At 41.5% G+C, this 144,179-nt stretch overlaps 2 protein-coding genes across 3 annotated transcripts; one reads left to right on the plus strand and one right to left on the minus strand.

Annotated features, from left to right (window-relative positions):
* Positions 1-1,384: 1,384 nt before the first annotated feature.
* pold2 (polymerase (DNA directed), delta 2, regulatory subunit) lies at positions 1,385-26,769 on the plus strand. 2 transcript variants are annotated; one of them, XM_087984471.1, is made up of 11 exons: positions 1,385-2,290; positions 2,555-2,676; positions 13,915-14,038; positions 15,728-15,842; positions 16,306-16,504; positions 19,659-19,739; positions 19,911-20,068; positions 20,368-20,495; positions 20,802-20,903; positions 22,083-22,160; positions 22,980-26,769. In XM_087984471.1, exons 1-11 carry the CDS (start codon positions 2,065-2,067, stop codon positions 23,135-23,137), a joined length of 1,491 nt encoding a protein of 496 aa, XP_087840597.1. In that variant the 5' UTR covers positions 1,385-2,064; the 3' UTR covers positions 23,138-26,769. The 2 variants fall into 2 exon arrangements, with proteins under 2 accessions (XP_087840597.1, XP_043537291.2); XM_043681356.2 differs by lacking the exon at positions 22,083-22,160 and having other exon boundaries at positions 1,389-2,290.
* On the minus strand, positions 26,756-107,987 carry LOC122543101 (inactive carboxypeptidase-like protein X2). The gene is made up of 20 exons (XM_043681354.2): positions 107,208-107,987; positions 101,539-101,970; positions 90,493-90,552; positions 88,850-88,957; positions 88,225-88,308; positions 79,717-79,821; positions 78,176-78,256; positions 71,697-71,771; positions 63,736-63,845; positions 55,705-55,853; positions 52,608-52,692; positions 46,938-47,082; positions 40,703-40,785; positions 39,050-39,173; positions 37,503-37,699; positions 36,881-37,060; positions 34,677-35,046; positions 31,515-31,654; positions 30,823-30,922; positions 26,756-28,866 (listed from the first exon to the last, which is right to left on the minus strand). Exons 1-20 carry the CDS (start codon positions 107,458-107,460, stop codon positions 28,565-28,567), a joined length of 3,183 nt encoding a protein of 1,060 aa, XP_043537289.2. The 5' UTR covers positions 107,461-107,987; the 3' UTR covers positions 26,756-28,564.
* Between the last annotated feature and the right edge of the window lie 36,192 nt (positions 107,988-144,179).

Consider the following 144,179-nt stretch of genomic DNA (forward strand, 5'->3'; position numbering starts at 1 on the left):
TACTGTCGAAGTCCGCTGCATGAAGAGACTAGAAGATCGTTTGAGAAAAATAAACTTGGGTCATAGTAAACTAGGGTGTGTTGAATCTCACTTCAAAAAAAATATTTTGCCTAAAAATGGGAATTTCAGCTGAACATCCCTCCCCATTCAGTCTTGGTAAAGGCTAGCAAGTAGATTGGAAAGGTATTCAAGCTTTTCTAATGGCTGTAAAGGCTGCAATTTGAAGTGGCTGGGGCTTTACTTTCCTGGAGCATCAAACGCTGAGGGGTGACCTCATCGAGGTTGATGAAATCATGAGGGGCATAGATATGGTGAATAGCCAAAGTCTTTTTCCCAGGGTCAGGGAGTCCAAAACTAGAGGGCATAGGTGACAGAGTAAAGATTTAAAAAAGGTCCTGAGGGGTAACGTTTTCTCCTAGAGATTGGTGCACATCTGGAATGAGCTGCCAGAGGAAGTGGTGGAGGCTGGTACAATTACAGCATTTAAAAGGCATCTGGATGGGTATGTGAATAGGTTTGATTTGGAGGGATATGGTCCAAGTGCTGGCAAATGGGTCTAGATGAGGTTGGGATATTTGGTCAAAATGGACAAGTTGGACCAAAGGGTCTGTTTCTTTGCTTTCTGACTCTATAACTCTGTAAGTTGGATCAAAGAGTTGGTTTGTTTGAATTGAATTGAATTTATTGTCACATGTACTCAGGCACAGTGAAAAGCAATACAAACAGTTGTGTCGACAGTGAATAATAGGGAAACAGCGGCAAAAACAAAAACACAGGTACAGGTGAATGTTGAGTTTTGAGCACATTCAGTATTCTGATTACAGTAGCGTATGTTAGAAATGGGGTAAAGTATTGTTTTTGCAGATATAGAAAAAACATACATAAAAGGGGTACAGCAAGAGAACTATTAACCTTGCAGGTATTTAGGGAAGAGTATCTCTACTTTTCAGTGTATAATTATGGTTAATTTAATACTAACTTTGGTGTGTAATTATTATAACAAATAAGTTATTTTTAAAAATTATGTTTTCAGCAAAAAGCTGAGATAACCGAAATGCTTGAGCGATACAAAATGATACAAGTTAATGAAATTCCGAGGATGGAATTGATACTAAATGTTAAACCTGATCTTGACAAAAATAATGTGCGTCAGCACTTAGAGAGAGGAAGGTTGCCAAATTGGGGAAGGGGGAAGTAATAAGGGTGGAACGCAGCTGGGCATTGGTATGGCATAGTAAGAGAGATTGGGTAATTAGGAGTCTGGAGAGATGACCTCACTCAGCTCAAAGGGTATAACTGTATACAAACCTGAGTTCTGATTTGCTCATTTGCTTATGCAATTGAAGCCCTTACTTGCAAGTTCGTAATAAATTGTCTTGTTTCCAGATTTGTTGGGTCTCGTCTAAATTTTATTAAGTTTGTTTCTTACAGGTAGAAACTGTTATGAAACCAGCTGGTGCGTGTGTGTTCAGGCTTCTGATGCCAGTCAAAAAAGAGAATTCCTGGGAAAGATTTGGGTGGGGAATAACAAAATGAAGCAGCTGGAGAACGGACCACACACACCTGGATCTGGAGGCGCCCGAGGAAAAGGTCTAAATGTCTCAGATGACGCAGATCGGGGGAAAAAACGCCCGAAAACACGGGCGTAAAATTTTTAAACTCCGTCAAATAGCGGGTGACGGAATCGGTCGCAAACAGCACATGGAGGGAGATCCTCAGGGCTGGGGAGAAAAACGAAGATGGAATCCATGAAATCGCCCCTCAACAAAATGGCGGCCTTGAAAAATTCGTCGTTACCCCGCAACAAGATGGCGTCCGCGCCCTTGTTGTTGTGGTCGCCGCGCGCGAGGCGTGACGGTTCGTCACGTGCCAGCGAGCCCGCCGCTTGGCGGGAACCTCCCAACGGAAATCCATCCCGAGCGCGAGCCGGGAAAAGCAAAGCTGCAGCAAGGAGAAGACGAGCAACCCGATAAAATTAACCGTGCCAGGCGGTGTCTGAGAGCTGAGAAAGGGGAGAGGGGTGGGGTGTTTATCCTTCCATCGCAGCCGTTCATCCACGTTGTTATGTTTTCCGAGCGGGCGGCGCAGCAGGAGCCGACTCTGCTGTCGGCCCCGCTCCCGGCCCAGCCGGGCCCGACTTTCCCCCGGGTCACCGCCGGCTCCTACAACAACCGCTCCGGCTGCTTCAGGCTGGGCGAGCGCTCCTTCCAGCGGCAGTACGCGCACATCTACGCCGCCCGGTTGATGCAGATGCGCCCGTTGGTGGAGGAGAGCGCCAGAAAGAAGTGGGGTGAGTATTTCCCCCAGCTCCACACACAGCCGCCAGAGATGGGGGGGGGGGGTGACGGGTCAGGCGCCAACCGGCGGTGGGTGGATGGATGTTGGTTGAGCGAGGAATGGAATGGCATTGTCCTGAACCGCGGTGAAACACTCGGTCTGTGCGGTGCGTTGATTTTATTTCAGGATTGAATCCGCTGCTCTCCCCAGCGGCTCCATCAGGCTGAGTGTTGCTGTTCACTCGGGCGCCGCATGATTCTCCTGTTGTGTTCTGCAGGGGCCGATGTGCCGGTCAAGAAGCTGTGTGAGCTGCAGGTCGGCCAGAAATGTTGTGTGGTTGGCACCCTCTTCAAGCACATGGAGTTGAAACCATCCATCCTGCGGGAAATCAGTGAGGAGGTAGGAGTCCTGCTCTGGGACCCGTCTCAGTATGAGCCTCTTGAGGACGTATCCTTCACCGTCACCCTTGTATTTGGCCGTCGCTCTCAGCCCAGCGAAAGGTCTAGTACTTTTAATCAGCATGTCCCGATTCCTTTGCGCGGTGAAGCATCCACCATTAGAACATAACGAATGAGAATTCGTGCACCGTTACTCCAACTGGGGTGATGCTCAAAGGTATGGACTCGTGCAAACCATTGCCCTGTTCATATTTGCAGAGTATACAGGAGTCTTATGTGTTACTACATTAGATTGGTTTGCAGTGCACTGCCATTCATTTAGATTGCTGATAATGGTTGTGGTCTTGTCTGTGCTTTCTGGTCTGCACAACTTTACTCGAAAGTTGAACAATAAAACACTGACCTGTAAGAAATAAGAATATGACTCAAGTTGTGACTAACATTTACTCAACACCTTGAGCCTGTCTGCCACTGAATGGGACCATGGCAGATCTGACTTGGCTCACGTCTACCTCTCTGCCCTTCCTCCATCTCTTGATTTCCCCACATTGTGAAGAGTCTTACCGATCTAAGCATTAAATAGTGTTAAGGACTCTCCCCCACATCTCTCTGTGGCAAGGAGTTCCAAAGTCACTGAATACTTTGAAAGAAGAAATACTTCTTCACTTCAAACTTAAACCCCTCTGTTTCTCGCCCTTAGCCTGAGAGTCTGCCTTCTGGTCTGAAACTCCCTTCTGAGGAGAAGCATTCTCTCAGAATTCAGAATGTCAAGCTCCTTCAGAATCCTGTATGTTTCAGTGAGATCACATCATTCTTCTCAACTCCAGTAGGCAGAGCTTTTGCTCATAAGATTCTTTCTTCCTTGTTTCTCTTTTCCTTGCCACACGACTTGCGTTCCCACCCCTCTACTGTTCTAGTTTAAATCTTCCCCAACCACAGGAATAAATATTGCCCTTGGACGTCAGTCTTGGTCTGCTCAACTGTAACCTGTCCAGTTTGTACTGGTCCCACCTCTCCCAGAACCAGCCCCAATATTCCAGACATCTGAGACCCCCCTCCCCCGCCAAGTTTTCTGGCCATGTATTCAACTGTTATATCTTTGTTTATACTTTGACTGGCATGTGGGTAACTCCCTTTGAGTTGGAGCCATAGAAATGCATGTCTGTTTCCTTTCCTGTTGATCTATAACAATTGCATTCACACTCTTTTTATATTCCTCCCCTGTGCAGCCACGTCGACTGTGGTGCAATGAATTTACTGGTTTCCCCTGAGAGGCCGTTCTCTCCAAAAGCATCCAAAGCACTATATATGCCAGACGACTGCGACCACTAGGACTTATAACAGCACACAAACCAACAGCCACTCTCATACAACAACTCACCAGAAAGAAGGACCCGATACCCAGCATGAGCAAAACTAATGTAGTGTACAAAATCCCATGCACGGACTGCACAAAACACTATATAGGACAAACAGGAAGACAGCTAACGATCCGCATCCACGAACATCAACTAGCCACGAAACGACACGACCAGCTATCCCTAGTAGCCACACACGCAGACGACAAGCAACATGAATTTGACTGGGACAACACTACCATTATAGGGCAAGCCAAACAAAGAACAGCCAGGGAATTCCTAGAAGCATGGCACTCATCCACAAACTCCATCAACAAACACATCGACCTGGACCGAATATACCGGCCACTATAGCGGACAGCTGAAACTGACAACCAGAAGCGGCAGGGACAGGCCACTATAAATGCCGGAGGAAACACCACAGAAGTGCTTCACAGGAGGCTCCCAAGCACTGAGGATGTCACCTAGACAGGGGACGAAACGTTTGCAACAAAAACTTCCAGCTCGGCGAACAGAACCACAGCAACGAGCACCCGAACTACAAATCTTCTCACAAACTTTGAGTACTATATATGTTTTGCACAGTAAGAGCCACGGGGGTTTCCTGCACTCCCAGCTTTGACAAAGGGTCAGTTAGACTCGAAACATCAGCTCTTTTCTCTCCTTACAGATGCTGCCAGACCTTGTCCTTTTATTTGTCCTGGTAGTCACTCATTCCATTTCTGCCGATGGAGTCTCAGCCTGTGATGTGCCAACTTATATGTACTGCTGTCCATGGGACTCGCAGCTTCATGGCTGCTCCAATGTCCCCAGCTCCCAAATGGTTTACTTCATATTCTTAGATGGTGATTCCTGGTTCTGGACTCCTCCATCAATGGGAACTTCCTGACAGTGTAATAAAGGGGAGTACAAATAAGGTACACCCTCTTCTCTCGATTGGGAAAATTACCTTAAAGAATGGACACCTGATGTGGTGGGAAGGTCTCTACTTGGCAAGTTGGACTGACACAAATATTACAGGAATTGATATTACAGGAACATGCCCATGGCTGGTTTTGAAATTGTAATTGAGAAACATGACACTGTTTGTGCACTTTCCCAGCCTGAGCACCACCTTCTGTCGCTTCCCAATTCTTCAACATGACCTGTCCCTCCATCTTTCTTTGTGTCACCTGCAAACTTAGCAGCCGTGCCCTCAGTTACTTTGTGCTGATTGTAGTCCCAGCACAGATCCCTGCGATACTCCGCTAGTAACTGGCTGCCATCCTGAAAAGATCCCTTTATCCCCACTTTCTGCCTTCTGCCAGTTAACCAAAAGTCTTTGCATGCCAGTACGTTGCCTGTAATATCTGAGCAATTTCTCATGTTGTTCGATAGATGCCAGTGCTGTAACTGTACTGGAACAACTTGGTGAGAGGAACGGTAAGTTCTGGAGCACAAGTCTTCCATTCTGTTGCTGGAATGTTGTCGGGGCCCACAGCCTATCAGGATCCAGCGTCTCCAATTGTTTCTTGATATACTGTGGAGTGTATCGAAAAGGCTGAAGACTGATATCTAAATGCTGGGAACTACTAGAGGAGGCCAAGATGGATCATCCACACAAGGCATTTCTGGCTGAATGTTGCTGTGAAAGCTTCAGTCCTAACTTTTACCTGATGTGCTGGGCTCTTCCATCGTTGAGGATGGGGATATTTGTGGAGCTGTCTCCTCCAGCGAGTTCTTCAATCATCCACCATCTTTCTTGTCTGGATGTGGCAGGACTGCACAGCTGAGATCTGATCTGTTGGTTGTGAGATGCTTAGTTCTGTCTATTACTTGCTGCCTATTCTGTTTGGCATGCAAGTAGTCCTGCACTGTTGCTTTAAGTTGACAAGTCATCTTCAGTAAAACTTGGTGCTGCTTCTGGCATGCCCTCTGCACTCTCCATGGAAACAAAGTTGATCCCCTGAATTGATGGTAATGGTTGAGTGGGGAATATGCTGTGCCATAAACTTACAGGCTGTTTTGGGGTACAATTCTGCTGCTGTTGATGGCCCTCAGCATCTCAAGGATGCCCAGTCTTGAATTGCTAGATTTGTTCTCAGTCTTTCCCATTTGGCACAGTGTGCCAAACAACATGGCGGTTAATCTCAGTGTACAAGCAGAACAAAAACAAAAGACCCTATTCCCATCATATGTAAGACTAACATAGTTTACAAGATTCCATGCAAAGACTGCACTCAGCACGATAGGGGACAGGCAAACAACTTCATCCATGAACACCCAGCTAGCGTCTAAATGCCACGACCAGCTGTCTCTAGTAGCCATACTCAAAGATGACAAGGACCACAAATTCAACTGGGACAATGCAATGATCACAGGGCAAGTTAAACAAAGATCTAAAGCATGGATTCCATCAAGAAACACACAGACTTAGTCCCAGTATACCGGCCACAACCACGAACAGCAGGAACAGAAACAAATAAATTCCAGAAGATATTGGACAGCAGCGCTTCACTGCAAGCTCCAAAGCACTGAAGATGTCACCAAGACAGGGGATGAAATGTCTGCAAGTCATACCCACAACTATAATGTCCAGAGTCCATCTCTTGCTGGTGGTATACGACACATTCAGGGAAGGTGATGGTCATAGCTGGGGCATTATCTGTAAAGTATAATTCTTTGAATGTGACTGTCTCAGCATGATGCTTGACTTGTCTGTGAGACAGCTCCCAATTATGGCAAGAGCCCTCAGATGTTAGTAAGGAGGACTTTGCAGGCTTGACAGGGCTGTTTTGTGCCATTGTCTTTTCTGGTGCTAGGTCAATGCCAAGTAATTTTGTCTAGTTTCATTTCTTTGTGACTTTGGTACAACTGAATGGCTTGCAAGACCATTTCAAAGGGCTGTTGAGAGTCAACTACACCATTGTGGGTCTGGAGTGACATCTCGGCCGGACCAGGTGGTAATGGCAGATTTCCTTTCCTGAAGGACATCCGTGAATCAGATGGGCTTTTATGACACTTGACCGTGGTCATCGACAAGAAACTCAACTGGACTCACTACATAAACACTGGCTACGAGAACAGGTCAGAAGTTATGAATACTGTGATGAGAAACTGAACTCCTAAAAGCCTGTCTGCCAACTCCAAGGCACAGGTCAGAAATATGATGGAATACTTCCCATTCTCCTGGATGAGTGCAGCTCCAACAGTATTTGAGAAGCTTGACACCATTAAGAACAAAGCAGCCTGCTTCGTTGGCATTATATCCACAAGCAATCACTCCTTCCACCACCGATGTTCAGTATTAACAGTCTGTACGATCTACAAGCTGCACATGAGAAATTCGCTCAAGATCCTCACACACCTTCCAAGCCCATGACCACTTTCATCTAGAAGGCCAAGGGCAGCAAATACCTGAGAATGCCACAATCAATAAGTTCCCTTTCGAACCTCTCCCCATTCTAATTGCAAGTATATTGCTGTTCCTTCATTGTTGCTGGGTCAAAATCTTGGAATTCCTACCTTAATGGCATTTCGGGTCAATCTGAAGCAGGCAGTCTGCAGCGCTTCAAGAAGGCGGCACATCATCACCGTCTCAAGGGTAGCTAGGGATAGGCAATGAAGGCCGGCCAGCCAGCAATGCGGCCTTCTCACAAATGAATAAATCTTTTTTTTTAAAAAAGGCACCATGGGCTCTTAGCTTATTTAGCAGTTTCATGTGCATCACCTCCAAGGCCTTCTGGAAATCCAAATAAATGACAGCCACTGGCTCTCCTTTATCTAACTTGCTTGGTGCCTCATAGAATTCCAACAGATGATTACGCTTGACTGTTCTTGACACAGATGTGCTGATAGCCTTATTTTCCAATGCACTTTCAGGTGCTCCTAAATCTCATACTTCAAGGCCTCCAAAATGTTAACGTCGACTGAGGTCAGGCCAACTGACCAATAATTTTGTCTTTTGCATCCCTCCCTTTAAACAAGAGTGTTACATTGGCCATTTTCCAGTCATCTGGGACCCTTCCTGACACCAGTGATCCCTGAAAGATCACCAATAGTGTCTCTACAATCTCCTTCACTCTTTCCTTAAGAACTCTGGAATGTTGGTTGTCTGGTCCAGGTAGTTAATCCACATTTAGATCTTTCAGCTTACCCACTTGCTCTCTCCCATACGCTTCAAATTCCCTGAAACCTGACATGGATATTCAAGAGAAGAACTACTTAGCAATGAGAGAAAAGGAGGGACAGATCACCAGCTCTGTGTTTTGTGTTATGGACCACACCAAAACCCTTTGATATGTATCAAGGAGATAACCTAGGCTCTAACTTGTTCTTATTTAAAGGCAAATGAAATGTTCTATGTTGCAGTAGTAATTCAATAGCCACCTGTGTGGAATCGCAGGAGATGGGTAAGATAGTAAATGATTATTTTGTGTCAGTATTGACTCTGGAGAACACTATGGAAACTACAGGACTTGGAAAAATAGATATGATATTTTGAAAAGTGTCCGTATTCCCGAAGAGGAGGTGCTGGACATGTTAAAATGCAGAAAGGTGGATAAATCCCAGAGGTCTCATGAGGTGTATCCCAAAATGAAGTGGCATGTTAAGGAAGGGATTTCTCGTTAGATCATGTGGAGTCTAGGGGGAAGATAGTCAATTGGAAATGAAACTGGCTGAAAGATGGGAGACATGATGGTGGAGGGGTTTGTTTCGAACTGGAGATCTGTGACCAGCAATATGCCATAAGGATCAGTGCTGGATCCACTTCTTTTTGATATTTATGTTAATGATTTGGACATGAATTTAGGAGGAATCATAGATGTGCAGCATGGAAACAGACCCTTTGGCACAACTCATCCATGCCAACCAGATAGCCGAAATTAATCTAGTCCCATTTGCCAGCACTTGGCCCATGTCCCTGGAAACCCTTCCTATTTATATACCCATCCAGATGCCTTTTAAATGTTGTAATTGTACCAGCCTCCATCACTTCCTCTGGAAGCTCATTCCATGCACGTACCACCCTCTACGTGAAAAAGCTGCCCCTTGGATTCCTTTTAAATCTTTTCTCCCTTGTCCTGCTTCCATCCTCAGTCAAAGCAAAGCACTCAGAGACATGGTATAGTTTGATCTCTTTCATCTTTATTCCGGGCCCTGAGTGTGAGAGAATAATTAATAAAGAGTAAACCATCTGCTGTTACACAGTGATTAACTGACTTGAAATAATGAATGTTTTTCCACCTTGTTAACCCATTACACTTACCTCCAGCACCCCATTGTTACCGAAGTTCTTAGCAGATCTGAATCATGCTCAGCTGAACCTCTTGTTTCACAAAACTCAACTTTTTCCCTGCCTGCTTGTACCCTACACATATTCTCATCCCCTCCTTTTATCATTTCATGATAACCAATGGCCTTACCAGCTTTCATAAGACGCTGACAGCCAATACTTAAGCAAGTTACTGACACACTGCATATAGTGATTGTAACAACAAAAATTACTAGTCCGTTTCAGTAAATAGAATTTTAAGAATCCTCCCATGTGGAAGAATAATTCACCAGTAAAGTTGTTAAATCTACACTCCTTAGTGACCACTCCATCCCCTCCAACTCGAGTGGAAACAAGTCAGTTCTCCCAAATTTCCTTCAGTAAAGTTCAACCTGAAAACAAAATTCAGTCTGTCCTTGTGCATCACTCCACAGAGAAATCCGAATTCTTGAATAATGGTAGTTAAATACTTAACAAAACTGAAGAGACTTTCATCCTTCTGGAGATATTTCAGATGGAGGATATCAGCACATTTGAGTGTGCAGTGCAGCAGCTGCAAACTGCAGGCTAGGTGAATGCAGCATTCTTTGCTACATCTGCTCCAGCTCTGGTGTTGAAATGTAACAAAGCCAACTGGCTGTTGTCATGTTAGTTTGATTAGTGAACCTTCATATCCCTTAAATGATTGAAAGACAAGGTAAAACCCGCATGGTTTAATATCCATAGGAAGGCCACTGACAAAAATTGTACAGACCTCCTCTTCACTGTTGTTAGCTTTTTTTCATGGTCATGACTGGGGAGCTGACTGAATCCGTTGGATCAGGTTGCGGAGGGGTAGACGGTGCTCTGAAGGTGTGCTTTACCTGCAAATGGGGAAATTCTACAGAAGTATCTTTGCACTTCCTCTCTCATTCCCTCCTTATCAAGGTGGTTAACAGTATAAAGACAGTCGCACATTTAACTACACTAAATTGTGTCTGCCTGTTTTAACATTCTTTGAATTCTTGAAGTCTGTTACTCTGTTCACTATTTATAGCATCTATTTTTGTACAATCAATAAACTTCTAAATTCTACTGCCAAAACAATTCAGTCAATTGTAAACAACAATCAGTGCTCCTAAAATCAAACCCTCGGGTGCCTCCATTTAGATTACTCAAAAGTTATTTTCTTTTAACAAATTGATACTTGGCTAATGTGAACGCTGTCAGCATAAGTATTTCAGAAGTCTGGAACAGAAAGAAAACATGAAAACATTTAGCAATTAAAGAGGTGGTTTCAGTTAAGCTTTAAATCTTAAACACTTGTGGGAAACAAATGCTGAATATTTTAAAGTATGTTTTCCAAATGAAATTTCCCAAGTATGAATAGTCGAACTTCCAGTGACAACTTCAGTAGAGATCAGCATCTTTGAATTTGCAATATGAAGGGGGCCAATGAAGTCTTAACAATAATGAACAGAACTGAACCAATTCAGCCTCCAGTTCTGATATTCTCTCAAATCTTAAAACATAAAATTGAAAATGCACTGTTCTTTTTGTGAACACTCTGCATTAAAAACATAGCAGCAAAGATTATAATACAATACTCTCATCTGGTGAAAGCAGGACCACTGACCCAACCGTTCGTTTTTAAACAGGCATTGTAGAATTGCTAACACATCAGGAGCTCAAGGCACTTAATCAGTTTGTTTTAAGGATACAAGTTTGATAGTTTTAAAAAGGACATAATATTGTACACTTAGAATGTAAAAACAAAATCTTCCCCATTACAAAGCCTGTAAAACACATTGAATTAAGATCCAGTATTTTCTGAACCAGTATTTTAACAAACCAAAATATTTAAATATCACATACTCTCAGCATGGCACAATTTGTGCTGAAACTTTCCTTTTTCAGTGCAAGTATTAGTACAACCTTAATTTCAGCATTTTCTTGTTTTATTTTCCTTCTTCTCACTGAAATTATACTGACAAAAAAAAGAGAAGGCCCTCTCAGCAGACCACATGGTAGCACAATCCAAGACAACACCCCCCACCCCACCCCCGCCAGAACAAAGATTCGCAGAGAATCTCAAATTTCACTCCTCGGAGGACTTAAACCTCAAATCAACCCACCCAGTAGATTTGAACCCCAGTACTGCGCAGAGGATTCTAACCTCAACCGAACCCACCCAGGGGACTCAAACCCCAGTATCACTTCGAGGACTTGAACCTCAATCACCACCCCCTCCCCGTGCATCGCAGAGGACACAAACCTCTGCTAGCTAACACACTTGTGAAACTATGTCTCTCAGCTGAACTAATTACCTTTCGAAGATTCTGTCGAATAGAGAGCTATCGAGCGAGGGGGCTGTCTCTCGCACACAAGAATATCGAGAGGGGCCAAGTTTTAAAATCTTACCTTGAAGGCCCATCAGTCTCACGGCACCGATGTTCAAGGTGGTCACTTGTGCTGTCAGTCTGGATCCTGCCAACTACACCAATATTTAGTCACCCCATTGCCCCCCCCCAAAAGTTTGACAACAGTTGTTTTACATCCTTCATTATTTCGAGCCCTGCGGGAAGAGAGAATGATTGCCCAGTTCTCTGGAACAGCACTTTCTAAATAAAGTATATAGTCATTTTACAGGGAGAAGCATCCAGATAAGGCAACATACATATTAATTAGGTGACTATTACAATAAGCGAGTATCAGTCAGAAAAAAATTAGCCATCTGCTGTTTCACAATGAATTGACTTCACATAAATGAATACTTTTCACCTTGTTAAACTAACCTCACATATGGAATGCTACCTCATCTTGTTAAATGGCTGTACATAATGAATGCTTTTTCATTTGTTAACCCATTACCCTTGCCTCCAGCACCCCCATTGTTAACTGCAAGTTCTTATCTGATCTGAGTCATGCTCAGCTGAATCTCTTCTTTCACAAAACTCAGAACTTAACTCTTTCCCTGCCTGCTTGTATCCTATACGCATTCTGACAGGGATATGTCAAGTAAATCTTTTCTAAACAGCTTCCAATGCTGTTCTGTTTACCAAATGAGACCAAAGCGATACATTCTTCATATGTGATCTCATGTTGACATCTGCTGTAAAAATTTGCAACGTACAGTTTACTTCTAGTTGTCTTCCTGATTACTTGCTTTATCTGCTTACCAACGTTTTGCGATTCATGTACCGGGTCACCCACATCTTTGCGTAATACGAAGTTCTGCACGTGCTCGCCATTGAATTTATATATAGCTTTTCTTGTTTGCTTGCTTCACATATCTATATCCTTCTAGTGCTTTCCATCTTAGCTTAACCAGTGTTCTCATAGCTACCTTGGCATTATTGGCAAATCTAATACCATGTATTTAGTCCCTGTTGCCAAGTTATTTATGCACATTGCAAACTGAAATTTGTGGTGTTCTTGTCTGTGACAAGCCATTAGTTAAAGCCTACCAACAGAGAAAGACCATCCGATTTCTGTTTGCCTTGATAAAGGACTGATTTGTTCAAATGTTCAACATCTCTGTTCTTAGCTTGTGTAACTTTGACTTGGTACCTTTCCAAATTGTTTTGAGAAATCCAAGTAAGTTGTGGCTGCAGGTTCCCCTTGAACAACTTTGCTTACTTTCTCAGAGAACTCTTAACAGGTTAGTTGAACAAATTGAACAATCCCATGGTCATGCTACTGATAACATTGTGATGTCATCATGTTTTAACTAAATAAAGAATCTTATGTATGCTGCATGTTTCACTAACTAGCCTATAGCTTCCTGTTTTCTGTCTTTGTCTTTTATTGAACAAAGGTGTTGCATTAGCTATTTTCCAGTTCACTTGGACCTTTCCAAAATCTGTGGAATTGTTGGAAAATTATTAGCCCTGCATTAGCCACTTGTTGAAAAAATGTATGGTATAGGTAATCTGGTCCTGAGGACTTGTCAAATTAGGTCTCATTGTTCTTGTACTTTTTCTCTAGTGACTCATTGTTTTAGGTAGCTCAGTGCCTGTTAATTTTCAAGGATCTGCTGGAACTTTCCTGAAGACACACAAAAGATGCATGTTCATCCCCTCTGCCTTTTCCTTGTTATCTGTTTAGTTCTCCAGACTCTCTCTCTCGAGATGAAACAGTTTTTCACCTTTGTACTTGGAGAAACTTGATCTGTTTTTAATATTACCATATAGTTTTCTCTTATTATCTAAATTGTCCCAATTTATTAGCTACTCTTTGCTGTTTGCTAAAATATGATCTCCTGAGCTACCTTTTTGCAGTTATGTTTGGGCTAACACTTTTCCTATTCATACTTTGCTTTTGTCTCACCATTTAGATTTGACTTCATCAGTTAATCAGGTTTTTCTTTGTTTCTTATTCAAGTTGGACTTTTAAAATGTGATGAGACTCAAATTCTAGTCCGAGGTGCATTGGAGCAAGTGACTTGGCTCACCTGTACTCCATTCTGTGAAGAAAAAATCTTTTTTGATACTGGGAATTGCTTTTAATTGTTTCATGTGTTTTTGAATTTAAACTGATTCAAGCTGAGTTGAATGACTGCACCCCTTTGTCACTTCTGACTTGAATACTCTGTGTACTGAGGGTGATTAATTGTTGTTCCTAATGTCATAAATCTTGTTGCTTTTAGCACAACCTGTTGCCTCAACCAGCACGTACAAAATACACAGATCAATCCGACGAGCTTATTCTAGAAGATGAGCTGCAACGAATCAAATTGGAGGGAAAGATTGATGTTCAGAAATTAGTGACAGGTATGGCTGGAAGCATTGTTGAAACAATTTTGGTCAATTCCCCGAAAGGCCTAGCATTTTAGAGGTGCCAGGATATGTTCTGGACAGGTATTCTGATGTGTACCTTTGGATCAAGAGATTTCTTCTGGCTGCTTTGCTTGTTTGTGCTCAACTGGATTTGATGACAAAACTACTATGTAATTATCTGTGACAGTTGTCCAGTAGCTTTCCAGTGACACATGCAGGTTGTGTTGGTAACTGTATAAATGGAGTTACAAAATTGTAGAAGACAGCTGACCTTGAAACATTATCAGTTGCATTTACCAAGGCAGGGTTAAATGTTTTTAAGTACGTTCCCGTCAAGTGGACCTTGATGCCTGATTCGTGAGGGGAAGAAGACGTATGGGTGATTTGTCTTTGATGAAGTGCAGCGCCTCAAATATGCATCTTTTCGTTGGAAAGGTTCCCCGCATGCTTGTAGTAGAATATCTAGACTAGGTAGTCAATATTGATTTAAAACAACAGTCCTGGTAGATGTGAGGAGGCGTGTGAAGCCATAGCACATAAAGTGGGGATACCTTTTAAATTGAGCTGCTTTCTTTGTTGATTTTGTGGTCTTTTTTTTTCGAAAACCCCTAAATTCTGCCAGTCTAAGGAAGTTGTGTAAAAATGATAAGAATAAAAGAGTCATTATTGGAAATAGTGTCCGAAAGTTCTCTAGAATTTGCAAGATTGAAAAAAGTGTCCATGCATGTTTTTGTTGTACTGAAGTGCTTCCTTGATTTTGGTGTTCGGCATGCTCTCATAAAATTGGTTTTTCTTCAGATACTATTGTTAAACCTCGTATAACAAATTGTTGATTTGAACATTACCTGTTTGTTGCTTCATGTCAAGTATTTCCAGTATTTTCTTGTTGGTTAACACTGTTTTGACCTTGTATTTTTAAGTCTGACATCCATTGTTGTCGGTCTTATTGTCAGCTCAAGGATTGGTTCGTTTGAGTATTTCTTGAGGTGTGACTCATTGAAATTAGCCTTAATGGTTTCTCTAAGAGCTGATACTTGAATCCAACATGTGATAATATGTCCCTTTAAAAGAGAGTTGTAATAACCTGTTTGTCTTGAAGATGGGTGTTTGTCAACCTGGTGCCTTCTCCATGGAAAGAGAGTGAAGAGCTTTGATTTGTTAAAATTAGGCAAAAGAAGTGTCAGTGGTGGAGTCAGGCTCACAAACCTAGGGTTTTAGTTCTGCTTTCAGTTGTTGAAGTTGGGGTTTTGGGACTGTAGCGGCAAGATACAGCTGTTTATCTGCTGCCACAAACAGCTTGAATTCTGTCCTTGCTGGATTCATTCTGCCTGTGTTCCTTCTGGAATGGAGGGAGATAGTAAGTAAGGGTAATTTGATTTGCTGAATTTGCCTTTACCAAGGGTGTGTCTATGGGATGCCGCTCTATTGGAACACTTGAGTAGCAGTTAAATAATACATAATTTTGTTAGGTATTTAGATCCAGTTAAAGTTGTGCCACATTTTTTTAAATATTTGAACTGTGGTTTCAGACTGAAGTGTGTTTTGTTTAAAGCTGCATAGTTTGATCTATCGAATCACATTTGTAACACAGCGCCTTGCACTTGGCTGTAAATAGTCTTTGATATTTTTTGAGAGGGTTTGATCTGGTACATAACAACCTTGTCCTTGTGGTTTGTTTATCAGGTGCAGTTATTGCATTACTTGGTGCTGAACAGGGTGATGGAAAATTTTTGGTAGAAGATATTTGTACCACTGACATTCCACCACAGCGGCAAATGGCAGGTCCAAACACTGATAGGTGAGCAAAACACTTGTACATCATGGATTTTTGAGACATGAATTAATTAGTTTGTAATATTAAGTGAAAGTGAGGACTGCAGATGCTGGAGAGTCAGAGTTGACAACTGTGACCCTGGAAAAGCACAGCTGGTCAGGCAGCATCGAGGAGTGGGAGATTCGACGATTCGGGCATAAGCCCTTCATCAGGAATTGTACATTTCTGCCTGACCTGCGCTCTTTCAGTGCCACATATTTTGACTCATTGGCCACATTAAATGCTGCTTTCGGTATTCTTCCTTCTCACATGACTTCGAGCTTAAAGGTTTTGTTTGACTGACCTTGATAGCTTATCTTCCACTTGGAACATTTCATGGTGAGCAAATTGCATGATGAATTTTATTTGCCATTCTTAGCAACCTTTAAATTATATACAGAATTTAAGCAGTATGAGAATTAATTGTGTGCTATTTTGCTGTTTAAAGGTATGTAATATTAGCCTCTGGTCTTGGCCTGGGTGGAAAGAATGCAGAAAGTCTTCTTGGCATGCAGCTTCTCATTGACATGGTAACAGGTCAGTTGGGAGATGAGGGTGAACAGAGCAGTGCTGCAAAAATCTCTCGTGTGATTTTAGCAGGAAATCTTCTCAGTCGGAACACACAGGATAAAGACTCCTTCATCAAGGTGAGCAGCTGGTGTTTCACCATGTTATTGTGTTCTCCTGTTACTTGTAACAAATGAACGCAAAGCTTTGTTAATCATTTTTCTGAACATGGAAATTTGTACATTAATGCAAAAGTGGCAACTGAAACAGGCAGATGTTACACAAATCTTCTAAAAAGCCAAGTATTAATCTGCTCCTCCCTTGGCAGTTGTCAGTGTGATCTGTTGAGGTCTTGTGCTGCATAAAAGACTCTCTGGCCATAGGAATACCTGTGCCATTATATTCTCAGAATGCTCATCAAAGTGGAGGCTGGAGAACTCTGGAAAATAAATGTTGAAGAGGAAGTTCTGGAGGTATTAGGGAATATAAAGGTGGCTAAATGTACAGGACCTGACCAAATGTATTCCAGAATGCTGTGGGAACTAAGGGAGGAAATTGTGGGGCCCATTGTAGAAGTGAGTGCATCCTGTTTAATTACGGGTGAGATGCTGAATGACTGGAGGGAGGCTAATATTGTGCCCTTGTTTAAGAAGGATTGTAAGGAGAAACCAGGGAACTATTGACCTGTCAATCTGACATTGGCTGTTGCTAAGTTGTTGGAGGTCATTCTAAAACATAGGATTTATAAGCATTTAAAGAGGCAAAAATTGATGAGGGACAGTCAGCATGGTTTTATGCAAGGAAAATCATGTCTCTCAAAATTGATTGAGGCCTTTTGATGATGTCTCCAAGGAGCTTGACAAGGGCAGACAGTAGACATTGTTTACTCGGACTTCAGTAAAGCCTTTGGCAAGGTTCTATGTGGTTGACTATTAGTCAAGTTAGTTTGCGTGCAATTCAGGGTGAGCTTTCCGATTCGATACATGGGTGGCTTAATGGCAGGAAGTGGTGGTTGAAGGCTGCTTCTTGGACTGTAGTCCTGTCACCACCCTGTTGCACAGGAATTGGTTCTGGGTCCACTTGTGTTTGGCATATACATGAATGATTTGGATGAGAATTCAGAAAGCATGGTTACAATGTTTGCAGATGACACCAAGATTAGTGGTACAATGGCCAGTGAAGAAGATTTTGTAAAATTACAAAAGGGTCTTTGGTCAGTGGACTGAAAAATGGCACACAGAGTTCAATTTGGACAAAGGCAAGGTATGGCATTTTGGCACAGACCTGCAAAGGACCTCTGCTATTCTTCACCTGTGAAGGATCCACACAGTCAAAAAACAGTTATCCTCTAGCTTATCAGACAAAAAGGAACGTGAGAGCACCAAATTCTCAAGTACTTACCTCCAAACTCGGGATTCCTCCACCACTCCAGATCTTTCCCCCAGCCTCTGGAACCAGTTGGACACCGTTATCCATGCGGCTACTACATCCACCTTTGCTAATGATGACTTCACTTTCACACCTGCCGCTCGACTGACTGCGGCCACTGCTGACCATACTGCCTCCACAAATGCTACCAGAACCTCTGCGAAAGCTGCCCTCAATGTCACTTCAGTCCCTGTGGTTGCCACAGCTGTTGGCACTTCTCTCCCTCCCCCCCCCCCCCCCCTCCCCCCCACTGATGTCACTCACCAGAGACAATTATGCTGTCCCTGCACACTTTGCCAAAAGCACTGCTTCCGCTTACACTGCCGTAGACGCAACTTCTGAAGCCAGGTGCCAACTCATAGACACCTCCTATCTCCCCTTTAACCACGACCCCACTTGCTATTACCAAACCATAATAAACTCCCCACCTCCATTCAGGATACCACCCATGCCTTCCACCTCCTCCATGAGTTTCGTTTCCCTGGCACCCAACGTCTCATCTTCACTACAGACATCCAGTCCCTCTATGTGACCATCCGGCATGGCAAAGACCTCCAAGCCTTCGGTTTCTTTCTCTGCTGCCGACCCAACAACCAGTACACTTCCACCGACCCACTCATTCAAATGGTCGAACTGGTCCTTACCCTCAACTTCTCCTTCAAATCCTTCCACTTCCTTCAGAATAAAGGGGTCGGCTTCGGCATCTACAAGGGCCCCCGCTATGCCTGCCTGTTCGTAGGACATGTAGAACAGTCCATCTTCCACAGCTAGACACGCACCAACCCTGCCTTTTTCTCCAACGGATCATTTCACATGCGGCAAAGATGTTCCTGCACATCCACCAACATCATCTACTGTGTCCATTGCTCTCAATGTGGTCTCCTTGACATCAGGGAGACAGGACGCTAACTCAGTGTTTCACGGAAAGCCTCTGGGATACGTGCACCAAACAGCCCCACTGCCATATTGCCAGCCTCTTCAACTCCTGCTCCTGCTCCACCAAGAACATGCAAGTCCTGGGACGCCTCCACTGTCAACTTCAAGTTACCTGACAACTGGAGGGCGGACATCTCATTTTTCTCCTTGGGACCCTTTAATCACACAGCATCAACATCGATTTCACTCGTTTCCAAATCTGCCCCGGCAATCCCACATCAAACCCTCCAACTTGGCAATGCCCTCTTGCCCTGTACTACCTGTCTATTTTCCTTCCACTGAACCGCTCCACCCTCCCCACCAACCTATCACTATTATCCCATACCTGCATCTACCTATTGCTTTCTCGGCTACCTTCCCCCTAGCATATGCAGTTCTCATTGCAACTGAAGAGGTTGAGAGGTGAGCTTGGAGAAGTTTATAAAATCAGGATAGCTAGAGGGAGAGTTAATGGTAGGTGTCTTTTCCCTCGGCTTGTGGATTTCAAGACTAGGCAGACTTTTAAGGTGAGAGGACAGAGATTTTAAAAAGATACAAGGGCAAGTTTTCTCGGTTGCTTTTGGTGTGGAATGTACCTCATGAAGCAGTGGTGGATGTGGGCGTAGTTAGAACATTTGAAAGACCCTCAGATAAAGGCTTGAATAGCAAAGGTTTGGAGGGTTTTGAACCAGGAACAGGCACGTGGCACGAGATTAGCTTGGGATTACGTTCTGCATGGACTGGTTGGACCAAAGGGTCTGTTTCTGAGTTATCTGACTCCACAGAGGGGAAAAAAAAAGTCTTTGTTTGCCTCAAATGGTCTGATTCTTCCAATTATTGTTGGGGGCAGTAATCTTTGGCGATCTAGCTTCTGAGACATAATGCAGTTTTGGTTGATATCAGATAGTGGTTGTGTGTCATTATAACTTTGTCATCGAATATGTGTTCCAGGCCAAGTATCTAACAAAGAAGACTCAGGCAGCCAGCGTGGAAGCCATTAAAATGCTCGATGAGATCCTGGTGCAGCTAAGTGTGCGTATTTAATTCTGTTCATAGCTTTCTGCTGCTGGTACTGTGTGCGCTGAACATATCTGTTGGGAAATAGTTGGTTTAAACTGCATGTTTAGCTGAATAAATTGTTGTTGCCCAGCTGTGTGCACGTTCATTCAAGTATGCACTATCTTTTTTCTTTGTTTACTGCAGGCCTCGGTTCCTGTAGATTGTATGCCTGGGGAATTTGATCCAACAAATTACACCTTGCCACAGCAGCCACTCCACCACTGTATGTTTCCGCAGGCTATGACTTATCCCACAATGCAGCTTGTCACCAACCCTTATCAAGCAGACATTGATGGAGTAAGGTACGAATGCAGGAAGATTCGAAGTGCAACAATAGAGATGGCTGAAATTGAAATTATTCTGATAAACATGGCTGTAACTGTTCCCTTCATGTGAAGCATGAAGTTGCAGTTCGCGATCACCTTCTGAAGGACACCTTCAGATGGCACTAACTGCTGTCTCAGCCACTGATGCCCATTTCCCATGAATGAATATTTGAAGTAACTCAAAATTGAATTCAAGAAGCAACAAAAAAAACATGTCTGTTGATGTTTTTATAAATCCAAAAGTGAAAGGCTATGCTTCATGTCCTTCTGCTCAGGTTCCTGGGAACATCTGGACAGAATGTGAAGGACATTTTCTGCTACAGTTCGATGGAGGATCATCTTGAGATCTTGGAGTGGACTTTACGGATTGGCCACATGAGTCCCACTTCGCCGGACACCCTTGGTAAGTACTTCAAGAACAAAGTTCATTTTGGAAAACTGTACTTGTCAGGAGTGTCTGTCATCTTTTAAGTAATATATGTTAATTTTTTTGTTTTGTGAAGAATATTCCTTGCTTAGAGCTATGTTCAAATGCAGTTTTTAAAATGAGACAGTATTTATGATTTACTTGGGACTATGGTTGATCAGATCCGCACTTGTCCGGAATATAATTTTCTAAATGTGTATTTAAATTATTTGTCATTTAGTATTCTGTTGAAGTGGTAGTTTTGGAGTAATTAACATGTTTATCTTTTTTTTAATCTCTTAGGATGTTACCCATTCTACATGAATGATCCATTCATTTTTGAGGAGTGTCCACATGTTTACTTCTGTGGCAATGCTCCATCATTCCAATCAAAAATTCTAAAAGGTGAGGACCGAATTTGTTGGAAGGCATATGTCGAGAGAAAACTTTGTGCATGATTTCTGTTTGGGCAGGATGATTAAAGAGTGTTGCAGTTAAAAATCAGTATGGGAGATTGGGAGGATTGTTGAAATTCCAATGGTTTTAAACAGTTGGAACTTTGTGTTCATACTCGAATGCTGGAGGAGATAAATACTGTGGAGATTTTTCAGGGCACAATATTTGGACTCCCGAGATGCTTTAAAATAAATTCACATGTACAGGATATGCTATCTTTAACAACTTTCAATGAATTTTGATTCAGGAGATATGATTCTGGAAGTCAAATTTTTGACCTTTCAATATTTTCACTCTGAGAATTTGTCTTGTGATGAGCAATAATTGTATCTAACCAGATCATTTAAGTTGTTAGACACTTCAGGGGGCTGCCACAAATGGATCTCTCAAATTTCGTTTTGTATTTGCCACAGTTTCAAAGCTAACAGCAATATATTTAGGACATACTTGATTGTAAAGTGAACCATTTCGGCCTACAATTCATGAGGCAATGATTTGTGGCTTCACCAAAGTAGAATGCACATACTCTAATGGATGCAATGTGTTGGGTTTTCAAAAAAATAAGTATTTTCTGTTTGCATGTTGCTCACTTGTTAGCATAGGTGTTGAAATGGACGACCTCCAGTTTTGAGATAGTTTCTGGCATAAGTGTACATGTAAGAGGGATAAACAGGTTAATACTAAGGGAATTCCACTTCTGAAACATGAGTGAAGGAAGGTTGATTCTGCAATTTTGAGCATTTATTTTTTATAAGTGATCCGATCACTGGAGCCTGTGTTATGTTGCCAGTTTTCCAAGTAGCCCTTTGTTTTCCCATGAACTATTTTCTTCTGTATGGCTTTCACATTTCTGATTTTATTTATTCTTTAATATCCTATTGCTTTCACTTCGACCACGTTATTATTCTCTCTCAAAGACTTGGCAGCTATTAGATATACTCTTGTATGTAATTATTTTGATCAGATTGCTTACAGTGTGGAAACAGGCCCTTTGGCCCAACAAGTCCACACCGACCCTCCGAAGAGCAACCCACTCAGACCCATTCCCCTACATTTACCCCTTCACCTAACACTACGGGTAATTTAGCATGGCCAGTTCACCTAACCTGCACATCTTTGTGACTGTAGGACGAAACCGGAACACCTGGAGGAAACCTACACAGACACGGGGAGAATGTGCAAACTCCACACAGACAGTTGCCCAAGGTGGGAATTGAACCCGGGTCTCTGGCGCTGTGAGGCTAACCACTGTGCTGCTGCTTTTGTGTTGCTTTTCATATTTTTGATTTTTTTTTCTCACATCTACAGTATTGTGCTGTAGATGAATACATTGTGGTTTCTTTCAAACAGCAGTTACACAGTGTATGAATGAAATAATTCAGTAGCCAGCGCTACACAAGTTCTTGAGATTTTTACATGGAAAATGTTCACTCTTCAAGAAAACTTGTGGAATGATCTGCAGAAGCCTCTTGGCAAAGCGGTAGTAGTGTCATCGTTACTTCATGAGACAAGTGAACTAGAACCCCATTCTAATGTGCTGGGGACATGGGTTTGATTCACCCCGTGATCAGTGGTGAAATTTGAAGTCTGGAATGAAAAGTTTGTTTGTTTATGTCCTTTAGCTGGTATGTCGTACATGTCATTGTGTGCACAGCAACGTGGTTGCCTCTTCATTAGGATATGATTTTGAGTGTTTGCTCAGACGAGCAAGTGATTCCTGCATTTCAAACAAGAATTTTAAGAGGGGGTTTATGTGAACAATGTATACCCAGTTTGATGCTTCAAAATCACCATTCTTCTTGAGCTGTTATAGGAAGAGCATCTCATTTTTCATAACTGGAAAAGGCATCAATTGTTTGAATGCAGCCCTTGTTCCTCTAACTTGGACCTGTTTGGTGTGGGTAGAGGAAACATTAAGAAATAGCAAAAAGAAGCAGCTGGCCCTTTTCCCGCTTTGTTTAGTTTTTGCATAGTTTATTTTGTCAGAATTGTGGAGTAATTAAGGAAAATACTCTCTGTTCCCAGGTGTAGAAGGACAACGGGTACTCTTGGTTGCTGTCCCAGAATTTTCTACAACACAAAAAGCTTGTCTGGTGAACCTACGGACTCTTGAGTGTCAACCAATCAGCTTCTCTGCTTTCAGTGCTGGGGATGATGATGTCGAGATGGATGTCAGTCACTGAGCGTGAAGACATGTTTGTTTAAAAAAGGTTTCATGTGACTTTTCATCCTCTGACACTAGCAAGCAAGATGCAGATTGCCCACTCTGCACAGGAGGGGAAGTCAATTGTGGAAGTCAGTTGCACCTCCTTTGTAACACTCCTGTCGTTGGTGTTCAGAGGGACTAATGTTGAAGAACCATGCTGCGTGGTAACTTGTTTCTACATCTTTTCATTCTGCAAAGGCAACACTGAAAGATTTTAAATCATCATGTTTTCAGCTTTAGTTTTGAAAGTGAACTCAGTCCCTTAACCTTGCCTCAATTGCATGTTTTTCAAATCAAAACAGTATCATGTTAATCATGAGTGAGACACTTTACAGCATGTCTAATTAGTGACAACATGCTGAAATTCTTAGACTTAAACCTCTGGGGATATAATGCATGAGGCATTTTTAAGTTGGTAACTTGCACTTGGTGCTTTGTTTTTAATTGGTCCCTGGGGTTTCTGAGTCTTGACATATTCAATTGTTTTGATGGAACTGATTGGACCTAACCCCTTTGCTCGCTCGTACCACCGAAAGTTAAAATGCTCCTGACAGGATAAACTTGAATAAGAGACAATGTCTTTTAGTTGTGTGCTGTGTTGGGTATTTCTTAAAACAGTTTATGCCATAAAAAATGTTGGAATCCTATAAGTTGATCCATTATATGTTTAACTGGATGTACAAAATAAAAGGCACTTCCATAGCGCCTAATATCTTCTTGGGGAAATTCAAATTACTTTTCTGTCATCCTGTACAGTGTACTATTTCAAGAACTCAACTTCTCTGATTTTCGTAGGGCAGTTTTAATCTGTCACTGTGTCTGGTGTAGCTGCTATCACACAGCAAGTATGATATCTTGTTTGTATTTTATTCTAGATTATGATTTGGCTTTGTAAACAAACCTGTGTGTTGACTTTCCAAAAATTAAATGAACAATAGTGTGACACACTTGGGCAGGAATAATAGAAGTATTACCTGAAGAGCAAACATCTGCAGAATTCCAAGGCTGCCAATAGATGGTAATATTAATTGCTTGCTACATGTATTTATGGAAATACAGTAAAATGTGTATGTTGATGCTGTTTTAAGCCAGTGCTGTTTTAGTTTCATAAATTATGAAAAATAAATCAGATATTCTTCGGACAAATTTCATTTTCTGTTCCATACAGAGCTTCTTGATTTGCTAAATAACGTGCTGCCACACCAGTCCCTTCCGCTGCAAATGCAAGGATGAAAAGAGCTGAAGCAGCCCCTGTCACCACTAACTAGACCCAGAAGGTCACATCTGTCAAAAGCTGGCAGAGGCCACTACACTGAAGAAGCAGCATGCTGAGGCACCCCCGCTGCTGACTGGCCCCAAAACATTATCTCTGTCAAAGCCAAATTGTTGCTGCTGATAGTCCTATTGCCACCATAGCTAACCCAACTCGAAGGCTGGTGCCCATCTCAACTTCCAAGAACTGATTGACTGTTCAAACTAACTCCTGAGGACTGAGAGGTCATTTCCTCTTTTGCCATTGCAGACACTGTTAAAACATCAGAAGAATAGAATGGAACCCAGTTCATCGCTGTAACAGTTGTTCAAGCCGCAATTGCCATGGCTGTGGAAATGGACTGGATCTGCCACTGAACAACTCCCCACAATTTCATTCCTCCATCGCAGCCACAGAAAAGAAGAGTTTGATTCCCAAGTTAAATCAAGAAAAATAAAATATAAAGAAGGAAGGATGCATTCGATCACGTGAGGAGCAGATAGGTGACTCAGTGAACATCGCCTACCGAGCCACCTCCACCATCTCAGTGCTCTGGAGCCTGAATCTCTCAAGTTTGTAAAGCAGATAGAACAGGTTATCGAAAAGATTTAAAGTCACGCCAGGCTTTGTTACAAGCAGAATTGAACGTTCACGTACGAATGTTATCTTACGTTTATACAGGAAGTTTGTGAGACCACATCTTGAATGCCGTGTGCAGTTTGGTCTCCTTATTTCGGTAAAAATATAAATGCATTCGAGGTGGTCCATTGGAGGTTTATGTAAAAGGTAAATTAAGTGAATGAATTGTCTTCAAAGAACGAATTGCACACACTGAGCTTGTTTCCACTGGAATTTAGAAGAGGCCAGGGTGCCTTGATTGAAGTGTATAAGACCCTGAATATGTTCAAGTGGAAAGGAGAAAGGACCAAGTGGGTATTTAAGAATTAGGGGTTGCCATTTGCAGACATGGAGAAATCCTTTTTGAGGAGAACGGGTAAACTTTGGAACACTGTCCGAAAAGGTGCTGGAGACACTGCCATTCAATATCCATTCGACATTATTTCACACACAATTTGGTAGATTCTTGTTCGCAAGGCAGTCAAAGATCGTGGTGTGTTTGGGAATATGAAATTAAAAATACTGGGATCAGTCATCTTATTGAATCACGAAGCTGATTCAGGGTTGAATAGTCCCTCGTCCAAATGGAGATGCAAGATTCTGATCTTTGAACAGAAATGGAACTCTTGTACATTTTGGAACTTGAAGTGATTAGAGATGACCTTGCTGCTGGAAGTTGGTTAATTAATACTCAAGTCGACTGTGTGAATTGATTTCCAATACACGGCAAGGCTTGCCCTGATTGAACATGATAAAAATGGCTGCAGAAGTTTTAAGGATTCTGAGGAGAGGAGAAGGTAAACACATTTGCAACTTGACGGTATCAAGCTTCCAGATTGTTAAGAATTTGAACCTTTTCGGAAAAGTTCTTTGCTAAACACTTGGAGTTTGAATACGTATTGTTGTCCAACCTTAGGCAATCGCAGAGACAAGGAACTTCTCGACTGTCTCCAGGTTTTGCAATTTAAATAAAGGAAAGCTGACAAGGCCAATTATCCATAAGCTAATTGTGAAAGGCCATCATCCTCTTTAAGTTGCCATCAATATGAAATAATAACCATCTCATTACACCTGGTTTTCTGACACTGATCCTATTTTATTCTATGAGGAAACCTAGTGTAATTTGCAGAAAACACTGATGAGACTTAAGTAACAACTGATTTAATGATTTGTGAAAGAAACACTCTGAGACTGACTCTGAAAGCTCCAGGTTCAGCTGCAAAGAAATTGGTTTCCGAATAGAGCAGCCAGAAGTATATATTAAATGGTGTGCTGAATGGTCTTGAAATTAATCCTGCAGTCTGCGATCTGGATCTGACCCCATCAATCTGAAGTTAATTGAGCTGTAGTTTGAGTGGGAACAAGTTTCTCCTTCACTGGATTGTCAAAGACAAGTAAATAAGAACTGTTCCTTTGGTTTTACTAGTTTGAGAAGTCCATTATTTTACTTGGCTTTAGTGTGATTTGTGACACAACGTGAGATCTATTGGGTGTCTGTATGATTCAGTAATGCTTTCTGTTTAAATCCAAGACAATCTGCAGATGGTGAAATTTTAGATTTATTTTCTAATCAACGTAGTCATTTTTGGCTATTGTGCTGATGGCCAGTGTATCTTGGATGAAAAGTGGTAAGGTTGTGCCTAACACTGTTCTGCTCTTTGTTTGAACACTTCTGTTTGAGAAATGTTTGAGGAGGACAGTCATCACCGTTCAACTACAATTAAAATGAGTTAATTGTTTGCTGTTGTTTATTCTGCAAAAATAGGTTGAGAAACTTTAAGACATAAAGGAACTCTTCATTGAAAGGGCAGAACAATCCTTTAGAATATTGCTTTTCCAATATTTTTAAAATAAATGTTCTCTATAACATTAGCACAACAAAACAAATCTAATTGCAATATTAAATAGAGCTGTCTCAAACAAAATCTTTCCACCAAAAATCCCAAAGTGAAGTTGAACACCACTCTTAAACTTTCATGTTGACTGGTTCAGCGTCAAATCAATCAACACAACTCTAAACATTTGCTTTTTAAAAACCAGGAGTAAAAGTTTGTTGTTGAAGATGCATTGTTGAAATTTGCAAGTCACTGAACAGGCCAGATTGCAAGTAGTGTACATTTAGATGAAAACTTACATGCATTTTTTTTAATCAAATGTAGAACTTGATTCTGGAGTTTTCTGTGTTTCACCTTAGTACAGTCACAGCTGCTGTGATATCCTGAAGATAATTTCTGCATTTGTCATAGTAGTAGAATCTAAAATTTTATTAAATAGATTGTTCTGTTTATTGAAACAACGATTGATCACGTTTCTTTGCAAAGATCATGAATGATTTGGTGATGTAGAGTTTCATATCAGAGGGATGATAATGCGTGGTTAGAATAAGCACCTTGGAAGCTGTTTACCAGAGAAGACTGAAATGTCTACACGTGTGTTTGCTGCTGTGGGAGTGCCAGTTCTATTTTGTTCATCTGCTCAATGTTTTAGAAGCAAGTGTGTTATGATTCAATATCCACATAACAAGCATTTTGTTAACGATATCCCAGTCTGCTGAGTACAACAAAGGGGCAAGACTATTCAGCAGTGATCTGTGGGTTGCTCTTGAAATGAGTATCCATTTTAGAGATATGTGAATGAAAGCTTTCTCGTTATTTAACTCTGACTTAACTCGTCTCCAAAGCCAATTTGTTATTTCATGTGTTGATAATTCAACTCTATTTTTTAAATCGAACCATGTGACTCTAGCTTGAATCTGAAGCAATAACCCTTGTTGTGCCTGAGGTCCATGGGTTTTAAGTTTTGGCTTCCCATGTGAAGTCGGTGCTTTGAAACTTTGTGGAGCCTTGTATGGTTTCAGTTCGGTCATGAAGTTTGTAAGGGTTGGGCATGGGGTTTTTAAGATTTGTCTTCAATAGAACTGTTGCATCAAGTAAATTGATTTCAAATACTGTATCAGGTTAGTTTTGTTTCAGGAACAATTATATATTCTTGTGGAGTAATCTTTCTGGGACACAAACTTGAAATACATGATTATGAGCAAGGGAAGCTAATGGAGGCTGTGGTTCTAATGTCCCTCTCCTGAGCAGTTGTTTGTATGGGTGTGTTTTGGTTCTAATGTTGGGAGCCATTGGATTGCACCGAAAATGTGGTCTGTCGACCCAGATAACACTCTCTATCTGTTTGGAGCGATGTTGGACTATAGCTGTGAACGTACTCTTTAAATACATCCCTCCAAGCAAGCCAGAAAACATTACATCAGTATCATTACATCGTTGGTTCTGGGCTAATAGTTTGTAGTTCAGATTAAGTTCGCATTAATTTGTTAGGATCTTCATCAGATGAAATCTGTTTGCACTAAAACTTAGGTTTTAGGTATGATACAAACTCTAATGAAACTTAATGGACAGTAATTCATAATCTTGTTCTCACTGTTATGGTGACTGATTTCTACAAGCAGGTGTTTATGCATCACAGAGCCTCTGTCTTATAACACAAAGACTGTTTATCCACATGATGTGCAAGGGAATAGATGCTCTATTTTGAAGTCTGCGTCTGGTTTTGGTGTTGTTTCCGGTGTCCAGCACGCACCCGAATCTTCCGGATCTTCTTTACTCTTCTTCCCCGGGTCAACAGCACATTGATGGGCTTGCGTCCAAATTCTTCCATGATTTGCTGAATCCTGTGCCAGTTGGATTTGCGTAAATTAAAGTTGCACTCGGTGGCCTCATTCTCGTATCCCACATGACATACTCGAGTACTAGGTGCATAACCCTCTGCTTTCACAGTGATGCGATAGTCACCAGGGTTCAATATTCGCCAGTAGTCCCCATCAGTTGCTAGAAGAAATAAAAAGATGAAATCATACAAATACCTGCAAATGTTTATCACACCTGGTTATTTGTTTTTATGCAAGTACTAACCAAGTTTAATGAACCGTTACCAGTTTATGAATGTGAAATGTGCAACACAGTAAGTTAAGTTCTGACTTATATGTAAAATTTTGTTCTGATGAGTTGCCTTGATCCTATGAGCCTTCCTCACTTTATTCTCAGCATTCCTCAAAAATTTATCACATTTGTTATGTAGTCCATAAAAATAGTGGTTATGAGATTTAGGGTTGAGGAATTCGATAGCAACAACAGCCTCTACTTTCCAAAAGCCCCAAGTCAGCCATATCAAGTAAAGCATGCTCCCTCAGTCAATGTCCAACAATGTTCTTTTTAAAAAAAAAAATGAAAGAATTGCAGATGCTCTAAATGAGACACAAAACCAGAAAAGCTCAGCAGTTCTGGCAGCATCTGAGTTGATGTTTTGGGTCCAGTGCCCCTCCCTCAAAAGGTTCCAGATTACCAGCAATCAGGACAACATAACACAAGCCACCATCCATTACTTTGAATGTTCACTCCCCTTACTGCCAGCATACAGTAGCTTCATTATGTACCATTTTTAAGATGAGCTGTAGCAGCTTAGCAACTTCCAAATCTCTAACCATTACAAGCAGCAGAATTAGGTCTCCATGTGCATGGGAATACCACCATCCAGAAATTCCCCTTGAAACCACACACCAGGACTTTTGGTTCTTGTTCTGGAGCTGTGTTCGAATCTTGGAACATCCTCTCGAACAGCAGTGTAGGTGCATCATCATGTAGACCACAATTCAGAAGGCAAGCTCACCACCACCCTCCAGGGCAACTAAGAATGAGCAATAAATGTTCACTTTGCCAGTGATGCTCAAATCCTAAATCTGCAAACTGCAGTTTAATGAGTTCAGATAAGGGCAGGAGTTTAAGCAGAGAATTCTAGTGTGCTCGAGTTGATTCCTGTTCCTTTGCAGGATGAGACTTGAAGCAGGTCTCCCTTGTGGACACAGATGTTATCTTCTGCAAGATTGTGGATTCACCTTTCATTTCCAACTTGATTTTTACTGGAGGATGAGTTGGCATTTCAACTTGAGTCTTTTTTTGCAGATCAGTTGGATCACTGCTGATCTGGGCCTCGCTTTTTCTGTTCCTACATATTCCTCCATCCATACACTTCTCATCAATCTACTCTTCATGTCGATCGCTCCATTTGCCTATATCCAAAGCCTTTTGAGAAAAGTAATTTCATGGTTCTTCATTTTGTGTGCGTCCACCATTTTCATTCTTGAACAACTAAGCTATCATAATAAGATTATGTTCCCTTATTTTCTATTCACCATTTGTTCTGCACAGCCTCAGTTATCCGAACATCAATTCCAATTTCAGATGATCCGAACAAGATCTCAAGTTCCGCTATCCGTTATCCAAACAGTCCATTATCCGAACTTAGTTATACAAACAAAATACTCCTGACCTATCTTGTTTGGATGTTGGAGGTCCTATATATGGCATCTTCTTAATCTTTCTTAATTTATCCATGTTTTGTCCCCAACTCTTGAACCTCCACCTGAGCCTCAAATTGATCAATCTGTCTCACTTTTAATCTACATCTCCATTCAAACACAAAAGTGTCAGAGATTGTCTGAACGTACACAATACCAAGTCACTGACTGCAGGACTACTTGATACAATGGGCAATTTTGTCTTCTTCTGCAACTTACTCTTCTCTAAGATCTTAACTGCCTTATTCTTCCTTACCTCCAACATGCTTCTCAAATTTAAATCTCGTAGCACTTTCTCAACATTTATGAATTGTCTCTTTTTTTTATAGGCTTGATGTCTGATGCAGTGAGCCTTTCTCTTTATTTTGGCAAACATAAGAAGTGCAGATAAATTGCACCAGTTGCAATTCTGCAGATGGAATTGTATTACCTGTCAGTACGTCATGGTTTATCCCTTCTGTTGACACTGTTGCATTTGCAATTGCATTTCCTTCCAAGTCTCGAACAAATCCTTTGATGCCACGATGGACCTGAAATGAAATAATATGAACAAAAGATCTTTGTCTTCAAAATATTTGGCAAAATCATTCCTGGTTTTCAAAATGTTCTTATAATTTATTCACAAGATGAAGCCAGTAAACAACCCATGCTGTATTATTGGGCCATTTAAAAATTTTGCTTGTGCTCATTGCCTTCTGAATCAGAACTTGAGCCTTTTTGAATGCTCCAGTTGTTTTCTTACACATAAAATAATATTGCTTGGAGTATATAATAATTCTCAATAATAAATTAGTTTGTGTATATTTAAGTTGTGGCTTGTTTTTCTGGTAATTGTAGTTTCCTCTTTGTCCTTTAATTTTAATTGGGCATGAATGCCTGCAGACAAGCATCTTTGATGATTTCTGAAACTACGATTGAATTTTACATTAGATATTTTTATCCTTCTGAAAATTATCTCTTCCTCTTTTCCTCTTTTTTTTTGGTAAGTGACCCAAACTTTCAATCATTCTATGTTCCCTTTATTTTCCATAGATGCTGCCTGCTGCCCTCAATTTTTCATTCATGACTTTGGAGGTAAATATTAGTCTTCGTAATCGCACAGTTTGTGTGTTCCTTCAATACCTGTTCCATAAAAAAGAGCAGTGCCTCCTGGTTGTTCTCCCATTCCTTTGCCAATTGACTCTCGTGAGGGAATTTGTCACACCCGACATAAATGGAGACCTGGAAGCAGTTCGTGTGCAGATAGGTGAAATCATTCATGGCTATGGATGAGAAGACATCTTGTAAGAGCACTCTCACTTAAACATACCTCTTTTCAAGATATTTTTTTATCCAGAAACATTAAATCTTTTCACAAACTGTGTCACTGACCAGACAACATTCTTAAATGGAATAACATATGAAATACCAGCTGTACCAGTCAATAAGACAAAGGCAAATCAGGCTGGGGTTTTCACTTCACCTTCCTCCCTACCTTCTGTAAAACCCTTGACAATCGTGTTGATTGAAAATCTGTCTAAATAAGTCTTGAATTTCTTCAGTGACCCAGCTTCTATTCTTCTGAGGTCAAGGATTTCAAAGATTAAAGGTTAGCTGACAGACAAATTCTTGCTCATGTTATTCTTAAATGGGAGGCCCCTTACTTTGAAATGGCCTGCACGTTCTTGTCTCCTCTGCAATTGGAAGTATCCTTTCAACACTGACCCTGTTCAGCTTCTTCTGACTGTTTCAACATGATCACATACTGATGTTTTCTTTTATATTACTCATAATCCATTGATTGAAGCAGTTATCTGTGTTACATATGCTTATTGGCTTTTTATGGTTGATACAAATTCCCTCCCTTTGCAAACCAACTTCTTTTACTTCAAAACATCCACAACCCAATCAATCAATTAACACAGACCCAACTAACTACTTTTTAACAGTGGTGGCATATTTCCCCACTCCGTGTGGGCTCTGACAGGTAGGCAGGGTGGTGAAGAAAGCATAGAGCGTGCTTGCCTTTATTGCTCAGACTATTGAATACAGGGGTTGGGATGTCATGTTGAGGTTGTATGGAATGGTGAGGTCACTTGTGCAGTACTGTGCATAGTTCTGGCCTTCCCTTAGCAAGGAAGAATATTAAGGGTTCAGAAAAGCTGTACCAGGATGTTGAGAGGAATGGAAAGTTTCACTGGACGGTCGGAGGTTGAGGGATGACCCTATAGAGGTGATAAAATCATGAGGGGCATAGATGAAGTAAATAGTAAAGGTCTTTTCTATAGGATGGGTTGGTTCAAAACTAGGGGGAAAAGTTTTAAGGTGACAGATGAAAGATTTAAAAGAGGAGCAACGTTTTCAAACGGTGATTCCTGTGTTGAAAGAACTGCTGGAGGAAGTGGTAGATGCAGGTTCAGTGACAACATTGAAAAGACATTTGGATACGTATATGAATGGGAAAGGTTCAGAGGGATATTGGCAAAATGCAGGCATGTGGGACTAGATTAATTTAGGAAACTTGGTCAGTGTAGACTAGTTGGACCAAAGGGTCTGTTCTATGCTGTGTAACTCTGACTCAATGATAGCTCCTGTAAGGAAGATTGCCAGTTTGATCCTGGTTTTGTCCTGTGGATCTATATCCATTTCGAAATGGTTTCTGGTTTGTTAAATTTATTTAATGGCAACACTCGTAACCACCAGAGGGCAAGTTTGTCATCACTCCGACAGTGTGCAGCACCATGAGGCCAAACCTGTTATCTTCCTTCGGAGATTGTTGCAGCCTGTCAGCTTAAAACTAACAAAGTAAAGAGCGATCATTTGTTGTAGTCTGCTTTGAACTATGTTCTGGACTAGTGGTGTTGGAAAAGCACAGCAATTCAGGCAGCATCCAAGGAGCAGTAAAATCGACGTTTCAGGCAAAAGCCCTCCAGGAATACAGGCAGAGTGCCTGAAGGGTGGAGAGATCAAAATCCACCCTTCAGGCACTCTGCCTGTATTCCTGATGCAGGGCTTTTGCCCGAAACGTCGCTTTTACTGCTCCTCGGATGCTCCCTGAACTGCTGTGCTTTTCCAGCACCACTAATCCAGAATCTGGTTTCCAGCATCTGCAGTTGTCGTTTTTACCTGCTTTGAACTGTGTATAACTTTGAAAATGTATAATTCTGCAGAAATGTGTTGTTCATGATGATCAGATTTGAGAAAGCGCTCGACAGTGCAGTCACTGCTGTACTTCATGAAATGTGGCTCATTGTTTGCCCACACCAAACGAAGGATTTGGTTGAGGGATACATTGATCAGGATATCAGGAGTAATTACTTGCTGTTCTTCAAAATCATGCAATATGATATTCTGTGTTCACCGAAGTAAACATTTGGGGCCTTAGTTTAACAAGAGTTCTAAAAAGCCTCTCCTATCATAAAGTTCTGCGCTCAAGTTTCGTAGTAAAGCCCTGGATTGGACTTCCCATTGACTCGGGTTGGTGCATTATAAATGTACAATAGAGTGATTCTAAAGCTGCTAGACGTAATGGCAAAGGCAACTGCTATTTATAACATATGTTAATGTGCCAAAGGAAGAATGCAATACAAGGTCCAAGAAATATTCAACTCTTTGAAAATTCCATTAGCTTTTCCAAATTTTTATCAAATATTCATTTTGGAAATATTAAAATATACTTTGTTTCAATAAATAATCCGAAATTAAGAAACTTCCTTTCCATAGCCCCCACCTGAATGTGTTTAGAAATGATGCTTAACTATTTTGTAAAAATTCAGTCACCTTATTTTACTGGAGTATGTTTTTCTCTTTGAGATCTCAGGCTTACGACAGAGAGGGCAACATCTTTTTGCCACTTAAGTTTCAGTTTCTCAAACAGCAGTGCAAATCCTGGCGACATCCATCCCTCCTAATTATCAATTAGCAACTCAAATCCTTTCAGTAACCTGTAGGTTTGACAATTCTGGCCAAGAATTACAATTTATTATTGGCAAGATGATGTGGATATGATTGTAAGTAATTTTATGTGCTGCTTCGAGAATAGTGATTTCTGTTAGAAGAGCTTGTTTACTTGGCAATAAACTTGTAGTTTTGCTGTCAGTGCAACTTAATTTACATGCAATAAATCATATTTGCATATTCTTCCTGTTTATGCAAGGTGTACCCTCTTGATTCTCTGGTAAAGGAATCTTCACAGTCCACAGACCAGTGCTTACAGCTCATTTGTGCTTAAATTCCACATCTCTGCCTCTATGATATTGTGGACTATATTCCTGTATGGTGCATTGTGCTATAATTCATACTTACTGCCAACAGCTGACTGCCATGCACCCCCATTGATGATTCCAAAGCCATTGGTAAAATCATCAGTGTGACATTTGCCTCGATATGTTTCTGTCATAGTAAGATGTGCAGAAGCATAAGAAATAGCCAGCCATTGGAATATTGCATCATCTGGTGTTTCCATGTAACGTATCTTTTCGCCTTCATCTTCCTCATAATCGTCTCTGCTCTGTTGCCTTCGCCTCACCTCTTCCTCCTCCTCCTCCTCCTCCTCTTGAGGTTTGCCCAGGTTGTATGGGAAAGTCACCACTTGTTCCCCTCCAAGGAAATTGGCGCCAAGGACAAAAGGGATTTTTTCTAACCATGTTATGATAGCACGTGTTTCCATCGCAACCTGAAAAAAAGACTAATTGTCAGGATTGATTCTAAAATTTGTGCTGTAACAGTGTGAAACTAAATTTTTGTTTCGCAGTCAACATATCTGTTGACAGTCTCCCTGCATCAATTCAAGAGGCTGTCTTTTCTCATCTCATTATTTGATGTCAGTCACTCTGAGATTACGGAGAATCGAAGGGCTCATGCCCGAACCGTTGATTCTCCTGCTCCTTGGATGCTGCCTGACCTGCTACGCTTTTCCAGCAACACATTTTCAGCTCTGATCTCCAGCATCTGCAGTCCTCACATTCTCCCACTCCTAGATTACCTCAAGATTTACTCAGATATAAACAGAATACTATATGTTGGAAATACTCAGTAGGTCCATGGAAAGGAAGGGCAATTGATGCACACACATTGTTTAGGTTTAGGCTTGATGATATTTTCCCAGGATTGAATAACATTCAAAATGACAGATTTTAAGAAAATATAGAGGTTGGTAAAGCATTGGGGCTGAACTGAATGAAAGGTATGTGATGGGGTGAAACGCAGGAGTTGTTCAATGATAACTGGGTTTATTTTTCCTTCATGTGAAAATGACCATCGTTATCACATGAAATGTTTTGCAGAGTTCTGGTGGGTATGTGAGTGACTGATCAGGCCAGTTTTTGTCTGGGAGGTTCTGTTGCAAAGACGTCAGGATATTCAGACATGAGAGTCTTGGACTGATTAAGTATCTGGCTCAGAATTTCCTCTCCTTGTATTTTCAAGTGGGAAACCGGGCAAGACAAAAAGAGGTGATCGTGGGCACTTAAAGAAACAAAAGGTAAATCCTGTCTGGTGAAATGGCACCTGCAGACCTGCTGTTTGAAAATAACCAAAGGAGTGGTCATAAACTGAAATTGCCGAACTTGATGGTGAATTGAATACTGAAAGGGGAGCTTGTGCAATTAACAGAAGATATTTCAATGTCAAAATTGATGGCTGTAGTTGAGGACAATTCTTATGGAAGGCAAGTTGACTAAATACAATTGAGGGCATCCAAGTTGAGGAGGAAGGAAATACTAGTGTGTGTAGTCTGTGGTATGCTCAGAGCAGATATGAAGCAAGCAGAAAAACTGGGAAAATGGCATAACATACTTGTTGCAAGCCAAGTGGGAATAAGTGCCGTATATACTCATGTATAGGTTGATATCATGTATAAGTTGACCTCTTATTTTGGTAAAAACATCTGGTATTTTTGATGTATCTCGTGGATAAGTCAACTCTAGTTTTTCAGGGCTCTCTTCCTGACCCCATATGGAGCCTTAAAAGGGCATGATTTGCGCATTTTTTTTATTCAAATGCTTTGCTTCCATCATCATATGTCATGTGCACCAGTATATATTTGCACAACGTGATTTTCAAATCGTTAAATTGAATGTTGATAACTATAGAAACTAAATATATACTGTATATGTTTATTTACGTAATATTTACTTGCATATATTTGACCTGTGCATGCAAATATCCCGGTATCTGCTGGTCTGCCTGTTAACTTTTGTGTAGACTACATGCACTTTACGGTACTGATAATTGGAATATGGTACGAGAGTACCGTTCCACCGTGGCTGAATACTTCTGATCTCTTTGCTGAGAGATATATAATATCTGCAATACTTTAGTATGAAAGTCTCCCTTCACTCCTTGAGTTCATCCAGGTCAAACCATTATTTTCTGCGCTCAGCTAGACTATTTCAGATATTTCTTGCCCCATTTTTTTCATCGGAGTTGTTGACTAAATGAAGAGCATTCAGATGAATCAACTCCTGAGCCCTTCCTATAAAAACACCACATATCTGCTGCTTGCTCACCGCGCTTTCTTCTGCTTGGTATTCCTCTGGTATCGGAAGGTGGTGAGTGATGGCTTTTCGTGAACCTCTTGTTTGGTCTTTTGCGCTCCAGACCATTGAGGTGAGGTCTGGAAAGTTGTCACTGAGATCATGTCCTTCTTCTGTCCAGTGCCCCAGCGCCCAGCTGCTGAGTTCTGACCCCTGCAGCATAAGTAAAGAAATTTATTTTCTGTATTCTTGAATCTTAAGCGACTCATCACGAATGGGTTTGCATCAAAGTCTTTATTTAATTCACAATTTTGGATACTGCCAATCCAATTTCATTAAAAACTGCAACAAATTGATGCTAATTTGTAATTTTACTCATGAAGTCATGGAAATAACATAACACCCCTGTCTGAAGCTGTACATTTACTGAGAAATACAACATTCAACTTCGACCATACCCTGTAGGTATCACCTGATTGGCTGAATACTTCTGATCTTCTCTTTACTGAGAGATATATAATATCTGCAGTACTTTAGTATGAAAGTCTCCCTTCACTCCTTGAGTTCATCCAGGCGTGATGTCGCAATCAATAGTACAATTGTCAGTTCTACATGTGAGGACCCATCAACCAGTTATTTCCAATCAGTTGCTTACTATTTCATGAGCCAGTTCATAACCATCTGGATTGAGAGAGGGTACAAGGTGTATCCTTGTGCTATCGATTATATGTGTGATCCGGGGATTTCCATAGATGTATTCCTTACACAGGAATTGCATTAGTAGCAGTAGTAACTCCCGGCCTAATGCTTCATTCCCATGCATCCCAGCTGTGTAATGAAATTCAGGCTCCCCTGCAAAACATTAATTTATCAAGTGTGAACACTAATACAGTATTAATTCCAGAGAAAATAAGCCAGAATAATGTCAGTCTTCCAAAATAATCCTGCATGCAATTCTTTTCACTCCTTTGACTGTGGTGAAAATATTTGCCAGACAGTAGTTCCAAAAGAATAAACACACAAGCATACAAATTATCAAGAAGAATAGAACAGTTTCCCCCTCGAACCTCATTTTTTTAACATCATAGCTGATCTTTTTGTGCCATCTGACTCGACTTTCCCCTCAATGGGGTGGCATGGTGGCTCAGTGGTTAGTGCTGCTTCCTCACAGCACCAGGGACCTGGGTTCGATTCCCACCTCTGGCAACTGTCTGTGTGGAGTTTGCACATTGTCCCCATTGCCTGAGTGGGTTTCCTCCGGGTACTCCGGTTTCCTCCCACAGTCCAAAGATATGCAGGTCAGGTGAATTGGCCTTGCTACATTGTCCGTAGTGTTAGGCACATAAGTCAGGGGTATATGTAGGGTGGGGGAATGGGTCTGGGTGGGCTACTCTTTGGAGGGTTGGTGTGGACTTGTTGGGCTGAAGGGCCTGTTTCCATTATGAAGGGAATCTCATCCAATTTAATCCTGTTCAAACATCCACCAAACTCAGCCAAACTAATACTCTATGAGCCAACCTGCATAGCAGTCTGTGTTAGAGGTTCCAAAGACATTGATCCTCAGAGAAAGATATCCTCCTCGGCTCCACCTTAACTCAACGATCCCTTATTTTTAAATGTTGTACCTTAGTTCTTGTGTTTCTCCAAGTGGAAAATCTTCTGAGCATCCGTGCCACTCTCAAATCCCATGAGGATGTTATACATTTCAGTAAGATCACCTCACATTTTCCTAACTGCAAATGATAACAGGCCAAATCTGCCCAACTATTCCTCACAAAATAACCCGTTCATCCTCAATCAGTCAAGTGGGTTTTCTCTGAAAATATATCCTTTCTCATGGTAAAAAACCAAGACTGAACAGTTTTTCAGATCTTACTTCAACACCCTGCGCAACTAGAGCAAAACTTTCCTACTTTTCTATTCAACCAAATAACAATCCTTTTTTTCCTTCATCACTTGCTGTGTCTGCATGCTAGTCTTTTGAGATTTACATGCCGTGAGATCCAGATCCCTCTATATTGCAGAATTTTGCAATATTTTCCCTTTTCAGTAAATTACTGCTTTCTTCTCAAATGGCTACTCTTTGTATGTGAATTGAACAGTAAATTTTTGGAGGACTTTTGTTTGATATTCATCACACTAAAAAGTCCTTGCCCAGTTTACACCCATTTAACTTATAATAGGCATACTGAGGACACTTACCAGGTTCATGCTCTCCTGGGTTATCCGATAATTCCATGGCATAGATCTTCAGTCCTTGGGAACTTCTCCCAATGTTGTAAATCTTCGTAATATTTGGGCATTGTTCATTCACAACCTTCATCAGCTAAGAGACAATTCAAGTGTTAAGTATTTTCACTGATTAAATAATTATGCACTAAAAGCGGAGATCAGTGTCAAAGTTGGAGGATGAATGAGTGGAACAAAAATTCACAATTCTTAGCTCAGTTTTCATCAAACCGCATTCTGTATTGTGCATGACTGACTGACTTATTTTATCCCATGACTAAGTAAAGAACGAGAGAAGATCACACAGCATCAAATTTCCAGTGACTTTGGAAAACTATCAAGCAAAAACCAGAAGATAAGCATCCAATATGACATTACCAAATTATGCTACATTACATCAGTAATGTTTCCTTGGCCACAGTATCTCAAATTGTACTATGTTAAAAATCACACAACACCACATTGTAAACCAGCAGGTTTATTTGGAAGCACTAGCTTTTGAGGTGCTGCTCCTTCTTCAGCTGCTTGTGGAGTATAAGAGCGGAAGACACAGAATTTGTAGCAAAAGTTTAAAATATTATGCAACTAAAATTATATATTGAAAAAGACCTGGATTGTCTATTACGTCTCTCATCTTTTAGAATCAGCATGTCGGTTTCAGTTCTTTCATATGTAAATCCCAGAACTTTTTTTTAAAAAGTTACATTCTCAAGTGAACTTTAACAATAGGTGCCATGTCAGCTCAGATGATGCACTGAAAGTAGGAGGTGCCCTGTGTGAGGCTGTCTGTGACCCAATGTTTAGACTGATTCTATTTCTAAAGGAGGGAATTACAGAATCTTACATGGATTCATGCAGTTTTTGAGCAAAATAAAATGTACTTCTGCAAGTACAAATTCATCCCACAAACTTATATATGTGCTTGTGGGGGTGGTGGGGGGTATGAGTGAATGTCTGTGGGTGTGTGTGTGAATGTGAATGTAAAGGTAGAAGTCTGTGAGAGGGTGTGTATGTGTAAGCATATGAGTGTATGAGAGAGGGTCCACGTCAGTGTATGAGTCTGTAGCAGTGTGTGCGTGTGTATGCAAGAGACAGCGTGTATCATGCATTGGGGTCACCTGTAGTGTGACATGAACCAAATCAAATTGTACTGTAAGACTACTCAATCACCTCAAAGTATCCCAATGGTTTTGACTTGCTCTTAAAAACATATAAAATGCCTTTATATTTCCCTAACCGCTAATATTACTGGACCAGTTCAAAATATGCAACCATGATCTGGTGAACAATTTTGTTTCTCTCCAAAGGAGCACACATACTGTCCAACACAATTTATCTGCAATGTTTAACTGATTAAGCAGAGTCATGCAGGAATTCTTGTGAACACTTGCTGGCAAATTAAGGAGTACAGAAAATTGAGGAGGAAAGCAGGAAGCAAATAGAGGACACAGACAATTCAATATTTGGACAGTTATCTGGCAATGCATGTAAGCAAGAAGTAGAATGGTTTGTTTTCAATGCTTCCCTTGAGAACTGAAATTCACTGTTCAAAATGAGCTGCTGTTGACTATGAACTACAGTACGACTGAACATGCCTTGAGCTGCTACAAACTGCATTGGCCATACCTGTCGCATATCCTTGTAGTTATGATGCCTGAAATCAAGACCTTCTTCTGGACTCAGTTCATTGGGTTCATATTGATTGGAATCTGGGAGATAGGCATAGCAAATGTTATAGTTTTCAATTGTGCAATGATAACTGCAATTTGTACAACCAAATCTGAATTACAACATTTCAAAAATATACTGAGCAGCAAAATGGAGAAAGTTGTTTTGTTGGTTGGGACATTTGTAATGTGAGGAAAAGGTGGGAAATTAACACTGGAAGATATAAGGATGAGATTAAAAGAAGTGTGTTCAAATGCAGTACATTCCCCAAGAGGTTGCTCTTTGGATGAAAATTGGACTGATATGATTTCTGGCTTGCTGTAATCATGTGATCTCTGCCATGAGACACTTATGCAGGCAGCTGTCGAACAAGTTGTTGACTGAGGACACAGTGCAAACAAGACTGTTGTTCTGTAAGCTAGTAACATGGTGTCAGGGTAGAGCTGACATTGACCCTGTACACAAGCAGAGCAACTAAAGAACACGTGAACATTCAGAGCTGTTGAAAGTTGCTAGAAGCCCCACAAAATGAACCAAGAAAACAGCTCCAGCTGAAAGCTGAGTAAAACACAATAGTGACAAATTTTCCTCTTGATGCCAGTTGAAATTGAAAGTGTATAACTGAAAGTGATGAAGCATATTTCATCTGAAATTTCTCTGAAGAAAAGATGGTAGAAACATTGAAAAACTTGAATGCATGCTTTGAACCAAAACTGAATGTCACATTTAAACAGTATGTATTCAACATTCAAGAGCCTATTGACTACATTAATACAGCTTGCAGAATCATGTGAAATCAGGCATCTAAAGTATGATCTCATCAAGGATAGAATTATCTCATGCTTTTACGGCCTGACTATGATAGCGTGGCTCTGGCTTAGTGGTGCTGGAAGAGCACAGCAGTTCAGTCGGCATCCGAGGAGCAGGAAAGCGTGGCAGTTGAGGGAACAGAATTTGACTCAAAGAAGTTATAAACTCAGATGATCTCTGAGTTTTTAAGTCAATAGCTACACCACACCTGGGAGAACTGGCCAGTTTGTCTACAATAAGGATAGCAGCCCGCAACTCTGCACTATTTTGAAAAATAGCTTCAACTATTCAAGTGCAATAGTATGGTGAAAACCAACAAGTTTCCACAAAGTGGACAGGAGAAAGTTCAAGGTGGAAATACAAGTTGCAGAGGTCATAGTGCAAAACCTAGACAAAGCAGGTCTAGCAGAGAGAAAACAGTATTTTTTATTTTCATAAGTTAAACACTTTGCTCACAAATGTTTAGATTGGAAGAAGGAAATTCATAAAGCCAACCGTGATAACTGCTTTTGAGATGTTGGACAGATGGTCCGACAACTCAGGTCTAAGTACGGAAGAGATGTCAAGCAAAGATTGGCACATTTCAATCTATTGAACAGGTTGGCAAATTAATTCTCAAGGTGGAAAATGGTTTAGAGCTATTACAATGAAGACAGCAGAATGACAGCATCAAACAAATACAAAACCCCAGTCAAATACTGATGTTGACTTCAACATTATGAGCTTCATGGACCTGAGTAGAGGCTCTGTGATGGAATGATTCTTAGCCTGAAAGGTCACATTAGTCTGAAAGCCCTTTGCAATGAAAACATAGCTAGGACTGAAGAGTGGGTTTCCTCCGGGTTCTCCAGTTTCCTCCCACAATTCAAAGATGTGCAGGTTAGATTGCCTGTAGTGTCAGGGATACGTAGGTTAGGTGCATTAGTCAGGGGTAAATGGAAAGTAATAGCCTAAGGGAATGAGTATGGGTGGGTTATTCTTTGGACGGTTGGTGTGTACTTGTTGGGCCGAATGACCTGTTTCCACACTTTAGGGATTCTATGATCTGGAATTTCAGGTGCACCTGAGAAAGTCACACATCTCAGCAGAAGCAATTTGAGAACTTGGACAAATAATTCTAAATATGGCAAAAAGGCTTCATTTTTTTTCTAAGCCACGAACAAATGAACACTGATACAGTAAAGGTCTGACCTTCGACCCAAAAATGAAACTTGATGCCACAGTCAAATATACAGAAAAGAATTGCATTGCTACACACAGGTAATGCATCTCAAGGTAAGGGATTGTCCAAGACAATAGTGTATATCAGAACAATTAACTAAGAATATTTTGAAACAGATTTACAGAGTATATAATTCCTACCAGCAGATGCTGGAGGAAAAACTGACAACCTACATGCATGATACATGTGTAAGGTGATGAACAAAAGACAGACAATGGAATAAGGAGCAGTTTTGCTGATGCATAAATATAATTGTTTCCATATTGGATAACTTGAGTCACTGCTGAAAATGTGTTGCTAGAAAAGCGCAGCAGGTCAGGCAGCATCCAAGGAGCAGGAGAATCGATGTTTCGGGCATGAGCCCTTCTTCAGGAATGAGGAAAGTGTACCAAAGCAGGCTAAGATAAAAGGTAGGGAGGAGGGACTTGGGGGAGGGGCGTTGGAAATGCGATAGGTGGAAGCAGGTTAAGGTGAGGGTGATAGGCCGGAATGGGGGTGGGCACGGAGAGGTCAGGAACAAGATTGCAGGTTAGGAAGGTGGTGCTGAGTTCGAGGGTTGGAACTGAGACAAGGTGGGAGGGGAAATGAGGAAACTGGAGAAATCTGAGTTCATCCCTTGTGGTTGGAGGGTTCCTAGGCGGAAGATGAGGCACTCTTCCTCCAGCCATCGTGTTGCTATGGTCTGGCGATGGAGGAGTCCAAGGACCTGCATGTCCTTGGTGGAGTGGGAGGGGGAGTTGAAGTGTTGAGCCATGGGCTGGGTTGGTTGGTCCGGGTGTCCCAGAGGTGTTCTCTGAAACGTTCTGCAAGTAGGCAGCCTGTCTCCCCAATATAGAGGAGGCCGCAGCGGATGCAGTAAATGATGTGTGTGGAGGTGCAGGTGAATTTGTGGAGGATATGGAAGGATTCCTTGGGGCCTTGGAGGGAAGTAAGAGGGGAGGTGTGGATGCAAGTTGAGCATTTCTTGCGGTTGCAGGGGAAGGTGCCATGAGTGGAGGTTGGGTTGGTGGGGGGTGTGGACCTGACGAGGGAGTCACTGAGGGAGTGGTCTTTTCGGAACGCCGATACGGGAAGGGAGGGAAATATATTCTTGGTGGTGGGGTCTGTTGTTTGGAGGTGGCGGAAATGACGAAGGATGATACGATGTATATGGAAGTTGGTGGGGTGGTAGGTGAGGACCAGTGGGGTTCTGTCCTGGTGGCGATTGGAGGGGCGGGGCTCAAGGGTGGAGGAGCAGGAAGTGGAGGAGATATGGTGGAGAATATCGTCAACCATGTCTGGGGGAAATTGTGGTCTTTGAAGAAGGAAGCCATCTGGATTGTTCGGTATTGGAACTAGTCCTCCTGGGAGCAAATGCGGCGGAGGCGAAGGAATTGGGAATATGGGATGGCGTTTTTACAGGGGGCAGGGTGGGAGGAGGTGTTGGCAAGGTAACTGTGGGAGTCGGTCGGTTTATCGTAAATGTCCGTGTTGATTCGGTCTCCCGAGGTAGAAATGGAGAGGTCTAGGAAGGGGAGGGAGGAGTCTGAGACGGTCCAGGTAAATTTGAGGTCTAACTTTGTAACTCCCAGTTTATTTTCTTTGGTTTGAAAGGAGCGATGTTTGAATGGGAATTGGACAAACATGCTTCCTGGCTTACTGTAATTGTATGACTTCTGCCATAAAGCACTCATGAGGGCAAACTGGCCAGTAATATAACAACAGAAGAGCTTGTAAAAATATATGAAAATGAGAGAGCTGAAATCCATACACCCCTGAGAGAATGAGGCTGAGAAAATATTAATGGGAAACCAGGAAATGGCCCTTGGTCTTCATGGTAGAAGACAATCATTCTATCCCCAAAGTACAGAGTAATCAAGGGGCAAAAGGAGGGATAAAAATAAACATAACAGTTCTCACAAGAGAAAAAGTAATCGAGACACTAGTTGAGTTTCTACTCTTTGAAGTTGTGAGGAGACCTTATTGAAACATACAACATTCTAAGGAGTCTTGACAAGGTCGCTGCAGTGAATTATTTACCCTTGTGGGACTACCTAGGGCTCAAGGGCATAATCTCTGAGTGAGCAGTCACCATTTAAGACAGAGATAAGGATAATGTCTTTTCTCAGAGGTTAGGGAGTCTTGGGATTCTTTACCACAAGGTACTATTGAGACTGGGTTGTTAACTATATTCAGGGTTGCAATAGATAGCTTTTTCATTTCTAAGGGAATCAAGGCTTCTGGGGAAAGGTGGGACAGTGAAATTGAATCTATCTGTTGTCAGCCATGAAATCGAGTGATGGAGCAGAATCAAAAGACCCAATGGCCTACTTTTGCTCTGCCATCTTCTGGACTTACGATCGCTTACTGCAGGCAGCCAGCTCACAAATAGTTCAGTCAAAGCTGTTGTCCTGTGATCTTGGAATTGCTACTGAAACAGAGACATCAACTTCAGATCTGTTGCACAGAAACAGGCCCATTGGTCCATCTGGGTCTATGTGGGCATTTATGCACCGGGTTAGATGTTGCTCACCTAACCCCAATTGCATACTATTCCATTTCGTTCTTCCTCGTATACTGATCAAGATCCCTGTGGATATGGAGACAGATCATTTGAAGAGTCTAAACTAGCAGTACAGTCACTGGGTTGGAACACTTTGAAAGATAAAATCTTACTTTCATAATAAATGTGCATTTGCCATGGTCTCGCATTTCGAACTTCAATTCAGTGGAAATTATTAACTGCTGACACCAGCACTTCCAAATGACTCCTTCAGCTCTCAGAATTAACATTGACATGTTTATCATTCAAATTTTACAGGATAGTGACTGAATTTGGGCATCCATCTATTTTGAGAAACAATGGACTGTGCCCAGGCTGTGTGTCATTTGTGGATTGAGCACTTTTGTTGTGACTGTGGATGCCAATTTATGAGTGGCAGTCCCTTCTTCACAATTGCTAAAACTGGCTTGAGGTTGACTGATTTTTATTCCTGTCGAGATTGTGGTGCTGGAAAAGCACAGCAGGTCAGGCAGCATCCAAGGAGCAGGAGAATAGATGTTTCAGGCAAGAGCCCTTCATCAGGAGCCCTCCAGCATCTGCAGTCCTCACTTTCTCCTCGTTGATTTTTATTCCTTCCTGCTGGCTTTCTTTGCTGCCATCTGTTCATTTCTTTTGTCCTCTGCTTTTCCCTTCTTGACTACTTGTCTCCAGGCTCTCCAGTCAGTTCAATTTCCCATGCATCAACTTGGATCGCTGTTAATTTGAGATTTCTCTTGCAAAATCCCTGTATTGTGGATAAGGGTAATCTCTTGGTCTTGTGTTGATTGGCTCTTTGAGGTCATGGCCGTCATCCTTTTTGGTTGATGTGACTGATCCAACAGAGTCGCTGCTGATCAAGAGAGCAAACGTGCTGGACCCCCAAATTCAGCTTTCTGTCATGCCAGCAGATGCACAATATTCCTGTGAAGCAGCTGAATTGTGAGCTGTTCTTAGAGGTTATTGAACTGTGAGCTGTTCAGCCTTTCTTTGGCTTGCAGCTGTTGTCCTTGCTTTGTTCTTATACTTGTAATGGTTCCTATCTTTGTCTTCAAGAGACTATACTCAGTTGTTCCTCAATTTCTTCATTATGATATCTTCAGAAAACAATGCACGAAGCCAGAGTGTGGCATCAGAAGTGGGATCATCTGTGCAACACCATCTCACTCTGCACTTCATCTATACATGCAGTAAAATCAGAATAATGATGACTTTGAGGCTTCTGTCAGTGAAATGGAGCCAGTTACTGCAACCAAGAGGAGATTTCTCAAGAACTCAACAGCCAGTTCCGAGCAAACAAAATCAAAATTCAAGCATCAAGTCTCACAGACTGCTCAGCATTGCACCAATCAGTTGAAACTCTCCAGCAGCATGCAATCTGCTGCGGAATCCACTGATTCCAGAAGGATGCATGCAGGAATCTGGTAAACAATCGGCTCAGCAACCACATATCAGCTGTCTTGAAGACAGTACAGAGTAAACATTTATCTGTGTATTCTGTTTAATATGTAGTACACACAGTAAAGACAGCCATGCAATATGTGTTTTGTAGAACACATAGGAATAACACATACATGCATCACACATGCCAAAATGCTGCAGTGCACACATGATATTGTCTTTGCCTGTGAGAAAATTATTACCTGACACTGGACAGCCGAGTACCTCCATTCTCATGCACAGACTTCCATTCCAGCTTTGTGGATTAATTCGGATGAAGCGAGCAACAACGGTTTCTGGAAATTCATTCAGAACTGGAGTGTCAGTATCCACATTCCCATAAAATAGCTACAGAAATGGAAGGATATCAGTTAGTCATCACTGTTGTATTCTAAATTATTTAATAATTCTGTATGGAAAATTCATTTATACAAAAGCTTGTTTGGATGTGTCCAGCTCCAATAGTACTCAAGAAACCTGACACCATCCAGTACAAAGCAGCCCACTTGATTGGCACCATATCCACAAACATCCATTCCCTCCACCACTGACATTCAGATGCAGCAGTGTGTATGACTGACAGGATACACTGCAGAAATTCGCTAAAGGTCCTCAGACAGTAGCTTCCAACCCATGGCCACTACCATCAAGAAAGACGACAGCAGATACATGGGATCACCACCAACTGCAAGTTCTCCTCTAAGCCACTCACCATCCTGACTTGGAAATATATCACCATTCTTTCAATGTCGCTGGGTCACAACCCTGGAATTTCCTCCCTAATGGTATTGTGGGTCGACCTACAGCACATGGACTGCAGCAATTCAAGAATGCAGCTCACCACTACCTTCTCAAGGACAACCAGGGACAGAAAATAAATTCCAGTGATGCCCACATCCTACAGGTGAGCACAAAAACACCTGCTTGCATCATTCAGGATCAGTCAACATTTCTGTATTATTTCTGGTATGTTTCCACAAAGGCTGAGGTGCTCATGAAACAGTGCAGACTGATAAAATGAAGCATAAAATACTCTGATCAGAAACTCTGTTAGTCCCATGATTAAGTATTTCCATTTTAAATCTCATACAAAAACTATGTTTCCCTTCTGGGACGATATGATTTGAGACTGCAGGACTGTCAAATCTGATTCTCTCTATTCTAAATTTCTTGTCCAGATTGAGATTAGCCAACTCAGGCCAGATTGCATATTCAACCTGAAGCTTTTTTGACCCCATTTGGCTTTGTACCACATTCAAAGAATTCTGTAATTCTGTAGGAGCTTGAGTGAAATGATTATGCCACAGTTGAAGAGGGTGAAGACATGACTGCCAAGCTGATTCAGTGTGCTATGTGCATGATGTGGGAGGTCAAGGACTCTGGTGTATCTGGCTCATATAACTGGAAAGTATGCACACGTTCAGGTTCTGATAGAGCATATTGCAGCACTGATGAAAGAACTCGATGACCTCAGGCTCATCCGAGAGAACGAGATCTTTCTGGACAGGACTTTCAGCGAGGTTATTACACCAACCATACCAGAAGAGAGTAGAAGGGAGAAGACGATGAGGAAGGCAGAGAGAAGACAAGTGCAAGAGACCCCAGTGGATGTACCTGTCAGGAACAGGTTGAATTTTTTGGAAACAGTAGAGACAGGCGACACTGCCAGTCCGCGAGGCGGTCAGGTCTGCCAATCAAAAGTTGGCATGGAGGCAGAGCTGAGGAGTCCGACATCACACAGAGCCGGGGTAATAGGGGACTCCATAGAGAGAGGAACTGAACGGGGTTTCTGTGGCAACAGGCGGGATTTGACGATGTTGTGTTGCCTTCCTGGTGCCAGGATTAAGGACATCGCAGACAGAATGCAGGAAATCCTCAAGGGCGAAGGTGAAGAGCCAGAGGTGGTGGTACATGTCGGTACAAATGATGTCAGGAAGAAGAGGAGGGACATTCTACAGCAGGACTCCAGAGAACTTGGAAGAAAGCTGAAAAGCAGGACATCCAGGGTGGTTATCTCCAGTTTGCTTCCAGTTCCTCGGGCTGGAGAGGCCAGGAACAGGGAGATAATGGACTTGAATGTGTGGCTGGGGAACTGGTGCAGGAAGCAAGGATTTAAATTCTTGGATCACTGGGGTATGTTTTGCGGTTAGGATAAAATATACAAGAGGGACGGGTTGTACCTTAATAGGTGGGGGACTAGCATTCTGGCAGGCAGGTTTGCCATTGCAACACAGCTGCGTTAAAACTAAATGGGGGGGAGGGGACAAACTGGAAGTTTAAGAAGGAAATTGAAGGGAAAGTTCGAACAAGGGAAGTCAACAAAAGACAACTGTATCAATGAGGCAGAAAATTCAAAAAGGGATCATGCCATAAGGTTGAGTGAAATAGGGATTGAGAGGAAGGGTGAGGGCAGTAACAAATTAAAAATATTATATATGAATGCACAAAGCATTAGAAATAAGATGGATGAGCTTGAGGCTCATTTGGAAATTGGCAGTTACGATGTTGTGAAGATAACAGAGATGTGGCTTCAAGTGGATAGGGCCTGGGAAATGAGTATTCAAGGCTATACGTGCTATCGTAAGGACAGACTGACAGGCAGAGGGGGTGGGGTGGCCCTTGGTAAGGAATGATATTCAGTCCCTTGCGCGGGAGGACCTAGAATCAGGAGATGTAGAGTCAGTATGGATAGAGCTGAGAAATTCTCAGGGTAGAAGGACCCTCATGGGAGTTATCTACAGGCCCCCAAACAGTAGTCTGGATGTAGGGTGTAAGTTGAATAAGGAGCTGAAATTGGCCTGTCGCAAAGATATTACTACAGTTGTTATGGGAGATTTCAACATGCAGGTAAACTGGAAGAATCAGGATGGTACTGGACCCCAAGAAAGGGAGTTTGTGGAGTGCCTCCTAGATGGATTCTTAGAACAGCTGGTGTTGGAGCCTACCAGGGAGAAGGCAATTCTGGATCTGGTGTTGTGCAACAATCTGGATTTGATCAGGGACCTCGAAGTGAAGGAGCCATTAGGAGGTAGTAATGATAATACAATAAGCTTTAATCTGCAATTTGAAAGGGAGAGGGTCCAATTGGAAGTGACAATACTTCAGTTGACTAAAGGGAACTATGAAGCTATGAGGGAGGAGCTAGCCAAAGTTCAATGGTGCAAAACCCTAGCAGGGATGGCAGTGGAGCAACAATGGCAGGTATTTCTGGGTATAATGCAGAAGATGCAGAATCAGTTCATTCCAAAAAGGAAGAAAGATCCTAAGAGGAGGCAGGGGTGGCCGTGGCTGACAAGGGAAGTTAAGAAACATATAAAGTCAAAAGAGAAAAAGTATAACATAGCAAAGATGAGTGGGAAAACGGAGGACTGGGAAGCTTTGAAAGAACAACAGAGGATACTAAGAAGGAAATACGCAGAGAAAAAATGAGGTACAAAGGTAAACTGGCCAAAAATATAAAGGAGGATAGTAAAAGCTTTTTTAGGTATGTGAAAGGAAAAATAAATGGTTAAGACTAAAATTGGGCCCTTGAAGACAGAAACAGGTGAATATATTACGGGGAACAAAGAAATGGCAGAAGAGTTGGATTGGTACTTCAGATCTGTGTTTATGGGGGAAGACACAAGCTATCTCCCAGAGGTAATAGTGGCTGAAGGACCTGAACTGAAGGGAATTTATATTTGCCAGGAAATGGTTGTGGAGAGACTGTTAGGTCTGAAGGCTGATAAGTCCCCGGGACCTGATGGTCTGCATCCCAGGGTACTGAAGGAGGTGGCTCTAGAAATCGTGGATGCATTGGTGATCATTTTCCAATGTTCTGTAGATTCAAGATCAGTTCCTGCAGATTGAAGGGTGGCTAATGTTGTCCTACTTTTTAAGAAAGGAAGGAGAGAGAAAGCAGGGAATTATAGACCAGTTAGTCTGACCTCAGTGGTGGGAAAGATGCTGGAGTCAATTATAAAGGATGAAATTACGACACACCTGGATAGCAGTAACAGGATAGGTCAGAGTCAGCATGGATTTATAAAGGAGAAATCATGCTTGACTAATCTTCTGGAAATTTTTGAGGATGTAACTCTGAAGATGGACAAGGGAGATCCAGTGGATGTAGTGTACCTGGACTTTCAGAAAGCCTTTGATAAAGTCCACATAGGAGGTTAGTGAGCAAAATTAGGGTGCATAGTATTGGGGGAAAAATACTGACTTGGATTAAAAATTGGTTGGCTGACAGGAAACAAAGAGTAGTGATAAACGGCTCCCTTTCGGAATGGCAGGCGGTGACCAGTGAGGTACCGCAGGGATCAGTGCTGGGACTGCAGCTTTTTACAATATACATTGATGATATAGATGATGGTATTAAAAGTAATATTAGCAAATTTGCTGTTGATACAAAGCTGGGTGGCAGGGTGAAATATGAGGAGGATGTTCGGAGATTACAGGGTGACCTGGACAGGCTAGGTGAGTGGACAGATGCATGGCAGATACAGTTTAATGTGGATAAATGTATGGTTATCCACTTTGGTGGCAAGAACAGGAAGGCAGAATACTACCTAAATGAAGTCAAGTTAGGTAAAGGGGCAGTACAACAACATCTCAGTGTTCTTGTACATCAGTCAATGAAAGCAAGCATGCAGGCACAGCAGGCAGTGAAGAAAGCTAAGAACATGCTGGCCTTCATGACAAGAGGAATTGAGTATAGAAGCAAAGAGGTTCTTCTGCAGCTGTACCGGGCCCTCTTGAGACCGCAACTGGAATATTGTGTGCGGTTTTGGTCTCCAAATTTGAGGAAAGACATCCTGGCTATTGAGGGGGTGCAGCGTAGGTTCATGAGGTCAATTCCCGGAATGGCGGGACTATCTTACATTGAAAGATTGGAGTGACTGGGCTTGTGTACCTTGAGTTTAGAAGGCTGAGAGGGGATCTGATTGAGACGTATATGATTATTAAAGGATTGGACACTCTGGAGGCAGGAAACATGTTTCCGCTGATGGGTGAGTCCCGAACCAGAGGACACAGATTAAAAATAAGGGGTAGGCCATTTAGAACAGAGTTGAGGAGAAACTTCTTCACCCAGAGTGTGGTGGGTGTGTGGAATGCTCTGCCCCAGAAGGCTGTGGAGGCCAAGTCTCTTGATACTTTCAAGAAAGCATTGGATAGAGCTCTTAAGGATAGTGGAATCAAGGGTTATGGGAATAAGGCAGGAACAGGATACTGATTGAGGATGGTCAACCATGATCATAATGAATGGTGGTGCTGGCTTGAAGGGCAGAATGGCCTACTCCTACTCCTGCACCTATTGTCTATTGTTTATAATTTCTTTTCTGCATTATTAAAAGCCACAGGAATGGCTATAACCTGTAAGGGCTATTTATTGTGGAATATTTTAATTTGATAATAAAAAATACCTGGATGTAAAATCCATGAACAAATGACACATCAGCATGTCAGTTTCAATTGTTATCTCATGTACACTTGACCGATTGTATCTGTCATTTTATGTGAAACATACCCAGTCATAGTTCTTATCTGTGATACATAATATATAACATAGAATATCTTGCAACTTCTGGATACACCTTCAGTCAGGATGTGCCTGTAAAATCTGACAACAGCTAATGTCCATCTCTTCATATATTCAGTTTTTGCTGTTGATATGATTCATTCCCAGTAGCTGTTAGTGTGTGATGCCCAGTCACTGTGCTTGATGTATTAAATCACACCTGTCACTGCATATGATTGTATCCATTTATTACTACTAGATAGTGATTATGTGCCCAATCACATATATGTCAGTACGTTACACATTTTTAGTTCTATCTTATTCTTTTGTCCTCACTGCCAAGTCACATGTTTTGAATTCCTGAGAGACATACCCAATCATAATATCCATCTGTGTACGTCATCCAGGTACGGCTGTCGTTGCTGAATTGCACATAGAATGAACTCACCCAGTCATTGCTGTCAAAAAAAAGAGTTTCAGTTGTTAGTTCCAAAGAGCTTTTAGAGATCACTGGCTTTCAATTCTTTACTGCAGAGTGATAGCATGAATTTAGTTCAGTTGTGATTTGACTGTCAGGTACTTTTAAAGAACAGTCAGATAGCATAATGTTGGGTTACATCTGTTAAATTAATAAACTAGATTGCTCAGGAAATAGACAATAGTCAATAGGTGCAGGAGTAGGCCATTCTGCCCTTCGAGCCAGCACCACCATTCATTATGATCATGGCTGATCATCCTCAATCAGTATCCTGTTCCTGCCTTAACCCATAACCCTTGATTCCACTATCCTTAAGAGCTCTATCCAACTCTTTCTTGAAAGTATCAAGAGACTTGGCCTCCACAGCCTTCTGGGGCAGAGCATTCCACACACCCACCACTCTCTGGGTGAAGAAGTTTCTCCTCAACTCTGTTCTAAATGGCCTACCCCTTATTTTTAATCTATGTCCTCTGGTTCGGGACTCACCCATCAGCAGAAACATGCTTCCTGCCTCCAGAGTGTCCAATCCTTTAATAATCTTATACGTCTCAATCAGATCCCCTCTCAGCCTTCTAAACTCAAGGGTATCCAAGCCCAGTCGCTCCAATCTTTCAACGTAAGATAGTCCCGCCATTCCGGGAATTGACCTCATGAACCTACGCTGCACTCCTCAATAGCCAGAATGTCTTTCCTCAAATTTGGAGACCAAAACCACACACAATATTCCAGGTACGATCTCAAGAGGGCCCGGTACAGCTGCAGAAGAACCTCTTTGCTTCTATACTCAATTCCTCTTGATATGAAGACCAGCATGCTATTAGCTTTCTTCACTGCCTGCTGTGCCTGCATGCTTGCTTTCATTGACTGATGTACAAGAACACCTAGATGTCGTTGTACTGCCCCTTTACCTAACTTGCAAAAGATGCAACAGCAGAGCATTTAGAAAGGTTAAAACCACAAGAAATAATATAACTGTAAAGATTATGAGTTAACAAGGAATTGAGAATTAGGATTTTAGAAGGCTGAACATTGTAAGGAGAGAGAAATTAAAGATTGAAAACATTGACGTCCTGGTGAAAGAAGAAGTTCAGGAGGTATTCTGACAAATTTTGCTTTGGGAATTTCAGAAAGGGGAAGACTCTGTAGGACGAGTAGATATGCATGTTTAGAGCTTACCAACAACAGAAAATTTGAGAATCTTAACAGTAACTGTTTTGATGAGATTCATAAAATATAAAGTGATTAGAAAAAGTATGTTGAGGCAAGAGACGAATTGGAAGCTGCAGGTTAAAAAATAAATATCTGCTCTCTGACAAAGCATTTTTGTGGCAGCATTTTTAGACAAGTGTCAAGAAGCTCTTCAAGTACAGGAGCATTTGACAATCAGCTACAGAGACAGTGGACACTCTGGAAATAATCTTCCAAGACTCCTTTATTCTTGAAATGTTCCACCCATTGCAAAACTACCAATGTAACACCTTCACTCAAAAGGTAGGAGTCAGAAAAAAAAAATTATTGCAGGCTAATTAGCAGAACATCTGTCACTGGAAAAGGCAAAAGATGCAACAGCAGAGCATTTAGAAACATACTCTAATAAAGCAAAGTCAGCATGGCTTCATGAAGGAGAAATCATGCCTGACAAATTTAATACAGTTTCTTTGAGGAGGGAACAAGCAGGATTGATAAACGGGTATTTGATAAAGTACCACACATTAGGTTACTGAATAATATGACTGTACTCCTTATGACTGGGCAGCCAAATTCAGTTCTACCTCCATTTAGAAGTTTGCTGATGACGCCACCATCGTGGGTTGGATCTCAAAGAATAACGAGAAAGAGAGTTGAGTGCCATGATGGAAAGACAACAGTCTCTCCCTCAATGTCAGCAAAATGAAGGAGCTGATCACCGACTTCAGAAATTGGACTCACTTCCACCCTCTTCCATCGTGCAGAAGATACAAGTTTGAAAACACATACCAACATATTCAAGAACAGCTACTTGCCCACTGTTGTCAGACTTACAAACGGACCTGTCACATATGAGAGTTGATCTTTCTCTGCACCTTCTTGTAGTTATAACACTACATTCTGCATTCTATTTGATTACCCTGATGTTCTTAAGGTACAATTTGTTTGATTAGCACACAAAACTATACTTTTCACTGTATCGTGATAATAAATCAAATCAAAGATCCCATCGTCTTCAGAGTATTCAGTTAACATGGATAGAAGCTTGGCTAACAAACAGAAGACAAAGAACCAATGAAAAGGGACACATTTTTCAGGATGGCAACCTGTAACTCATGGAAGGCCACTGGGATTGGTTATTTACAGTATATTAAAAATTTGGATAACAAGTGATTGGACGATCACCAAATTTGCAGATGACACAAAAATGGCGGGGGAGGGCAAGTCATAAGGCTGCAGAGGAATATAGACAGGTTAAGTGAATGAGCAAAAACTTTGCTAGACGGAATGTAATTTGGGCAGCCAGGGGTTGGTTTGTTTAATTGACAGGACGGTTGGTTGCAATGTAGAGGAACACCAACAGCATGGGTTAAATTTTCATACCGGCCGAGGTTACCTCAGTACTTTCTTCTTCTAGAAGGACTTTCCTTTTCAACCTCTCCCCTCAACTGAGGTGTGGTGACCATCAGGTTAAATCACCATCAGTTGTCTTTCTTTGTGAGAGAGCAACCCAATGAACTTCTGGGACTTTGGTGGTGTCACCTTCGCCAATTTGGGAAAATGTGATGTTGTGCACTGTGGCCGAAAGAGTAGCCCAGGTGAATATTATTCAAATAGGTGAAAGACTGCACAAGACGGTAGTACAGTCTCCATTACATCTTTCCTTCTCGGTGGAGATTGTATTCCTAAGAAATGTGATCCCAAATACCTTTATAACTCTTGCTTATTTCCTTCCCCTAAATGAAAGAGAAACAACGAGACAATAAAACTTGCAATTAAAAACAGAAGTAGTTTATCAACATACTGCAGCAGTGAATCTCGGCCCTGGGTAATCACTCCACTGAATTCAATCAATTTTCTGGCATCGACTTCAATCCACTGTGACTGGTCCTCTGTTTGAGGGCACCAAGCCCCATCATAATAATCCTCTTCATCTTCATCCTCATCACCTGCCTGGGAAACATAAGAACAATTTCATGGAGAATGAGGAAGACTTGACATTTCAGCAAAAAAGGGTGAAGAAACTCAAGGAAGGAAAAACAGAATACGAACAGACCAGCAAGGCAAACAAAAATCACAAAAGAACTTTCTATTGGCATATAAATGGGAAGAGATGATAAAAATAAGAATGGCTTATTTGAGGCAGAGACAGGTAAAATTATAATGGAGAATAAAGAAGTAGCAGTGTCATTCGATACTTTGCATCTGTCTTCTTTGTGAGATCAAATCAGATTCTGGACATTTGCTCTGCCTCTTTTCTATCATGGGGCGCATGAGACATTTTTAAAACAGATTTCCAAAAATGGCTTATCAGACACAATCTTCTCACTTATCCCCAAATGATGCAGAGTATAAATTCACAAAGTTAGACTTCTGCTTGACATTAAAAGCAAATGTTTGCAAAAGTCAAAAGCTGTTCGTGAGGTTTGTTCATTTAAAGATATATTACTTTCTGCAGTATTCAGCCTGCCCACAAAAGGTCAGTTTGACTTGAAAATTGACAACACATTCATCTGATTCATAATTAGCAGCACAAAAATCATTGAGATAGTTCTGATATTCTGCAGAGTACAGCTGATAAAGGTGATAGTGCAACTCGGAAAAGCCATTCTTTGAGCCGCTACAATCAGGGGAGTGGGAATTATTTCCACTGTGCTATATCAATGTTATGGGTTAATGTAATAGTGAACATAATAGGTTAGACAGATGCTTTAGGTCTCGGGTGAAATGGTTGGAAGAGCAAACTTTTGTCACATCTTAATTGACCAGAAATTGGCAGGAAAAATGACAGTTCAGTTTTGTCTTCTATGGCCACAGTACAAACGGGGTTTCTATTCATGTTACTCTCAAGGTTGCAACTTGGAACAAGACTCATGTGCTTTTATTTAGCTCTTTGTGACAAGTGTTTTGCTGTTGACATGCATCAAGCTGGCTTGAATATAAAGATATCAGAATACCCAGCCCTGTTACTCTTTATTTTGCCTCAAGTTCTGTCTTTGTGGAGGATTGATCAATTATTATTTAAACCAAGTCTCCAACATACTTTACTTTTGCATAAGAGGAGCAGGAATGGGCCACTCAGTCTTTCCAGCCTGCTCCACCAATCAATATGTTCATGGTTCATCTAATTATGACCTGGATTCCACTCTCCTGCCTATCTCCAACCTCCATATGCATGCATTCCCTTTGAATCCCATGTCAATCAAAAATCTGTCCAACTTAGTATTGAATATCAATGTAAAGTTAATATGGGCAGACCTGACGCAAACCCTTGAAGAAAAATCTTTCCTCTACTATTTCAGTAATTTTCCTTGATTACTGTCCTTTGAATAATATGGTTGTCTGCTGAAATATATTCGTAAAAAAAGTATTCAGACATTCAAGTTATTGTTCAAAAAAGCTTTGTGATATTGGATTGGACTTATGTACCCAATGTACTGGGAATGATTTTTCCAGCAGTGGGTGAGAAAACTCATAATGATTGCGTGGGCTTGCAAGAGGCCAGCAGGGAGGTACAGTTCTCTTCTGATAGGAGGAAGAAGCCTGCTAATGTCAAGCAGTGAGAGCTAGAGGAAGCAGAACAACAAGACTTGGGTACTGAACTCATGGATTCAATGCCAAAAGCAGTTAAAAGAGCTAAGCAGGACAGTAATGTTGAGCACTTTTGGACAAGGGCAAGCCCTTCTTGAATAATGTCACAACATTTGCTACCCTCCAGTATTCCATGCCCTCACTTGTGGCTAACAGTGATGCAAAAATATCAGCCAGGCCCCTGCAATTGCTTCTCTAGCCTTTTGCACTGCTCTTGGATATATCTGGTCAGGACCAGGAGATTTATCCACATGTATACATTCTAATACATCCAACACCTCCTCCACTGTCCCCAAGACTTCACCACTAATTTCTGCAAGTTCCCAAGTTTTCATGTCTTTCGCCATGGTAAACACAGAGGATAAATATTCATTGAGAACCTCGCCCATCTTTTGCATTTCTACACATACATGTCCACTTCGGTCCTTGAGGGGGCCTATTCTACACTCTAGTTATTCTTTTTCCTTTAATATACTTAAAGTACTGTTTTGGATTCACCCTAACCTTCTCAGCCAAGGCTATCTTGTGCCCCCTTATCACCCTACCGATTTCCTTCTTTAGTAAACTCCTGTATTCCCTGGACATCTCCATGGATTCCCTTAATCCCAGCTGCCTGTTACTGAGCCATGCCTCCTTTCTTCTGGTCAAAGCCTCAATAGTCTTGGGATGGCTTTCTGCATCAATCCATTGAGGAACAAATTGCAGAATAGAACAGGGTAGAGTGGGTAATGTGTAATGAGAAAGGAATAATTGGCAATCTAGCGATGCGAGGCCCTTTGGGAAAGAGTCCAGACAAGATGATAAAATCTTGGTGAACAGAGAGAGTGACGTGGTTGATTCTGAGACTAAAGTCATGAATCTCAATAAAATGAACTATGATGGTATGAGGCATGAGCTGACTATGATAAATCGGGGGTCTTACTGAACCAGATTATAGTTGCTTAGCAATAACAACACTTAAAGGATGCATAGAGGAACTGCAACAATTATTTATTCCTATCTGGCACAAAATTAAAAAATGAAAGATGGCCCAGCCATGGCTACACCCATAAGGACCGTGTTAGATCTAAGGCAAAGGCATATAAATTGGCCAAACTCAACTATGGATCTGGTGTTTGGGAGCATTTTAGATATCAGCAAAGGAAGACAAAGGGATTGACGAAGAGGGAGAAAATTGATTTTATAAGTAAGCTTGCAGGAATGTACAAATTGATTGTAAAAGCTTCTATTGGTATTTGAAGAGAAAAATATGAATGAAGACAAATGTAGTTCACTTAAAGTCAGAAACAGGAAGCTATTGTGCAGACCAAATAATAACATATTTTGGCTATAGCTTCACAAAGGAAGACCAAATAATGTTTCAAATCTGTTGGGAAACACAGGGTCCAGTGAGAGGAAGGAACAGAAGGAACTCAGTATTTGTTGGAAAATGGTGTTAGGAAATTGATCAGAGTTTAAGGACCAAAAACAGGGAAGGTAGGTTATCTGAATGGTGATTGATTGGAAAAGGCGGAGAGTCAACAAGACCTGGTTATTTTGTACACCAGTCACTGAAAGTAAGCATGCAGGTATAGCAAATGATGAAAGGGGCAAATGGTATGTTGGCCTTCATAGGCGACAGGATTCGGGTACAGGAGCAGGAATATCTCACTGCAATTTTATCGGGCTTTGGTGGGAACTCACCTGGAATATTATGTGCAGTTTTAGTTTCCTTATCTGAGGAAGGATGTTCTTGCTATAGGGAGAATGTAATAAAGATTTATCAGATTGATTTATGACGAGAGACTGACTATATTCGATGCAGTGTAGGAGAATAAAGAGGAGTCTCAGCGGAACCGAGCAACTTCTAACAATACTTGACAGTGTAAATGCAGGAAGGATGTTCTGATGACTGTGGAGTCCAGAAGGATATATGGTAGGCCATTTATGACTGAGTTGAGGAGAAATCCTTTCACCAAGAAAATGGTGAGCTTGTGGAATTTTCTGCCATAGAAAGTAATTGAGTAAACACACCAAGTTTTCAAGAAAGAGTTCAATATAGTTCTTGGGCTAAAGGGTATAAGGAGAACAAATAAAAAGGTTCAGAGTTGGATATTCAGCAATGATCATCTTGAATGACAGGACCAGGACCAAAGGGTCAAATCACCTACTTCTGCTCCTATTTTCCAAATTTCAATGGCTTATTGGTAGCAGGAAAGTATGGTTAAGCTTTGCAAAGGTTGGCAGTATGAAGAAGATGTGAGTGTACTGCACCTTTAAGAGAGTTGAAAGCAACAGAAGTACCTGAAAAAGCACCAAGTGTTCTGAAACAAGATATACAGGGGAACCTTGATTATCCGAATACCAATTATCCGAAAATTGGATTATCTGAAGGAGATCTCGAGGTCCCGAGGGAAACATTACAACAAAGACATGTTTCCAACAGTAATTAAACAGGCATCGTCTCCAAATGACTGACCTCTCTCTCGCTCTCTCCTCACACACTTTCCCTGGAGTTCTGCACAGGTGTGTACCCTAAACCCCCTGTCCCCACATAATCTCTCCAACATTGTATAAGACCAGGGAAAATTGAACAGTTGGGAGGAGAACTGCCAAGCCACCAGCATGTAAAAAGACTGCCTGAAAAATAGCTCTCTTAAAGGTGCCTTTATCGATCAGTAACCTGTGAAGCAGAATCCCCAAAAAGAAGAAAAGAAGACAGGAATACAGAGAAAACTGAAAGCTGCCTGGTTTTGAGATAATAAGTTTTGTTTTGTATATCTTAATCGAGTTTTATTGGTCTAGTATTATAGAAGGAAAGGAAAAAGATTGGTTCGAGGAAGGAATTGTAAATAGTTGTTAGTTAATTATTCCCTGCCATATTTTAAGAAATTTGTTAATTTTTGCTTTAACTAGTTCTTGGCCTATTCAATTTTCACAGATTGCTGCACTTTTCTGTGTTACTGGTTTAAGTTAAGCAGAAATGTTTACCCCATGTCATAACAGCGGTGAAAGTGTGATTCAAGAGCTGATGCTGAGCAATTGGGATGCTTGGTTGTTTGGAGAAATGACTTTTGCTTATGGGTCAGATGGATGGACCTCTGGAATCTCGATGAACCTCAGAACAGTGAGGATACCTCAGGCAGTGTGTGTATCTGATGCTCGTTAGCTAGAATACATTTCCTCCTCTGAATTGGCTCTAAGTCTGTCCATTAAATCTACTATAGCAAAGTATTTCTGAAGCTCTAACTGGAAAGGAAGTATTGTTACTGGATTAAAACTGTGCCAGGTTTAAAAATATTTCTTTCTAGAATACAGATGAATAAGCTTACAGTTGGTGGAAGATGGGTTAATGATGGTGTAATCTGTGTTTAGAAGACAAAAACAAAATTCACTTCCTTATGCAAACAGTTTTCTGTTTTGGATTTATCACCTCTAGACTCACTGCTGTCATTGTCCTAAACTTATAATAAATGGAGGTTCCATGAAACACAACAGCAGCTTTTGGAACACTGATGTTAACAGGCATACATTTATGGCAAATATAGCTCAGGGATTCACATTCTCAACTCTCAGTCTCAACATATGAGTTGAAATGGCATTCCAGAGAATTGAGCACAAAAACTGAGGCCAACACTGCAGTATTGTGCTGTCAGAAATGCTATTTTTCAGAGGAAGCTTTAAATTGTAGTCTCTTTTCCCCAGTAATGAAAATATACTAGATCCCAGGCGCTATTTTAAAGATAATTGGGGCAGGGAAGGCTTATCCCCAGTATTCAGACTGGCAAATCTGTTTGGGATAGAGTGAAACTATCAGAACAGGGCAGGGGATTGGGAGGGCAGGGCTGTGACTGGGAGTGGGGCCTTACCAGTTCCGCCTCATGGCAACCAGACTTTCAGGTCAGCCGCAAAATCTTTTTAAAATTTATTCACTTACGGGACATGGATATCTCTGGGTAGGCCAGCATTTATTGCCATCGCTAATCGCCCAGAGGGTATTTAATAGTCAACCACGTTTTTGTGGGTCTGGAATTACATGTAGGCCAGACAAGGTAAGGATGGCAGATTTCCTTCCCTAAAAGGCATTACTGAACCAGACAGGTCATTAAACTTTTAATTCCTGATTCTTTATTGAATTCAAATTAAGCTATTTGTCATAGCAGGATTTAAACCCTGCTCCTCAGAATTTTAATTGAGTTTCTGTATTAATAGTCTGTCTATAATACCACTAGGCCATTGCTTCCCAAATATGTGAGGGGAAGCAATCCCAGGCAAAGGTTGATATGGGGAAATAGTCCTAGAGCAGAGGCCAGCAAGAGGAATTTAGTCACAGAGTGGAGGTTAGTGAGGGCAAGCACTCCTGGGCAGAGGCCAATGCGAGGAAGCAGTACCGGAGCAGAGGCCAGCAGTCCTGGACTAATCTTACCTTGGAGTCGGTACGGAGCTGAGTGAAGGCGTGGAGTGGAGTGGGACATTTGTTGGGCTGGGGTCTGGTTCAGCAGTCAGACCACATGTGGAAGACCCTCCACTCAGCTATTGCAATGTAATGTTTATGTGTAATTTGTTTATATGACTGTAATAACCATCCCTTTAATTGTGTCTTATTTCTGTAAAGTAATGCATCTACGTTTCTTTTTTATTCCTCTTTTTGTATTGAAGATTTGTACCTAAATACTTGAAATTCAGATTGCGCCATGAGAGGCGACATTGTAAACCATTTCACTGTACTCCTGTACATCTGTTCTTGGGAAAACATGCCAATAAAGGATATTCTATTCTATTCCTAAACCCAAACTGCACACATGCTTGATTAGAAGCCAAGTCTGCAAAAAAACAAAACAAAAAAATCTTTATCCTTCAGTCAACTGCATTTAAAAGGGATTATTTCATCATTATCAAAATACTGTTTGTGGAAGCCAGCTATGCACAAACTGGCTGTGTATTTACTTCACTGAAAGAAGAACTACACTCTGAAAGTACTCCTCTGGCTTCAAAGTGCTTAGGATTCCCTGATGCTAGGAGGAGCTCTCCTTGAGGTCCTTCTTGAGGACTGACCACTTGTTTTACTTGTACAGAATAAGGCAAAAATATATTTTGGTAGTCATGTTAAATGGACAGTATTGCACTGAGCACTTTCTAGCTATATTCCATACCTTTGAAGTAAATTGAACTACAGATTGGGTATATTACTCGTATCGCTGCCAGTTTTGCATTGCAGTTGGTGTTGTAAACAATATCCGTATGTGTGAAACTGACAGATTACAAGATGATGCACATTATACAGGATCTCAGATACAGAATCTTTATGAGAACACAGTCAGTTCTGATAACACGTGATATTCCCTTCTCGTGCGATCTTGCATCATAAGAAAATCGCACAATAGCCATGCCACTTAAACTAATGGAGCCAGAATTACATTATTCCCAGTACACATAATGAAACTTTGCCTCTACAAATAACTGTCTAAATTCTTCAATTGCGCGACAGCGAATTCACAATGAAAAAACATGCGTTTTAGCAGAACCAACTGTAGTTCTACTTCAAGTCTTCCACTTCGGAGCTGGCATTCCCTATGATTGCAAAATTGTACAGAACATGTTACTGTGGTATTTTATACCTTCGAAATAAAGTCTGTTGTTGTTTTTAAGGTCCCTGAGAGTCCTTTCTGGCCCAAGCACTGTGAAAGCCATCATGCCAGCATTAAGGCTGTTCATCAAATGCTGTGAGATGAAGAATGATTGGATGTGTTATCTTAGTTCTCTAATTCTGCCCATTGCATAATTTGGACATTGCCATTTCTATTAGGTTCGCTCGGTGCTCAGACGAGTTTGTTAGAAACACTGAATTTTGATATTTAGCAGTGCCTTGATAAATCCATTTTGCTTTAGTCACTGTTGTGACTTTGTTTCTTGTAATACGATGTGCTGTGTTGTTGGTCTTTGTCAGAAGGTTTTTAAGAATTTGTAGTGATTGTAACAAGGTCAGCCAGATGGATTTCATCTGAGTTCCCTGCATGGGGCTGTGAATCAGGTCCAGTCAAGGAGCCCTGGCTGACAGATAGAAACGGGCATGTCAGAGATGCTGTCACTCTGGTGCCTGACTGTGAATGGAGCAGTACCAAAGTCAAAGACTGTACATGTGTAAACAAAGGGTGACTTGGTGCTGGGATACTGGGCTCTGTGGAGTTATTTCAAAAATTTTTCATGGTAACAGAAAGGAACTAATATTACGTATTAAAGTGGATGTGTGCTGCAAACCTCTCACCTGGATATTCAATCGAATACGTTGTGGACCTAATCCATATCTCAGAAAAGAAGATGCTGTCAATTGTTCATCAGCTATTTGATGGGATTCAAGACCCAGAGGAGGGCATTCTGAAAAAGAAAGATAGAGTTAATTGATGAACTGAAGAGTGAAGAATTGGTATAATCCAAGTCAATACAGAACTGGTTTACTGTTGAGGAGCAAAAGTAAGATATTGAGCCAAACTGTGTTTCAGGGGCAACCATTCACCGTACAGTACAGGACTGTTACTCACAGTTTCCTCAGTTGCCATCATTGTTTCAGGAGACAAATCATTCAAGCAGTGAATTTTCCTTCAGAAGTAGATTTGGAGTTTCTCAGAGAAACTGGAATACCGCACTGTTCATTAGCAAATTAAATTGAGGGTCTGATGTTCCTTTATTGAGTGTTTAGTTCCAACCTTAGTTCCAACTGCAATTCATTGAGCATATACTTTTAAGAGAGAAATTAGAACATTTGGTAGTGACCAGTATTGGCCATAATCAAGAGGCCATAAAATTTAGAGATCAAGTGATGGCTGAGATTGGAGAACGTAGCACCTGAAGAAGAAACGCTAGATACCTTGAACAGCCTTACATTATTTCAGTCACAAATTGTGGTGATACTTTACAGTAGGCAGTGTTGAATTATCTGTCATTTTTTTGTGTTTGTTTGTATTAAAGCAAACAAATATAATTTATGTGAATGCGGGAAGGGAAAAATATTCAGTAACATCAAATTCTAAGCCTTGAAGTGGTTAACCGTAAACAAATTGTTGTCAGACAGACAAAAGCTCAGTTCCAGTTTATTCTTTTGACATTATTTCACAATGAAATGACAAATTGCAATTTTATTTTTCTATTTCTAGAATCACTAATCCACTGAACCAAAACCTAGGAGCGACCAGGTCCACTTAATAGGAACCTGGGACAACTCTATGACAATAGGCTATCATGGAGTAACGTGAGAGTTAAAATCTATTATACCTATGCACTTGCTGTGTGCACATCAGCGCTGTATCACATCTGCTTGAAATTTGGCTTCAAGTTGGTGGCATGGCCCATTAATTTGGAGGTAGGCATTAATGCCTACGGTAACACAATGATTTGCAATACCACAGCAAATATTGGCTTCGGGTGAGTTTTATGCTGTAACAGTGTTTGTGATTGAAATCAGAGCCGAGTTGGTGAACATACGATCCCTGTGAGAATACAAGTCAAGTTATGGAGAAATTGTATAAATTTAGGCTGTTTCTTCACACATCCACATCAATAGCAGACTTTGAAGAAAGGCTGTACAGATTTGAAATTTTAAATGTAATATATCTCCACGGAGACGTTCAAACAGGAATTAGTTGAATGTAACAATCTGTGCCTACTGTTTTATTGGCTTATACTTAAAACAAATATGTCAAATCATTCAGAATTTCTGGCGGAGGTGGTGCAGCTGTGGAGATCTTTAAGATTGGAGAATGGGGGGATCTAAGATGGTGGCGATCTGAGAAGATCGCACTGCAGAGCTTCGCATCGCAGCAGGAGCAGGACGGTCCTTTAATCCGCCCAACCCAGGTCATCAGGATTTTTTGGGGCGTTGGAAAGTTTGTGGAGCCCCAAGAAACATTTAACAATTGACTTACATGTATTTTCAGCTGTCCAGAAATGCCGAAAAAGGGAGGAGGAGCATCCGAGGCCGGATCTGCAGTTCAGCCTGCAGCAGCCTCGGAGCCAATTACTCTCCAGGACCTGGTGAACCAGCTCTCGAAATCTCGTGAGATGCTGGGGAAACAGATTGAAGAGAAACTGGCTCCAGTCTCTCTCATGCTGCAGAAGCATGAGCAGCAGCTGGGAGACCTGGAGAAGAGGACGGATGAGGTGGAGCACAGGGTCACAGTGATGGAAGCTGATGCCAGTTCATTCAAGGAAGAGATCCAAGCCCTGAAGACGCAGGTTCATAATTTGCATGACCAAGTGGATGATCTTGAAAACAGGGGCAGGAGAAAAAACATTCGGATCATTGGTCTGCCTGAGAGTTAGGAAGGTGAGCGACCTGCGGAATTTGTTAAGATTGGCTTCAGAAATTTCTTGACTTGGAGGCTGGCATGAGAGGATTGAAGATAGAGAGGGCTCACTGGGTCGCAGCGCGGAGGTCGGGTCTGGATCAACGCCCTTGTCCTTTCCTGATGCGGTTCCATCATTACCGGGATAAGGAGAGAATCATGGAGGCTTACAGACTCCAGGGGAAGGATCCAAAGGCCCTAATTTACAAGGGGTCTAAGATCATGTTTTTTCAGGACTTTTCAGCGGTGGTGATCCAGAAACGAAAATCGTATGATGGTGTCAAGAGAGGACTGAAGGAGCTTGGGATTCAGTACTCCCTGAGATATCTGGCAGTGCTTCGGATCACCTCAGATGGATCCATGCATCTCTTTGACACATCGGAGAAGGCAAGAAGCTTTGTGGACAAACTAACCTAATTTAAACAATTGTAGTATGTATAAATGCTGTTGCTTGGGTATGTGTTTGTCATTCTGTAAAAGAAATGGAGGAAATCCGGTTGGAGCTTTGTTTTTCCCTTTTGTTTTCCTCTATTGATAATAATTTGGTTCAAACTATGTCTGGCGGTGGTTAAGATGTACATTTTAAATTTCTAAAATAGGATATACCAAAGGATAGGTGGAGTATTTATTTCCCCTTTTTTTAATAAAATATTTTTTTTTTATTCATATTGATATTCTATGGGGTGTTTATTTTTTTTAGCTTGTGCTTGCGATGCGGCTCTAGCTGGGAGAAGTGAAGGTGGTTGAGATGGTTATATGCCTATTTATGGGCAGTTCGGGATGGGTAGTTGCCCCCTCCGGGCAGGGGTGAGTTCCCCTACTCAGCACAATTGGCGCTTTATATGTTGGTTTGTTTTCTGGTTTTTGTTTTTTTTTATTTTTAATAATTTTGTATGTTTGTTAAATGTAGTGGTTTTAGTTTATGTAGTTTTTATATTTGGTGGACCATGTGACACTAAGGCTCAGCAATTTGTGGTTCAGGTTCCTCTCTGGAACTTAAATGTAATTGCAGAAGATTATGGCTAATGATTTGATTAAATGGTGTACCTGGAATATCAAGGGAAGTCACTCAATTAAGAGGAAGAAGGTACTCTTGAGTCTTAGAAAGGAGAAGGTGGATATCGCTTTGTTACAGGAGACACATTTGGATGACAAGGAGCATCTGAAATTACAGCAGAATGGCTTTGACCGAGTTTATTTTTCATCATTTAATACCAGAAGTAGGGGATGGCTATACTGGTTAGGAAACATCTCTCATTTAAATTGTTGGAATGTGTTAAAGACACATACAGGAGGTTTGTAATTATTAAAGCCTTGATAAATGGGGAAGAATATGGTGTTTTAAATGTTTATTGTCCCCCAGCTCATCCTATTAAATTCTTGGTAGATGCTTTTTCTAAACTGATAAGTCTCAAGTCTCACCACATCATTATAAGGGGAGATTTTAACTGCCTCATGGACCCCACAGTAGACAGGTTGCCAAAAGGTCCCTCGATACCCTCTGCACAAACTAAACTGTTATTGGGTCTGTGTGGGGAATTAGGGTTGGTGGACGTCTGGAGGTGTCTCCACCCTACAGGTAGGGATTTCACGTTTTTCTCCAATCCGCATAGATGTCACACGAGGATTGATTTTTTTCTGACCCCTGCGGTAACCCTGGATCTGGTGGCATCCTGTACAATTGGTAATATTGCCATCTCTGATCATGCTCCAGTGTACCCCCTGATTAAAATTAAGGATGTTACATTGGATTCAAGGTACTGGCGAATGGACCCCTTTATTCTCATGGACAATAAGTTTGTGGACTATTTCTCTAGGGAATTTTGGGAATTCCTAGACATCAACATAGGCTCGGTTGATAGCTCATCTGTTCTCTGGAAAACTGCCAAAGCTTATGTCAGGGGGTTAGTTATTTCATATTCCACCAGTAGAAAGCGGCAGAAGGGTGAGCAGCAACGTCTCCTTGAAGCACGGTTGAAGGCAGCCAAGAAGGCCTATTTTGACAGACCTTCGTTGGTCAAACTACATAGGATTACGGCACTGCGGTCTGCACTAAATTCCGTGCTCACGCAGACGGCAAAGAAGGAGGTGGCTTTTGCTAAGCAAAGGTTATACGAGCATGATGACAAGCCAGGCAAATACTTAGCATACCTTGCCAGAAAGAGGAGTGCCCCACAAACCATTACAGCAATTAGGGAAGGGTCTGGGAACCTAACGTGATTCTAAAAAGATTAATGTGGCTTTCCAGAGATTCTACTCTAAGTTATATCAGTCTGAGAATTGTGAGGAGGGGCAGGCCAAAATGGAATCCTTTTTTAGAGATCTGAAGATCCTGGGTGTGACTCCCAAACAACAGTCCTTTCTCAATGCCCCGTTATCAGAGCAAGAAGTGCAGGAAGCTGTGAGGCAGCTTCAGAGTGGAAAGGTGCCCGGTCCTGACGGACTTCCCAGTGAATTCTATAAGAAATTTATAAGTATACTGTCAGGCTTGATGCTGAATATGTTTAATGATTCATACAGTCATGATTGTCTCCCACCATCTTTGAGAGAGGTCAATATTTCATTTATCCTTAAAAAAGGGAAGGATGCAGAAGGCTATGCTTCATACAGGCCCATCTTGCTCTTAAAAGTGGACTTTAAGATCCTCTCTAAGACTCTCGCATTCAGGCTGGAGACTGTGTTACTCTCTATTATTAAAGAGAATCAGACGGGCTTCATAAAGGGTCACAGATCCTCCAATAATGTTAGGAGGCTGCTTAACGTAATTCAAGCAGCCAATACAGGGATTGGTGATTTCTTTAGATGCAGAGAAGGCATTTGACCGAGTTGAGTTGCCGTACCTTTTCTATACTCTAGACCGGTTTGGTCTGGGCCAAGTTTTCATAAGATGGGTACCTCTTGCGGCGGTCATTACCAATGGCGTACGATCAAGCAATTTTAGTATTTCTAGGGGAAGTCGGCAGGGCTGTCCCCTTTCACCATTACTTTTTACGTTGGTGATTGAACCGTTGGCAGAGGCCATTCATGGGGATCTCAATATATCAGCTTCAGAAGTGGGGTCAAAATTACACAAGATCTCGCTGTATGCAGACGATGTTCTAATTTTCTTGACAAATCCAGCAGTTTCAGTGCCTTGCCTGATACAATGCATTCACGTGTTTGGCGCTTTTTCAGGGTATAAGATTAATTTTGCTAAATCAGAGGCTATGCCTATGTGTGGTCTTACGAAAGAGTTGGCTCTTGAGAGTGACTATAGATTCCCATTTAGGTCGTCACAGGGGCGTTTTGTGTATTTGGGCATATTCATTACTCCAGTTCTGGATTGGCTGTTCAAAACCAATTTTACTCAATAATTTGAAAAAATTAAACAAGATCTGCAAAGATGGGAGGCACTTCCAGTCTCATGGTTGGGTCGGATAGCGCTTATTAAGATGAATATTCTCCCTCGTTTGCTATACCCTATATGGATGCTCCCCCTGATTTTCAATAAACAAACACTCAGGAGACTGAACAGTTGGTTCAGCTCCTTTATCTGGCACTGTAAACGGCCCCACATTAAATTAGCCAAACTGCAGTTGCCTCACAGATTGGGGGGAGTAGACCTTCCGGACATTAAAAATTACCAATTAAGCTTGCTTTTGACCTACGTGAGTGATTGGGTTTGTGGGAACCCTCTTTCAATATGGCTAGATATCGAAGCCTCCCAGGCAAGGTGCCCCCTTACCAGTTTGCTGTTTTTGGACAAGGTGAGGACAGTTAGGGAATATTGCCATAACCCAATAGTCATCAATACTGTTAAAGCATGGAGGGCAATTCAGCAGAGAGAAGATAATATTAGCAAAACACCTTTGTTTACACCTTTAGTGGGTGTGCTAGGTTTTCAACCAGGTATGATCGATTCAGGATTTAAACGTTGGGCACCTAGGGGTATATCTTGCATGGGTGATTTATTTGAGGGAGACATAATGATGTCCTTCGGTCCGTTAGTACGAAAGTATGAGTTACCTAATAGAGACTTCTTTCGTTTTTTTCAAGTTAGGCATTTTATTCAAAAAAAGACCATACTTTTGACAGATCCCTACAAATCTGACATAGAAAGAGGGGTACTAAGGGCTAAGAGTACAGTCTCTGTCAGTACTTTATATCACCAATTGGGGGGTGCCACCTCAGATGAGTCTGATCAACTCTGCAAGATGTGGGAAAGAGAGCTGGGTGTTGAAGTTTCTTCAGAGGCTATTTGGGAGAATGCAAGGAAGATATCAATTTGCAATAGGACCCATGCTTTACAGTTGAAGATTCTCCACAGGGTCCACTTAGCCCCAGGCCGTTTGTCAAAGTTTAAACCAGGGGTATCTTCAGCATGTCCCAAATGCAAGGTCTGCATGGGCACTCTTACCCATTGTCTTTGGTCTTGTGACAGGCTTCAAACATATTGGAGCGCTGTGGCGGGTGCAATGGAGAGGATTTTAGGTGTAGAGGTGGAGAAGGACCCTATTGTGCTCCTTTTGGGCCTACCCATTGTATTTCCTGCAGACGCCCATAAGAAAAAACTTTTCAATATTCTTACGTTCTGTGCAAGGAAGAATATCTTGCTCGGTTGGATATCCGAAAACCTCCAGGCCTGTCGGGTTGGCGGAAAATTGTTGTGGAGCATATTCCTCTGGATTTTCTCACAAATGTGGTACACCACAAAACTGAGAATTTTTACAAGACATGGCAACCCTTTTTGAAATACCTGGACACAGATTTATCTGCCACACTAACAAGGGCTTTTATATAGCCGTAACGATTGTGTTTCATGAGTCCAATATCCAGGGAGGAGGAACTGTGAATGTATGTGTGTTTTGTTTGGCTGGGATGAGTTATTACTATTTATTTGTTTGTTGTTAGGTATTTATTTATTTAGTTAAATAGCTAGTTTAGGTTTTTCTTTAATTTTATTCTTCTCTATATATGTTTATACATTCGTATAAGAGGGTGGGTTGGGAAATTTTTTTATTATTTGCGTTTAGTTTTGAAATATTTTTGTACTGTTTTGAATTGCATTGTTTTGTATTTGTTGTAATATTTAAAAATCTATTTTTTCTTAATAAATATATTATAAAAAAGTGGAGAATGGGGTTTCAATGCAGAAATCCCACACTCATTTCCAACTGATATAATTTTCATTGTTAAAGGAAAGGGGACAGGGTGTGAATCACATAGATAGGAGATGGGAGCTCAACAGTACCATTTGACTTTTGTTCTGAATTGTAAAATACCTCATTTTTGCTGTTCCAGGGCTTTACGAGCAATATAAGAATCATGAATTTGTGAAAAAGACAGAATCACTCTTGAAGGGCAGACAAATTCTTTTTGAATCTCATGGTCTGAAGTTATTTAAATCCCCAGCCCTTAGGAATAAAAGGACTGCAGTGTTCACCTCGAATTACAAAAAAATCTCCTTGCATACTGCTGGACCACTTTGATTGACAGGCCATCTTGCATATCTTTAAAAAGCTATCACCATCTGTTAGTGCAGATTTATATGAGTTCATTTTTGATATTTCCCAAGAGCTGTTGTTATAGCTGAGTGTCTTCTGAATACTTGGCTGAGTTTTAAATATTTCATGTTTTGAAAATATCTAATGTCCCAAGGTCCACAGCCTTTGGAGAAGCTTTTGTGGATTATCACTACCCTCTATGTGAAAAATAGTTTCCTCATTTCACTTAGCTTTGTTGATACTATTTAAGGTACCAGAACACATGCTCAGGACTGTATCAGGTGTTAGTCTCATCAGTCTGTACCAATGAATTGAATCACGGATAGTGTGAACTGATAAATTAGTGGGGAGAAACATTAACAATCAAGTTAAAGCAATAAATCTCTCAAAAGAATTTCACTGACTTTTTCCCAGTGGTGGCAAATATTCGTCTGGTTCTGTCTCCTCTGGAATCCTCCCATCAGGTTTCTTGGGGATAACTGCAAAATACAAAACAGTATGTCACCACAGCCATATTTCTTGTATATCCCAATTCTCTGAATCACCAATATACAGTATATATTGTTACGATTTAAATTTTGAGTGACCAGGCCATGTTGTAACTATTAACTGAAGATCCAATATAGACTGCAACCATAAATTCCAGTGTCCAGACTTTAAACAGCCGAGGACTTAGTATGTCTTTCTTTTCCGATTTTCTTCCTTTTTGAAGGCACTGAGTGTTGAAGGAATTTTGTGTGGTTCCGAGGCCGTGAAAGAATATCCAAGTAGCCAGTCCTTGAAGGTGGAATTTCTGGAGGGTAGTTGATTCTGCCTTTATTTGATATTCACACATGCATGTTTTCTGGCAGAGGTCAATGAATCATGGTCAGCAACGGAAATGCTCACTTTGTGTCTTCATTTGCATTAGTTGGTGCTGAAGACAAAAATATTGTGTCAAATGCAACTGGACCAAGGATCATACCTTGGATCTCCTAGTCTCAGTAAGATAAGGCATATCAAGTGAAAAAGTTGTGAACACTCGAATTCCAGGCATTCAACTTAAAGTACACTTAACCCACTTGTTATTCATATGTCAGTTAATTGTCTCAGACATTGCACATGACTGATTGATACTGTTTAAAATTACTGAAATGATGGGATAATGCTGATCCGAACCATGAAAGTCATCGTGCTAATTTAGGGAAAATTGTATGGCAAAACCTTCATTACAGTAATAAGTTCACACAAATATGTTCAAATGTAGAAGCTGCTTATTATCATTAAGGTGCACAACATTTCTGTTCAGAAAGCTGCAAATCCAAACAGTGCTCCAGTGACAGAAACATTAACAATTGAATTCTCGAGTGATTGCTATCTTCTGATTACTTGTGAAATATGTTGCTTGAAACATGAATTCCCCTTTCCACCCACTTCAGTCTTTCTGGTTTCATTGACTTCTCCATCAATAAAAAGACTTGGGCAAAGAATTTCAATGGTGTTACTCAAACTCAGAAGTACAGGTAGTTCTTCTGTAATGTGTGTTTCTTCAGCACGAATTGGGTATAACATGACTGATGAATTGTGCACGTTGTTTGCACAACACGAACTTTCTGCTGAATGGCTATATCGGGTTTTTTGAAACGTGATCTACAGTGCGATTTCTACAGCAGTTTCCTAAAGGAACACAACTGTTTCATTATAGCAAAATGACCTGTACTAACAGCCTTTTCCAATCCTCCAGATTGCTCCACCAATTTCTTTTTATGCCATGTACATCAGCTACATGGCATGAGGTCCAGATGACACACTTCACAAGACTGAGCTCAAGTTAGGAGTTGTCCATTCGCCTCTTAAAGTCTGGTCCACCATTTGATATAATCATGCTGGTCTTATTGTGGCCTCTACTTCTCTTCTCCTGTCTTCCCTCAGTGAGCCTTGACTCTTGAATCAAAAATCTATCTCACTCACCCTTCAATATGTTCAATGATCCAGCCTCGATTGCTCTCAGGGAAGAGAATTCCACAGACTAACAATCCTCTGAGCAAAATATTAGTTATCCTCATTTCAGTCTTGGCAGACCCCTAATTATTAACTTATTTCACTTGGTTCAGATGCTTTTACCAGGGAAACACGCCTCAGCAGCTTCCCAGTTGAGTCCCTTCAGCATCTTTCATGTGTCAATTAAATCACTTCTCATTATCGGCTCAACCTGCTCACTTTTTCCGCACATGCTAAAGTCTTCATTCCAGGAATCAGTCAAGTGCACAGTTGTCTGTTGACCAGTGGTGTTCCACCAGGATCAGTGCTGGGACCTCTGCTGTTCGTGGGCTACATAAATGATTTGGAGGAAAACATAGCTGGTCTACTTCATAAGTTTGTGTACGATACCAAGATTGATGAAATTGCGGGTAGTGAGGAGGATTGTCAGAGGTACAGCAAGGTCTAGATCAGTTTGTAGGCATGGGCAGGAAAATGGCAGATGAAATTCAATCTGGACAAATGTGAGGCATTTTGGAAGATCAAGTACAGGTGGAAATTATGAAGTGAATGGCAGAACCCCTCAGATATGCAGAGGGATCTGGATGTGCAGATCCACAGATCACTTAGGAAGACAGTGCAGGTATAAGGTCATAAAAAAGGCTTGCCATCATTGGAAGTGCCATTGAGTATAAGGATAGGCAGGTTATGCTGCAACTTTATAGAACTTTAGTTAGGCCACACTTGGAATATTGCATACAGTTCTGCTCATCACACTACCTGTGCTATATTGTTCTTTATTCTTTCTGTAAATGAAGACAGCTTTAGTATGGAAGGGCAAAATATGTTGGTGCAGGCTTGGATGACCAAAGACCTATTCCTGTACTGTATTGTTCTTTGTACCAGAAGGATTTGGATGCTTTGGGGAGGGTACAGAAAACATTTACCAGGATATTGCCTGGTATGGGGGATTTTGGCTGTGATGAGAGGTTGGATAGACAGGGTTTGTTTTCACTGAAATGCAGGAGGTTAAGGGGGGAACCTGATAGAAGTGTGTAAGATTGTGAATGGCACGGATAGAGTGGAAAGTATGGGGCTTTTTCTCAGGGTGGAGGGATCAATTACTAGAGGACACAGGTTCAAGGGTGTGTGGATGGAAGTGATGGATTGGGGATGGTGGTAAAGTTTAAAAGAGATGTGCGAGGTAAGTTTTTCACACAAAGGGTGGTGAGTGCCTGGAGCGTGCTGCTAGAGGAGGTGTTGGAAGCAGACATAATAACAACATTCAAGAAACACCTGGACGAATACATGAATAGGAAGGCAATAGATGGATATGGATCCTGTAAGTGAAGACAGCTTTAGTATGGAACGTTAAAATATGTGGCCACAGCCTTGGAGGGCCAAAGGGCCTGTTCCTATGCTATATTGTTCTTTGTTCTTTCACCACATCTGATGCAGTAATATCCTTTTATAAGTAAGGAGACCAGATCCGCACAGTCTTCCCAACACTTCCCTATTATTGTAACACAATTCCCTTGTAACAAATGACAACATTCCACTTACTTCCCTCATCTGTCACTGTATCTGCAGTTAACTTTCATTCATGTACCAGAGCACCAAGATTCTGCTGTACCAACAAGCCCATTTAATAATTCAATATTTTTCTATTTTTCTGACCAAAGTGGACAAGTTCACTTTTGTTCCCCCCATGTTATACTCGGTCTGCCAAATTTGAGCGCATTTTACATCTTGGCCATTTTGTTTCTTATCTTTGTGTCTTTATGTCCTCAGCAAAAGCAGCAACTCTACATTTGGTCCCTTCATCTAAATATTTCATGCAGATTGTAAACAGTTGAGACCTCAGCACTGATCCCTCAGCATTCCACTCAGTTCAGCTTGCTAACCTAAAAGTGACCCCTTTCTTCCTATCTGCTTTCTGTGAGCTAACCAATCTGCTATCTCCGTTAATATGTTACCCTCTACACTGTGTGTTCTTAATGGGTGAAAGAGCTTTTCAATTGCCGCCTTATTGAATACCAGTGAACTGATGTTTTGTAACTGCGAACTTCCATTATTTCACACTATCTCCTCATTCATTCTTTTTTGAGATTTAACAATTGTCATCTTGTCCCAAAGTAACATGATTTTTTTTAATGCTCATATAAAGTTCTTTTTCAAGTTGAGGAAACTGTTGTCAACTTGACATTATCCATGTCCATATCGGTTCATGATTTCTACTAAGACTTGGCTCAGAACGATCTATTGGTGCTCTTATTGTCTAACCTGCAAGCTTTGGGATCTCTGCTCTTTTATGCTTTCATAATTCTTTGTCTTTAGTATTACAACATGTGACGCAGTCTGGCACTACACACTTTTAACAAAAATAATTTTCAGTGATCGCTGATCTCAGCTACTTTCAGGCTGTAAGACATTTAATTTAGCTCAATGTTTGTTGCGTCTAATTCTTACCATCTTATTCTGTCAATTATCAATTTCCTCAGCTCTTTCTCCGCTGTCCCTTCTCCACTCCATTTCTTTTCTCATTCTGTCGCCTCAACCACTCACTTCTCATTCTTTCCTTTTTCATCTGAACACTCTGGACTCATTGTCTTATTTCAATGCACTGAATCATGACTATTATGTAATGTGATGGATTTCAATCTTAAAGTCATAGAGTTTTTACAGTATGGAAAGAGGACATACAGCCCTGCATGTCGACACTAGCCATCAAACATCCATCTATTGTAATCCCATTTTCCAGCACTTAGCCCATAGCCAAATAAGCTATGATGTTTCATGTGTTCATCTAAGTAGTTCTTAAATGTCTTGAGAGTTCCCGCCTTCACAACCCCTTGAGGCAGCGAGTTCCAAATACCCATATTCTCTGGGTGAAAAATACTTCTCTTAAATCCTCTCTAAACCTTAAAAACTAGCAGGCGAAAGGCATCTCCTGATCTAACCTGTCGAGGCCCTTTTTAATAGATTTATTTCCTTCATGCCTTTTGATGGGAGAATGGAAATATAAATTTGTTCAGTTCTTTGATGGCACACTTTCATGCCTGATTTTCATATCCAGACGGCAGGCATGTTTAGCTTTTGAAAGTTTTGCTGAGTTAAAATGAAATTCCTGTATCTCCTCTCGTAATAATACCACATCCAGAGAATTCAGTTTCATCGTCATATCACCTTTACTTTTTGTCTGTAAACTCCGCAAACATTCATTCAAAACATGTATATTGCTCCCCTATGTGGGAAGAGTCATCTTATACCCATCTCAGATTTTTACACAGAAGAAAAAGCTTTTGTCTATCAGGCAACCTGTCCAGCAATACCACTCTCTCTCACATCCCCTCTTCTAGCCTTTTTCCATGTCATTTTATCAATACAATCATAATATTTTCTGTTTTTCTTGATAAATGAAAAAAAATCTAAAATGTCTTGCCTCTTTGCATTCTCTCTTACTTCGCACACCTTCACCACTGCATTGAAACAAATTATCGCATTGTTTCCCAGACTAACTTTTTTTTTCTCAGATCCTCAAAACAGGAATACTTACTAGCATCAATTATTTTTCTCCTGCCACAGTCTGTTAAAACTGACGCTTGACATTACCGAATGAGAAGAAATGGTGAAGAAAATCAGAAAATGGTATCATGGAGGCTTTGACACTTCATGAAGATTACTAAAGTTGACAAATCTTCACTTGAGATAGGTGTTGCTGTCTTTAATGTCAAGGAAGATTAAAATCGGATACTAACTATTTTTGTCAGTAAGAGTAATTAAGCAAAGTGACAGTGATATGAGGCTGAAAAAATGTTTTGCATTGTTAAAAGTGAGAAACACTAGAAGGAATTGATGTGAGAAAGCATGATGAGAAGAGAATGTGGAAAATGTATATGGAATTCAGTGTAAATGCAATGTGGAGCAAAATATGCAGATATGCCTCATCTCACCAGCTACATAAACCCCTCACCACACTCCTCCCTTTGCACAATCCCATGATTATTCAAGATTTCATGATTGTGTCACAATTTTTGTCTACTGATATTCTATAATTTATTATTGCTACAATAAGAACTTGTTTCATGTTGGACCAGAGGTTTTATTTTATTTTAATTCCCACTTGATTTTTCAAAGCCACACACCTCATCTATCCAAATGGGTAGGTATGTAGTTGGATGTCCTTTCATGAGGCACTGGCATAGCAGGTGGACTGTGCCAAAGACCACCCTACTTCCTTCTCTTTTGTCCTGATGGGGAGATTCTCAGTTTTGACAATGTTCCCTTTTTTTTCATTTCTTTTACCATTGGTCATAGCAGATAAACTGGTTTCTGCTAGCTGTTTCTGCAATTTACAGCAAACCAAATTTGCAGTCTCTGTTGCAAAACAGGCACTTCAGATTTGTTATTTCTTGGAAATATTTCTGGACACCATTCTGTTGAAATGCCATAATTTAATTCCTATTGTCCTTTTCTTTGTATGGAAGGTCTTTAATATGCACTATGTTAAGATACATCTGTAAAGTATTGCTGACAATAGGGTGGGTTCCTGAGGCTGCCATAAGTTGAGTGCAGGTCTGCAGATAAAGGAATGAAACTGGGAAATGTGATATTGTCTTCCTGAGACCCAAACAATGGGGAGATGAAACATGGATTGTGTCTGGATATCTTTCCAGATATATTGCAAAATCTTGCAATTGTAATGTTTTATCATCTTTGTGAGGATGACATTTTAAATATGTGTTCCGAATTTCCTAAAAATCACATTTTAGAATGCGACAAAGAGACTGAACTAGTGTTCAGAGAAATTGCACGTTTCATTTGAGATTTTTCATTTAACTTGTAGCACAATTAAGGATCCTTCAAAATATTATTGTGCAGACAAAAAGCAATAGGACATATCATTGTCATTAAAAATACTTACAGTCTTCTTCATTCCAAGTATATGCCTCCCCGAGATCTTCATAGTCGTATATTTCATCAAGATCGGGCTCTTTAGGTTGCACTGAAACACACAGAGAATTCATCTTTTGCTGATTTGACTATATTTGCTGTTAAGCCAGGAGCAAAGTTGGTGTATTCCTGTGTCATTCACTATCATTCACACATCTACGATTGGTATTTGGAATTAGAAAAGTTACATTCTCTTTTAACAGAAATGGATATCTCCCTCTCCACTAAGTTCTGATTGTCTCAGTATGCCTCTTGCAAAGTAAAATTGCTGTGTGAATAAACTAGCAAAGATCTAAAGGTTGAAAATTGAAAAAAAAACTGGAAAAGCAAAGCAGGCCACTCAGTGTCAGAGAAAAATGGCACTATCCGTTTGAAGGCCATTCAGTTTTGTTAGACCATAGAAAATAGTAACAGGTGAAGGCATGTCAGAGCCTTGACCCTGCTCCTCCACTCAATACAATCATGGCTGATCCGTGTTCTGCCAAATAGTCACACCGCATTTTATTTTAACATTTTTCTTTTGGTTGCTGACCGAACAACCTTTATGCTCCACTACTTTTAAACCATTCACATGAAATAATCTCATATAAGGTTCAGTTTCGTTCAAGCTTATTGTTTACCTGTATGTGAAGCAATATTTTTCTGTTGGCAAGCTCACATGCAGTGTCTCTAGAGTGCTGTCAGTTGAAAAATCTCTTTAAAAAGTGATAAAAGCTGTGTCGCTGGAAATAGTTTGGAACCAGTGGATGCTGAGTTGGTGGTGGCAGTGGGCGGAATGTTTGGAAACGGCGGTGGGGGGGGGGGGGGGGGGGGGGGCGGTTTCTCATTTAAGATTTACTGCCACAAAATTAAATGCTGTTATTCATCTCAAAATTGTATTTTAAATTTCAGTCAGCCTAAATTTTAATTCTGTCTCAAAACGGGCACACTTTAAATTCTGAAGTCGTGGGAATTTTTAAAATATTTTTACAACTGCTGTATTAAAAAAATGTCAGTGAATCAGCTGCTTGCTGACTTCAATGGAAATAAAAATTGAGAAAGATGGTGATTCACTATCATCCATTTCATGCCACAATTATTTTTACTGACGAAGGATGATGATTGCTTTCAGTTCTGTGATAATGTTTTGCATTGTTTGGAACTCTGAATGCCTACAAGCAAGTGGTAGGAAGACTGGAAAGTAATTTTTTGTCGGGCCTTTACTGCTTTCCTACTTTCAATTTTCCAACCGAGCTAAAGAACTCATGTGTCGTATGTGAAAGGACAACGCACAGGCTCACTGCATTAATTTGTTCTTTGTCATTGTATCCTATCATGCCAATTCCCAAACTCAGCAAATTGAGAGTATAGAACATTTCTGACTAACATACTGTCATTGACTACCTCCAATTGGAAGGTCAGGATGAACTTCTTCAGTTACCAGGTTAGTATAAAAACTGGTCCAGGTAGTTGGAATTCAATCAGCCGTGTAAAGTGATGTCAGAACTGGCAGACAAGCAGAAGGCTACTTACACTCTCCATATTCATCTGGTTCAAGTTCATCAATCTCCAACTCAAATTCTAGCTCCTCATCAAGAGTTGTGTCATAATCTTTCTCATCTGGTGTGCTCCACCCATCTGTATTATATTACAGAATTTGATTAGAATGAGGTTTTGGCTTTCCATTTCTGAAATGCTAATTTTCAAAGCTTGTGAAAATCTTTTTATCTGTTACTCAGTTAAACAAAAGAGATCACATTACACCAAAGCAGAGCAACAATTTTGATATCACAAGATGTGGTAGAAATTGGGGTAGCACAGTGGTTAGCACTTTTGCTCACAGTGTTAGGGACCTGGGTTCAATTCCAGCCTTAGGTGATTGCCTGTGCGGGCTTCCTCCGGGTGCTCCGGTTTCTTCCCACAGTCCAAAGATGTGCAGGCTAACTGGATTGGCCATGTTAAATTGCCCTGTGGTGTCCAGGGTTGTATAGGTTAGGGGCATCCCAACTGGGTGGGCTGCTCTTTGGAAGATTGGTGCAGATTTGATGGGCCGAATGGCCTCTCTCTGCACTGTCAGGATTCTATGAAATAAAGTAAGGAACATTTCAAATGCAGGAATTTTTGAATTTCCCTCAAGGGACTTGAATGATACTTCACGACTTCCTGGGAGAATGATGCATACTAATACCCATCTAATTCATTGTTTCATATGAGCAGTTTTCAGTAATGGGCATTTGGGATGCACTTGAATGACAAATTAATAGAAGAATATCAGTATTTTCTCAGTTGGTCTGGTAGCTAATTTGGGGATCTTGGTATGTGATGAGTTTTTCTGATGCTCTGATCGTGTGCCTGCCTTTGAGCCAGAGACATTCAGTACAAGTCCCTCCTCAAGAGTTGATGGCAAAGGAAGACAAATTTACAACATGGCCAAACATTTTGAGTACTAACCTGAAAATCTTTCCAAAACATACTAACAAAAGGAAAATGTGCATGTTGCCACAGTAACTTGGACACAGTGAACAGTAACATCTCACCACCACTTTGTTTAATACGAGGATCAAAACGATTGATTAGTTGTCCTGACACTTTGACAGCCATTGTGTCAGAAGATTGAGGGTTAATGTCCAACTCCAGACACTAGGCTGATACAAGATTAAAGAGCATGGTTACTGCAATGTCTTGATAACATCGATCTCTGATGAGTTCATAAGATATTGGAGCAGAATTAGGCCATTTGGATCTGCTCCGCCATTCAATTATGGCTGATATGCTCCTCATGCCCATTTTCATGCCTGCTCTCCATATCCTTTCTACCCATTACCAACTAAAAATTTGTATAACGTCTTCTTAAAGTTACTCACTGTCCTGGCATCCACCGCACTTTGAGGTACTGAATTCCACAGATTCACAACCCTTTGGAGAAGTAGTTTGTCCTCAACTCTGTTTTAAACTCTCCTTATCCTAAGACTAGACCTCTCATCCTAGAATGGCCCACAAGAGGAAGCATCCACTCCAAATCTATTTTATCCACATCTTTTACCATCTTGAAGACCTCTATTTGATTCCCCCTCATTCTTCTAAATTCCAAGGAGCATGGGCCCAAACTGTTCAACCTCTCCTCATATGACAAACCCCTCATCTCTGGGTTCAATTGAGTAACCCTTCTCTGAACTGCCTGCAATGCCGCGACATCTTTCGTGGGGACCAAGACTGTGCACAGTACTCCAGGTGTGGTCTCACCAATACCTTGTGTAGTTCCCACAATACTTCCTTACCTTTATATTCTTTTAGCTACAAAGCCAACATTCCATTTGCTTTCTTTATTATCTGCTGTACCTGCATGCTAGTTTTCTGTGACTTATGAACAAATCCACTTAGATCCCACTGCACCAGTGCACCCTGAAGTCTTTTCCCATTCAGATAATAGGTCGCTTTCCCATTTTTTCGACCCACATGCATGACCTCGCATTTATCCATGTTAAACTCCATCTGCCACATTTTGGCCCACTCTCCTAATCCACCTATAATCCATTTGTAACATTCCTATTTCCTCATAGCAGTTTACTGACCCGCCTATTTTTGTGTCATCCGCAAATTTGGCTACAGAGCCTTCTATCCCTGTATCCTTCTCAGTCAGCACCTGCAACATGAACTTCATTGTTTATGGGATTGGCTGTCACGTTTCTTCAATTACATCACAAACCAAACTTATAAAATACAACAGGTTGTAAAAGGCACATGACTATGAATGTTTCTGTTGAAATGAAAAAACCTTACAGCTAGAACAAACAAAGTTGTTATCTCTAGTTTGTTATTCCTGCGATGTGCTAACGAGGCGAGGAGAGAGTCAGCAGTTGAACACGTGACTACAGGATGGTGCAGGAGTGAGGTATTCAGATACCTGGATAATTGGGGCTCATTCTGGGTTGGTGGGACCTCCATAAACAGGATGGTCAACACCTGAACCAGAGGGGTAACAATATCCTAGGGGGGAGATTTGCAAATACTCTTTGGGAGGTTTTAACAAATTCAGTAAGGGGATGGGAACCTGAATTGTAGCACCAGTGTTCAGGAGGTTGAGAGTGGTGAGATCATAAATAAGGTTTCAAGGTCGCAAGAGTGTATCGGCAGGCAGGGAGGAGGTTTGAAGTGTGTCAACTTCAATGTCAGGAGCACCCAGAATAAGGTGGGTGAACTTGTATCATGGGTTTGTATCTGGAACTTCCATGTTATGACCATGGGAATAGTTGTTGTAGGTTCTGGGGTTTAGGTGTTTCAGTAAGAACAGGGAAGGTGATAAAAGAAGGGGATTAGATTACTTTACTAGATTAGATTACTTTACAGTGTGGTAACAGGCCCTTCGGCCCAACAAGTCCACACCGACCCTCCGAAGCGCAACCCACCCAGACCCTTACATTTACCCCTTATCTAACACTACGGACAATTTAGCATGGCCAATTCACCTGACCTGCACATCTTTGGACTGTGGGAGGAAACCGGAGCACCCGGAGGAAACCCACGCAGACACGGGGAGAATGTGCAAACTCCATACAGTCAGTCGCCTGAGGCAGGAATTGAACCCAGGTCTCTGGCGCTGTGAAGCAGCAGTGCTAACCACTGTGCCACCGTGCCGCCCACGGAGTGTGGCATTGTTAGTCAAGGCCAGTATTACAGTGGCAGAAAGCATGTTTGATGAGGACTTGTCCAATGAGGTAGTATGGGCTGAGGTTAGAAACAGGAAAGGAGAGATCACCCTGTTGGGAGTTTTCTATAGACCTCCAAAAAAGTTCCAGAGGTGTAGAGAAAAGGATTGCAAAGATGATTCTGGACAGGAGTGAAAGTAACAGGGTAGTTGTTATGGGGGCTTTAACTTTACAAATATTGACTGGAAACGCTATAGTTTGAGTCCTTCAGATGGGTTAGTTTTTGTGCAATGTGTGGGGAAGGGTTTCCTGACATAGTGTGTAGATAGGCCAACAATAGGCAAGGCCACATTAGATTTGGTATGGGTAATGAGCCAGGCCAGGTATTAGATTTGGATGTAAATGAGCACTTTGGTGATACTGACCACAATTTGGTTATGTTTACTTTAGCGATGGAAAGGGATAGATACATACCGCAGGGCAAGAGTTATAGCTGGGGAAAGGCAATTATGATGCAATTAGGCAAGATTTAGGATGCATAGGATGGCAAAGGAAACTGCAGGGGATGGACACACTTGAAATGTGGAGCTTGTTCAAGGAACAGCAACTGCGTGTCCTTAATAAATATGTACCTGTCAGGCAGGCAGGAAGTGGTAAAGCGAGGGAGTTGTGGTTTACTAAAGAAGTTGAATTTCTTGTCAAGAGGAAGAAGAAGACTTATGTTAGGATGAGACATGAGGGCTGTTAGGGCGTTTGAGAATTAAAGTTCACCAGGAAAGACCTAAAGAGAGAGCTAAGAAGAGCCAGGAGGCCATGAGAAGGTGTTGACACATAGGATCAAAGAAAACATGATAGCTTTCCTTGGTATGTCAGGAAGAAAAGAATGAAGAGAGTAAGATTAGGGCCAGTCAAGGACAGTAGTGGCAAGTTGTGCGTGGAATCTGAGGAGATAGGAAGAGGCAGTATTTTGTCAGTATTCACACAGGAAAAAGACAATATTATCGAGGAGAATACTGAGATACAGGCAATTAGACTAGACGGGATTGAGGTTCATAAGGAGGAGGTGTTCGCAATTGAAAATAGATAAGTCCCCTGGGCCGGATGGGAATTATCCTAGGCATCCCTGGGAAGCTAGGGAGGAGATTGCAGAGTCTTTGGCTTTGATCTTTATGTTGTCATTGTCTACAGGAATAGTACCAGAAGACTGGAGGATAGCAAATGTTGTCCCCTTATTCAAGAAGGGGAGTAGAGACAACCCTGGTAATTATAGACCAGTGAGCCTTACTTCAATTGTGGGTAAAGTGTTGGAAAAGATTATAAAAACTAGGATTTATAATTATCTGGAAAGGAATAATTTGATTAGGGATAGTCAACATGGTTTTGTGAAGAGTAGGTCATGCCTCACAAATCTTATTAAATTATTTGAGAAGATGACCAAACAGGTGGATGAGGGTGAAGCGGTTGATATGGTGTATATGGATTTCAGTAAAGCATTTGATAAGGTTCCCTACGATAGGCTACATTTACTATAAACCAACCGACTCCCACAGCTACCTAGACTACGCCTCCTCCCACCCTGCCCCCTGTAAAAACGCCATCCCATATTCCCAATTCCTTCGTCTCCGCCACATCTGCTCCCAGGAGGACCAGTTCCAACACCGTACAACCCAGATGGCCTCCTTCTTCAAAGACCACAATTTCCCCCCAGACGTGGTCGATGATGTCCTCCACCGCATCTCTTCCACTTCCCGCTCCTCCGCCCTTAAGCCCCGCCCCTCCAACCGCCACCAGGACAGAACCCCACTGGTCCTCACCTACCACCCCACCAACCTCCATGTACAGCGTATCATCTGCCGTCATTTCCGCCACCTCCAAACGGACCCCACCACCAGGGATATCTTTCCCTCCCCTCCCCTATCAACGTTCCGAAAAGACCACTCCCTCCGTGCCTCCCTCGTCAGGTCCACACCCCCCACCAACCCAACCTCCAGTCCCGGCACCTTCCCCTGCAACCGCAAGAAATGCAAAACTTGCGCCCACACCTCCCCCCTTACTTCCCTCCAAGGCCCCAAGGGATACTTCCATATCCGTCACAAATTCACCTGCACCTCCACACACATCATCTATTGCATCCGCTGCACCCGATGTGGCCTCCTCTATATTGGGGAGACAGGCCGCCTACTTGCGGAACGTTTCAGAGAACACCTCTGGGACACCCGGACCAACCAATCCAACCACCCCGTGGCTCAACACTTCAACTCCCCCTCTCACTCCACCAAGGACATGCAGGTCCTTGGACTCCTCCATTGCCAGACCATAGCAACACGACAGTTGGAGGAAGAGCGCCTCATCTTCCGCCTAGGAACCCTCCAACCACAAGGGATGAACTCAGATTTCTCCAGTTTCCTCATTTCCCCTCCCCCCACCTTGTCTCAGTCAAATCCCTCGAACTCAGCACTGCCTTCCTAACCTGCAATCTTCTTCCTGACCTCTCCGCCCCCACCCCACTCAGTCCTATCACCCTCACCTTGACCTCCTTCCACCTATCGCATTTCCAACGCCCCTCCCCCAAGTCCCTCCTCCCTACCTTTTATCTTAGCCTGCTGGACACACTTTCCTTATTCCTGAAGAAGGGCTTATGCCCGAAACGTCGATTCTCCTGTTCCTTGGATGCTGCCTTACCTGCTGAGCTTTTCGAACATCACATTTTAAGCATGGGATTGTGGTCAATTTAGTAATTTGGATCAGAAATTAGCTAGTTGTAAGAAGACAGATGGTGGTGGTTGATGGGAAATGTCCATCCTGGAGTTCAATTACTAGTGGAGTATGCAAGGATCTATTTTGGGGTCACTGCTGTTTGTCATTTTTATAAATGACCTGAGTGAGGGCATAGAAGGATGGGTTAGTAAATTTACGGATGATACGAAGGTCAGTGGAGTTGTGGACAGTGCGGAAAGATGTTGCAGGTTACAGAGGGACATAAGTAAGCTGCAGTGCTGGACTGAGAGATGGCAAATGGAGTTTAATGAGGCAAGGTATGAGATGATTCACTTTGGAAGGAGTAACAGGAGTACAGAGTACTGGGTTAATGGTAAGATTCATGGTAATGTGGATGAGCAGAGAGATCTTGGTGTCCATGTACATAGATCCCTGAAAGTTGCCACCCAGGTTGATAGTGTTAAGAACGCATATGGTTTGATTAGATTGCTTACAGTGTGGAAACAGGCCCTTCAGCCCAACAAGTCCACACCGACCCTCCGAAGAGTAACCCACCCAGACCCATTCCCCTACATTTACCCCTTCACCTAACACTATGGGCAATTTAGCATGGCCAATTCACCTAACCTGCACATTTTTGGACTGTGGGAAGAAACCAGAGCACCCGGAGGAAACCCACACAGACACATGGAGAATGTGCAAACTCCACACAGACCATTGCCTGAGGCGGGAATTGAACATGGGTCTCTGGCGCTGTGAGGCAGCAGTGCTAACCACTGTGCCGCCCCAAAACACAGTGGCACTCCCTGCAGTTATTGAGTTCGAACTTGATTTTACTCAGCACTAAGTTCATTAACCCGAATTAAATTAATGAAGCTCGCCTTTCCTATTTCAGACTACCTCTAAGGGTCTACCTAGGACTTGAACCCAGGGCCTTTCAAATCTCATCCCAACTCTAACCACATGGCCACCAGACACATGCATATGGTGTGTTAGCTTTTATTGATAGAGTTGGGTTTGGAGCCATGAGGTCATGTTGCAGCTGTACAAAACTCTAGTGCACCCACACTGGGAGCATTGCATACAGTTCTGGTCACCGCATACTAGGAAGATGTGGAAGCATTAGAAAGGGTGCAGAGATTTACCAGGATGTTGCCTGGTATGGAGGGAAGGTCTTATGAGGAAAAGTTGACAGACTTGAGGCTGCTTTTCACTGGAGAGATGGTTGAGTGGTGATTTATTAGAGACATACAAGATGATCAGAGGATTAGTTAGGGTGGACAGTGAGAGCCTTTTTCCTCAGATGGTGATGGCTAGCATGAAAGAACATAGCTTTAAATTGAGGGATGACAGATATAGGACAGATATCAGAGGTAGGTTCTTTACTCAGAGTAGGAAGGGCATGGAATGCGCTGCCTGCAACAGGAGTAGACACACCAACTTTAAGAGCATTTAAATGGTCATTGGATAGGCATACTGACGAGAATGCAATAGCGTAGATTAGATGAGCTTCAGATTAGTTTCACAGGTTGGTGCAACATCAAGGGCCGAAGGGCCTGTACTGCACTGTAATGTTCTATGTTCTATCTTGTCTGAACCTGTTCTAATGTAAAGATTTTCCTCAAATGATCTTAAATGTACATGGCCAACCTGTCATTATGCTTCTAATCCACTTGTTATCCAAAAGGATATGAACAAATTCTTGTGTGTCAGATGTCAATATGAACTAGGTCCTCATCTCAACAATATGCTACTTTTGCAGTACTTCACTGTGTTTCTATTTTCATTGAATCAGAGTCCATTAGGAGACCAATTAATTTCTCACAACTGTGATAACTAATGTGGAGGAGTCTCTCCCAAACCACTTTCCCTTCTCTATCAATTCTTTTTCAGATTTTAATCACTTTCTTCACAAAGATATTACAGTCTCTGTCTCAAAAACCACTCATATTCCCTTGTTCTTGGTTATTCTTGATTCTCCAACCAATGAAATCAAATGCTCACTGCTAAGCTTATATAATTGTGCCTAATTTGGAAAGCTGTTATAAAAATCTTTCTTAAGCATTTCTGTTTCAATAGAAATATTTCAGTTCTGACTTTTCTTCATGACTATTTAATATGTTTTCATTTTTAAAAACTGAAACATTTAGATTCAAAGGAAGTATTTATCCTCCACTAATTTTCTGGAGACCAATAAATATCATATCAAGCAGAACTTTGAAGCTGGAAGAAGCTGCATAGACTAAGTGCCTCTTATATTTCTTTGAAATGCAGCCACTGTTGATCAAAGACGGCTACCCCTCAAACCGTCAAAGACTAAGAATGCTATATTTTTAAAGAGCGCAAGTTTGGGACACAAAGGATGATTCACCCTGTAGGAAGTTTTTTGGAACTTGCATAACACTGCTGGCTGATGTTCAGACTCTACACCTTCAACCTTTTTTGCAAAACCACTTCCTATCTTCCTTCTTTGAGACTTGGATTACGCCACCCCACCCCACCCCTCCCCACACCCGATGCTGACTCTCCTCTCAAGGAGTCACAATATCCACTCAACACAGGGCTGATGTTATGTTTCACTTGTATCTACTGTTGTAAAACCAAGTGCTCATGACTAGAGATATATCTATGTGGTAGCTCTGCACATGTTTTGCAAAGTAAATTGTTTGAAACATACATTCATCCACATGTTCATCTATTCCATAATCATAATTCTCTCCAAATGACTCAGTTGGGACTTCTGCAGCTTCTGTAGGTTCAGCTGTAAAAGGAATTAAGAAAGATCATGTTTGAGTACTTCACATGCAAGAATGGAATTAACTAAGATACACAAAACAGAGTAAGATGAACAGTACCTTAAATACACCTTAAATATCAGAAATAGAGCTATAAAACACAGCAAGTGGCAATTTGCCCCATCACGTGTGTGCCAGAACTTTGAAACAGCTATCTATTAGTCCCAATCCTCTGCTCTCCTCCCACAAACATGCTAATTTTTGCATTTCAACGATATGATCTGAAGAGTAAGATTCTAGATTGCAAGAACAGTTCCAACTGCCAAACTGGCGTTAAATATATTCCTTTGAGCTCATGCCTGTCACCAATTCCAATTTGTTATGAATTGTTTCCAACGAGTATTTTAATTTCAGCTCTCTTTGCAGAGCCACATCACATCTCATACTGTATTAAATAGACCTCCCTGTTTATTCACCACTTGAGATACTTAAGCATTAGAGTACTATATGGCGTCTGGCTCCAACTAGAAAATTCTATCCACGTTATGAACAGGAGGGATAACCTACCAGTTTTCTCTTCTTCAATGATTTCCTTTTCCTCAGTGTCGTATTCAACATAAGATGGTAGTGTGAATGGCATGGCAGGTGGTTCAGTTGGCCACAGGTCATATTCAACTGAGTAAAAAGCAGATTTTAGTTGTTTTCTGTCACAGTTTGTCTTCATGTTAAAAATAGGTTTATGCTTAAAACGCAAACTTTTAATTTATGTCAGTTTGGCTCATGAATTCCAATCTCCTTGGTCCCCAGGTAAATACCAAGATTCAAGCAAGACTAGGAACTCACCGTCACTTCTTATGATGTAGTGTACTGAATAATTCCTATCTTACACTGGTGAACACTAACCCATCTGTTTCCTTCCCTCAGGAGTCTCTCAGCTTTCCTCTTTAGTATGTCAGCTTCGTGTCTTTTTGTGGGTTCTTAAGTCTGGTTGCTACATCTGCATTTGATTAATTTTTTTTTTAAATATGGAAAAACCCAAAGGTTTTGACAGAAAGAAAGCTGGAATCTGTACAGATCAGAATCAAAAAGATCTTTTTCACTGATGCGTTGTTTCCTTTCACCATTGGTTGCAGTGTGAGAGTTAAGCATTTATTCACCTTTGAATGGGACCAGGAGACAACTGAACTCTGAGCACTCTCGGAGAGTCATCTGTCAGACACCTGAAAGTTATAACTTCTTAAAAAATTTACCTTTGGCTGCCAGCAGTTCCTCTGAATCCCAGCTCCCCAAGCCTGGCCATTTAAAAATAAAGACTTGCATATTTCATGCAGTAATGTTGAAATAAGGAATAATAATAAACTTAAATATGAAATGGCAGCAATATAGCTGTGACACTTGTTCAAAAAGCACCCCCGCCCCAGGAACTTGGCTGTGCAATTCCACTATGTGGATGTAAGATGAGCACTGGTTGAGACCCAATGGTGATTCCTCCAACAGATGCATAATACGTCAGCACACACTGGGATGGTCACTCAGGACAGTTACAAATGAGTGGTGATGGGTGGAGCTGTACCCTAGTGAAAGTCAGTACTCCCCAGGGTTGAAAGAACACAAATGTAAACTGTGGAGACACTGAAATCATTTGCTATAAAACATGCTTTTCCTTCTCTTGATCCCCAGTTATGCTTTTCTTTTTTCATTTATGGCATGGACGCATTGCTGGCTGGCCAGCATTTACTGCCCCTCTCACTTTGCCCTTGAGGAGGTGGGAGTGAGCTGCCTTCTTGAACTGCTGCAATCCACACATGGTGTGTGTTGACCCACAATACTGTAATGGAGGGAATTCAACAATTTTATAATAAATTTATATTATTAACCTTTCATATTACTTTTTTGTAATAATCGAAAATTGAGCAATTTACATGATTACACCAAAGAACTCAGTTTTTGATCTGATTTACCAGCAGCAAGCAGAACACTGAAACACTGGCTTTAGTTGTCAAACCCAGGAATATCAGGGAATGAGCACAACAGATCTCAGAATTGCAGTTTAATTGGCCACTTGCTTTTCAATTGTCGTATAATAAAGCAAGCAAAGGGATTTTGTTTGGGAGGAATCAGAGCTGAAGTTGAACTGAATGTACAAGTCACCACCTCCTCTCAGAAACACCATGGCTGCTTGGATTTCATTTGATCCTAATTAGACTTACATATTTCCAGGCCCGTGACAATTTCTTCCATCATTTCTGTGACAGGCTCAGTTTGAATTTCTATAGATCAGAAATAAACTAAAAGTTAGACATATCTGTAAACAGGTCATGATTTATACTCTTTTTCTACTTCAGAAATAAAATTGAAATAAGCCATTCACAAAGTATCATAAAGCATGGAGAAGATATTCAGCCTACCATGTCCATTCCTAACACACCGTGGGTGGCACGGTGGCACAGTGCTTAGCACTGCTGCCTCACAGCGCCAGAGACCCGGGTTCAATTCCCACCTCAGGCAACTGACTGTGTGGAGTTTGCACATTCTCCCCGTGTCTGCGTGAGTTTCCTCCCACAGTCCAAAGATGTGCAGGCCAGGTGAATTGGCCATGCTAAATTGCCCGTAGTGTTAGGTAAGGGGTAAATGTAGGGATATGGGTGGGTTGCGCTTCGGCGGGGCGGTGTGGACTTGTTGGGCCGAAGGGCCTGTTTCCACACTGTAAGTAATCTAATCTAATTGAAATCCATGAAAATGCAAAACCTTGTGTGTGATGCCAGCAGTACAAAGGAAACGTGATAATCTCTGATCTTCAATGCTAAGATTCTCAACTTCTATCAGGCATAAACGATTTTCTTCACGTTGGCATCAGCAGCTTACTGTGAATTAAAGCTAAGCCAACAAATATTGTAAATTTGAAGCCGTTGCAGAAAGAGCTGCTGTCCATGCCCTGGAACACTTCAAAGAGAAAAAAAAAAGCATAGGACTCTACAGCTCCATTTGAAGTTGCTCAAAACTCATTCAATTTTATGTGGTTAAGATTAGGGATCGTTGACTTTTGCTTTTCTATGGCTAACTGCCTGTTGTGTACTTCTGAAACTTGGATGTGTCTGGAAGGTGAGACATGTTACCAAAGCTTTTCATCTTGAGTTCAATGTGACAAATATGACAAATGTCAAACAATCACAATTTGCACAAAAGGAGAAAAGAATGCTGATTAAGTTGGCAATCAACTCTGATTGACCATGGCATTGCTTTGAAAGAGATGACAGGGAACTATTGTCTTCCCATGCTTCTGCACAGTTCAGAAAAGGCGCTAAGCTTAGCCATTCTTATTTATTTGCACAGAGTGTGTCCCTGCATCGCATGGGAAACCTATATTTCCCTATTGCTTTTTTCTACTGCATTGCCTTGTCCAATGCCTCTTGCCAGTGCAAGACAAAGGCTTTTTGCATCATGTCTCTTTTCAGCAATACTCATGTTCTGTACCACCGTGTACGTTTCTCAAACTTCTTGCTTTTATTCTATTGTTGGCACAGCGGGCAAAAAAAATCCCAGCTACTTCTTGCTTATGAATGTTCACTTTTGTTAACAATGCAGAGTGGTACAGAACTTAGCTCAAAAGGCTCAGTTACTTTCTTTAGCTTGAAAAAGAAGTATATTTCATCGGAAGGTTTATCACAAGAGGGAATGCAAACAAATAGGTCTGCACTGATTGGTCTTATTTAGAGTCATAGAGTTATACAGCAAGGAAACCTCTGGTCCAACTCGTCCATGCCAACCAGATATCCTAAACTAATCTAAACCCATTTGCCAGCATTTGATCCATATCCCTCTGAATGCTTTCTATCCATATACATCCAGATGCCTTTTAAATGTTGTGATTATACCAGCCTCCACTATTTCCTCAGGCAACGTGTTCCAGACATGCCCCACCCTCTGCATAAAAAAGTTGTGTCTTTGGTTGCTTTTCCAGAGATTCTTGAAACCAAACAGCTGAGGCAGTTAGCTGTGTCGGTTACTGCTGGATCAGACAGCTGTGCATGTTTACTGCTCCATTTTATTCACATCTCATGTGATCACTGCCTTTGCCTCACTCTTCCTCCTTTTAAAAGTGCCTTTGTTTTGATCTTTTTCTTCCCAAAATTCCAAAACAATGCAACAGCTTATAAAATAGTAATTACTGCCCCTTGGATTCTAGGAAATCAGCTCCGACACTGAAAATACAGTCGTCCTCTCGTGCACATGGGGGATATGTTCCAAGACCTACTGCGGAAGCCTGAAACCACAGATATGTGCGAACCCATTCATTTAAATGGGAAATTTATCTTCCCCGCAACCTCCTGGTCCCCGGTTCTGCAACATTCCCTTTTATATGTTCAGGCTGCAGTAAACCGCAGGTAAATGAAACTGCGGTAACAGGACCTGTGGATACGGGGGTCACCCTCTCCCTCAAAAAAGGAGCATCTCTTCCAGCCACAATTTTTTTCCTGTCCTCCATCATGGATTATCCAGGAATCCCTTCATCTGTTGGTTGTCGGAATTATACACGAAGTGCAAAGAGAAGGTAATTTGAGCTTACCGATAACACCAACTAGCATTTATTTGGTGCCTTTAACATAGTTACTGCCCCAAGGGGCTTCACAAAAGTTATTGAATAGAATTTGGCACCAAGCCAGAGAAAGAGATATGATGGCAAATATCAAAAAGTTGGTTGAACAGGGAGGTCTAAAGGTCTCAAAAGAGGAGAATGGAGAGGCTGAAGGATGGGTCTGGTGCCAGTGGTGGTGCAATTAAAGTCGGATGTGCAATAATGAAAGCCAGAATGAAGGTAAAGGGACCTCATTGTGTTTCTCATTGACATCCAATATGGAAAAAGTGTGACTCATTGGAAATAGTTCAGGAGAGTTTCCTTTTCTGCCCTCATAATAACAGGGAATGATCTTATGGTCACAGAATAGTTGAATTTACATTCACAGTTTGTGCAATGAAGTGAAATGCCAGCCTGCGCTATTTTCTCATTGGGAGATATAAAGGCAAGATGAGTGCTTCAGCACGAGAACAGAGTCAAGTGAAGGTTAGTTGAAACTGCACAAGGAGCATTCTGTGAAGGGAAGCTGTTTCTATACTCCTTTAACAAATTACATATCTATATTAATCTGGATGCCTTAATCCATTGTGCTTGTCTGTGGTCCCTTATCAATTTCTGTTCCTTTGTAAATCTTATTTAATAATATTTTATTATAAATTTATCTTTCCAGAGTACAGGAAAATGACATCACCACAGGAAATGACATCACCAACCCAAAGAAACCCAAACATATAAACAGAAAGCAGGAATCATGTACACTGCTTTGCCTGAGGCCCACTGAAGATGTTACCTAATCGGGTGACGAAACGTCCAGAAATGAACCTCCAAGCTCAGCGAGCAAACCTACATCCATAAACAGTATCTGTCCATGCAGTAAATTAGCCTTGAATTAAATTTGATGTTTTTTCTTTCCAAATTAAATATTTGTAAGTGTCATAAGGAGACGAGCTCAATGCATGAAATATTATGAATGAGTCATAAAACATTTGATCCTTGTCAAAAACTCAATAATATCCTGAGGCATATATCCTCATCACCAGTGTTTTGGACAACCCACTTTTTCTTCATACATACATGAGTTTTATGGTTTCTACCACATCTAAAGTCTGGTTCACACCTCATGTTTGAGTCGTGAATCACCTCTGAGCCTTCTGTGATCCCATTTAATTGTTTTAATCTCACATCAAGAAACAGTTCTTTATTAATTATATGTACATGAACGTCCACTGAAGTCTAGTTTGTACAACTGCATCAAAATAAGAAACATTAAATAATTGTACATCCAAAATAGGGTATTGCATATGTGATTCTGAGCTTGTGTGCACCTTCCTGACTACAATCCACAAAGGATTGTTGCAAGATGGTGGCGGAGTAGGACGCTCCAAGCGGAGCACATCTGGTCCGTCCGCTCTTCTTTTCTTCTTTTCCTTCCTCGTCGTGCTTTGTTATTCTTTCCTTTTTTTTCCCTTTGATTCCCGGGCTCCGGCGATGATTCCTGGCCTCTGGCGAGTGATGATTCTTGACTTCTGGTGATGATTCCTGGCCTCTGCCTGATGCAGTGGCCTCCTGTAGCAGCCTCCCAGTTTTGCTGTGGTTACATTCCAATTTGTCATGACAGCCTCTCGGTGTGGTATCAAGACCTCCTGACCTGGCGTAGTGACCTCTCGGCTTGGCACAGTGGCCTTTTCCCGTAGGGGCCTCTTGGTGTGGCGTGGCGACCTCTGCCTGACGCTGTGGCCTCCTGGCATTTCAAGTTTCTGGCCTCCTGCAGTGGCCTCCCAGTGTGGCATGTTCCTGGCGCAGTGTGGAGCCAGGGCCCAGTGCGGAATGGAAGCTAGGTGCCAGCGTGGTCTGCAGAATTTTTATTTCTGTACTGCTGGGCATTTTACTTCTGCGTTGCCCAAGATCTTGTAACAAAAGATGCTATGCCTAAATACTTTGCATCTAAGTCGGCGCTCTGATTAGCCACACATAAACTTTTCACTTTACCCATTGAGTACATGTGATAATAAAGGCTATTCTATTCTATTCTGTTCTAAAGGATGAATTCCTGCCAGCGTATAAAACCCTGCTACCACACTGCATGTATAGCAATTCTTTCAGTATCCTGACTGTTACCAAGAAGAGCAAAGTTTGGTTATGTGAATGTCAGTGTGATACTGTAATTCATCAGAGTGCAGGATGTAAGTGAAGGCAGAATGATGCAGCATGACCCTTGGCATGCTGTGAGGCCTTGAGAGGGAAGAACAGAAAAGGGCAAAAAAAAGTCAACACACTGAGAGTTGAAAAGCCTGAAACGGAACTGCAGCATTGGAAGAAACAAATCACCAATTAAAAACTAAAACTAAAATAATAAACTATGCATGATTGAAAATGATGCACAATGATTAACGTGTTGGATGATAAGATGAGATCTCCCTGAGTTTGTAAGCAGAATACTAAGCTGTTTTATTCATTTTCCTTTACTTTTATTCTCTTCATGTCTCCAGCAGGTGATTAGCACATGATACCTTATCCCTGAGTTACCTTTTTCCTGCTTTACAGTCTCAGCGGAAGAAATGCAAAATAAACTCATCAAAGACTCTGTCTCTGGCTATTTATTCTGACACTTTGCCCACACACATTGCAGCTGTCTTCTTCATTCATTGGACAATGAATAACTGACCAGGCTAGCATTTCCTGCTCCTCCTGAATCAGACTTAATGGCCCAGGCTATTTTAGAGTGCAATTTAGAGCCTTCCATATTGTTGTGGGTCTGGAGTCACAAGTGAACCAGACCAAGTAAAGGCATATTTCCTTCCTGAAGGGAGGTCAGTGAACCACAGAAGTTTTCACAACAATTGACAGTGGCCACAATGAGGCTGGCTTTTCATTCCAGATTTTTAGAAAATTGAATTCATTTTCAGTATCTGCCAAGTGGGATTCAAACTCATGTCCTAGGTGGAACACAAAGACCCCGGGGTTCAGTTATATAGTTCATTGTGCACAGGTAGACAGGGTAGTTGAGAAGGCGTTTAGCACACTTGCTTCATTGCTTAGACCACATAAGCTGTGATGTCATATTGAGGTTATGCAGGAAGGTGCTGAAGCCACACTTGGGAGTACTGTCGCCCTGGTACTGGAAGGAATTGTTAAATTGGAAAGAGTTCAGAAAAGATTTACCAAGATGTTGCCAGAACTGGAGGGTTTGAGGAATATGGATAGGCTGGGACATTTTTTCACTGAAGCCTGGAGTTTGAGAGACGACCTTATAGAAGCTGATAAAGTCATGAGGGACATGGACAAGGTGAACAGCAAAGGTCTTTTCCCTCAGGGTGGAGAATTTAAAATTAGAAGGCATATTTTTAAGGTGAGAGGAGAAAGATTTAAAAGGGATAGGAGGGCAATCTTTTCACACAGAGGGTGGTTCATATGCGGAATGAACTGCCAGAGGAAGTGGTGGATGCAGGTACAGTTAGAAAATTCAAAAGACATTTGAACAGGTACATGAATAGGAAAGGTTTAGAGGGATCAAGGCCAAACACAGCCAAGTGGGATTAGTTTAATTTGGGAAACTTGGTCAGCATGAATGATTTGGACTGAAGGGCCTGTTTCCATCCTGTAAGACTATAGCATTAGCCTGGAGGTTCTGAATTACTAGTCCATTGATATGACTGTAACGCTACTGCCTCCCTTCTACATCAGCATCTCCCTTAGCATTCTTTGCCCCTGCATACCACTTTCCATCTCTGCACATCTGGAGTGCAAGAAATCTGAATGCTTCCCAGATGGCTCACTGAGTTCACCCACTGACTCAGGCCACAAAAACCAGAAGGCCAGTTTGTAAGATCTCCCATCCATGGTGATTGAGGTGACAGTACGGATGCTAGATGTCAAGGATGTGATGAATGTTCATTTCAGGGAGAGTGCTTGATATCTGTGGAATTATTTCTTGGAAACAGGCAGTGCCTCTCATAAAGGACATGATGAAAGAGTCAATTCTATATTTACTGGAACATTCGCCTTATTAATGATTGATATGCAGCAATAACTCTTCAACTCGGTAATGAAAAATAGTGCAATATACAGCACTCTTCATAACTCAACCAATCACATCAATCTTTTAGAAATGTGATTGGAAGCAAGTAATGTATAGTTATACTCAAAATCTGATGTGTTTATTTGCATTTTTGTAGTTCAATTGTTGCTGTTGGGTTCACCATCCTGCGACAGATTCAGTTCCTCAAGTAAAAGCAAAATACTGTGGATGCTAGAAAATTGAAACAAACACAGAGTGAATGTTTTGAGTCCAGTACTACTCTTCTTTGCAACACAGAAGTTCGGAAGAAGAATCACTCTTCTTGGACCCTCTCTCTCTCCAGAGTTTCTCCAGGACTTTGTGTTCACATTTCAGTTATCAACTGCTTATGTGGGCGAGTATCCACAATAAAATAAGTCATTAATGTAGCCTTCATTCCAGAGATTTTTATCATGATATTGGATATTCTCGATAAAGATTCTGATTTTGAAATTGCTGAAAGTGGATGAGTCGAGTGGTGAGAATTTTCACTGCTCTGTGTGAAGAATTAACTGTGACCAAAATATTTCTTTGGCCAATCTGCTTGGACTTCCAATGACAACTATATTCATCAAGTGGCACAAATTCATTATATGTGAAAGTATCAGATGAAAAAAAAATTCTGGTCCGAAGATGCTGTATTACATCATGCGAACACTTATGGTTGTACTCAGCAATAAGAGCACGTATTCCAAATCGTACTCTGAAAGTAGGTTCCAGCTGTGGTAGACTGAAACAACATTTCTGATGAAGGACTCCTGCCTGAAACGTCGATTCTCCTGCTCCTCGGATGCTGCTTGACCTGCTGTGCTTTTCCAACACCATATTCTCAACTCTGATCTCCAGCATCTGCAGTCCTCACTTTCTCCTCCCTGAAGCAACTTTCCATTTTTCTTTTTGATGGAATGTTGAGCTGTTGCTCTTTATTTTGCTGCAGCAATGTGGCTGAGTTCACTCGGTCAGTATTTGGAATTCCTTTGAAGGCTTATGCACCACCCAAATATGATTCCACAAACTGGAGCTCCCACTCTTCTGCCAATCGCCTCCTCCTAACTTTGCTTTTTCATCTTTGGCTACGGGCTTAGTATGTCTTTTTAAGATGTAAGCTAAGTCACAGTGAACTTTGAAAAGACAAGTGAATAATGAGAAGGGCAAGAAAATCTAGGGGAAACAATCATTTATCTATTTGTTACTTTGCAAAACATATAATCTCTCTGCTTGTTTCCAACTCTTAATATATTGAAAAGAAAAATCTCCAGCTCATTACATATTTAACTTTCAGCGTCTTGAACAAAAGATCATTGACTTGAAATGATAACTCCATTTCTCCCTCAACAGATTCTGTATGAGCTGCTGAGTATTTCCATCATTTTCTGTTTGCATTTCAGATTGCCAGGATCCACAGTACTTTGGTTTTGTCTGTCTAAGTCAGGTGTCTTATTTCTGCTGAAGCACTTTGTGCACAAGTTTTGGGAGCAGTTTCATTTACTGCAATAGGATTATACTTTTGACTGGCCTGAGGACCAATCTGTGGGCACATGAAAGCAACAGAGCATGACATCATGATATGTCTCCTTGGGACCCTATAACATCCCATTCTCAAATTCAACCCAAAGAAGCAATCCCTTTGCAGGCAACAGATCTTCTCCAGATTTCAATGATGTTATACAGTAACGAAGCAGCAAAGACATGAACAAAAATGTTGGAACTACTGCAGTATTGAAAAGAAGGAAATTTCCTAAAAAGTTTTTTTGTCTTTACAGAGTTGGGATATTCCTTGTGGTGCAATACAGGAAAGGAGGATGGGGAATAGCTTGGTCCGTGAAAGAGAGGAAAACTCCAGGAAGCTGCGACTGTGCCAGATAAAGTATCATATTACAGGATCCTGTAAACCAGCTGCATTAAAGCTTTTTAACTTCTAGCAGTTTCAAAAAGCTTTCCTATAAGCTTGTTTAATTGTAGTTAAGCTGTTTTGGATAAGTTAGTACTCGTTCTTTGTCAGATGTAAGACAGAAATTATTTCATAAATTGTCCTTGATCCTGTCTGATTTTTAGCTGTCAATCTACATATTTTTAGATTCTTTGGCCATGATCACAATACTGTTCATGAGACTGTGCTGTGTACAGACTGACTGCATGGTTTTACATTACAGCAGTGACCATGCTTCAAGAGTGCTTCATTTGTGACATTGGGATGCCCTGAGGTGGTAAAAAGTTACAATATAAATGCAAAACATTTTTCCTTATATTCTAGCTTATATATCTCCTCCAAGTTTCCAACTTTTATGTTGTTTGGGTTATTCTTACTGGGAAATCAAAAGAAAAATCAATTCAAAATAGACTGTTCTGTCTTTTGACATTAATTAGTCACAAAAATGTTGTTGATAAGAAGAACAGGAATGGACAAGTGATTATTTAGGATTGCTGCGGCATTCACATAGTTTTCACTAACAGTTTCTTCATCACTTATAAGGCAGCTGGTTACCAAGAGAAAATATAGTATGACATGGGATGAGACTAATTGGGAAAATAAATAGTTTATTTTCAATTGAGCAAATCAATTTGTAAAGGAACTCAAGGGCAGCAGAAAAGCAAAAGAAAAAGCATGCAATGCGGCAAAAATTAGTGGGAAGCCAGAGGATTGGGAAGCTTTTAAAAACCAGACAGGATAACAAAAAGCATTTAGGGGGAGTAGATTGCAAGAGTTCTTTCAGATATATAAAGATAAAAGAGAGGCAAGGGCGGATGTTGGACTCTAAGAAATTGAATCTGGAGAAGAAGTAATGGGGAAACAAAGATATGGCAGAAGAACTGAATGGATACATTGCATCAGTTTTCACACTGGAAGACGCCAGTAGCATTCCAGAACTTCAAGAGAGTCAGGGCAGAGGTGAGTGTGACTTCACTAAGGAAAATGTGGAGAGAAAGCTGAAAAGTCTGAAGGTGAAAAAATCACCCAGACCAGAAGGACTGCACCCAGACTTCTGAAAGTGATAGCTGAGCAATTGGTGGTGATCTTTCAGGATTCACTGCAGACAGAGAGAATCCCAGAAACTAGAAAATGGCTTGTGTAACTCCCATACGTAGGAAGGGAGGAAGGCAGAAGAAAGGAAGCTACAGGCCAGTTAACCTGACCTTGGTTGTTGATAAGATTTTACAGTCTGTTCTTAAGGATAGGACTGCAGAAGCGCATGATAAAATAGGGCTGAATCAGCATGGCTTCGTCAAGAGGATGTCACGACTGATAATCTATTAGAATCCTTTGAGGAGGTTACGAGCAAATTAGGCAAAGGAGAGCCACTGGACTTGAGCCATTTGGATTTCCAGAAGGCCTTTGTCAAGGTGTCGGAAAGGAGGCTGCTAAATATGATAAGAGCCTATGGTGTTGGGGCAAAGTACTGGATGAAGGCAGAGAGTAGGGATGAAGGTGTTTTTCTCAGGATGGCAGTTGGTGATTAGTGGAGTTCCACAGGGGTCACTATTGGGACCACAGTTATGCATGTTACACATTAACGATCTAGATGAATGAACTAAAGGCATTATTATTATGTTTGCTGATGACACAAGGACAGGTAGAGGGGCAGGTAGTGTTGAGGAAGCAGGGAGACTACAGAAGTGCTTGGACCAGCTCGGAGAATGGGCAGCAAAGTGGAAGCTAGAATAGAACATGGGGAAGTGTGAGGTTATACACTTTGGCAGGAAGAATAGAGGCATAGACTATTTTCTCAATGGGGAAAAGCTTCAAAAATCTGAAATACAAGGGGACTTGGGAGTTCAAGATCAAGATTCTCTTAAGGTTAACATGCAGGATTAGTTGGCAGTAAGGAAGGCAAATGCAATGTTAGTATTTATTTCAAGAGCACTGGTATACAAGGGCACAAATGTACTGCTGAAGCTTCATAATGCTCTGGGCAGACTGGGCATTTGCAATATTGTGAGCAGTTTTTGGCCCAATATCTAAGGATGTGCTGGTGTTGGAGAGGTTCCAGAGGATGTTTAGAACAAAGATTCCAGGGACAAAGGGTTTGTCATATGAGGAGCAATTGAGGACTCTGATTCTGGACTTGATGAAATTTAAGGATGTGGAGGCATCAACTTGAAACTCACAAGATACTGAGAGGCTTGGATGGAGTGGACATGCAGAAGATGTTTCCACGAGCAGTGAGAGATCAGGACCTGATGGTACAGCCTTAGAGTGAAGGAACAACCCTTTAGAACTGAGATAAGGCGGAATTTCTTCAGCCAGATGGTGGTTAATCGAAGGAACTCATTGCCACAGAGGGCTCTGGAGGCCAAGTTATTGCGTGTATTTAAGACAGAGATAGGTAGATTCACGATTGGTAAGGAGATTGAGAGTTACAGGGAGAAGATGAGAGAACGGTTTTGAGGAACACAGCAGCTGTGATCAAATGGTGGGGCAGACCCGATGGGCCAAATGGCATAACTGTGCCCATTTATGTCATGGTCTTCTGTCTCATAGCCCAGTGTGATGAATGATTATGTCGTGTCAAACAGATGGAATCAGAGAAAAACAGATAGTTGCATTTGTACTGTTCAGCAGGATTGGAACTTCCTTTGTTATAAACTTACTGAAGATAAGTGTTCAAAAGATTTTTTACATACCCTGGTGTTCTTCCAGTGGCTGAGACTTTTCTTCCTCTTCTTGTGAAGGTAGCTGAGGCTTTTCTTCTTCATGCAAAGGTTCCTTTGTGGGCTCAAGTTTTTCAACTGGTTTCTTGGGTTTCTTTGCTTTCTCAGATTTTGGCAGCTTTTCTTTGGGGGTTTTCTCTTTCTTTGGTTTTGAATTTTTGTCTTTGGGTTTTCGCTCTTTCTTTGGTTTTGGAGGTTTCTCTTTGGGTTTTTTCTCTTTCTTAGGCTTTGGAGCCTTTATCTTGGGCTTTTTTTCTTTCTTGGCCTTTTTGGGTGTTCCTCTTGGTTTTGTCATTTTCTCAGCTGTCACTATTGGCAGACTATCTGATTCTTCACGTCTCTTTCTTACTTGTGGAAGAGATTTTTCGGGATCATTTGTCTTGCCAATAGATTTCCTGGTTCTCACTGTTAAAACAGAAGTAACAAGAGAAGTAATTAAAAGTGTGAGGAGAATAAAAGAGTGAGGTGAGCAAAAGACTGAAAAGTAACTTAAATGGAAATGTTACTTGCTAAACCAAAGAATAATGCAAGAATAGTTCGAGAAAATATAAGAGCATATGAACTGAAGAAATATAAAGGAAGATGGAAAAATGAGAGAGACACGAGATAACTTGATTTTCATCAGAGCATTATTGCACAGGTATGGAAATGAAAAGAACAGCAAAATGTGTAGCTAACAATGGGGAGCTGCACGAAAGAATGGTTATTTTTAAAAATGAAAGGTGATTACATCTGGTCCCAAATATCTTGGAATGCTCAGGAAGCTCGAGGGGCAACAAGCATTTCAGAATCGTACAATGAATACGCAGGTAAATTTTAACATTAATTCCCAATCATTTAAAAAGTGTATTGTGATGCTTACTCATTGCTGATCCCCATAAAACAAAAATAATTTTTGATTCATGATACTTTTCTCACTCTATACTGACCATGTGCTGTCAGCTTTCAGACACATGGCACATTTTAAAATGCACTGCATCTGTCCCCAACTATTATCAAGTTGTCAAGCCCATTGTTCAGAAATTGTACTATTTTACACGATGCTTGGATGAGGAAAATCCTTCAGCTCATTTCATTTCATCCTTGGAGAATACTGATTCCATCTCTTTCCAACACATATGTTTTTTTTTAAATGAACCAAACGACTGTCTCATGCAGATTCTATCCCAGACACAAGTTCTTGTTCGATGTCATGATAGTTTTTGATTCCAATCCAACCCACTTCATTCCTAAATTCCAGGCCTATTTCAGACAAGGGTAATGGAAGAGAATGAAGTCCTGATAAAATTGCTCATTAAAAAATAGAGAGAGAGAGATTATAATTTGGAAATCTAGATAGGATACTAGCTGGGGATTTCACCACCAAAGGTGGTTTGACTCCTGCTCTCCTAATTAAAATGGTCAGGTCTTAAAGGACGTTGCTGCTCGACCAGGTTTGCGACAAGTGCTGAGGGAACTAACAAGAGAGAAAAATATAGTTGACCTCATTCTCACCAGTCTGCTGGCTACAGATGCATCTGTCCATAACAGCATCAGTAGGAGTTACCCCTCACAGTCCTTGTGGAGAGGAACACCTGCTTTCAAATTGAGAATACCTCACATGGCACTGCCACTGTGTTGAATAGGACAGACTTTGAACAGATCGAGCCACTGAAGCTGAATTTTCTATGAGGGACTGTGGGCTATCGAACAACAGCAGAATTGTATTCCACCACAAACTGCAATCTTAAGTTCCAGAATATCTCCCACTCCCCCATGACCATCATGCCAGGGGTTCAGCCCTGTTTTAATGAAGAGTGCAGGAGGGCATGCCAGGAGGAGCACGTGGCACACTTGAAAATGAGGTGTCAAACTGGTGAAGTTACAAAGCAGGACTACTTACATGTCAAACAGCATAGCACAAAGTGATAGACAAAGCTAGCCACCTCACAACCAGTGGATTAGATCTAAGTTCTGCTGTCCTGCTACATCCTGATGTGAATAATAGTGGACAATTAAACAACTCAGTGGAGGGGGAAACTCCACACATATCTCCATCCTCAATAATGAGAATGTCCAGCATGTGAATGCAAAAGATATGACAGAAGTGCTGAGCAGATGATCATCTCAGCCACCTCCAGAGGACCCCAGCGTCACAGATGCTTGTCTTTAGCCAATGCGATTCACTCCAATTGATACCACAAAGGAGTTGGAGGCACTGGATAGTGCAAAGACTATGGGCCTGACAACATTCCAGCAATTGCCCGTAGTGTTAGTTGAAGGGGTAAATGTAGGAGAATGGGTCTGGGTGGGTTACGCTTCGGCGGGTCGGTGTGGACTTGTTGGGCCGAAGGGCCTGTTTCCACACTGTAAGTAATCTAATCTAATCTAATCAATGAGGACTTTTGTTCCAGAAGTTGCTAGACATTATCTAGGCTGAGTCTGAAAAGTGGCTGGTACCTTTTGCGCCACACAAATGCCAGGCAATGATCATCTTCAACAAGAGACAACCTAACTACCACACCTTGACATTCAATGGTGTTACCATCATGGACTCCTCAACAATCAACATTCAGGGGGTTATACCATTGACCAGAAAGTGAAGTGGACTCACCACTTAAGTTAAATGGCTAAAAGAACAGGTCAGAGGCAAGGAATCTGTCAGTGAGGAACAGGGCTCCTGACTTCCCAAAACCTGTCCACCATCTATAAGACATCAGGTGTGATAGAATTTAACTTGCCTGCATGAATGCAGCTCCAACAACACTCAACAAGCTCAAAACAATCCAGCCTGTTTGATTGGCACCACATCCACAAATATGCACTCCTTCCACCACCGCAGCTCACAAGCAGCAGTATGTACTATTTACAAGATGCACTACAGAAATTTGCCAAAGATCATTAGAAAGCACTTTCCAAACCCATGACCACTCCAACTAGATACCATGAATGAACCAGAAGATCCACTCCTTACTTAAGTCCAGGTCTGAGACGTTCATGTCAGGCGATCCTGACCTATGCAGGAAATCCATGTACAGCCTTCGCAAGGCCATTGAGAAAGCCAAGAGGTAATACCAAAGTAAGCTTGAGGCCCAGAGTGGATAGCCATCATTTGTGGCAAAAGTCAAACGTGATAAAATGTCAAACAGCTGCATATCCCCACCTAATAAGCTCAATGCCTTCTATGTTTGCTTTGAACTGAAATGATATCACCTGTCCCATCAGCTTTGGATGTACTTCTACCCTCAGTCAATGCCACAGATGTTAGATAGGCCTTCTTAAGGTTGAATCCAAGGAATGCGACAAGCCCAAATAGAGTCCCGGTCATGCACTCAGTTCCTGTGTGGTCCAGCTGGCAGGAGTATTCACAGACATCTTTAACCTGTCCTTTCCACGATCTGAAGTTCCCAGCTGCATCAAGAAGGCCACCATCATTCCAGTGCCAAAGAAAAATCATGCAGCTTGCCTCAATGACAACTGCCCAATGGCTCTGACTTTCATAATTATGAAGTGCTTTGAGAGATTGGTTATGGCTTGATTGCCATATGATTGCCTTGATTTCCTACAACTCGCCTGCTACTGCAACAGATCCATGGCAGTGGATGCCATCTCCTGGACCCTACACTCATATTTGGAACATCTGTCTGGACAACAGGCATACCTATGTCAGGCTCCTACTTATTGATTACAGCTTCACCTTCAACACCATAATTCCGAACAAACTCACCTCTAAACTCACTGCTCCCCAATCTTCAACTGGATTCTCAACTTCCTGAGCAACAGACCACAGTCAGTAAAGATAGTTGACAACAGCTCCTCCATGACAATCCTCAAGACTGCATGCTGAGCCCCCTACTATAATCCTTATATGAATACGACAGTTGCTAAATGCAGCAACAACTCTATTCACAAGTTTGCTGGTGACACCATCATTGTAGGTTTGATCTCAAACAGCGATGAGGAGTACAGGAAGGAGATAGAGTGCTTAACAGCATGTTGTACAGACAACAGCCTCTCCATCAACATCAGCAAAATGAAGAAGCTGGCAATTGACTTCAGGTAGTAGAGTGGAGGGCACACACCTGTCTGCATCATAGTACTGAGATGGAGATGGTCGCGAATGTCAAATTGCTGGGAGTGACGAGTACCAACAATCTGTCCTGGTCCACCCGTATTGACCCTAAGGTCAAGAAAGTACAGCAATGTCTCTAATTCCTCAGGAAACTGAGGAAATTTGACATGTCCAGAAAGACTCTTACAAATTTTTACAGACGCACCATAGAAAGCATCCTGTATCGCAGTATGGTGTGGCAACTGTTCTTTCCAAGACTACAAGAAACTACAGAGAGTTGTGAATACAGCCCAGTCCATCACACAAACAAGCCTCCTATCTTTTGACTTCATCTATCCTTCCTGCCGCATCAGGAAAACAATCAATATAATCGAAGACCCATCCCAGTTATACTCTCTTCCACTGTTTTCCATCGAGCAGAAGATCCAACAGTTTAAAAACAACTGCATACTGACCCTCCGAGCAGCATCCCACCCTACTCAACTCCCCTACCCTATCCCTGTAAACCCACAGTTCCTATGGCTAATCCACCTTGCCTGCACACCCCTGGACATTATGGGCAATTTGGCACATTGAATCCAGCAAACCTGAACATCTTTGGACTGTGGAAAGAAACCAGATCACCCAGAGGAAACCCACACAGACACAGGGAGAATGTGCAAATTCCACACAGACAATCACCGGAGGGTGGAATCAAGTCGAGGTCTCTGGCACTGTGAGGCCACAGTGCTAATCACTGATCTACCATGCTGCCCCTAATGTTGAACTCTCTCTGCACTTCTTGGCAGCTGTAACACTATGTCCTGCACTCTGTTCTGTTACCCTGATGGACTTGTATAGGACGATCTGCCTGTAAAGCACGTAAGACAACCTTTTTCACTGTACCTCAGTAAATGTGACAGTCATAAATCAAATCCATTCAAGCAGATACATGGGAATACTACCACCTGAAAGACCCCTTCCAAGCCACTCGCCATTCCTTAAGTTCGCCGGATCAAAATTCTGGAATTCCCTCCCTCATATACAGCATACCGATTGCAGTGGTTCAAGAAGGCAGATGAATATATTTCACAAGAGAATAAAGTATGGATTACAACCTGAATATGCATTTTAACTGCAGCAACACAAGATGGGCATGATGTTAATTGTGTTGCACAAACAAGGGGCAGTATGGACTTGAATGGCCTGCTTCCACACTGTAGGGATTCTGTGATCCTAACATTACAGGTCCATTCAAAAGTCTGATAACAGCAGGGAAGAAGCTTTCCTTGAATCTGCTGGTACGTTTTTTTTCGAACTGTGAGATCTTCTGTCCAACTGATAATGAAAGAGTAAAACTGGGGTGGGTCTTTGATAATGTTGGTTGTTTTTTCTGATGCCACTGCACACAGAAAAGATGACTGGAGCAGCATTAAAAGCAATCTAGAAGACAGACAATTCAAATATTATCCCAGGACATAGTAGTCTTATTTATTCATATTTAGAATGTGTGTCTTTGTATGGGGCATCCCAGTAATGTTACCAATGACTCGACCAAGTCAGGTACATCTGTGCTCTTTCCATCTTGTTTGGACTAAAGTTTGACACTTACCAGTAGGTGTTTCTTTCGAAGACTTCTCAGCTACCATTGTTCTTAAGGGTCCGATGGATTCTGCACGATTCACTGTTCCTTCAGGAGGGCTCATATCAGGACCCAGCCCAGCGCCTGGTGTTTTCTCATTTCCCTGTCCAGATCTATCCTGGAGTTGAGAATCTTCAGGGCTAAGATGGGCGAGCAGGGATTGAGTGGACCCAGCGCTACTCAAAGCGAGAAGGAGTGTTAGGACTCGAACAGCACCGTTCATGCTGGCTTGGTGTGGATCCGACTGTGCAAACCTGCAAATAGTTGAAAGAGATTGACAAAAACTGTGCTGTGAGTTCCACTGCCTTCTAGCAGCAAGACAGTGGGTACCGGGACAGGTCCAGTCAGAGCAAGCCAATTTTCAGAGCAGCATGGAGGGAAGCCAGCACCGATACTCCCAAACCAAAGACAGGCAGATTCGCCCACACAAACACCAATCGGCTGTGTTTGAAAATCAAAAGTTTTGTCAAATTCTTGCCACGTTGTGTGTCCTTTTAATCTCAAAAAATTTCAGTTGCTAAAGAGTTAATCTTCGTCTGTGAACACGATTAATCTGCGGTAATAAAACTCTTTTAAATAGTATCTGCAATAAAAAAAACTCTTGAATAGTGCGGAAAGTTTTTTGCAATGAGTTTGGATGGAGTTTGCAGAACAGTGTTCCCGGGCAATCACTGAACTTCCCCTCTTTGATGCTGCTCAATGACCGCTTCGAAATGTCCCCTGCACTTTCTCTGTCTGCCTGCTGCTGTGCTCAGCCGGCTGACTGGGTTTGCCAGCTGTACTTTTTGGTCATAAACAAGGAAGGAAATTAAAGCCCCCGCCCCCCCCCCCCCCCAATCCATACACACGTCTGAAAAGCGAAAAGAGAGGGAAAAAATACTTGGCATAGATTTTTCCAACTCAACAGCCAACATAAATCAGAAAGGAGATTAAATTAGCAAAACAGCAAGTGAGTCATTTACCGAAATCCCAGGCAGCAGAAAACATTGGGAGCTCATCATTAAAGAGATGATAGCCCTCTGTGATTTCCGTATCAAGATACAAAAAGAATTTTCCAGGGCTATAAGCTCTAAATGTTGCCTGTTCGAGAACTTCCCTTCAGGTTGCAGGGTGGTGCACTTTATACTTTTTGGAATAACAAAACTCCATCATTTATAGGAGAGTCATGGAGACGTATAGCACGGAAACAGGCACTTAAGTCCAATTCGTCCATGCCAAACAGATATCTCAAATTAATCTATTCCCATTTGACAGCATTTGGCTCAAATTCCTCTAAACCCTTCCTATACATATCCCGATCCAGATGCCTTTTAAATGCTGTCATTGTACTAGCCTCCACTACTTCCTCTGGCAGCAAATTGCATACAGGCATCACCCTCTACGTGAAAAAGTTGTCCCTTGGGTCCCTTTTAAATCTTTTCCCTCTCACCTTCAACCAATGCCCTCTAGTTTTGGGCTCCCCCACTCCAGGGGAAAGACCTTGTCTATTTACCCTATCCATGCCCCTGATGATTTTACAAAACCCATTGAAGTCGTCCCTCAGCCTCCAACAGTCCAGGGGAAACAGCCCCAGCCTATTCAGCCTCTCTGTATAGCTCAAACCCTCCAACCCTGGCAACAGTCTTGTAAATCTTTTCTGAACCCTTTCAAGTTTTACAAATCCTTCCTGTACACAGTATTCCAAAACTGACCTAACCAATGTCCTGTACAGCCACATCACAACCTCTCAACTCCAATACTCAGTGCACTGACCAAAAAAGGCAAGCATACCAAATGCCTTCTTCATAATCCTATCTATCTGTTACTCCACTTTGAAAGTATCTATCTCTTGACATTTTAAATAGATTTCTCTTGAGAAATTGCTCATCTTTTGCTTCTCAGACTCAGCGATAACTTTCCAAAAGGTGCTGGGAGGAATTCAGCAGTGACGTGCCAGTTCACAATCTATGATTTTAAAAGCTTTGACAGCTACTGAGTCTTTTCTACCATTTACTGAGACTTTAGCTGATCTCCAGTCTCATTCTATCTGCTCACCTTTTCCCCCATATGCTTTTAATATCAATTTTAGTTTAAATTTAACAAAAGATCAGTTCAGATAATGCATTGAAGGTGTGAAGTTAAAGTCAGTCTGTGTCCCAATGTTAGGCCAATGTTAGGTTTAATCCATGTAAAATTCTGTAAATCCCACTTTAGAAATAGAATCAGTCTGACCGAACGTCTTGAGAATGTAACTTTAAAAAGTTCGGGGATTTACATGTGAAGGAATAAACACTAACATGATCATTTTAAAAGATGAAAGACTCAAACTAAATTTGTTTAATATTACATTCCATGACACTGTAATCCAGTTGCTGTAAGTTCTGTGTTATATGATTCTTCTTCACAACCACCTGATGAAGAAGCACAGCTTCGAAAGCTAGTTCCTCCAAATAAAGCTGTTCGACTATAACCTGGTGTTGTTTGATTTCTAACTTTGACCAGAATGTTATGAATGAATTTGCCCAGATGTCCCAGAATACTGAAGCAGTCAAATCAAGATGAACACAAGCTGTAGCAATGCAAAATACTCCCAACTTTATTTGGAAAATGTTACAACAACATACTATCTTTAATCCTATTTGGTCCCTTAAGTTTACAATACTTCGTGAGTCTGTTGTAGACTTACTCTATCTTTCTCTCTCTGGTTCTAGGTCTGCAAAGGTGCTTTCTCTCTTTGTGTGTGTGTGTGTCTCTGTCTCCCCAGATGGTCAGCTTGTCTCTGCCTCTTGAAGACAGAAGACCTCCAGAAGACAGAAGAGCGATTGGTCTTCAGGTGAACCCTATTTTTACAGATTTTTGGATGATTTTCTGGAATTTTCTGTAGTTCTGTAGTTCTCCCAATCAGGGAAGACACACTTAATAGTTTGAAACATTGTCAATCATTTGAATGGCTTACTACTGTTAGTTTCTTTGTGTAGCAGCACCTGGTGCCTTTCTGTCTGTGCCCTCCTTTGTTTGGTGGTACATTGTCGGGGAAACGTCTCTTCGAATAACAGTTGCCTTTCACATTATGCTAATGTCATTAGCACTTTGCTGCTGCATTTGCACTGTGTCTGATGTGTGTGTATTCTGTGACTTCAGAGTTTTATTTGGCCAGTATACCCAGCATCCTTTGCTGTTTGGCCAGGAAGCTGCTAAAAACCCATCCAGCCCTCTCAGTATTCTGCAGGTTTCAAATATATTCCTCCCTCATCCTTCTAAACTCCATCCAGGACAGACCCAGTGCCTTCAACCACTCCTCATATGACAAGCCCTTCTTCCCTTGGATCATTCTTATAAAACTCCTCTGCTCCCCCTCCAAAACCAGCGTTTCCTTCCTTGAATCTGGAAACAAAAACTGCTCACAATATTCCAAATGCAGTCTGATTAGAGCCTGAAACAACCTCAGTGGTAAATTTCTGCTCTTGTATTCAAATCCTCATCTAGCCCACTGATCCTGCAGGTTGACCTTAAGAGAATCCTGAACAAGGCTCCCAAGTCCATTTGTGCTTCAGATTTCAAAGCCTTTCACTGTTTAGTAAAATAGCATATATCTGTATTCTTTCTGCCTAAGTGCACATTTTCCCACATTCGATTCCATCTTCCACTTCTTTGCTCACTCTTTTTAGATTAGATTAGATTAGATTAGATTACAGTGTGGAAACAGGCCCTTCGGCCCAACAAGTCCACACCGACCCGCCGAAGCGAAACCCACCCATACCCCTACATTTACCCCTTACCTAACACTATGGGCAATTTAGTATGGCCAATTCACCTGACCCTGCACATCTTTGGACTGTGGGAGGAAACCGGAGCACCCGGAGGAAACCCACGCAGACACGGGGAGAACGTGCAAACTCCACACAGTCAGTCGCCTGAGGCGGGAATTGAACCCGGGTCTCTGGCGCTGTGAGGCAGCAGTGCTAACCACTGTGCCACCACTGACCCTGTCCAAGCCCTCTGCAGCCTCCCTGCTTCTTCAACACTATTTGTCCCTATCTTTGTATCAACTGCAAACTTAGCAACAATGCCCTTTGTTCCTTCAAAGTATAACATGAATACTTGTGGTCTCAACATGGACCCCTGCAGAACTCCACTAGTCATCGGCTGCCATCCTGAAAATGTTGATTCCTGATGAAGGGCTTATGCCCGAAATGTCTATTGTCCTGTTTCTAGGATGCTGTCTGACTGGCTGTGCTTTTTCAGCGCCACATTCTCAACTCTGATCTCCAGCATCTGCAGTCCTTACTTTCTCCTCCGTCCTGAAAAAGACCCCTTTTCCCCAAATCTCTGCCTTTTGCCAGTCAACCAATCCTCTATCCATGGGAAAAAGTGAGGATTGCAGATGCTGGAGAGTCAGAATTGCAACATTTAAGAGGCATTTGGATGGGTATATGAATAGGGAGGGTTTGGAGGGATATGGGTCGGGTGCTGGCAGGTGGGACTAGATTGGGTTGGGATATCTGGTCGGCATGGACGGGTTGGACTGAAGGGTCTGTTTCCATGTTGTACATCTCTATGACTATGATTATGCCAGACCACTCAAAACATGCTTAATCAGGCAGCCCAGACCATAACTTTGCAATTTGTTTCCATAAGTGAAAATTACCCAGAATAAGTTAGCTAGGTTGACTACCAGGTTTTAAAACAGACAAAAAATTGTTCACAAAATTACACAATGAAACACAAATAACAGAATAAAGAACACCAACAGAACTCAGTCTATCCAAACTAGAGTTAATTATGCTATTTCGAATATACACAACCGTCCCAATAGTCAATCCCCTCCCCCCCCCCCTCCCCCCCAAACAAACAGTAAAAATGGAACAAATGCCTACAGGTTGAAGTTAGAAGGACAGAAGGAAAGAGACAGAGCCTGTTTCCACACAGCCCACTGTTGAACTCCTAACTAGTTCTAGACTGAACTGCTCAGCCAGAGAGCTGCCCACTCCCCTTTCATTATACAGGTCACTTCTAAAACATGATGACTTTGGCCTGAAGTCTCATCTGTTTACATATCAACAAAAAGGCTTCTCAGTACCCTTTAATCTCTGTACCAAACAAGTCTAATTGAAACTGGGAGCTGTTTACGACCCCTCTGAAAAAAGCCAAGGACACAGTGTCCTTGAGAAAAGGAACAGCTTTTAGAAAAACAGGGGACCAGCTTTGTGACAGTACTTCCAAATACTCTGCAATTTTATCCTGAATAATGGACTGTAAAGTCTTGGCAATGATTGTGGTAAGGCTAACTGGCCAATAGTTTTCTACTTTCTGCCTCCCTCCTGTCTGAACCAGAGGTGTGACATTAGCCATTTTCCAGTCCTCTGGGACCCTCCCTCACTCTAGTGATTCCTGAAGGATCATTACCAATGCCTTCACAATCTCTTCAGCTCTCTCCTTCAAAACTCTGGGGTGTGGTTCATCTGGTCTGGGTGATTTATCCAACTTCAGACTTTTCAGCTTACCCTGCACCTTGATCTGAGTGATGACCACGACAATCACCTCTTCTTCCTGACTCACTTGAAGCTCTGGAATATTGCTGGTGTCTTCCACTGTGAAACTTTTGCAAAGTAGCTATTCAGTTCCTCTGCCATTTATTTGTTCCCTATTGCTACTTCTCAGGCTTCATTTTCCAGTGGTCAGTGTCCACTCTTGCCTCTCTCTTACCTTTTATATATTTAGCAAACTTTTACTATCTGGCTTACTGTCATAATTCATCTTCTTGATTAAGATGCTTTTTTAGTTCTTTGCTTTTTTTTTACAAGCTTCCTAATTCTCCAGCTTTCACTATTCTTCACCACATTGTATGCTTTTTCTTTTGTTTTTCTGCTGTCTCTGACTCCCCTTGTCAGCCATGGTTGCCCTGTCCTCTCCTTGGTATGATCTTTCTTCCTTGGGATGAACAGGACTCTCAACCCAGAGCAATGTGAATGATTTTAAGCTGCTATCTAGGCAGTTAGGGCTGGGCTACAAATGATGGTCCAGCTAATGATGCCCTCATTCCATGACCAAATTTTTAAAATTGCAGAGCTGAAAAGGATTGCAGAAGTTAATGTATCGCATCATTAAGGTTTCTGAATGCCAACATGGCACCTATAAGAAAATCATCTAAACCAGCTGATGCATTGTTGCTCCAGGATGAAACAGAAATTTGACTGACTATAATTCACTCGCTGAATTGATTTGAGTGGTGTCATGTTTTTCTCTTCAGAGAATGAAAGAAGCTATGAGCAACATTTTTTGAAAATATTATTAATCCTGGAGATATATGTGTCTCCAGGTAAGCCAGCATTCTATTGGTTATCCTTAGTTTTCTGTTTCTTGCATGATGAAAGATGTTTGGTACCGTGTTCCAGAATTTTGTTTCAGTGACTGCAGAGATAGTGATCAATGCCCAAGTGAGAATGCTGTGTAACTTGGAGGAGAACCTGAAAACAATCATGCTTCCATGCATCAGTTACTGTTGTCCTTCAATGTTGTGGAGTTGTGATTTTGCAAGGTGCTGCCAATGAAGCTTTGGTGATATTGAAGCCTATGGCTGAAACTACCTTCCCCAAATGCACTACGCTTGTGACAGAGGGAATGCATATTTATGCCAATAGATAGGATGCTGCAGAACAAAACAGTTTTGTTCTGGACATTGGAGAGCTGCTGAGTGTTGTGTGACTGCAACCTACTGTAGTGAAATTGTAGGATGAGGAAGTGAGCCACTTTTCCACAGAATACCAAGCTTGCCTGCCAAAGGAACTTTGATATTGATATGGCAAGTTCAGTTGAACTTTTAGTCAGTTGTAATCCAAGATGTTGTTACAAAGGATTTAGACTCACTTTTGATAGAGATGACCATTGTTTGGTACTTGTGCGGTGTGAGTGCGACTTGCCACTAATCAGTCCAAGCCTGGTTGCTGTCTGGATGTTGTTGCATGCTGGCACCAACTACTTCAGTCTCTTATTTAGTCCTTGGGATGTGGGCTTCACTGGCTGGAATAATATTTATTGCTGATCCCTAAGTGCCCTTGCGAAGGTGATGATTAGCTGCATTTCGAAACTGCTGCAGTCCATTTGGTGTGCATAGACCCCTTATGATCATAGACATCAGAGCAGAAATAGGCCATTCCATTCAACAGGATCAGGGCTGATCTGAACTTCCCCGTTAAACTTAATTCCAATAAGGATTACAAAGGTGTCTAACTCAACTTTGAACTTGCTCAACAACTCTGCCTCATCAGCTCTCTGTCTGAAAGAATTCCTCAGATTTACTCCCCTCTGAGGAAATAATGACTGCGCATCCACTCTGTTCCCTGTGAATACTCACATGTGTTGACTGTTGAACTGTCAGTGGGGAGGAGGTTGGGAAAAGACAGGTCAGGGCTGGAGTGTGGTTGGAGGGTGAGATGTGGAAGAGATCGGGCAGGCTGGAAGAATAAGTAGGAAGAAGCCAATAAAGAGATTATTTTGGGGGAGGGGGAGAGGAGGTTGGGCTGGGGGTGGTGGGCAGTAAGAGATTGGGCCAGGGGAGATGGGGGAAAGAAATTAGGCCAGAAGAAATAGGGCAAAAAGACCGGGCTGGAGGAGGGGATGGTGAGTGATAGTGCTGGGGAAGGGAGATGATGGTGTAGGTGAAAGAATAGTTGGGGACATTAGAAGAACAGGGCAGAAAGGTAGAACAGGTTGTGGAGAGGAGCAAACCCCACTCATTCTCCCGCTCCCCAACCAATTCTCTCCATACTGTTTCCGACACAATCTTCTTGTATCCTTCCCAGCCCAATCTCTTACCCTCTCCACAGGACTGAGTGTTTCCCCCACCCACTTCAGTCTCTTTACCCCTTTACCCCCTCATTCCAACCTCATCCATTTGCTCTCCTTCCCCTCACACCTGTCCATTCTTTCTTCCGCCCAGCCTTGTGTGTTCTTTCTCCTCCCCCCGCCCTGTTCGTTCTCTCTTCTTCCCTTAGACCCATCTATCTATCTCCCTCCACAGCACTGTCAATTCTTTCTCCCCCAAGAACTGTCTATTCTCTCCCACAAGACAAAACAATTTATCCATATCTAACCTGTAAGAATCCATATGTTTCAATAAGGTCACCTCTTATTCTTCAAAACATCAATCAGTAAAATCCCAACCTATTTTACCTCTTCCCATAAGAAGATACCTCCATGCCCAGGATTTACGAGAATATTACCAAGATTGAAATGTTTAAGCTATTAGGAGAGGCTGAACACGCTACGACTTTTTCCCTAAATCATCGGGGCCTCATGGTGATCTTTTGAGGTTTATAAAATCATGAGGAACAAAGATAAGATGAATTGCCAGGGTCTTTCCCCCTAGTAAGGCAGTTCAAAATGAGAGGGCATAAGGTGAGCGAGAGAAGGATTTAAAAGTGACCTGAGTGGCAACGTTTTCACACAGAGGATGGTGCGCACATGGAAAGAGCTGCCGGAGGAAGTGGTGTGAACGGATAAAATCACAACATTTAAAATGCATTTGGACAGGTACATGGATAGGAAAGGTTTAGAGGGATAGGGGACAAATGCAAGCAAATGGGACTAATTCAGTTCAGAAAACCTGTTCAGCATGGACTAAATGAGCCAAAACGCCTGTTTCCATGCTGTATGACTCTAAGCCCATGACCATTCTCTTGGCTGTCTGCAATGCTATTAGTTCATTTCTTATTTAAGGGGACTGCTCGTGTCATTCTCATAGCTTGGCTCCCCACCTCTTCTTGTATCATCTGAAAACTTGGGACTATCACACTGATATCTGTCACTATACTAATTCTAAGTAATTGTAGCCTTGGCACTGATCCTTGTGAGACTCCAGAAGTTACAGGTTTCCATTTCTGAAAATGCGCTCTGTATCCTAACTACTAGTCTTCTATTACTTAACCAATCCTCCATTCATTTTCATTTATTATCACCAAAAGCATTGGTTCTTATCTTATTAAGTAGCCTTGAGTGTGGTGCCTTGCTCATACCTTTTGAAAATCTGAATATATTATATTGCCTCATTTCCACTTCCTGATTAACCCCATCTTGCCTTCTCAATTAATCCCGATAAATTTGTCAGGCCTGATTTCTTCTCCATGAATCCGGAGAGTTATGGAGTCACACAGTATGAAAACAGACCCTTCAGTCCAAGTAGTCCATAACCGATCATGTTCCAACCAAATTAGTCCCATTTGCCTGCATTTGGCCCATATTTCTCCATATCCCTATTCATGTACTTGTCCAAATGTCTTTTAAATGTTATCACTGTATCTGCATCCACCATGTCCTCTGACAGTTCATTCCACAAACCATTTTCTGTGTAAAATAGTTGCCCCTCATGTCCTTTTTAAAACTTCCTTCTCTCACCTTAAAAATATGGCCCCGAGTTTTGAACTCCCCCATCCAAGGTAAAATACCCTTGCAATTCACTTTTTCTATACATCTCATGATTCTATAAACCCTTATAAGGTCACACCTCCGCCTCCTACTCTCCTGTGAAAAAAGTCACAGCCTACCCAACCTCTCCTTCTGACTCAGATACTCTCATCCCAGTTACAACCTGGTCAATCTTTTCTGAACCCTCTCCAGTTTAATATATAACAGGGCAACCAGAACTACACACAGTATTCCATAAGAGGCCTCACCAACATCCTGTATAACCTCAATGTGACATCCCATCTATTATACTGAAAGGTCTGAGCAATGAAGGCAAGCATCCTAAACGCGTTCTTAACCACCCTGTCTCCCTATGAGGCAAATTTCAAAGAACTGTGTACCTGAACCCCTAGGTCTCTTTCTTCTACAACACTACCCTTGTTTGTTTTACCAAAATGCAATATTTTGCACTTACCCAAATTCAACTCAGTCTGCCATTCCTCAGCCCATGACGCAATTCATCAAGATCTCTTTGTAATCTTAGATAACCTTCTTCACTGTCCACAATACTACCAATTTTGATGTCATGTGCAACGTGACTAACCATGCATCCTATATTCTCCTCCAAATCATTTATATAAATGATAAACAAAAATGGACCCAGTATTAATCTCTGTGGAACACCGCTGGTCACAAGCCTCCAATCCAAAACATGACCTTCCCCACCACTCTCTGAGTGCTGCCATTAAGCCAAATTTGCATCCAATTGGCAAGCTTACCCTAAATCCCATATGATCCAACTTTACCAATTAGACTACCATGCAGAATCTTGTCAAAGTCAATGTAAACAACGTCCACCGCTCTGCCCTTATCAATCTTTTTGGTTCCTTCCTCAAAAAACTAAATGAGGTTTGTCAGATACAATTTCCCTTGCACAAACATGCTGACTATCCTTAACTAGTTCTTGCCACTCCAAATGCACGTAAGTCCTATCTTTCAGAATGACCCACATCAACTTACCCACTACCAATATCAGGCTTCCATGTCTGTGGTTCCCAGGCTTCAACTTACAGCCTTTCTGTAATAAAGGAACAACATAACTACCTTCAGGCACCAAATCCATGTTTAAAGATGATACAAATATTTCTGCTTGGAACCCTGCAACGTCCCTAACTCCCTCCAGCGTCCTGGGATACACTTGATCAGGTCCCTGAGATTCATCTTTGTGTTTTCTAAGACTTCCAGCACTCCTCTGTGATGTGAACTGTTTTCAGAACATCACTATTTATTTCCCCGAGTTCACTGAGTAGCCTGAGTAGTCTGCATTTCTTTCTCCAAAGTAAAAAGTAATGCAAAATATTCATTTAGTATGTCTCCCATGTCTTGTTATCACATTTCGAAAGCTCCCACTTGTCAGTCATCCTTTTGCCTGCAAACAGTTTAGTCCAATCAATTTTGAAAGTTCTTGTCTCATAAACATGTGCCTTACTCCAAATAAAACTTTAACTTTTATCGAAGGTTTATCCTTTCCATAACTATTTTTAAAAATAATTGAATTATGATCACTAGTCCCAAAGTATTCCCGTACTAATACTTAAGTCACTCAGAGTCATAGAAATGTACTACATGGAAACAGACCCTTCGGTCTGACTTGTCTATGCCAACTAGATATCCTAAATTAATCTAGTTGCATTTGCCAGCACTTGGTCTACATCCCTCTAAACGCTTCCTAATCATGTACCCATAGAGATCTCTTTTAAATATTGTCATTGTACCAGCCTTCAGCACTTTCATGCACTCACCAGCCTTTGCATGAAAAGTTGCTCCTTAGGTCCCTTTTAAATCTTTCCCCTCTTGCCCTAAACTTACACCCTCTAGTTCTGACCTCCCCCAACCCAGGGAAAAGGCCTTGTCTATTCACCCTATCCATGTCCCTCATGATTTTATAAACCTCTATAAGATCACCCCTTAGCTCCGATGCTCCAGGGAAAACAGCCCCAGCCTATTCAGCCTCTGTCTAGAGCTCAAACCTTCCAACCCTGGCAATATCCTTGTAAATTCTTTCTGAACCCTTTCAAGTTTCTCAACATTCTTCCTGTAGGAGGAAGTCCAGAATTGCTCTTATTTCCCAAGAAAAGATAAAGTTTTGCTTTCGAGTTGGTACATTTATAATTTATAAAGAAAATTTTTGAACACATTTAACAAATTCCTCACCATCCAAGCCTTCAACATTGTGGCAATCCGAGTCAATGTTTGGAAAATTAAAATCTGTGACCATTATAACTCTATGGTTCTTACATATATCGGATATCTCTCTAACATATTTGCTCTTCAGTTTCCCTCTGATGATTAGGGGGCCTATGGTGCAATTCTATCAAGGTGATCATCCCTTTCATATTTCTAATTTCTACTCAGAACAGTTTCATTGGACGATCCCTCAGAAATATCCTGTCTAAGTACAGTGGGAATGCCTTTCTCCTGTCTTGCCTCCCTTCCTGTCTTGCCTCCATTTCTATCCTTCCTTCAACATATAGAACCCAGAATATTGAGCTGCCTGTCCTATCCTTCCCTCAAGAGAAAGTAAGGACTGCAGATGTTGGAGATCAGAGTCAAAAACTGTGGTGCTGGAAAAGCACAGCAGGTCAGGCAGCATCCGAGGAACAGGAGAATTGACATTTCGAGCATAGGTTCTCCATCAGGAGCCACATTCCTGATGAAGAGCTTATGCTCAAAATGTCGACTCTCCTGCCCCTCAGATGCTGCCTGACCTGCTGTGCTTTTTCACCCTCATACGTTTTGACTCTGTACTTCCCTCAGCCAAGTTTCTGTAATAGCTATGATGTGCCAGTCCTAAATCCCCATACACACCCTGAGTTTGTCAGCCTTAATTGTACAACCCCTTATATTGAAATAAATGCACTTTAATTCTTCACAGTTACCTTGTTCTCTGACTTGCTGTTGTCTGCCTTTTCAAATTAACTTGCTCTTTTCTGATTCAAAACTATCCTCATCTGTCTTTCTGTTTTTAATGCAACTTAGGAACCCCACGCCTCTGCCCTCTACTAGTTTAAAGGCTCCTGAAATAGATCTAGCAAAACTCCCCAAGAAGATATTGGTCCCATTCCATCCCTTTTGACCTGTATTTTCTGCCCCAAAAGAGATCCCAATGATCCAAAATTCTAAATCCTTGCACGTTAGACCATCCCTTCAGCCACTGATTTATCTGTGATGATGCTGCTCCTTTGACAGGGTTATACTGACCTCGGCTATTTTTTTCAGAGAGTTTGTCAAAGACATACTCCGAAAAGTCTGGGGTTGAAGGCAATTAGATTATAGCCTTCAGATACTGCCTCAGGCAAAAAGCTTTTAAGTTCTAAAAATTACTTGTACAATGAAAGGGGAGTGGCCACTTCTCCTTGCTCAGTTTTTCTCTGGTCTGTCTATTCACTGAAAGCAGTCAGGCAGTTGTAAAAGCTGCTGGATCTAAAGAAGCAGGGTCTGTTTCCATACTGCACATCTCTATCTGACTAATCCTGCTGTATAACCACCTCTCTAAATCTACTGGCCATAACACACTGTGTCTCTTGAATATGCCCTCAGTGACATTAAATCTAAAAAGAAACTCTTCGAATCACATTATATTTTTTTTTAAAACCCTTCTTAACTGACAGATTTTAATCTGAAGATTGCAAAATATGAAAAAAAATCAAACATTTAAAATCATTTAAAAAATAAGGCACTTGGTTGAATCTCTTGACAACTGAAAAAAGCCCCGTCCTCAAGTCATATTGACTCTGCTTGATTATATAATGTACTTCTGATTGCATGCTGACTTACATGCATTCTAAAGTACATCCTTTATCATGGATAGTGATTGCATTGGTTTATAACTTGGAGGTGATAGCTTTCCTACGTACCTGCTGCCCTTGTCCTTCTTGAATGTTAGCGGTTATGGATTTGAATGGTACTGTCGAAGGAACTTTGATGAATTTTCATGGTGCATTTGAGGATGGTACGCACAACTATACTGAGTGTTGGTGGTGGAGAGAATAGATGCTTGTGGATGTGGATGTGGTTGTGGTGCCAATCATACAGACTGTTTTGCCCTGGATGGTGTCAAGCTTCTTGAGCATTGTCTGACATAAGACTTTTCCAGGCAAGTTGGGAGTATTACATCATACTTCCGACCTGTGTCTTTTTGATGATGGATTCAAAGGAACCTTCTGTCAAAGGTGGGGATCTTCAGTACAACTCCTCCCAACTGTGTGCCATTGTGCTGCCACCTTTGCTGGGTCTGATGCTGGTCCAACAGAGCATACCCAAGAGTGGTGATGGTGATGTGTGGGACATTCCTGACATGGTTCCATGAGTATGACTATATCAGGCTGTTACTTGCCTAGTCTATGACACAGTTCTCCCAATATTGACACTGGCCCCCAGATGTTGCATCAGGAGGTCAGTGCAGACTTGTTAGGGGTGAGTAGCTGTTGTCATTTCCAGTGCATAGGTGAATGCTAGCTCATCCATCTGGTTTCATTCTTTTCAGATTTTTATTTAGTAGTTTGGTACAACTGAGTTTTTTGCTCAGCCATGTCAGAAGACTGTTCAGAGCCAACCACATTTTTGAAAGGCTGATGATACACATAGGCCAGACCAGCAAAGGATGGCAGATTTCCTTATCTCTGTGAAGCAATTTTGCAAACAAATTTTGGTCATTTGCCACCCAGTTTGGATTTTTATGGCTTTGTTTCATGATCATTATTTCACTTCTATCCTAAATCTCTTCAGTTACAAAAACTTTGAAAGATGGAAAGTTTTGCAAACTGACTCACGATCGTATAAATGTGATCCATCATTTCTGACATAAGGCTTTTTAGAAAAGCTTTCAGTCTGTTTCCAATCAAAATATGTATTTGTAAGCAAAGGTTTTAATTCTTAAAAAAATTATGTATTTTGTGAAGGTTGTGAGGAATATAGATTCCACCCTCATCTCAGAGAAACTTTCAATAATTTTAAATGTATACAAATCTCAAATACTGAACAATGGAACATAGGAGCTTTCAAATCTTCACATTGGTACCAATGACAAAAGTGGAAAGAGGGATGAGATCCTGCAATAAGAATTTCAGGCGCTAGGTGGCAGAATGAAAAGCAGGACCTTGAGGATTGTACTTTCTGGGTCACTCAGATGCTGGTGAGAATAGGAATAGGCAGATAGAACAGGTGACTATGTGGCTGAAGAACTGATGCAGGAAGAAGGACTTTATATTTCTGGCTCACTGGATCAGTTTGTGCAAAGGTGGGATCTGTACAGGTTCAACAGGTTGCACCTAGGCTAGAATGAGGCCAAACTCCTTGGGGGGATTATTGAGGAGGTGGTATTTGTAAGTGCTGTTGGTGAAGTTTTAAACTAATTTGGCAGGAGGAGGGTACACCAAATAGAGGTATAATACAGTGTGACGTACAGCCAAATCAATCGGGAAAGCAGAGTGTCAATTGTCAAGTTAAGGCACAAGGAAGCACAGAATGGCTGGACGGCAATCATTTCAATGGAAGGAGTCTAGCAAGTAAGGCAGATGAGTTGAAGTTCTGATTAACACATGGAGACATTGTTGCAATCACAGAGATACAGTTGAGGGAGGCACAGAACTGGTAGCTCAATATTCTGGCATACGGAACCTTCAGGTGAGACAGGAAGGGTTGGAAAAGACAAACTGATGTCGTAATATTGTTCAAGGAGTCAATGACGGAAATGAGGAAGCATGATATCTTAAATGGCTCCATGCTATAAACTTGGTGGTTCTGTGATTCCTTATATGTCTGACAAAACAATCTGATGCTTTTATGATATTGGCTGACGGATGAAGTTGGAACTCTTTGCTATTCAGGCTTGACAGAATTACTATGTTCCTTTTGCTTGAACAGTGCCATTGTTATATTTAATTTCAGCAGACATTTCAGCTTTGATTTAATTTATTATGCAAAAGAATGACACCAACAATTATGCAACACTCCCTGCATTGTGAATATATCCTTGGGCATCTCCAATAAGCTAAAGAAACAAAGGTTAGGACCGGCAATTGAGATGCTTGGCTGAAAAGCTGGATTTTAAGCAAAGTCTTCAAGATAGAATTGACATCATGTCACAAATCCAATCCCTTTTTGGAGCATTCCTTGGATGGGTTTGGCCACAAGGCTTTCCATGGAGATAAGACAGCAATGACTGGATCTGCATTTGTTGTGCAGCACTCTGTTCCACCTGCCTCTTCAGCATGACCTCTACATCATCATCTTCATTGACAGTCACCTCACTGACGGGGTAGCCTCTTTACTGGCCTTAGGAATCTCGTCTTTCTGCATGATTTGGATGGTTTGATCTGTGCCGTGATCCCGACGTCTGTGGATGCTCCATTGTTGACCATATTTCAAGTTAGAATGCACAGCTTTTTGGTCTCTCATGGAATCAGAGTATACATGGATGAGCAGCAGAGAACTGGTGTTAAAGTCATGATCATATTGAAGAACAGATTAGGTTCATCAGGTGAAATGGCCCACGCCTCCTCTCTCTCTTGTCTTTTTGCTATTTATCTGAACAAGTTTGTGTCACCATCCTCCTCCTTCTGACATATTCAGACTTTCAGAAAATGTTACAACATTGACAATATTTCTTAATGTCTTGGATGAGGAATGTGAATGCAGTATAGCCAAGTATGCAGATAACACAAAAATAAGTGGGAAGTCAAGTGTTTGAGATGACATAAAAAGTCTGTAGTGGATAGATTAAGTGAGTGGGCAAAACTTGCCAGATGCAATGTAATTTTGGAAAATGTGTTATTTACCCTGACAGGAAGAACAGGAAAGGCGAATGTTATTTTAAAGGGGCAAGACTGATAGTTCCTTAAAAGTAGACTCGCAGGTATATAGGATAGTGAAGCAGGTGTTTGGTATGCTTTCCTTTATTGGTCAGACCATAGAGCATAGGAGTTGGGAGGTAATGTTGCAGCTGTTAGGACATTGGTTCGGCCACTTTTGGAATATTGCGTGCAATTCTGGTCTCCTTCCCATTGGAAGAATGTTGTGAAACTTGAAAGGGTTCAGAAAAGATTTACAAGGATGTTGCGAGGATTGGAGGATTTGAGCTATAGGGAGAGGCTGAACAGGCTGGGGCTGTTTTCCCTGGAGCATCAGAGGCTGAGGGGTGACCTTATTGAGGTTTACAAAATCATGAGGAGCATGAATAGGATAAATAGACAAAGTCTTTTCCTTGGGGTGGGGGAGTCAAGAGCTAGATAGCATAGGTTTAGGGTGAGGGGGAAAGATATGAAAGGAACTTAAGAGTAAACCTTTTGATGCAGAGGATAGTGGGTGTATCGAATGAGCTGCCAGAGGAAGTAATGGAGGCTGGTACAGTTACAGCATTTGAAAGGCATCTGTATGGGTTTTGAATAGAAAGGCTTTCAAGGATATCGGCCAAATGCTGCCAAATGGAACAAGATTAGGTTTGGATGTCTGGTCAGCGTGGACAAGTTGGAGTAAAGGGTTTGTTTCCATGCTGTACATCTCTATGACTCTGTAACTTGAATGTGGAAAGATTGTTTCTCTTGTGGGAGAGTGTCAGACCAGAGGACATATTCTCAAAATAAGGGATTGTCCTTAAGGTGGGACTGAGGAGGAGGTTCCTCTCTCAGAGGCAGTGAACCTGTGGAATTCAGCCCCAGAAGGATGGAGAAGCTGGGTTGTTAAATATATTCAAGACTGAGATAGATAGACTTATAATCAGTCAGGGAATGTTGTGAGGAAGAGGCAGGAAAGTGGAGTTGAGGATTATCAGTTCAGCCATGCTTTGTTTGAATGACGGACCAGACTTAATGGGTCAAATGGCCTTCTTCTGCTCCTTTGTCATCTGCTCTTCTGGTCTTCTTCTTGCTCCCATAGTTTCAGTGTTCTTCCTTATCCAGCAAGTAGTTCACTCCCTTCAAAATAGCTCATGGCCTCCAGTTCAGAAAACCTTTCAGGCAAAATATTTTATATTCTAAACCACATTCTTCATATCATCAGGGCATTTCACTTTCAATGATTGAAAAATATTATTCCTTCACAAATCTCTTCGTTGAAACGGTTCTGCCAATCAAAATCATTTCCATTTTCCCTGTTTGGCACCCACTGTTTTGATCAGCAATTTGAAACAGCTCCCTGTGGATAAAGAACATCAGAGGAATGCAAGTGGTTATTGTGGGCCATATTCTACTTGCCTCTGGTACAATTTGTATTCTGTGGCAAAGAATAAGTTCTGACTATGTGTTAGTCATGGGCTGCTGAAGCTGACATTGTTAAATTGTTTGCAGATCTGTACATACTTTGTGTTAAATTTGGTGGGAACTGCATTGCTGTCATGTTTTTGTCAGCTCTTTCATTCAAGTCTGCAGAATAGAAGGCAGAATTTGTGGTGGTTCTCATGGGTTCCAGACAGCTTGCATAGTCTCTGCCTGTGTAAGATGTGATACACAGACACTGAGGGTAATTTTAATTTTTTTTAACTTAACAAATTTCTTTAATCAACCAGTTCATAGATTTTGTTACACATCTGTAGAGTAGACAGGACTTGAACATGGGTCTCCCAGTTCAGGGGCATGGGCAATACCACTGTGCCATAAGAAGTCCCCTCCTGAGGGTAATTTTAATCTTCAGGATGGATGTGTGGGAGGTTGGGGAATGGGAACATGTCAGATGTTCCTAAATTTAGTAGCATTGAGGTGGAATGCGAAGACAGGTAACACTGATATAAAGAAATGGGAGAGGCTGATTGCAATGAAAGAAATAAACTGTAGTGATTGTAACGAGGTCAGCTAGGTGGACCTTCCAGAATCTAAGCTCCCTGTTTGGGGCTGTTAATGTGGTCCAATTAGGGAGATTCGGCTGACAAATAAGGGTGAATATCAAGCATAATGGGCCCACTGAATGCCTAATTCAGTGTGAGGCAGTGGTACAGTCGAAGGTAATTTGCATTTGCAAATGGAGAGTGATTGGTGATGGCATGCTGGTTTCTGAAGAGTTGTTTTAAAATACTTGCATCCTTTGGCACTTTGCCCATCATCGGATCATCCCAAAATCCTCCATAAAGAATTGTTATCAGTATTGCGTTGGAGATTCGCAAAGCGTAAGAAGTCCATAAACAAAGTTGAGACAAACAAAAAATTTTTTTTAACTGATGTGAGTTGGTTGAGAATCTTTGGCCTGAACGTCAGGAGAACTTTCTGATTCTTCACCGTATTGTTCAATTATATTTTTAATATTCATCTGTAATGAAGCTGGAACCTTTGTTCCAACACCTAATCTGAACTTTGGCACTTCCAGGAAAGCAGCATTCATTTTGTTTGACACTGCTAGTTTAGCTAAGACTATATGGTCAAGTCTTGGAGTGCCTTGAACTTGCAGTATTTTGACTGAAAAATAGGTCCGAGAACACTGAACAAAGGCCAATACTTGAACAGACAGAAACATTGTCAGTGCTCCCTCCCCAGGATAAAAGGAACAAAGATTGGATATTCAAGGGAGGGAAAGGCAATTGCCTGGAAAAACCACAGGGCAAAACATCAACTCAAAACACACTGGGTTGAGTCAAAAACTAGAAACCCAAACACATTAAATAAAATTAAAAATGGTGTCTGGTTTCTTGCCTCACCATCTGAAAAGTTAACTACTGAGGGACATGCTTGGCAGTTGCACAATGTGGGTACTGATGGACTTGACCATCAATTACCCACAGTGGGGTGTGACTGAGCAACAGATCAAACAATCACTGTGCCAATAGTAGACAGGCTAAGCATATCAACAAAAGACAACAAATTTCTATTTAAATTGCAGTGCAACTTGAGGGAGAAATTGAAGTACAGGATTATGATTTACAGGGTGAAGCAACATTAAATTCATATTGCAGATGATAATCTGTATTAACCTTTGAACTAAAAATGTTTTGAAGACTTTTCAAAGCATTGACCTGTTCAACTGTTTATTTTGGTGAAAATAACTGAATTCACTGGTATTGCCTTCTCAGCCACCACTCGAACGTTTGGCTTAAATGACAGCAGTTGTAACCTGGGTTCAGTAGGTGAATGTACCATAAAGTAATAAGATCATAAGAAATAGAAACAGGAGAAGGCTGTTCAGCCTCTCAAGCCTGCTCCGCCATACAACTGGATCATGGCTGATCTGACATTCCTCACTTACACTTTCCTGCCCTTCCCCCTTAATGGGTGGGTTTTGGTTAGAAGTTATTGAGAATCCAACATCTACATTCTTCACTTTGACCATTCTACTTTGGAAATAGCCCACAGAATCATTGCTTTCAATATTGTATGAGTTTTGAAAGCTTTTCCTCATACTCAGAGTTGACAAGGTTAAACAATAAGATCCTTAATTGATCAAATCCATATCTCGAGACTAAAAATTGTAATAACTAGTCGGATGATATTGTTTAAGAAAACTTCTGACAAAGGCTCACTGGATGTCCATACACAAATAACACATGAAAGACATTGAGGTAAGTTTATGAATAAGAAATATTTGGAGGGATATGGGCCAAGCGCAGACAGCTGAGACGAGTTTAGTTTGGGATTATGATCAGCATGGACTTGTTGGATTGAAGGGCCTGATTCCATGCTGTATGACTGTACGACTACAGAGTCCTTTAAAACCCTGCTCAATGATCGTCTGAGAGTAAAGTCTTTACAGATGGCCCCTATGCATCTGTCTCTTGATATGTTGAACATATTAGCTTTCTTTGGCTGCAGTTCAGAATCAGTTAAGAAAAATAAATTTATCTAACAGACTTCAGTCTCCACAGTATTTGGCAAATTATTTCTTAAAATTGACTTGAAATTGGGATAAGGTTATCAATTAAAGGTAATTTATTTTAATGTTTTGATTAACCTTACAGGCAGGAAACAATTGACAGATAATCTTGAGAACAGGTTCTTTGGATTTTTTTTAAAATTAACACTGAACAAGGGTCATATTCCTGCCACTATCTTGTTACTGAATTGTGTACTCAATGGTACTCACCATCAAAGTGAACAGAAACATGAAATTAGACGCTGGGATAGCACTTGTAGTTTTATGTTTTAAATAATACAACATATTTTGTTTTAATCAAATTCCAGCAGAATTGATAGGATCCTGACTGTAGGTTCCAGCAGCTTCATTGGTTTATTCAATTTTATCTCCAACATTGATGGAATATTGTTTTGGGGCTTTCTGTGAACCCACAGCTAATTAACTGTTAGGATCAAGGATTGTGAAGCTGTCGTACCTGGTACCCTCAACAGTCTGTAACCTGTGCCATCCACCAACACAACAGAAAGGATGTTGACTGATGTTACTTATTCTTCTCTGGAGAATATTAACTGCCCATTGTAAGACCATGAGACATAGGAGTAGAAATTAGGCCATTCAGCCCATTGAGTCTGCTCTGCCATTCAATCATGGCTAGAGACAAAAAAACCTGAAGATGCTGGCATCCAAGGTAGACAAGCAGGAGACTGGAAGAACACAGCAAGCTAGGCAGCATCAGGAGGTGAAGAAATCAATGATTCAGGTGGACAGTTATACCCGAAACTGTGACTTCTCCAGCCTCCTGCTTGCCTGCCATTCAGTCATGGCTGATAAGTTTCTCAACCCCATTCTCCCACACTCTACCCATAACCCTTGATCCCCTCAATACTCAAGAACCGATCTATCTTAGTCTTAAATATACTCAATGATCTGGCCTCCACAGCCTTCTGTGGCAGTGAATTCTATAGATTCACCACTTTCTGGCTGAAGAAGTTCCTACTTATCTCTATTCTAGAGGATCTTCCCTTTACTCTAAGACTGTGCCCTTGGATCCTAGTCTGTCCTACCAATGGAAACATTTTCCCCACATCTACTCTGTCCAGGGCATTCAGTATTCTGTATGTTTCAGTTAACTCCTCCCTCATTCTTCTAAACTCCATCACATAAAAACCCAGAGTCCTCAAACATTCCTCATATGTTAAACTTTACATCCCTGGGACCATTCTCGTGAACCTCCTATGAACAGGTTCCAGCGCCAGTACATCCTTCCAGCGATATGGGGCCCATCACGGGTGCGAGAGAAAAGAACTGATGAATGTGACAAGAGTGCTCAACTGACAGAGTTTAAGTCATCATTTGATTGGAAAATAAATTCTGTCAAAACAATTTCACCATTTCCTGGCTTTTATGTGGCAGAGTAAGATAAGAGCCCATGGTGTTTGGGGCAAGGTACTGGCATGGATAGATGCCTGGCTGTCTGGCAGAAAGCAGAGAGTGAGGATGAAAGGGTCTTCCTCGGGATGGTAGCTGGCGACAAGTAATGTTCTGCAAGGCTTAGTATTGGGACCACAACATTTCATTTTATGCATTAACGATCTAGATGAAGGAACTGAGGGCATACTGGCTAAGTTTGCATCAAAACTGATTGTGTTTTCAGGAGGTGGAGCAGCCCCAAGGCGAGGCACCAACTACAGAGGTAGGAAGAGATAGGAATTTGAGGCAGAAATTCAGGGAGCTAGGATGGAAGCTTAGAGCTGGAACAAACAGAGTTATTATCTCAAGCTTGTTGCCTGTGCCATGTGCTAGCGAAATAGGGAGAAAAAGAAATTGAACACATACTACATGGATGGTGCAGGAGGGAGAGTTTTGGATTCCTGGATAATTGGTGCTCTTTCTGGGGTAGGTGGGACCTCTACAAACAGGACAGTCTTCACCTGAACCAGAGGGGTACCAATATCTGGGGTGGGGGGGGGGGGGGGGAGTTTGCTAATGCTTTTCAGGTGGGTTTTAACTAATTCAGCAGGGGAATGGGAACCTAAATTGTAGTTTGAGTATAGAGGAGGTTGAGAGTAATGAGGTCAGAAATATGGTTTCAAGGTTGCAAAAAGGCACCAGCAAGCAAAAAGTTAGTTTGAAGTGTATCTACTTCAACGCCAGGAGCACCCGAATAAGGTGGGTGAATTTGCAGCATGGGTTGGTACCTGGGATTTTGATGTTGCAGCCATTTCGGAGACATATCTAGAGCAGGGACAGGAATGCTTATTGCAGGTTCTGGAATTTAGATGTTTCAGTAAGAACAGAGAAAATGGTAAAAGAGGGTGGGGTGGGGTTTGGGGGTCGTGGGTGACATTGTTAGGTCAAGGACAGTATTATGGTTGCAGAAAGGATGTTTGAGAACTTGTCTACTGAGGTAGTATGGGTTGAGGTTAGAAACAGGAAAGGAGAGGTGTTGGGAGTTTTCAATAGACCTCCAAATGGTTCCAGAGATATAGAGGAAAGGATAGCAAAGATGATCCTCACTCGGAGCGAGAGTGACAGGGTAGTTGTTATGGGGAACTTTAACTTTCCAAGTATTGACCGGGAACACTATAGTTCAAGTACTTTAGCCGGGTCAGTTTTTGTCCAGTGTGAGCAGGAGAGTTTACAGACACAGTATGTAGGCAGGCCAACGAGGGGCGAGGCTACTTCCTTACAGTTGGTACTGGGGAATGAATCCAGCCAGGTGTTAGATTTGGATGTAGGTGCGCACTTTTGTGATAGTGACTACAATTCGGTTATGTTTACTTTCGTGATGGAAAGGGATAAACTGCAGGGCAAGAGTCATAGTTGGGGGAAAGGCAATTACGATGTGATTAGCAAGATTTAGGATGGGGAAGTAAACTGCAGGGGATGGGCAAAATTGAAATATGGAGCTTATTCAAGGAACAGCTACTGTGGGTCCTTGACAAGTATGTACCTGTCAGGCAGGGAGGAAGTTGTTGAGCGCAGGTGCCATTGTTTACTAAGGAAGTTGAATCTCTGGTCAAGAAGAAGAAGGCTTATGTTAGGATGAGATATGGTGGCTCAGTTAGGGCACTTGGGAGTTACAAGTTCGCCAGGAGAGACCTAAAGAGAGAGTTAAGAAAAGCCAGGAGAGGACATAAGAAGTCGTTGGTGAATAGGATCAAGGAAAACCCTAAGGCTTTCTGTAGGTATATCAGGAATAAAAGAATGATGAAAGTAAGATTATGGCCAATCAAGGGTAGTGGTGGGAAGTTGTGCATGGAGTCAGAGGAGAAAGGGAAGGCTCTAAATGAATACTTTTCATCAGTATTCATACTAGAAAAAGACAATGTTGTCAAGGAGAATACTGAGATACAGGCTACTCTACTAGATGTGATTGAGGTTCATAAAGAGGAGGTGTTAGCAATTCTGGAAAGAGTAAAAATGGATAAGTCCTCTGGGCCATATTGGATTTATCCTCGAATTCTCTGGGAAGCCAGGAAGGAGATTGCTGAACCTTTGACTTTGATCTTTATGTTGTCATTGTCTACAGGAATAGTGCCAGAAGACTGAAAGATAGCAAATGTTTCTCCCTTGTTCAAGAAGGGGAGCAGAGACAACCTCATTGTAGACCAGTGAGACTTACTTCAGTTGTGGGTAGTGTTGGAAAGGGTTATAAGAGGTAGGATTTATAATCATCGAGAAAGGAACAAGTTGATTAGGGACAGTCAACACGGATTTGTGAAGGGCAGGTCATGCCTCACAAACCTTATTGAGTTCTTTGAGAAGATGACCAAACAGGTGGATGACAGTAAAGCGGTTGATGTGGTGTATATGGATTTCAGTAAGACGTTTGATAAGATTCCCACAGTAGGTTATTGCTCAAAATGTGGAGGCATGGGATTGAGGGTGATTTAGTGGTTTGGATCAGAAATTGGCCAACTGAGAGAAGACAGAGAGTGGTGGTTGCTGGGAAATATTCATCTTGGAGTTCAGTTACTCGTGGTGTACCACAAGGATCTGTTTTGTCCATTGCTGTTTGTCATTTTTATAAATGACCTGGATGAGGGCATAGAAGGATGGATTAGTAAATTTGCGGATGACACTAAGCTCAGTTGAGTTGTGGATGGTGACGAAGGATGTTGCAGGTTACAGAGGGAGACATAGATAAGCTGCAGAGCTGGGCTGAGAAGTGGCAAATGGAGTTTAATGTGGAAAAGTGTGAGGTGATTCACTTTGGACAGAGTAACAGGAATAAAGAGTCCTGGGCTAATCATAATATTCTTGGTAGTGTAGACGAGCAGAGAGATCTCAGTGTCCATGTACATAGATCCCTGAAAGTTGCCACCCAGGTTGATAGGGCTGGTAAGAAAGCGTACAGCATGTTAGCTTTTATGGGTAGAGGGATTGAGTTTTGGAACCATGAGGTAATGCTGCAGCTGAACAAGTCTGTGGTGCGGCCACACTTGCAGTATTGCACACAGTTCTAGTCCCGGATTATAGGAAGGATGTGGAAGCTTCGGAAAGGGTTCAGAGGAAATTTACCAGGATGTTGCCTGGGATGGAGGGAAGGTCTTATGAGGAAGGGCTGAGGGACTTGAGGCTGATTGCATAAGAGAGAAGAAGGTTGAGAGGTGACTTAATTGAGAAATAGAAGATAATCAGAGGGTTAGGTAGGTTAGCCAGTGAGAGCCTTTCTCCTCGGATGGTAATGGCTAGTACAAGGGGGCATAGCTTTAGGTTGAGGGGTGATAGATATAGGTCAGTTGTCAGAGGTAATTTCTTTACTCAGAGAGTAGTAGGGGCATGGAACGCACTGCCTGCAACAGTAGTAGACTCACCAGCTTTAAGGCCATTTAAATAGTCATTGGATTGACATATGGACGAGAATGGATTAGTGTCAGTTAGATGCGCCTCAGATTGGTTTCACAGGTCAGCGCAACATCGAGGGCCTAAGGGCCTATACTGTGGTGTAATGTTCTATGTTCTAATACACAGATAGATAGAAGGACAGGTAGCATTGAGGAGGCAGAGAGGCTGCAGAAGGACCTGGACAGGTTAGGAGAGTGTGCAAAGAAAGGGCAGGTGGAGTACAACGTGGGAAAGTGTGAGGTCATGCACTGTGATAGGAAGAATAAAGGCATGAGCTACTTTCTGAATGGGAAGAAAATTCAGAAGTCTGAAGTGAAAAGAGACTTGGGAGTTCCAGTCCAGGATTCTCTCAATGTAAGCTTGCAGTTTGAGTCAGAAGTTAAGAAAGCAAATGCTATAATGGCATTTATTTTGAGAGGACTTGAATATAAAAGCAGGGATGAGAATACACTAGTTGTGTTATTTTTGTAATTTTATGAAAAACTTTTAAAATTTACTTTTTCAATAAAAATACCTATAAAAATAAAAGCAGGGATGTACTTCTGAGGCTCTATAATGCTCGGGTCAGACCATATTTGGAGTATTGTGCGCAGTTTTGGCCCCCATATCTCTGGAAGGATGCACTGGCCCGAGAACATGTTCACAGGAGGTTCATGAGAATGGTCCCAGGAATGAAAAGCTTAACATGTGAGGAATATTGGAGGACTCTGGGTCTTTTCTCAATGGAGTTTAGAAGGCTGAGGGATCTAATTGAAACATACAGAATACTGGATGGCCTGGACAGAGTGGATGTTGAGATATTTCCATAGGTAGAAGAGACTAGAGACCTACGGGCACAGCTTTAGGGTGAAGGAAAGGATTTTTAGAATGGAGTTAAGGAGAAACGTCTTCAGCCAGAGAGTGGTGAATATATAGAGTTCATTGCCACAGAAGGCTGTGAAGGCAGGTCATTGAATATATTTAAGATTGAGGTAGATTGATTCTTGATTGTCAAGGGAATCAAGGGTTTTAGATTAGATTAAATTACTTCGATTCGATTAGATTACTTACAGTGTGGAAATAGGCCCTTCGGCCCAACAAGTCCACACCGACCCGCCGAAGCGCAAGCCACCCAGACACATTCCCCTACATTTATCCCTTCACCTAACACTACAGGCAATTTAGCATGACCAATTCACCTAACCTACACATTTTTCTGGACTGTGGGAGGAAACCGGAGTACCCGGAGGAAACCCACACAGACATGGGAAGAATGTACAAACTCCACACAGTCAGTCGCCTGATGCGGGAATGGGGAGAAAGCTGGAGAATGGGGTTGAGAAACTTATCAGGGAGGAGAAAGTGAGAATTGAAGATGCTGGAGATCAGAGTCAAGAGTGTGGTGCTTGAAAAGTACAGTAGATATTCTCCTGCTCCTTGGATGCTGCCACCCAGACCCATTCCCCTACATTTACCCCTTCACCTAACACTATGGGCAATTTAGCATGGCCAATTCACCTAACCTGCACATTTTTGGACTGTGGGAAGAAACCGGAGCACCCGGAGGAAACCCACACAGACACAGGGAGAATGTACAAACTCCACACAGATAGATACCTGAGGCAGGGAATTGAACCCGGGTCTCTGGCACTGTGAGGCAGCAGTGCTAACCACTGTGCCACCATGCCACCCATAAAAGAGATGTTAAACTCATTCCTTATGTGCCCTTTCAACTGGGTATAAAAGATCCCCTGATATTGTTTGTAGAACATCAGGAAAGTTTTCCTGGGGCCTTGATCAAAATTTAGTTCTTCAGCAATTTTGTTAAAATAACTGCCCTGGTCATTAATCCGTGCAGTGCTAAAATTAGCTACTGTGTTTCCCTGCATTTCGATATCTTGCATCTTGTATCTCTTGTTTCAATTACAGGTTTTATCTACTTCTTGATATCTACTTCTATGTTGAAGAGTGGGAAGTTGATGTTATTGCTATATACATCATGCCTGCTCCATCACGAAAGGATTTCAATGGAACTGCTTCTCATTGATTATCAGTACACTACAAAGCCTACGCCAAACAAGTTTCCTTCAAATCTTTCCTGCACAACTCAGAGGATGTTTTGTGTAGTAGCTGTTCAATTTGTGCACACGGGTGTTGTATTATGATTGGACAAACAATTGCTGGATATGACAGATGTACTGGGAAAAAGAGTTACATTTAGAAAGCAACATTGAAGCTGTAAAGGAAGGCCATGTTACAAGCACAACATGACATGCAGCAATCCATTTGTACTCCATTTGGATAATTGATTCCCTGGATAGAAATTGTGCTCTCAGAGTCACATTGGAAGCAGCACAGGAGGGAATTATATTTCCAAAGTCACAATGGGTATCTTATAGGAAGGGGTAAAACTCCCAGAGTAACAGTGGACTCGAAATATGGTTCTAAAGAAACAAGTTGCACTGGATAGAGTTGTGTGGGGCCTAAGGGCACAAGTGGTGAAATCTCAATGAATTACTCCAACCTTTTACCCTTTTTGACTGTGCTAAAAACTGTTGGCTATAACACTATTTAACACACCTACATCTAGTTATGTTTCGTCAATATTAGTTTTGAATAAATTCCTTAAGGTCATTAGCTATGATGAGATAACTGTAACCAGCTGTGAGAGACTATAATAACTATGCCAAGTCAAATTTGAACAAAACACTCACACACACTGGTTCTTAATGATATGCCTTACAGCATATTGCACAGAATTCAGGAAGTGGAAATTTGTAAGCCCCTGTCATGCTGTTGTACCTCATAGGGCAGACAAATTGCTGAAGCTAATTTGAGGACACTCCTACTGTATTCTCAGGAGACATATACTCCCTTTGAATATTCCTGTATTGATTGCAATGCAGAATAGTTTGACTTGAACATGCAAATTGTGAAAATATAATCACCCAACCCCCAAACAAAGAAAGGAAGCCATTAAACATCTGTAAAGAGAACAAGAATAGCAGTCCCCGAATTCTTTGATGCCTGGGCAACACAAGTGAGTGAGCCTTCGCAAACATGGCTATGAGAGCAAACAACTCAGTTCCCAAATAATAGACTATGAACTGGATTGAAACTGCTTTATCAACAAGAGAAATCTGACCTGTGTACATGGCATGCATATCTTGTCTGGTAATTTGTTTATAATCATGGGAATTGTCAACCATTTACAGAAAAAAAATTGCTCAAGTTTCCTTCACTTTGCAGGCTAGGGCCTGCTCTTCAAACAGGAGTATGGACAAGAGGACAAAGAGAAGGAAAAGAAACCCAAAGAATGGGGAAAATTTCATAATTTGCTGATTAATGCATGGTGCGTGGGTTTGTGGCACTCTGTTTCACTGCACTACCTGTTTCCTACAAGTTTGTTAGCCCCCCTGCCATATATACGAGGTTTGTCTCCTATTCTTTATATCACTGACATATCCTGTATTCCTGAGGTGTGATAATTAACTGTATATAAGTTAGTTCAACTTCAGATTACCACTGCAACTCCCAGGTCATTTCCTCTGCCCTGAAGCTCTTACTCTATGCTACTCTCTCCCCACCCCCACCCTCCCCGAGCTTATCTCTCCATGCTTCAGGCTCTCTGCCTTTATTCCTGATGAAGGGCTTTTGCCCGAAATGTCGATTTTGCTGAAGCTCCTTGATGCTGCCTGAACTGCTGTGCTCTTCTAGCACCATTGATCCAGAATCTGGTTTCCAGCATTTGCAGTCATTGTTTTTACCTTCAGATTACTGATGCTGTCCTGTACCTGTGCTACATTGCACTGGCTGTTTTGAGGCCTTCATATAGATTCCTCTATGTGCCCTTTAAACCTAACCCCCTGAGTTTGTTGAGAGGAAATGGCAAATATCATTCATGCCATTATGCAGTATGAGCTCCACAGAGAAAATGGGCAACAGAGGAATTTGATATTGTTGAGAATGTTGAGGGTAACAGTTTGTTCTCGCCTTATAACCTTTCTGAACTCCCAGCTCACTGTTATCCTGCTCCCAGTAATGTGCAAGCTGCCGATAGTGTCACCATGTTCGTCTTGCTTTCCACGACACCCTTTTTCCTTTACTTGAAGCACCACCTTTGTCAGCCAGCTCGATCGCAGCAGACCCATGAGGAGAAGAAAGAACAGCAGATCACTGTTGAAGAACCTCTGTCACCTGATCTGTCACAGCTTGTAGTTCAGTTACTAGTGGTACTTGAACGTGCAGTGTAGAAATGGGATCTGTATGAGTGAACTGCAACCACATAGCAGATGTTCTTCACAATCACCTGACTGCAAGTTTGGTGCCTGACTCTTTAAATGGTGTTCATGTTGGGTCCCTTTGTCGCTGAACATACTCTTTGGTGAATGAGAGTGAATTCACAGAATGGGTCTGCATCATTCAACTTGGAAGATAGTATGGATCAAATAGGTTTGGAACTGTGTAGACGACTGTAATGCTTTCATCAGTTCAACAACTTCCAAGCTACCCTGGAGATGGCTGCACCAATATGCTTCTCAAATGGGGCATTGCTATGCAATCAGCTGCAGGCTCACTGCATAGCAGCAGAAGGGTGTTCTGTAGTGTCTGTCATGTCATCTTCAGCAGTCTTATCGGATCTAATTTTGTGTCCAGATAGTATTCTGCATGAGATGTGAAATGACAGCTCCTTTCAATTGAATGTGAAAGATTTTGTGATACAATTCAAGGAGGGTCAGGGGAATTTTTCCCTGTGTCAAAGCCAACATTCATCTCTCTTTACGAAAACAGATTAATTCATAACTTATTGTCCCTTTCTTTCATATGAGACAATACTGTTTCCAATGCTGAACTCCATACGGCAGCAACTGTAATTCATAAATTAATTATTATAAACAAGCTCGGATGACCTGAAGACCTGAAGGCAATTTTTCGAAGCCATATATTAGAGAGCAAGAACGTTCTGTTATTTCTGAATTATTCTTCTTGACATATTGATTTGTTGCCAGAGGACCTTGAAAGAGAGTTTACAACTAAAACATATCACTGCCAGTATTTTCAGTGAATTAGCTTATATTGAAGTTTGGCAGAATTTGAAGTTGGAAACAGCATTGGCCATACTGCTGTATTGCAAGAAAGGCATTCAACTGAGCAGTGTTGATACTGGCACTGTACCAAGCTACATGTGTAAAGAAAACAAAAGAAATAAGATTGTTGAAACTTTGAACAAATAGAATACTGTATATGTCGTTTGAAAGAATTGTGTCAGAGTTGCATACTGGCAACATTTGAGCTCAAATGCCAAGATGATGGCATTCCTGATTGGCATTCAGTTTTATTTTGAGATTATTTTGAAGTTGTTCCTTACCTTTCTAAGGCTCCATATGGTGGAATCACTGATTACAGTATAGCGTGGAAAATCTTTCAAAACCCTTGCAACAATTTACACAGAATGTTCTCGAGTTGGCAGTGATATGTTTTCAATGACAATGGGCTGCAATCACAAACAAACAGCAGACTTTGGAATGTTGCCTTTGAAGCAAGATAGTTTTGGCAATCTTGCTCCAAAGCAGATCACCAAATCCCATTACTTTTGAGGGCCTGAATTTTAATAGGCCCCCTCAACATTCCTGGAAGATAAGTTAGTTCCAAACTGACTGACTTTAAAGAAGGCTATCTTGCATTAATAACACACTCTGGGTGGCCAAAAAAGGCTGAAATTCAAACTTCTGCACCTCAGCAAAATAACATTTTGTCCTTAATTTAATTTGCTGGTAGCTGTTGCAGTCAAAGCAGTACCAAAACACAGTCATGGGTGTTGATGGAACTGACAGCAGTCTCATAAAGAAAGAAAGCAACGAATCCTGAACCCAGATATGTTCTGGGCATTTGGGATGGTGGTGGGACGAAGTTTGGTGTTGGGAGCAGGCCTTGCAGTTCAGATGGAAACACAAACATCTTGAAAGGTGCTTCTCTTGTTCCGAGCATACCCTGAAATTATGTAGCTCCTTCTTTTCTGCCTTTTCACCAAACTTGTTCAAATCAAAGGCCTTCACAATCTCACCGACCTTCTGCTCACCAGTGTACATATTTTTAATCAACTTGTTCAGAGATGTTATGATAAACTTCCAGAGCAAATGGGATTTAAACCCAGATCTTGTAGCTTACAAGTAGAGTCATGACCACTGCACCATGTGAGCCCATTCCCCACTGTGTTATGAAACTGGAAGTGGCCTGAGGGCTTGAATTGAGCAATAATCAGCCACTTATGGGCCCAGTAGGCATAAAGAGCAGTGGATAATGGGTGCCTTACCCACACCCTCAACCCCATATTAAGTGGCTGGGTTGAAGGCAGATTGGAAGTTAATGGACTGGCCAATGAACATATTTTATGTCTCTTCTTGCTGAAAACACACTGATTGAGAGATTGTAAATTTCAGCTCCAGAGTATAGTCATAGAATCATGAGTCATAGAGATGTACAGCATGGAAACAGACCTTTGGTCCAACATGTCCATGCCAACCAGATAACCCAACCCAATCTATAGTCATTTTAATTAACCTATTTCAGACATACTGTGTCACACCTCCAGCTCAGGTGGATCTGAACTGGATCTTCTTTGCAAAAGCACATTCTGGCAGCTCCCAAGTGTGTGAATATAGTGTTCTCAAATCTCATTCTGCACAACATAAGTGATTCTGGAAATTACATTCCAAATTCTCCAGATTTGATTCTGAGACCATTTCTCAAAAATATCAGGAATCAAATGGATGGAGATTGTATTGCCACAATCTAGCTGTTAAAGAAGCCAAGGGAAGTTGGAATGAAGTGCACATTAGCTCAGACAAGACAAGTCTGTTTGGACAGGGATTTGAATGGCTTTTTACAGATCTAATAGAGGATACATTGCATTAGTTCAAAACATATGGATCAATTCCACAATTTCCACCACTTATTACAATTTGATAAATCTATAGCAGTGTGAGTTCTATGTAGCTGAGACAGTAATCTTGGAAATGTTGTGAAGGAGAAAAATGTCTGTGTGTTTCAGTATATATCACTTAGCACAGGCTTTGCAGCAAGTCAGCAGTGTATTTTGATATCAATTAGTGCAATAGATCATGTCTGAACATTTTTAGGCAACTTATTACATACCTGGAGCAGAGGGCTACATGTATGAAGAAGTTCTTTCATCAGCCTAGTGTTAGAATTTGTTAACATGGAATTTCCTGCACAGCATGCCCAGACTGAGAGAGTAAATCTGAAGCACGCAGCGGCAGATATGGGCAAGAAGTAATGGAGACAAACACACCAGAGAAGAACAAGTTGAAGGAGAGAATGAAGAAAAATGAAAGCAAGGAGATGAGCAAAAGCAGCAAATTACTTCGCTGTTCAGCTATTTGTTGCCATCATATGAATCCTGATATTTCTTACCTTTTCACTGACAGTACCAAGGCAATGGAGTACATATTAAGTGTTAGGGAGTGCACAGAATTAGAGGGACTGAGGTATGCATGTCCATAGATTCTTGAAAGTAGAAGGATAGGTTAAGAAGGCATATGGGAATTTGCCTTTATTCATCAAGACATTGAGTATAATAGCAAGAAGGTAATAATACATAAAAACTGAAAGAACTGCAGTTGCTGTAAATCAGAAACAAAAACATAAATTGCTAGAAAAGCTCAGCAGGTCTGGCAGCATCTGTGGAGAGAAATCAGAGTTTATGTTTTAGATCGAGTGACCCTTCCCTGCCAGATGAGTTAAACTTTACCAGCAATTTCTATTTTTGAAGGTTATGATGTATGTATAATTATAGATAGGACAAAGCTGAACTACTGTGGGCAGTTCTGGTTACCACACTAATGGAAGGATGTAATTGCATGTGAGAAGATGCAGAGTGGATTCAAGAGAGACTAGGAACTGTTTTTCTTCGAGCAGACAGGGCTGAAGAGCATTTGATTGAGGTGTTCAAAGTTCTGGGGGTGTCGACTAGATAGACAGGGGCCACTTCTCCCCTCAGTAGAGAGGTCAGTTACCAGGCCCACAATCTTAAAGGAAGCCACAGGAGGTTTAGAGGGGATTTGAATAAAATTGCTTCTCACCCAGAAGGTGGTGGGTATCCAGAAATCAAAGCCTAAAAGGGTGACAGAGGCTGGAATCCTCAAGAGATTTAAGAAATATTTAAGGCGAACACTTGAAATGCCATGGCATATGAGGCTATGGGACATATGCTGGAAATTGGGGTGAGTGTAGATAAATGTTTGATGACCCAATGGGCCGAAGGGTCTCTTTCCTTGTTGTGGAAACTCTGTGATCTCTCTGACTGTATGACTAATGTCATTATGATAGTTTTTTTCCACAACAAGAAACTACTTTATTTTCACATTCTTCCAGCTTGATTGGAATTGTCCTGTATTTTCCAATATTGTAACCATTAATGATAACTTGTAAGTTATCAGTGAGTGGAGACGAGTTTGCTTTTTCTCACCACTGTTGCAAATCTTTTCTCACAGTGCTCAGTGCTGACAGGCTGATGGGACAGGTCATACTAATGTGGCATCCTCTCATGCACCACACGCTGTATGGGAGGATGTTGTGTGGTCTCTGAATTCCATTTACTCAGTACTAACCATTTTGGAAGGAATTTATGAGTGTGGAATTAGCTGAATCAGTGTGGCTTCTGAAATTTCTGTGGAAACTTGGCTGATCCCTTTCCCTTCTGGGATGCTGCATAAATTAATAAATGGAAAAGCAGCCAGAATGAACAATGGTTTAGTGGGGACTGGTTTGAGTCGTTACCTGGATGATGATTTAGATGATGAGCTACCATTTTTGGTCTGTCCATTCCTCTCTTCACCAGGTCATGTCCTAACTTAAGCCTCAGAACTAAGATTCTTGAGTCTTGACAAGCAAAGAACCTCTCTGATTCATGGGGTACTACCATAGAGCCAATGGTCATTCAGCTTGGACAAGTTTCTTGCTGGATGTCAACCCAGGAATTAGGGACTGTGATGTCAAACACCATTAGTTTATGTTGATTGACTCGACTGAAATGTACCAAAATGTACTTAATTAACTGAATTCACAAGTTAATTCCACTGTAACTGGATTTTCTATGAATTTTTACACCGATTTTTAATATCCCCGTTTTGATGATTTCATGTCTTTTACATGCATATTTTGTATGGTAGTTGCAAGGTATGTGGAACTGGAGGAAAGAATGACTCAAATCTACGTGATCAAGATGTGCATAATAATTTTTTTTATTTCAGGCTATTAACTCTGAAACCATTGAAGGTTGGTGATGTTTGTTTCTTTTTAGTGGATGAGTAAAATGCTCAGGAAAATTTGTTTTCAGATTATTGGAAGAAAGCTCCTGTTTCTGGACAAAATAAAAGTTATATTTGTGATCAGATAGGGAGAGGAGTCATACAGGGAATGAAAGAGCCAGTAAGGAGAGCTCAAGGAGAGATGGGAAGGGAGTGGGTCAGTGGCAGCAAATAGGACAAGCTGCAGGCACTCAACATTGTTACATTACACAGGTGCATACCCATACTGGCACCAGCAAAGCAATGTGAACCATATTGTGTTTCCAGCATCTTTGAATCAGGAATGACTTTATTAAAACCATTCATGCTGATATCTGGCCCCTCAACAAAACTGACCATATCCACGGATTGAATTCATCAGCTTGGAAAGTGTCTGCTAATTTGCAGCCCTTTGAGGAAACTTAAAATTGTTTTCTATTAGCTGCAGAGGCAGTATTAGGCATCTTTTGAGTTATTAGAAAACATTTAATTTACTGATAAATTTACTTATATACACCAATTAAACAAGTCAATTGCTCTGTTTAGTTTCGTTGGAATCATTTTCAATTATTTAAAGTTAACAGGAAGAGAGGGTTGAATTTTTAAAAAATGTTTAAATAATATAAACATAATATTAGCTGGTAAAAATTACAAGATTACCATTTTTTAATACAATTTATTGTCACAGGTGGTAATGAATATCTCGGTTCTAAAATATTGTCTGATTGAAGTGATATGCATGTGCAATGAAACCAAGTTTGGAGCCGACTATTTTGAAGGCTCACTGCACGGACCCACAAGGCCTCCTTGTTCTAGTTTGATAGAGGAAAATAAAACTAAAAGAACTGCCATTGCTGGAAACCAGAAACAAAAACAGAAATTGGTGGAAAAGCTCAGCAGGTCTTGCAGCTTCTGTGGAGAGAAATTCGTTAACATTTTGGGTCCAATAACCCTTCCTCAGAACAGAATCACTTTCTGTTTTTGGTCATATCGTATTGAACAATAAGTAAGTTTACAGCTAGTTACAGTTTACAGTGATACGATCAATTCTAAAATAAAATCTGTGATTGCAATCTTTGAGAAGATTTCTAGCTCAGGTTGAGGTTCTGGTTGCAAGTTTGCTCGCTGAGCTGGAAGGTTTGTTTTCAGACGGTTCGTCACCATGCTAGGTTACATCATCAGTGAGCCTCTGGTTGGGCGCTAGTATTATGTCTTGCTTTCTATTTAGGTGGTCTCGGTTTCTTCAGGTGGGTGATATCATTTCCAGTTCTTTTTCTCAGAGGATGGCAGATGGAGTCCAAATTGATGTGTTTATTGATGGCGTTCTGGTTAGAATGCCAGGCCTCGAGAAATTCCCATGCATGTCTCTGTTTAGCTTATCCTACGATGGATATGTTGTCCCATTCAAAGTGGTGACCTTCATCTGTAAGTAATGATACTAGTGATAGTGGGCTATGTCTTTTGGTGGCTCCTGGATGTTCATGTGTTCTGGTGGCTAGTTTTCTGCCTGTTTGTCTGATGTAGTGTTTGTTACAGTCCTTGCACGGTATTTTGTAAATGGTATTTGTTTTGCTGGATGTTTGTATAGGGTCCTTGAGGTTCATTAGCCACTGTTTAATGTGTTTGTAGGTTTGTGAGCTACCATGATGCCAAGGGGGTCTGAGTAGTTTGGGAGTCATTTCAGAGATGTCTTTGATGTAAGGTAATGTGGCGAGTGTTTCTGGGTGCATTATGTCTGGTTGTTTGGGTTTGTTGTTGAGAAATTGGCAGACTGTGTTTATTGGGTACCCATTCTTCCTGAATACGTTGTATAGGTATTTTTCTTCTGCCGCTCATAGTTCCTGGGTGCTGCAATGTGTTGTGGCTCATTGAAGTAATGTCCTGATGCAGCTGTGTTTGTGGGTATTGGGATGCTTGCTTCTGTAGTTAAGTATTTGGTCTGGGTGTGTTGTTTTCCTATTGTCACTGGTTTGCAGTTCTCCATAAACTGTTTCTTCTACTGTGGCATCTAGGAATTGGAGTCTGTTGTCGTTCTCCTCTTTTGTGAATTTTATGCCAGTAAGGAAGAACAGGTACCCAAAAGATCAGTCTGCCGATTTCTCAACAACAAACCCAAATAAGCAGACACAATGTGCCCAGAAATCCTAGCCACATTACCTTACATCAAAGACATCTCTGAAATGACTTCCAAACTACTCAGATCTCTTGGTATCATGATAGCCACAAACCTACCAACAAATTTAAACAGCGGCTAATGAACCTAAAGGACCCTTTACAAACAACCAGCAAAACGAATGTCATTTACAAAATACCCTGAAAGGACTGTAACAAACATTACATTGGACAAACAGGCAGAAAACTAGCCACCAGGATACTTGAACATCAACTAGCCATCAAGAACATGACCCACTATTACATACAGATGAAGAAGGACACCACTTTGACTGGGACACCACATCCATTGTAGGATAAGCTAAACAGATATATGCAAGGGAATTCCTAGAGATGTGGCATTCTAACCGGATTTCCATCAATAAACACTTCAATTTGGACCCCATCTACCATCCACTGAGAAAAAGAACCAAAAATG

The sequence above is a fragment of the Chiloscyllium plagiosum genome, unplaced genomic scaffold (genome assembly GCF_037043375.1).
Source record: "Chiloscyllium plagiosum isolate Xiang-an unplaced genomic scaffold, Cpla_swu_hap1 HiC_scaffold_48, whole genome shotgun sequence".
Taxonomy (NCBI): domain Eukaryota; kingdom Metazoa; phylum Chordata; class Chondrichthyes; order Orectolobiformes; family Hemiscylliidae; genus Chiloscyllium; species Chiloscyllium plagiosum.

Bases quoted from the DNA above. Each gene is read 5' to 3' on its own strand.
- pold2 (XM_087984471.1), top strand. From the start codon at position 2,065: ATGTTTTCCGAGCGGGCGGCGCAGCAGGAGCCGACTCTGCTGTCGGCC. The intron at 2,677-13,914 runs GTAGGAGTCCTG...TGTTGCTTTTAG, and splicing joins TGCGGGAAATCAGTGAGGAG to CACAACCTGTTGCCTCAACC. The intron at 14,039-15,727 runs GTATGGCTGGAA...TTTGTTTATCAG, and splicing joins TGTTCAGAAATTAGTGACAG to GTGCAGTTATTGCATTACTT.
- LOC122543101 (XM_043681354.2), bottom strand. From the start codon at position 107,460: ATGAACGGTGCTGTTCGAGTCCTAACACTCCTTCTCGCTTTGAGTAGC. The intron at 79,822-88,224 runs GTATGTTTCAAA...AATATAATACAG, and splicing joins AGATGAACATGTGGATGAAT to ATGGGTGGAGCACACCAGAT. The intron at 37,700-39,049 runs GTAAGTGTCCTC...AATGTTTTGCAG, and splicing joins CCCAGGAGAGCATGAACCTG to GGGAGCCTGAATTTCATTAC.